General features: G+C 45.4%; 1 protein-coding gene and 1 long non-coding RNA gene across 2 annotated transcripts; both read left to right on the top strand.

The window, feature by feature from the left end:
* Positions 1-35,095: 35,095 nt before the first annotated feature.
* On the top strand, positions 35,096-68,082 carry LOC141091673 (ubiquitin carboxyl-terminal hydrolase CYLD-like). Its single transcript, XM_073577363.1, has 15 exons — positions 35,096-35,190; positions 44,842-45,336; positions 47,500-47,769; positions 49,741-49,807; positions 52,214-52,407; positions 52,790-52,952; positions 53,131-53,266; positions 53,490-53,600; positions 54,035-54,126; positions 54,937-55,003; positions 55,538-55,670; positions 55,754-55,862; positions 64,553-64,671; positions 65,878-66,085; positions 66,791-68,082. The coding sequence occupies exons 2-15, from the start codon at positions 44,884-44,886 to the stop codon at positions 66,973-66,975; spliced, it is 2,307 nt and encodes a 768-aa protein (XP_073433464.1). The 5' UTR covers positions 35,096-35,190; positions 44,842-44,883; the 3' UTR covers positions 66,976-68,082.
* Positions 68,083-90,555: 22,473 nt separating this feature from the next.
* On the top strand, positions 90,556-126,202 carry LOC141091728 (uncharacterized). The gene is made up of 3 exons (XR_012232563.1): positions 90,556-90,781; positions 110,008-110,123; positions 124,969-126,202. It is a non-coding gene; the product is annotated as an uncharacterized lncRNA (long non-coding RNA).
* The last annotated feature ends 17,977 nt before the right edge of the window (positions 126,203-144,179 follow it).

Here is a 144,179-nt window from a genome sequence, read left to right as displayed (position 1 = left end):
CGCTCCAGCCCATGGCCACTGCAGCCTCAGTTCAACCCGCGGCCGCTGCCGCCTCCCCTCAGCCCGCGGCTGCAGCATACCCGCGGTCGCCCACGGCTGCTGCCGTCTCGCTCCAGCCCGCAGCTGCGGCCTGTTCCCCGCCACCCGCAGCCGCCCTGCTCTCACCAGTGGCCGCGGCAAGTATAGCGCCATCGGTGGCCACCACTGTCCCACTCCGGTCCGCAGCAGGGGCCGGGCCTTTGCTGACCTCGGACTCCCCATCACAGCCATTAGCTGCGCAGGTGGCCTGTCATTCGCCACCATACATCGCTGCCGCTTGCCCCAGTCCGGTGGCTGCGTCCCATCCGTCTAAGGACTCCGCCGGGGCCTGTGGGGCTCCAGTGTCATCAGCGCCCCGGAGCGCGCGAAGACTTCGTCAACGCCTCAGCAACTGGGCCCAGTGACTACTACACCAAAAGACCACCATCCCGAACGGCGAGGGACGTCTGGACAGCTAAGTTGACTATATAATTAAGGACCCGTAGTCGGCCATACCGCGGCCCTATAGTGACCGGCTATTGCCGGAAGTAGTCGTGTTCTACCCGTTTGTGTTTGCTTGTATAGAGCCCCTGCGAGGGCAACCCATGTTACCCCTTTTGGTGATCAGGCCGTGACTGAGGAAAGATCCCTCTAGTCTTATAAACGTTATTATTGAAAGCACCAAATTGTCTCGAGACTCGTCACTGCATTGTGCGTACCTGCAAACACCACACACCGTGGAGGGTCCAATGTAAAAATGAGGGTCTGCAGGAGCAGTGACGCACTGTGGAGGGTCCGGCACAATAATCAGGGCCTGCAGGAGCAGTGATAAACTGTGAAGGGTCCGTCACAATAATCCAGGTCTGCAGGAGCAGTGATGCACCATGGAGGGTCTGGCCCAATAATGAGGGTATGCAGGAACAATGAAGCACCGTGGAGGGTCTGGCTCAATAATGAGGGTCTGCAGAAGCAGTGACGCATGGTGGAGGGTCCGTCACAATACTGAGGGTCTGCAGGAGCAGTGACGCACGGTGGAGAGTCCGGCACGTCTGTGGCTGCAGTTCAGCAATCAGAGTTGGGGACTTTTTCAGGATTAATGGTGTCCACAATGCTGAGAAATCCCGGAGATCCTTCTCCATCATGTAATCCCATCAGTAGGCGTCTGATCGGCTCCTAACTTATTCTACATCCGGACAACAACCCCCAACATCCAGCCAATGTAATTAATAGTGTGGAGTCCTGGGGTGATGATCTGACCCCACAGAGCCCTGATCTCACATCATCCCGACTGTCTGGGATCACATGAAGGATCCGCACAAGCCTCATACACAGGAGATCCGGGGTCAGTGATACAAGATATTTGGAACAACCTCCAGCCGAGATCCTCCATAATCTGTGTACAAGTGGTGGGAAGAAGTGGTGGAGGCGACGGATGGTCGCCAGATACTGATGATGGAGGTGACGGACGGTCACAGATACTGATGATGGAGGTGACAGGTGGTGTGATACATGAGTTATATAATGTAGCTCTTCTGCCCATTTACATACAGAAGATCCGTATCTGCAGATATCTCATCACATAGTAATGTAATCCTCCAGGCTTCTTGCCCATCTCTATACACAAGGAGGCAGCTACCAGCTGTCCTGAGCACAGCTCCATCCTGACGGCCGTCCCGGCTGACGCTGATCCCTCGCCTCGGACGGCTTATATCCCCATTACACAATGGCAGAGCTGCCAGGTCCGTTCACGTCAGGAACAGCGAGTTCTCCGTTTGTGTCTAGTTCAGCTGCATCTTGGAAAAATACAAGTAGAAGCCTTCATCAGCGGCATCACCAGAAGGAGTCATTGTGATGGATGAGTCCCTATCTGCAGAGCAAGGACTGGAGCAAACAGCGAATGTCAGATGGATCCGTGGTCAACAAGAGATACACGGCCTTGATAAGGGACAGCAGATCTCATGTCTGTGCACCACCTGCTGAAAGGGACATTCTTAGTAAATATAGTAGAAAACACCGTGTGCACTACTGTAGTGGTGCCAAGTTAGGTTCCCAAACCATATATGATAAAATGAAAACCTGGCACTCAACTTAATGCTTGGTGAGGCAGTTTATTGTAGTACCAGAAAACGTTTCGGTCGATATAGACCTTCATCAGTTACGTGCTAGTATGTTTGAAAGTAGCTTGAAGGAGGGTGCTTTTTATGTTATTCACTGATTGTGTTTACCACGTCCAGGAGGAACAGGCTGCACTGATATTTTCAACTATTAAGATTATCCTGCGTTACAGCAGCTTTCTGACCATTTAATTACTGGTGTTATCAGTGAATAACATAAAAAACACCCTCCTTCAAGCTACTTTCAAACATACTAGCACGTAACTGATGAAGGTCTATATCGACCAAAATGTTTTCTGGTACTACAATAAACTGCCTCACCAAGCATTAAATTGAGTGCCAGGTTTTCATTTTATCATTCTTAGTAAATATGTCTCCATCTCAGGGGCAGAGAAGCCGCCAATCCAAACTCATAAGATGCATTTGTTTTATAGAACGATTTCGAGCCATGGTGACTTGATGGATGAGATTTCGATTTGTGCAGCCTAGATCGGTCAGGGTCTTCTCCATCGATGTCTTGAGTATTTAGCCATCGGGTTGCTGGTTTTCCTTTTCACCTTGCTTCTACTGTTCTTCTGACCATGATGTCCTTCTCCAGTGATTGTTCTCTTCTCATATATACACAATAGACAAGCTGTAGCTCGGCGATCCTTGATTTGTTCCAAGATTGATATGTTTGATATCCATGGTATTGATGGCCTCCTTCTCCAGGCGACGAGTCTTCTTCTGTCTTGTTTCTTTATCAGCCAGGTTTCCCATCCGTATGTCACCATAGAGAAGACCAGACTTTGGACGAGCCATGTCTTCCTCGCCGGTGAAATGTTCCTCGATTTGAAGACCTTGCTCGGTGATTTCATTGCTGATTTGCCCATAGCTTTTCCCCCTATTGACTTCTGGTGTGGTCACATGAGATTTAGATCATTGTAAAGACCCATGACCACCCCTGCCTCCCAGATTGCTGGGCTGGGGTTCAGAGGGGGCAAGCTGGGAAATTGCCAATGGCTCAACCCCTAGGAGCAACCTAAATGTGTTTGATGTTGTGGACCCTAAGCGCTGCTCCCTAAACCACCTCATTACTGGTTTACTGTGTCTACACCCATTAACTTCTCTAGACCCCCAGGGATTATACCATGAACCTATTCTCTTTCCTAGATTCCCGGAGACGATACTTTGAACCAAGTCACTTTTTTAGACCATGAAGGACCATATTATCCAACTCACTCCCCTAGACCACAAGGGACAATACTATTCACCTCGATAAACCACCAGGGAATATAATATTAACCATTATCCTCGATAGATCTCCAGGGGTAAAATGTATTACAAAAAAATCGCAGTGTGCTGACGCCGTGTGTTTGTATATCAATAGATGCAAAATTGTACGCAGCGGCGGACATCACATTACACACGGCGCCATTTCATCTCACGTCATCTGCTTCCCTTCCAAAGATGTCGGGTATTACCCAGTGGACGGCACAGATAAGCGTCACTGACGTCACAACTAAAAACAAATTCTTTTTATATTGTTGCAAAATTGTAATCAGTCGTTGGCTCCAAAGAGCGGATTTTCCATTATATCGTTTATGACCAGTGATTTCCCCATCCGCCCGCTCAGCGCACGTAGCGGCAGTGTGCAGAGGTGCGGCCGGCCGACCTGTGACATCCTCACATATTACCAAACCTAATAATTACAGGTTCTCACGATGTAATTAACTACTGAGCCTGAAATATCATCGTTACCAGAGAATAACAATTACTCAGACTAAACCTGGTCACCAGGACAAAGGGGACTCCGGATTTTTCTGCAGATTTTTTTTGTAAATAATTCAATGGGGCAAAATGTGGAGAAAGAAGAGAGGGCAATGTGCACTGGAGAATGACGCAATGTGCACTGGAGAATGACGCAATGTGCACTGGAGAATGGCGCCATGTGCACTGGAGAATGGCGCCATGTGCACTGGAGAATGGCGCAATGTGCACTGGAGAATGACGCAATGTGCACTGGAGAATGGCGCAATGTGCACTGGAGAATGACGCAATGTGCACTGGAGAATGACGCAATGTGCACTGGAGAATGACGCAATGTGCACTGGAGAATGACGCAATGTGCACTGGAGAATGACGCAATGTGCACTGGAGAATGGCGCCATGTGCACTGGAGAATGGCGCCATGTGCACTGGAGAATGGCGCAATGTGCACTGGAGAATGGCGCCATGTGCACTGGAGAATGGCGCCATGTGCACTGGAGGATGGCGCAATGTGCACTGGAGAATGGCGCCATGTGCACTGGAGAATGGCGCCATGTGCACTGGAGAATGGCGCAATGTGCACTGGAGAATGGCGCAATGTGCACTGGAGAATGGCGCCATGTGCACTGGAGAATGGCGCCATGTGCACTGGAGGATGGCGCAATGTGCACTGGAGGATGGTGCAATGTGCACTGGAGAATGGCGCAATGTGCACTGGAGAATGGCGCCATGTGCACTGGAGAATGGCGCAATGTGCACTGGAGAATGGCGCCATGTGCACTGGAGGATGGCGCAATGTGCACTGGAGGATGGCGCAATGTGCACTGGAGAATGGCGCAATGTGCACTGGAGAATGGCGCCATGTGCACTGGAGAATGGCGCCATGTGCACTGGAGAATGGCGCAATGTGCACTGGAGCTTAGAGGAGCCCTAAAATATCCCAATTGCAGAGATTAATGATGCACAAAGTAGTGGGGACAGATGTCACATCGGAGCATTGGAGCTTTAGGCAACATCTCTGTATTTTGTGAGAACCATGGGGAACATTCATCCTCACCTCCTTCATACCATGCAGAGATCTCAAGAAACAAACCATTGATCTGTGTTTTTCTTGGAAGGGGAATGTGACCAGTTTTAGGGGTCTGGACTCCAGGAATCCACCTAGAGATCCATTATCTCCACATAGAGCAGATTGGAGCTACTGAAGGTCTCACGTGCAACTCAGAGATCATAAGGGTAAGATCGGGCAACCATGGGGAGATGGTGGAGGAGAACATGGCCATCCAAGAAGAACATCCATGCCCAACATGGAGAATCCACGAGCTGCGTGCACATGGAGAGAGGAGTCAGCAATGACCAACACCAATCACATATCTGCTAGACGCCCAGCATCAATTATGAATTATACATGGGGGTGTATGATAGCAAAAGAGGAGGAGGGGCGGCTGAACTCATCCATGGACAACTGGACAGAACCAAGTATTCTCACTCTACTGATCCAATGCAGAAGGAACAGGACCTGGTCCTAACCTCAACCCAGTGGAACATCATCTACATTGTACAGCAAGAGAGTGCAGAGTAAGGCCCCTTTCACATATCAGTTTTTGCCATCAGTCGCAATCTATCAAGATTTGAAAAAAACGGATGCAGCGACTGATGCCGCCGGATCCGTTTTTTTCTCACAGACTTGTATTAGGGACAGACTCTGAGTGATGGCCGCACGTTTCATCCGTCATTCGCTGGATCCGTCGGAAATTCTTTGTCCTTCGGCCGGAGACAACGGACACAGGAACGTTTTCTGTCTCTGTCGAAAAGTCAGACAGCGACGGATCCGGTGCCATCCATCATTTGCTAGAATGGAAGCCTATGGGCGCCAGATCCGTTGCTGTCCGACAAATGACGGAATCCGTGGCCGGATTCCATTTTTTAACTGTGCATGCGCCAACACTGTGTGCCTGTTGGTGTGTGCGAGCTATGTGTGTGTGCGTGTGTGGCGGAGCAGTGCGGGGGTATGCGGGTCTGTGTAAGGGTCTGTGCGGGGGAATGCAGGTCTGTGCGGGAGTATGCAGGGCTGTGCGGGGCTATGCGGGGGTATGCGGGGCTGTGTGGGGGTCTGTGCGGGGGTATCCGGGGCTTTGCGGGGGTCTGTGTGGGGTGTATGCGGGGCTGTGCGAGACTCTGTGCGGGGGCCTGCGTATGTGTGTGTGTAAAGGCATCGTGATAATGTAAAGTGCTGCGGAATATGTTGGCGCTATAGAAATAAAATGTATTATTATTATTATGCCTGCTACAGTGACAGTGAGTGACACATTAGCCAATGATGAGACAGTAGTAGTTCCATCATCCGGCTAATGTGTTGAATGTAAAAGAAAACAAAACATACACACATATATAGTTCATACTCACCATCTACACCTAATCCCCGAAGCCATCGATCACCTGAAAAAAAATTTAAATAATAAACCAACAATATACTCCCTGTGTCCAACTTAATCCAATTAATACAATTGTCCCACGACAATCTCCCATGGAGAGCTGTCACATCAGCTGATGCGACCGCTTTCCAGGGGTTCCAGTGATATGACGGAGATAATCCTCCGCATTGTATCACTCCGCCGCTGACAGGTCACCTAAGTTCACCTGTCACTTTGCGGCAATACAGCGTGAGAATTTTCTCACACTGTAGTGCCGTAAAGCGAGAGGCTTGTTTCCAATGACACACTGCCGGAGGGTTATCTCCGGTCAGTGTGTCATCGGAGGCCTATAGAGCAGTCACATCTGCTGATGTTTGTTTTTTATTTTTTTTGCAGGTGATCGATGGCTTCGACTGGATAGGTGTAAAATAAAAATTTTGGAAAAATGTGTCGTGTCTTATTTAATTATAATACTTTAATCTTATGTGTGTGGTTTTTTTAAACCCTTTCTTACTATAAAATTAATAATAGATAGATGTCTTATTGACGCCTCTCCATTATTAACTGGGCTTAATGTCACCTTACAACAGCCAGGTGACATTAATCCCTTATTACCCCATATGCTACTGCTACACGGCAGTGGGAAGAGAGGGCCTAAGTGCCAGAATTGGCGCATATCACAGATGCGCCATTTCTGGGGCAGCTTCGGGCTGGTATTTGTAGCCGGTGGGGGCCAAAATCCATGGCCCCTTCCTAGGCTATGAATATTAGCCCACAGCTGTCTGCGTAGTCTTTCTGGCTATAAAATATAGGGGGACCCCACGTCATTTTTTTTTGGTTCCCCCTATTTTAATAGCCAGTAAAGGCTAATCTATCCATAGATATATTAAAAGATAGATACAGTTGTGGCCAAAAGTATTGACACCCCTGCAATTTTGTCAGATAATACTCAGTTTCTTCCTGAAAATTATTGCAAACACAAATTCTTTGGTATTATCTTCATTTAATTTGTCTTAAGTGAAAAAACACAAAAAGAATTGTACTAAAGCCAAATTGGATATAATTCCACACCAAACATATAAAGAGGGTGGACCAAAGTATTGGCACTGCTCGAAAAATCATGTGATGCTTCTCTAATTTGTGTAATTAACAGCACCTGTAACTTACCTGTGGCACCTAACAGGTGTTGGCAATAACTAAATCACACTTGCAGCCAGTTGACATGGATTAAAGTTGACTCAACCTCTGTCCTGTGTCCTTGTGTGTACCACATTGAGCATGGAGAAAAGAAAGAAGACCAAAGAACTGTCTGAGGACTTGAGAAACCAAATTGTGAGGAAGCATGAGCAATCTCAAGGCTACAAGTCCATCTCCAAAGACCTGAATGTTCCTGTGCCTACCGTGCACAGTGTTATCAAGAAGTTTAAAGCCCATGGCACTGTGGCTAACCTCCCTAGATGTGGACGGAAAAGAAAAATTGACAAGCGATTTCAACGCAAGATTGTGCGGATGTTGGATAAAGAACCTCGACTAACATCCAAACAAGTTCAAGCTGCCCTGCAGTCCGAGGGTACAACAGTGTCAGCCAGTACTATCCGTTGGAGTCTGAATAAAAAGGGACTGTATGGTAGGAGACCCAGGAAGACCCCACTTCATACCCCGAGACATAAAAAAGCCAGGCTGGAGTTTGCCAAAACTTACCTGAAAAAGACTTTTTGGGAAAAGGCATCAACATAGAGTTTACAGGAGAAAAAAAAGAGGCATTCAAAGAAAAAACACGGTCCCTACAGTCAAACATGGCAGAGGTTCCCTGATGTTTTCGGGTTCCTTTGCTGCCTCTGGACTGCTTGCCTGTGTGCATGGCATTATTGTTAGGCGTCGGATTCCAGTCACTGCACAGCAGGAATCCAGAGCCAGACATCCAGCAGTCTCCCATTCTCCTCCGACCGCTCCGGGTGCTGCTCAGCAATCACGGTGAGCCAGGCGTGCTACTCAGACTTGCTCTGACAGCCTGGATGTTGCTGCCACCTCTGGTGCAGCAATGGTAGCGCATCCTGTTCTGCAGGGAAACGCTCCAGAGGCTAAGTCCTCATGCCATGCTACTGGGCATGCCCGCAAGGTGACCTCTCACTGGAGAGCAGGGGTCACATGCTCAGGTCCTGCGTCGGATCTGATTGGTCCTTTCCAGGGTACTGGAAGGTCCCGGAAGCGCATGGCTATAAAAAGCCCGCATGGCGGCTCGGCCATGCGCTAGTGTAGCATATTATGCTGTGTGTGTATGGTGATGGATGCATGGACTGGTGACTGACTTATTATGAAACCCCTTCCCTTGGATAATACGATTAGTGACTGTGTGTTGGGTTAGTCAGCTCCAGGTTGTGGCATTCTACATGCCATTGTGCGATCCACGCCTACACTAGCGTCCGTCGGTGCCCGGTTCTCGGCGCCGACGCTTGCGACTTTAGCTGCCGCTGCGCTGCAATACCAGCAGCTATTGGTGTTCGCGGCAGTGACGCCACATGCCAGCTCCTGTGACGTTAACAGGGCCAGCGTCTTTGCATATATTTCTGGCAAGCGACTCTGTGTCTGAACAGAGCCGCTCCTAGCGTTCGGGTGACGTTAACCCATGCGCACTACGGCACCTTCTGGTGCATCTGCCATTGTCCAGAAGCGGTCTAGTCACCTACCGCACGGTGGACCCCGGGCAGCGAACGCACCTCCTATTATTTATATTTGGTGCGTTCCGCCGTCCCTAACATTACACTAGCGCCAGGGTCTGGCTGGCAATGGCAGACGTGCAGCAGTTGCAGCGCTATATTCTGCAGCTGGAGAGCAGGTTGGCAGCTATTGAGAGCGCCAACTCAGCAGCGAATACCGCGCTAGCTGCTGCCCAGACAGTCGCCGAGGCTGTCTCACGTGCGCCCGCTCTTTTGCCCATGCCGACACTTTCTCGCCTCCCGCTTCCCAGCAAATTTTCGGGTGACAGCGCCACCTGTAGGGGATTCGTCAGTCAGTGCTCAATTTAGCTTGAGTTACTGGCTGCACGGTTTCCTACAGAGCGGGCTAAGGTGGGGTTTATTGTGTCACTTTTGTCTGGCAGAGCATTACAGTGAGCCACGCCATTGTAGGAACGTGATGATCCCGTGGCCCTGAAGCAGGTCTTTTTGGGACCACGGATCACGCACGACACCTCTTTACAATTACTCTCCCTAACACAGGGGTCACTCTCGGTCAGCCATTATGCCGTCCGGTTCCGGACATTGGCTTCCGAGTTAGAGTGGCCGGACAAAGCATTAGTCCCGGTGTTTTGGAGAGGGTTGGCTGAGCACGTTAAAGACGCTCTAGCTACCAGAGAGGTTCCCACAAGTCTGGAGGATTTGATTGCCGTTTCCACCCGCATTGACCTCCGGTTTACGGAGCGTGGGCTGGAACAGGCACAATCCAGACGTAGGGTTGACTTGGCTCCCACATTCACCGAACCACTAATATACCACGCACAGGAGCTTTCACCCTCTGAACCTATGGAGGTGTCTCGCACCGGCTCTAAGCCACGACCGATGCGAAGCTCTGCACGTTGCTATCAGTGCCGACAGTTTGGTCACCCGGCTAGCACGTGTCCTCTGCGGACAAAAAGGCGTCCACGCCCAGTGGCCGTAGGTAGTGGGCAGTCCAATATGAAACCCTTCTCACCCAAACCGGTATTCCGGGGCATCTTAGACAGTGGGTCCTCCACCTGGGAGGCAGAGGTTACCATGGACTCTGGGGCTGAGGAGAACTTTATGTCTTCTACCTTTGCCCAGAAACACGCCATTCCCCTGGTATTATTACCTCAGCCTCTGACCATCAGGGTGGTTAACGGAGCACCGTTACCCTCTCAGGTCACCCATCAGACAGCTCCACTAGGGCTCACTTATCTCACCGACAGGGAAGATTGTTGTGAGTTCATTTTCCCCTTCGTCACTGAGGTCTGGTGAACTCCCTATTCTGGTAAAGTAAGGTAATGAGCCTGATTATCAGGCACCTGAGCCTAATGAGGATGACTGGCTGAGTGGAGTCACGGACTGGATATAAGGCTGCCGACGCCCTTCTGCCCTGCGGATGATTTCTCTGTGGACTTCTAGGACAACAGTCTATTTCCTGCTCCTCTAAAGCTAAGTTTTCTGTTTTGCCTGTTAGCATTTTTGTTTTGTTTTTTGTTTTCCTTGCTTTTCTGTATTCTGCCATTCCCTGCTGGGGTGAGCTGAATCTCCTTTTGCCTGTAGCTCTGTCTTCAGAATATTCCTGAGTACTGACATAGCTTTTTTGAAGCCTAGCGTCTTCAGGGCCTTTTTCACTGTCAGTCTGTTGGCTCTTATTTTCATAGGGTTTTTCACGGATTGCAGACAGCAGCCTTCCTGTCCTTTTCTATCTAGTTAGCTTGGGCCCCGTCTTTGCTCAGTCTATCTTTCTGTCTGTGTTAGTATTTTCATCTTGCTTCACCGTCATTATATGTTGGGGGCTGCCTATTGCTTTGGGGTGTGCTCTGGGGCAGTTTAGATTTCCCCTTTCTTTCTTTAGGCTTATTTAATTCTCCGGCTGTGTTCAAGGGGTCTAGGGCATCGTAGGAACCCCCCACGGCTACTGCTAGTTGTGTTGATAGGTTCAGGGGTCTGCAATCCGATAGCTGCCAACTTCTCTGGTTTTTCTGGACTTAGCTAGCATTTCTGTTTTTGCCTCCTACGGTGACTCAATCATAACAGAAGATACTGACCTGGAGCAAGGACTGCGAGGGGAGATGTCTGAAGGGCAGTCTTCAGGTGGCTTCCACTGAAGTGCCTGCGGATCTCTCCGCACTACCTAAACCCTACCACCAATACGCGGACGTCTTCTCCAAAAAATCTGCAGAGACGCTCCCGCCGCAACCGTCCTTACGACTGCCCGATAGACCTCATGCCAGGCACAGAACCTCCTAGAGGCTGTGTGTACCCACTATCTCTCCCTGAGACTGAAGCTATGTCACAATACATCCGGGAGAACCTGGCCAGAGGCTTTATCAGAAAGTCGGTGTCACCGGCTGGTGCAGGGTTCTTCTTCGTTCAGAAGAAGAGCGGAGAGTTACGCCCCTGCATTGACTACAGAGGTCTCAATGCGATCACGGTTAAAAACAAATACCCTCTACCGTTGATCTCTGAGTTGTTTGACAGGTTGCGAGGGGCCCAGATCTTTACTAAGTTGGATCTGCGAGGGGCATATAACCTGATCCGCATTCGCGAAGGAGACGAATGGAAGACACCTTTTAATACCAGGGATGGCAATTACGAATATCTGGTTATGCCTTTTGGCCTTTGTAATGCGCCAGCTGTCTTCCAGGATTTTGTCAACGACGTCTTCCGCGACATGCTTTCTACCTCGGTGGTGGTATATCTGGATGATATACTCATCTTTTCGCCAGATTTGACTACCCACCGGAGGGACGTCTGCTGGGTCTTCGACCGTCTGCGGGCGAATTCCCTCTTTGCCAAGCTGGAGAAGTGTCAGTTTGAGCAGGAGTCCTTGCCGTTCCTGGGCTATATCATCTCGGCCCAGGGTCTGGCCATGGATCCTGCCAAACTGCAAGCGGTAATGGACTGGCAAGAACCTCATTCACTCAAAGCGGTGCAGCGCTTTCTGGGGTTCGTGAACTATTACCGCCAGTTTATACCACACTTTTCCACCCTGGTAGCTCCTTTGGTTGCTCTCACCAAAAAAGGAGCTAACCCCAACGCTCGGTCTGAACAGGTCTCCAAGGCCTTCTCGGCTATAAAGTTTCATTTTGCTGGCGCTCCCATCCTACATCGTCCCGATGTGAACAAGCCATTTATACTAGAGGTAGATGCCTCCTCTGTCGGTGCAGGAGCAGTTCTTTTCCAAAAGGACGCTCAAGGTCGGAAGCATCCCTGCTTCTTCTTCTCAAAGACCTTCTCACCGGCAGAGAAGAATTACTCCATCAGTGACAGGGAGCTGCTAGCCATGAAGTTGGCCTTTTCAGAATGGAGACATCTCCTGGAGGGGGCTCAGTTTCCCTTCCAGGTATATACGGACCATAAAAATCTGGTCTATTTACAGACTACCCAGCGCCTGAACTCCCGTCAGGCTAGGTGGTCGCTCTTCTTTTCCCGCTTCCGCTTCACACTGCACTACCTTTCTGGAGAGAAGAACGTCCGTGCGGATGCTGTCTCACACTCGGTGGTCTCGGCGGAAGAAGGAGAGGCTGAGCCTCGATTAATTCTCCTGCCGGAGAGTTTTACGACCGTGGCTCCAGTCGCTCTGGAGTCAGTGCCACCAGGCAAGACCTTGGTGCCTCCTCAGCTACGGCCGGAGGTCCTCGCCTGGGCACATGCCTCCAGGGTGGGTAGTCATTTTGGCAATAAACGGACCACCAAACTCCTGGCAAGGTCATATTGGTGGCCACATATGGCTCGAGATGTCAAGGAATACGTGCAAGCATGCTTCTCGTGTGCTCGAAACAGACCCTCTAGACAGAGGCCGGCGGGGCTGTTGTATCCCCTGCCAGTGGCGGATAGACCGTGGGAGATGGTTGGCATGGATTTCATAGTTGGCCTGCCCAAGTCTGGTGGCAGTACGGTCATCTGGGTGGTCACCGACCATTTTTCCAAAATGGTGCACCTGGTGCCACTCGCACGCCTGCCTTCTGCTCGAGGTCTGGCCACTTTGTTTATTAAGCACGTATTCCATTTGCATGGCATGCCGGACAAAATCGTGAGTGACTGAGGTCCCCAGTTTGCGTCTCGGTTTTGAAGGGAGCTCTGCAGCCTACTCAGCATGGAGCTAAATCTGTCCTCTGCCTACCATCCCGAGACAAATGGCTTGGTCGAGAGAGCCAATCAGACCTTGGTCACCTATCTATGGCATTTTGTCTCTGCCAGGCAGGATGACTGGGCATCCTTGCTACCTTGGGCTGAATTTGCCCTAAACAATGCGGTGGCTGATTCCACTGGACAGATGCATCAAATGGCCAAGTTCTCCAAAAAATATGACATTGTTGTCATGGGAGATTTCAACTATCCAGACATTTGTTGGGAATCTCTCTCAGGCAAAACTAACAGGTCAAGGAAATTCTTATCCTCTCTTGCTGACAACTTTATCTTCCAAAAGGTAGGGGAGAAAACAAGGGGAACTGCTACCTGGGATCTAATCCTTATAAACAGGGAGGAAATGGTTGAGGAGGTAAAAGTGGCTGGAACCCTAGGAGGTAGCGACCATGCTATTTTAGAATTTTGGATAACTAGAGGCGGAAGACCTGTGAAGACTCAGACGTCAAGGTTAGATTTCAGAAAGGCAGATTTTAAGGGATTCAGAAAGATAATTGGAGGGATCCAATGGCTGGATATCCTTAAAGACAAAAATGTCCAGGAAGGATGGGAAATCTTGAAAAATGAAATTCTCAAAGCACAGTTGTTAACAATTCCGAAAAGAGGGAAGAATAGGAAGCATTTAAGGAAACCAGGATGGGTGAACACAGAACTTAAGCACATGCTAAAAAGGAAGAAAAAAATGTTTATAAAATGGAAAGAGGGAGGCATATCTAAAGAAGAATATAATGCTGTCTGCAGAATCTGCAGGGCACAAATCAGATTAGCTAAAGCTGAAAATGAATTGAGGCTTGCAAGAGATGTCAAAAGCAATAATAAAGGATTTTGGGGATATGTCAAAAGTAAAAGAAAAGTCAAAGATGCTATAGGATTTTTACAGGATGAAAATGATGAAATGGTAAGACAGGATGTTGAGAAGGCTGAACTTTTAAATTCCTATTTTGCATCTGTTTTCTCTCAGAAAGGAAATGTAACACCAACTGTTATTCACTGTCCTATTAAGGGAATAGAAGAATCCAGGATATCTATAAACAGAAAGATAGTGAGGAAACACTTAGCTAACCTAAATGAATTCAAGTCTCCAGGTCCAGATGAATTACACCCCAGAGTACTGAAGGAGATAGCAGAAGAAATTTCTGAACCACTCTCCATAATCTTTGAAAATTCTTGGAGAACAGGAGAGGTGCCAGAAGACTGGAGAAGAGCAAATGTTGTTCCTATCTTCAAAAAGGGGAAGAAGGTGGACCCAGGCAACTATAGGCCGGTGAGTCTGACTTCTATACCAGGAAAGATCTTTGAACAAATTATTAAACAACATGTAAGTCAATACCTGGATAAGAATGAAGTGATCAAACAGAGTCAGCATGGGTTTGTAACTAATAAGTCATGTCAGACTAACTTAATTTCCTTCTATGACGGTATCACTGATTGGGTGGATCAAGGAAATGCTGTAGATATAGTATATCTTGACTTCAGCAAAGCATTTGACAAAGTCTCTCATACAATCCTTATTGAAAAAATGACTAAGTATGGAATGGACAAGGCAACTGTTAGGTGGATTCATAGCTGGCTTAGTGATCGGACCCAAAGAGTGGTCGTAAATGGCTGCACATCCAGTTGGAAGAATGTCTCAAGTGGGGTACCACAGGGCTCTGTCCTGGGCCCTGTATTGTTCAACATCTTTATCAACGATTTAGATGAAGGAATTGAGGGTAAACTGATTAAATTTGCTGATGACACAAAGCTAGGAGGGATAGCTAATACTAGAGAAGAGAGAGAGAGGATTCAAAAAGATTTAAATAAACTGGAGAAGTGGGCAGTAACTAACAGAATGGTTTTTAACAGGGAGAAATGCAAAGTACTACATCTGGGCAATAAAAATGAAAAAAGCATATATAGAATGGGAGGAATAGGGCTAAGTGACAGCACATGTGAAAAAGACTTGGGTATACTAATAGATCACAGACTGAATATGAGTCAACAGTGTGATGCAGCAGCAAAAAAGGCAAATGCAGTTCTAGGATGTATTAACAGAAGCATACAGTCTAGATCACGTGAAGTCATTATTTCCCTCTACTCCTCTTTGGTCAGACCTCATCTGGAATATTGTGTCCAGTTTTGGGCACCACATTTTAAAAAAGACATCAACAAACTGGAGCAAGTTCAGAAAAGAGCGACCAGAATGGTGACCGGTCTGCAAACCCTGTCTTATGAGGAAAGGTTGCAGGATTTGGGAATGTTTAGTTTGCAAAAGAGAAGACTGAGAGGAGACTTAATTGCTGTCTACAAATATCTAAAGGGCTGTCACATTGTAGAAGGATCAACTTTATTCTCATTTGCACAAGGAAAGACTAGAAGCAATGGGATGAAACTGAATGGGAGGAGACACAGATTAGATATTAGAAAAAACTTTTTGACAGTTAGAGTGATCAATGAGTGGAACAGGCTGCCACGAGAAGTGGTGAGTTCTCCTTCAATGGAAGTCTTCAAACAGAGGCTGGACAGACATCTGACTGGGATGATTTAGCGAATCCTGCTTTGAGCAGGGGGTTGGACCAGATGGCCCAGGAGGTCCCTTCCAACTCTACGATTCTATGATTCTATGCCCTTCCTCTTAAACTATGGCCAACATCCACGCGTCCCTGTCCCGATGCCAGTGTCCTCCACTGACTCCAGGGTGTCAGACTGGGCAGTGGAGGCCCAGGACATCTGGGATCGCACTCAGGATGCTATCCGTGCCTCTAAGGAGAGGATGAGGGCGTCCGCTGACACGCATCGGCGACCCGCTCCAAGCTTCTCCCCTGGCGACATGGTGTGGCTCTCCACCCGAAACATCAAACTACGGGTCGAGTCCCCTAAGTTCGCGCCGCGATATATTGGACCTTTCAAGGTCCTTGAACGAATTAGCTCGGTGGTCTACCGCCTGGCTCTTCCTCCACATTTAGCCATTTCGGACGTGTTTCATGTGTCCCTCCTCAAACCACTTCACATGGTCCGGTTTTCTGAGTCATCGGCCGGGTCGTCAGACTTATTGTCTGACGAGTTTGAGGTTAATGCCATCATAGGGCGCAGGTTTGTCCGTGGCAAAAATTTTATTTAGTGGATTGGAAGGGTCATGGGCCTGAGGCTCGAACCTGGGAGCCGGTGGAGAATATCCACGCACTGCTCCTGATCGCGGCTTTTGAGCACAGTGAAGCGGGGGCATAATGTTATGCGTCGGATTCCAGACACTGCACAGCAGGAATCCAGAGCCAGACATCCAGTGGTCTCCCATTCTCCTCCGACCACTCCGGGTGCTGCTCAGCAATCACGGCGAGCCAGGCATGCTGCTCAGACTTGCTCTGACAGCCTGGATGTTGCTGCCACCTCTGGCGCAGCAATGGTAGCGCATCCTGTTCTGCAGGGAACCGCTCCAGAGGCTAAGTCCTCATGCCGTGCTACTGGGCATGCCCGCAAGGTAACCTCTCACTGGAGAGCAGGGGTCACATGCTCAGGTCCTGCGTCGGATCTGATTGGTCCTTTCCAGGGTACTGGAAGGTCCCGGAAGCGCATGGCTATAAAAAGCCCGCATAGCGGCTCGGCCATGTGCTAGTGTAGCATATTATGCTGTGTGTGTATGGTGATGGATGCATGGACTGGTGACTGACTTATTATGAAACCCCTTCCCTTGGATAATACGATTGGTGACTGTGTGTTGGGTTAGTCAGCTCCAGGTTGTGGCAAGCTACATGCCATTGTGCGATCCACGCCTACACTAGCGTCCGTCGGTGCCCGGTTCTCGGCGCCGTCGCTTGCGGCTTTAGCTGCCGCTGCGCTGCAATACCAGCAGCTATTGGTGTTCGCGGCAGTGACGCCACATGCCGGCTCCTGTGACGTTAACAGGGCCAGCGCCTTCACATTTATTTCTGCCAAGCGACTGTGTCTGAACAGAGCCGCTCCTAGCGTTCCGCCGTCCCTAACAATTATGAAGTCTGAAGACTACCAACAAATTTTGCAGCATAATGTAGGGCCCAGTGTGAGAAAGCTGGGTCTCCCTCAGAGGTCATGGATCTTCCAGCAGGACAATGACCCAAAACACACTTCAAAAAGCACTAGAAAATGGTTTGAGAGAAAGCACTGGAGACCTCTAAGGTGGCCAGCAATGAGTCCAGACCTGAATCCCATAGAACACCTGTGGAGAGATCTAAAAATGGCCGTTTGGAGAAGGCGCCCTTCAAATATCAGGGACCTGGAGCAGTTTGCCAAAGAAGAATGGTCTAAAATTCCAGCAGAGCATTGTAAGAAACTCATTGATGATTACCGGAATCGGTTGGTCGTAGTTATGGCTAAGGGTGCCAATACTTTTGTCCGGCCCATTTTTGGAGTTTTGTGTGAAATGATCAATGTTTTGCTTTTTGCTTCATTCTCTTTTGTGTTTTTTCATTTAAGACAAATGAAATGAAGATAATAATACCAAAGAATTTGTGTTTGCAATCATTTTCAGGAAGAAACTGAGTATTATCTGACAGAATTGCAGGGGTGCCAATACTTTTGGCCACAACTGTATATCTATGTATTCTATCTATCCCATATCTATCTATTGAAGACAAGAGAGCAGCACAAAAATACAAAAAAAACAGTGTGCTGTTCCTGCTTTTTGGATTTGTTTTTATCTATCTATCTATAGATTTGTCTGTCTGTTGGCGTTTTTCAAAACAGATCTATCAAAAAATGGAAGAAACGGATGAAAAAAAGGATGCGACTGACCCTTTTCTTGACGGATTCGACTAGTGGATCCGTCAAAAAAACGGATCCGTCGCATCAGTTTTTCACAATTTGATCCGTCGAGCTAACGGATTGTGACTGATGGCAAAAAACTGATATGTGAAAGCAGCCTAAGAAAGCAGCAGGTAAGGTTATTGAGATGGATTCATTTTGACTGGATTTTGGGTCCAGGATTTAGGAGCGACCAAAAGAGCCTGGGTGGGAAAGGTCACTCCCATGCTCCAGTCCTTGTCTTACAGGCCTAATATCAGCAGCTGACTTAGCTCAGCAGCGTGGAGTGCAGTCTGGAGCTGAACAGAGTTGTGTTTGTTGGGTGAACACATTTTAACAGCTTGAGCTGATACTGCCAGGAACTGAGACTGGTGAGGCCGCTATGGAAGTCGTGTACGGGGTGTGTTCCTCAGGATACAGCAAAGTCTCGGGCGAGAAAACTGACTCCTACATAGTTCACTCACTGTAATTATTCTACTTAGCTATGTGATTGACTCAGCTAGAAAATAGAAAACATTCTGCACAGCGTGGCGCCCAAATAATCTATACCTACTATGCTTTCTATAAACCTACCTACTGGCGTGCCTGTCTAAACCGCCTGCCTGTGACCTGTTAACACCCTGAGAACTGGGACAATTCTATGAGTGTAATGTACGGGTTCACCTGCGGTTCAGCACAACAGTTTATAATCTTACAATCACCTCTATCCCCCAACCAAATATCCCTTCCCGTCCTGATGTGACCTCAATGAACTAACAGGAATCCCGTAATATAACGTTCCTCAGAAACTCTGTAATGAAACAAAACGCTGATCAAGTTTGGTCTGAAGTCTGTTGGGCGCCGTCTCGGCACCTCGGCGAGGATTAGGATCCTTACTTATGGAACAAATGGTGAACGTGGCAGCAGATTCAGACGTTCTGGATGCTGATTTTGGCAATAACCGTGGCCTGACACAATCGATATGCCGATCTATTTATCTACAAGCTCTCGCAGCCGTGAGTGTTTTGGAGCCAGACTGTAGTGAGGAGCCTGCATGGTTACCCACTGCGGCGGTCCAATGGGCCTTAGTTTTCTTACTGACCCGGGTTTGTTCTGGACAATCTGTGTATGCGAGGTCTCTCCAGCCGGAGAACGGTACCATGGATGACTGTGGCTTAACTCCTCAGCGATGCCCAACACCTCTCATGCTAGGACCCAGCCTTTTCCGTCTCTCAGCATCGTTTCTGGCAGAAATCTCCTCACTAGGGACAAGTGAACGTTCTCGGTGATACTCGGCTATCTCTCATGTATCTGGGTGCTCGGCGTTACTCAGCAAGCATTGGCTGATGCCAAAACTGGTATCCCTGCCCGGCTTCTTTGGCGCCTGTTAGCAGCCAATACGCGGGGGTTGCCTGAGAGCCACTGTAATGCCAGAACAGTGGACAGCTTAGGTTTCCTACTTGTGCATCACCTTAGTTCCAGAAGTGCTGTGCTTTCCGTTTATGTAAACCGTGCAGTCCCTTCCAAATATATAGCTGTAGCATTTTCTTTGTGTGTGTGTGTGTGTGTAAAAAAAAAAAAAAAAAAAAAAAAATTCACATATTGTTGGGATGGGCAAATTCTAGTGGGCCCAGTAGCCGCAAGGTACCGACAGCTGGCATCCCGGTAGGTGGTCAATACGGAGAAGGGGGTCCATTGAAGACTTTAGGACCTGTCATCTCATCTTGATCAACCAGCGGGCAGAAGAGACGGAACACTTGCCTCAAAGGCTGCAAGAGAGAGAGGCTGGAACCAGGGTCATGTTCCTCAAATGGAGGGGCAACAGCGGTGGTATGCGGTGGTTGTGATCCGAGAAGAAAGGAAGCAGGATGAACCCTTCTTGAGGAATCAATTGGCCTGGGAGAGGCAAACTTTGGCATCTCGAGACAGGGCTACTACCACCACCAATGAGAGATCGTACTGTCCTTGGGGTTCCCCACCTCCAATGTGGGAGCAGCCGATGGCCAGGTGACACAGGGAGCTGATGCCCATTTCTATATGTCAAGAACTCCAGGACTTCTCAAAGCCGGGTCACTTACAGCCAGGCTCGGACTGGCCCATAGGGTAAGAGGGGAATCTCCCGCTAGGCCCGTGTGCAGATCTGGTAGTACTTGGCACAATCACTTGATTCACTTTGCACAGAAAAAAAGAAGCAACTCCTCATTCATTATCCAAGCTACCCAGTTTACTATTGTACAGAGTTAGAGGTAAACTTGTGTACGAGGGCAGTGTATACATTTGTATGCAGGTGAAAATTGCCCCCCCCCCCCCCCAAGTCAATGTTACTGGTGGGCCCTTGGCACTCCAGTCCCAGTCTGACACTGCTTACAGCCCAGGCACCTGGGAATTGGGCTCCAGGAAGCAGGTGCAGGCAGTCGCCCCAGCCTCCCAAAGAAGGAGGAGAAGAAGCGGACACCTGAAGAGGAGTACTGTATTACCCTCCTTATAATGTTTTACTTGCTTTGCACTTTCTGCAAAGCCTTTATGAGTGTAGGAGTACATAACTACACTTTCAAAATATTTAAATGAGGCCCACCAGTTGTTGCCTTTCAGAGGTCTATGGATGATCGGCCCCTATAATTTTTTCCTGGCTTTGCACTTTTCTTAGTCATTCACACAGTTAACGCAGTTATTGGTACATTACGGTGCTATGTAAAACTCCAAAAAAGTGATCAAAAATTTGTCTGGGAAAAAATTCCTCACCCTTACAGTATTCTGTGGTCTGGGGTACATTGCTGTGTATCTATCACTTCAAAAAAAAGAGGTAAAAATTTTGGCTGGGATAGATTTCTCACCCATACACTATTCCATGGTCTGTGGTAAATTTCTGTGATGTATTACACTCACAAAAACTGTTCAAAAATTTTACTTGGTTAACTTTCGCACACATACAATATTCTGTGGTTTCATATAAAAAAAATGTGAAAAAATGTTTATGAATTCAATGATTCCTCCATATAGTGTAAAGTGGTTCTTGTTACATTTCGCTGGTACATTAATCTCTAAAAAAAAAACTGTGCGGCCTCTACATTGTAAGGTGTGTGTGACGCCGTGCGGCCCCTCTGTTCTGCTCGTGATCACCATCTGCTGGCAGAAGACAAATTGCACGACAGACATTTCTCAGGTGTTCACACACTGCACTCCACCAACACCAGGACACGCAATGTAAATATCGACACACTGTAACGCCCCTCCTGCTTAGATACACAGCTCTGCAGTCAGTATCACACAGGATAGGATTAGATACACAGCTCAGCAGTCAGTATCACACAGGAGAGGATTAGATACACGGCTCAGCAGTCAGTATCACACAGGAGAGGATTAGATACACGGCTCAGCAGTCAGTATCACACAGGATAGGATTAGATACACGGCTCAGCAGTCAGTATCACACAGGAGAGGATTAGATACACGGCTCAGCAGTCAGTATCACACAGGAGAGGATTAGATACACGGCACAGCAGTCAGTATCACACAGGAGAGGATTAGATACACGGCACAGCAGTCAGTATCACACAGGAGAGGATTAGATACACGGCTCAGCAGTCAGTATCACACAGGATAGGATTAGATACACGGCTCAGCAGACAGTATCACACAGGATAGGATTAGATACACGGCTCAGCAGACAGTATCGCACAGGAGAGGATTAGATACACGGCTCAGAAGTCAGTATCACACAGGAGAGGATTAGATACACGGCTCAGCAGTCAGTATCACACAGGAGAGCATTAGATACACGGCTCAGCAGACAGTATCACACAGGATAGGATTAGATACACGGCTCAGCAGTCAGTATCACACAGGAGAGGATTAGATACACGGCTCAGCAGTCAGTATCACACAGGAGAGGATTAGATACACGGCTCAGCAGTCAGTATCACACAGGAGAGGATTAGATACACGGCTCAGCAGTCAGTATCACACAGGAGAGGATTAGATACACGGCTCAGCAGTCAGTATCACACAGGAGAGGATTAGATACACGGCACAGCAGTCAGTATCACACAGGAGAGGATTAGATACACGGCACAGCAGTCAGTATCACACAGGAGAGGATTAGATACACGGCACAGCAGTCAGTATCACACAGGAGAGGATTAGATACACGGCTCAGCAGTCAGTATCACACAGGAGAGGATTAGATACACGGCTCAGCAGACAGTATCACACAGGATAGGATTAGATACACGGCTCAGCAGACAGTATCACACAGGATAGGATTAGATACACGGCTCAGCAGACAGTATCACACAGGACAGGATTAGATACACGGCTCAGCAGTCAGTATCACACAGGAGAGGATTAGATACACGGCTCAGCAGACAGTATCACACAGGAGAGGATTAGATACACGGCTCAGCAAACAGTATCACACAGGATAGGATTAGATACACGGCTCAGCAGACAGTACCACACAGGACAGGATTAGATACACGGCTCAGCAGACAGTATCACACAGGAGAGGATTAGATACACGGCTCAGCAGTCAGTATCACACAAGAGAGGATTAGATACACGGCTCAGCAGTCAGTATCACACAGGAGAGGATTAGATACACGGCTCAGCAGTCAGTATCACACAGGAGAGGATTAGATACACGGCACAGCAGTCAGTATCACACAGGAGAGGATTAGATACACGGCTCAGCAGTCAGTATCACACAGGAGAGGATTAGATACACGGCTCAGCAGTCAGTATCACACAGGAGAGGATTAGATACACGGCTCAGCAGTCAGTATCACACAGGAGAGGATTAGATACACGGCTCAGCAGTCAGTATCACACAGGAGAGGATTAGATACACGGCTCAGCAGTCAGTATCACACAGGAGAGGATTCGATACACGGCTCAGCAGTCAGTATTACACAGGAGAGGATTAGATACACGGCTCAGCAGTCAGTATCACACAGGAGAGGATTAGATACACGGCTCAGCAGACAGTATCACACAGGACAGGATTAGATACACGGCTCAGCAGTCAGTATCACACAGGACAGGATTAGATACACAGCTCAGCAGTCAGTATCACACAGGAGAGGATTAGATACACGGCTCAGCAGTCAGTATCACACAGGAGAGGATTAGATACACGGCTCAGCAGTCAGTATCACACAGGAGAGGATTAGATACACGGCTCAGCAGTCAGTATCACACAGGATAGGATTAGATACACGGCTCAGCAGTCAGTATCACACAGGATAGGATTAGATACACGGCTCAGCAGTCAGTATCACACAGGATAGGATTAGATACACGGCTCAGCAGTCAATATCACACAGGAGAGGATTAGATACACGGCTCAGCAGTCAATATCACACAGGAGAGGATTAGATACACGGCTCAGCAGACAGTATCACACAGGACAGGATTAGATACACGGCTCAGCAGTCAGTATCACACAGGAGAGGATTAGATACACGGCTCAGCAGACAGTATCATAAAGGATAGGATTAGACACACGGCTCAGCAGTCAGTATCACACAGGAGAGGATTAGATACACGGCTCAGTAGTGAGTATCACACAGGATAGGATTAGACACACGGCTCAGCAGTCAGTATCACACAGGATAGGATTAGATACACGGCTCAGCAGTCAATATCACACAGGAGAGGATTAGATACACGGCTCAGCAGTCAATATCACACAGGAGAGGATTAGATACACGGCTCAGCAGACAGTATCACACAGGACAGGATTAGATACACGGCTCAGCAGTCAGTATCACACAGGAGAGGATTAGATACACGGCTCAGCAGACAGTATCACACAGGACAGGATTAGATACACGGCTCAGCAGTCAGTATCACACAGGAGAGGATTAGATACACGGCTCAGCAGTCAGTATCACACAGGAGAGGATTAGATACACGGCTCAGCAGTCAGTATCACACAGGATAGGATTAGATACACGGCTCAGCAGACAGTATCACACAGGACAGGATTAGATACACGGCTCAGCAGACAGTATCACACAGGAGAGGATTAGATACACGGCTCAGCAGTCAGTATCACACAGGAGAGGATTAGATACACGGCTCAGCAGTCAGTATCACACAGGAGAGGATTAGATACACGGCTCAGCAGTCAGTATCACACAGGATAGGATTAGATACACGGCTCAGCAGTCAGTATCACACAGGATAGGATTAGATACACGGCTCAGCAGTCAGTATCACACAGGATAGGATTAGATACACGGCTCAGCAGTCAGTATCACACAGGAGATGATTAGATACACGGCTCAGCAGACAGTATCACACAGGAGATGATTAGATACACGGCTCAGCAGACAGTATCACACAGGACAGGATTAGATACACGGCTCAGCAGTCAGTATCACACAGGACAGGATTAGATACACGGCTCAGCAGTCAGTATCACACAGGAGAGGATTAGATACACGGCTCAGCAGTCAGAATCACACAGGAGAGGATTAGATACACGGCTCAGCAGTCAGTATCACACAGGAGAGGATTAGATACACGGCTCAGCAGTCAGTATCACACAGGAGAGGATTAGATACACGGCTCAGCAGTCAGTATCACACATGAGAGGATTAGATACACGGCACAACAGTCAGTATCACACAGGAGAGGATTAGATACACGGCTCAGCAGTCAGTATCACACAGGAGAGGATTAGATACACGGCTCAGCAGTCAGTATCACACAGGAGAGGATTAGATACACGGCTCAGCAGTCAGTATCACACAGGATAGGATTAGATACACGGCTCAGCAGACAGTATCACACAGGATAGGATTAGATACACAGCTCAGCAGTCAGTATCACACAGGATAGGATTAGATACACGGCTCAGCAGTCAGTATCACACGAGAGGATTAGATACACGGCTCAGCAGTCAGTATCACACAGGAGAGGATTAGATACACGGCTCAGCAGACAGTATCACACAGGACAGGATTAGATACACGGCTCAGCAGTCAGCATCACACAGGAGAGGATTAGATACACGGCTCAGCAGTCAGCATCACACAGGAGAGGATTAGATACACGGCTCAGCAGTCAGTATCACACAGGAGAGGATTAGATACACGGCTCAGCAGTCAGTATCACACAGGAGAGGATTAGATACACGGCTCAGCAGTCAGTATCACACAGGAGAGGATTAGATACACGGCTCAGCAGTCAGTATCACACAGGAGAGGATTAGATACAAGGCTCAGCAGTCAGTATCACACAGGAGAGGATAAGATACACGGCTCAGCAGTCAGTATCACACAGTAGAGGATTAGATACACGGCTCAGCAGTCAGTATCACACAGGAGAGGATTAGATACACGGCTCAGCAGTCAGTATCACACAGGAGAGGATTAGATACACGGCTCAGCAGTCAGTATCACACAGGAGAGGATTAGATACACGGCTCAGCAGTCAGTATCACACAGGAGAGGATTAGATACACGGCACAGCAGTCAGTATCACACAGGAGAGGATTAGATACACGGCTCAGCAGTCAGTATCACACAGGAGAGGATTAGATACACGGCTCAGCAGTCAGTATCACACAGGAGAGGATTAGATACACGGCTCAGCAGTCAGTATCACACAGAAGAGGATTAGATACACGGCTCAGCAGTCAGTATCACACAGGAGAGGATTAGATACACGGCTCAGCAGACAGTATCACACAGGAGAGGATTAGATACACGGCTCAGCAGACAGTATCACACAGGAAAGGATTAGATACACGGCTCAGCAGTCAGTATCACACAGGATAGGATTAGATACACGGCTCAGCAGTCAGTATCACACAGGATAGGATTAGATACACGGCTCAGCAGTCAGTATCACACAGGACAGGATTAGATACACGGCTCAGCAGACAGTATCACACAGGACAGGATTAGATACACGGCTCAGCAGACAGTATCACACAGGACAGGATTAGATACACGGCTCAGCAGTCAGTATCACACAGGAGAGGATTAAATACACGGCTCAGCAGTCAGTATCACACAGGAGAGGATTAGATACACGGCACAGCAGTCAGTATCACACAGGAGAGGATTAGATACACGGCACAGCAGTCAGTATCACACAGGACAGGAATAGATACACGGCACAGCAGTCAGTATCACACAGGAGAGGATAAGATACACGGCTCAGCAGTCAGTATCACACAGGAGAGGATTAGACACACGGCTCAGCAGTCAGTATCACACAGGAGAGGATTAGATACACGGCTCAGCAGTCAGTATCACACAGGAGAGGATTAGATACACGGCTCAGCAGTCAGTATCACACAGGAGAGGATTAGATACACGGCTCAGCAGTCAGTATCACACAGGATAGGATTAGATACACGGCTCAGCAGACAGTATCACACAGGATAGGATTAGATACACAGCTCAGCAGTCAGTATCACACAGGATAGGATTAGATACACGGCTCAGCAGTCAGTATCACACGAGAGGATTAGATACACGGCTCAGCAGTCAGTATCACACAGGAGAGGATTAGATACACGGCTCAGCAGACAGTATCACACAGGACAGGATTAGATACACGGCTCAGCAGTCAGCATCACACAGGAGAGGATTAGATACACGGCTCAGCAGTCAGCATCACACAGGAGAGGATTAGATACACGGCTCAGCAGTCAGTATCACACAGGAGAGGATTAGATACACGGCTCAGCAGTCAGTATCACACAGGAGAGGATTAGATACACGGCTCAGCAGTCAGTATCACACAGGAGAGGATTAGATACAAGGCTCAGCAGTCAGTATCACACAGGAGAGGATAAGATACACGGCTCAGCAGTCAGTATCACACAGGACAGGATTAGATACACGACTTAGCAGTCAGTATCACACAGGAGAGGATTAGATACACGGCTCAGCAGTCAGTATCACACAGGATAGGATTAGATACACGGCTCAGCAGTCAGTATCACACAGGACAGGATTAGATACACGGCTCAGCAGACAGTATCACACAGGAGAGGATTAGATACACGGCTCCGCAGTCAGTATCACACAGGAGAGGATTAGATACACGGCTCAGCAGACAGTATCACACAGGATAGGATTAGATACACGGCTCAGCAGTCAGTATCACACAGGACAGGATTAGATACACGGCTCAGCAGTCAGTATCACACAGGAGAGGATTAGATACACGGCTCAGCAGTCAGTATCACACAGGAGAGGATTAGATACACGGTTAAGCAGTCAGTATCACACAGGAGAGGATTAGATACACGGCTCAGCAGTCAGTATCACACAGGAGAGGATTAGATACACGGCTCAGCAGTCAGTATCACACAGGAGAGGATTAGATACACGGCTCAGCAGACAGTATCACACAGGAAAAGATTAGATACACGGCTCAGCAGTCAGTATCACACAGGATAGGATTAGATACACGGCTCAGCAGTCAGTATCACACAGGATAGGATTAGATACACGGCTCAGCAGTCAGTATCACACAGGAGAGGATTAGATACACGGCTCAGCAGTCAGTATCACACAGGAGAGGATTAGATACACGGCTCAGCAGACAGTATCACACAGGATAGGATTAGATACACGGCTCAGCAGTCAATATCACACAGGATAGGATTAGATACACGGCTCAGCAGTCAGTATCACACAGGAGAGGATTAGATACACGGCTCAGCAGACAGTATCACACAGGAAAATATTAGATACACGGCTCAGCAGTCAGTATCACACAGGATAGGATTAGATACACGGCTCAGCAGTCAGTATCACACAGGATAGGATTAGATACACGGCTCAGCAGTCAGTATCACACAGGAGAGGATTAGATACACGGCTCAGCAGTCAGTATCACACAGGAGAGGATTAGATACACGGCTCAGCAGACAGTATCACACAGGATAGGATTAGATACACGGCTCAGCAGTCAATATCACACAGGATAGGATTAGATACACGGCTTAGCAGTCAGTATCACACAGGATAGGATTAGATACACGGCTCAGCAGTCAGTATCACACAGGAGAGGATGAGATACACGGCTCAGCAGTCAGTATCACACAGGAGAGGATTAGATACACGGCTCAGCAGACAGTATCACACAGGATAGGATTAGATACACGGCTCAGCAGACAGTATCACACAGGACAGGATTAGATACACGGCTCAGCAGTCAGTATCACACAGGAGAGGATTAGATACACGGCTCAGCAGTCAGTATCACACAGGAGAGGATTAGATACACGGCTCAGCAGTCAGTATCACACAGGAGAGGATTAGATACACGGCTCAGCAGTCAGTATCACACAGGAGAGGATTAGATACACGGCTCAGCAGTCAGTATCACACAGGAGAGGATTAGATACACGGCTCAGCAGTCAGTATCACACAGGAGAGGATTAGATACACGGCTCAGCAGTCAGTATCACACAGGAGAGGATTAGATACACGGCACAGCAGTCAGTATGACACAGGAGAGGATTAGATACACGGCACAGCAGTCAGTATCACACAGGAGAGGATTAGATACACGGCTCAGCAGTCAGTATCACACAGGAGAGGATTAGATACACGGCTCAGCAGTCAGTATCACACAGGAGAGGATTAGATACACGGCACAGCAGTCAGTATCACACAGGAGAGGATTAGATACACGGCACAGCAGTCAGTATCACACAGGAGAGGATTAGATACACGGCTCAGCAGTCAGTATCACACAGGAGAGGATTAGATACACGGCTCAGCAGTCAGTATCACACAGGAGAGGATTAGATACACGGCTCAGCAGTCAGTATCACACAGGAGAGGATTAGATACACGGCTCAGCAGTCAGTATCACACAGGAGAGGATTAGATACACGGCTTAGCAGTCAGTATCACACAGGAGAGGATTAGATACACGGCTCAGCAGTCAGTATCACACAGGAGAGGATTAGATACACGGCTCAGCAGACAGTATCACACAGGATAGGATTAGATACACGGCTCAGCAGTCAGTATCACACAGGATAGGATTAGATACACGGCTCAGCAGTCAGTATCACACAGGAGAGGATTAGATACACGGCTCAGCAGTCAGTATCACACAGGAGAGGATTAGATACACGGCTCAGCAGACAGTATCACACAGGAGAGGATTAGATACACGGCTCAGCAGTCAGTATCACACAGGAGAGGATTAGATACACGGCTCAGCAGTCAGTATCACACAGGAGAGGATTAGATACACGGCTCAGCAGACAGTATCACACAGGACAGGATTAGATACACGGCTCAGCAGTCAGTATCACACAGGAGAGGATTAGATACACGGCTCAGCAGTCAGTATCACACAGGAGAGGATTAGATACACGGCTCAGCAGTCAGTATCACACAGGAGAGGATTAGATACACGGCTCAGCAGTCAGTATCACACAGGAGAGGATTAGATACACGGCTCAGCAGTCAGTATCACACAGGAGAGGATTAGATACACGGCTCAGCAGTCAGTATCACACAGGAGAGGATTAGATACACGGCACAGCAGTCAGTATCACACAGGAGAGGATTAGATACACGGCACAGCAGTCAGTATCACACAGGATAGGATTAGATACATGGCTCAGCAGTCAGTATCACACAGGAGAGGATTAGATACACGGCTCAGCAGACAGTATCACACAGGAGAGGATTAGATACACGGCTCAGCAGACAGTATCACACAGGAGAGGATTAGATACACGGCTCAGCAGTCAGTATCACACAGGAGAGGATTAGATACACGGCTCAGCAGTCAGTATCACACAGGAGAGGATTAGATACACGGCTCAGCAGACAGTATCACACAGGAGAGGATTAGATACACGGCTCAGCAGTCAGTATCACACAGGAGAGGATTAGATACACGGCTCAGCAGTCAGTATCACACAGGAGAGGATTAGATACACGGCTCAGCAGACAGTATCACACAGGAGAGGATTAGATACACGGCTCAGCAGTCAGTATCACACAGGAGAGGATTAGATACACGGCTCAGCAGTCAGTATCACACAGGAGAGGATTAGATACACGGCTCAGCAGACAGTATCACACAGGACAGGATTAGATACACGGTTCAGCAGACAGTATCACACAGGATAGGATTAGATACACGGCTCAGCAGTCAGTATCACACAGGAGAGGATTAGATACACGGCTCAGCAGTCAGTATCACACAGGAGAGGATTAGATACACGGCTCAGCAGACAGTATCACACAGGACAGGATTAGATACACGGTTCAGCAGACAGTATCACACAGGACAGGATTAGATACACGGCTCAGCAGTCAGTATCACACAGGAGAGGATTAGATACACGGCTCAGCAGTCAGTATCACACAGGAGAGGATTAGATACACGGCTCAGCAGACAGTATCACACAGGACAGGATTAGATACACGGTTCAGCAGACAGTATCACACAGGACAGGATTAGATACACGGCTCAGCAGTCAGTATCACACAGGAGAGGATTAGATACACGGCTCAGCAGTCAGTATCACACAGGAGAGGATTAGATACACGGCTCAGCAGACAGTATCACACAGGACAGGATTAGATACACGGTTCAGCAGACAGTATCACACAGGACAGGATTAGATACACGGCTCAGCAGTCAGTATCACACAGGAGAGGATTAGATACACGGCTCAGCAGACAGTATCACACAGGACAGGATTAGATACACGGTTCAGCAGACAGTATCACACAGGATAGGATTAGATACACGGCTCAGCAGTCAGTATCACACAGGAGAGGATTAGATACACGGCTCAGCAGTCAGTATCACACAGGAGAGGATTAGATACACGGCTCAGCAGACAGTATCACACAGGACAGGATTAGATACACGGTTCAGCAGACAGTATCACACAGGACAGGATTAGATACACGGCTCAGCAGTCAGTATCACACAGGAGAGGATTAGATACACGGCTCAGCAGTCAGTATCACACAGGAGAGGATTAGATACACGGCTCAGCAGACAGTATCACACAGGACAGGATTAGATACACGGTTCAGCAGACAGTATCACACAGGACAGGATTAGATACACGGTTCAGCAGACAGTATCACACAGGACAGGATTAGATACACGGCTCAGCAGTCAGTATCACACAGGAGAGGATTAGATACACGGCTCAGCAGTCAGTATCACACAGGAGAGGATTAGATACACGGCTCAGCAGACAGTATCACACAGGACAGGATTAGATACACGGTTCAGCAGACAGTATCACACAGGACAGGATTAGATACACGGCTCAGCAGTCAGTATCACACAGGAGAGGATTAGATACACGGCTCAGCAGTCAGTATCACACAGGAGAGGATTAGATACACGGCTCAGCAGACAGTATCACACAGGACAGGATTAGATACACGGTTCAGCAGACAGTATCACACAGGACAGGATTAGATACACGGTTCAGCAGACAGTATCACACAGGACAGGATTAGATACACGGCTCAGCAGTCAGTATCACACAGGAGAGGATTAGATACACGGCTCAGCAGTCAGTATCACACAGGAGAGGATTAGATACACGGCTCAGCAGACAGTATCACACAGGACAGGATTAGATACACGGTTCAGCAGACAGTATCACACAGGACAGGATTAGATACACGGCTCAGCAGTCAGTATCACACAGGAGAGGATTAGATACACGGCTCAGCAGTCAGTATCACACAGGAGAGGATTAGATACACGGCTCAGCAGACAGTATCACACAGGACAGGATTAGATACACGGTTCAGCAGACAGTATCACACAGGACAGGATTAGATACACGGTTCAGCAGACAGTATCACACAGGACAGGATTAGATACACGGCTCAGCAGTCAGTATCACACAGGAGAGGATTAGATACACGGCTCAGCAGTCAGTATCACACAGGAGAGGATTAGATACACGGCTCAGCAGTCAGTATCACACAGGAGAGGATTAGATACACGGCTCAGCAGACAGTATCACACAGGAGAGGATTAGATACACGGCTCAGCAGTCAGTATCACACAGGAGAGGATTAGATACACGGCTCAGCAGTCAGTATCACACAGGAGAGGATTAGATACACGGCTCAGCAGACAGTATCACACAGGAGAGGATTAGATACACGGCTCAGCAGTCAGTATCACACAGGAGAGGATTAGATACACGGCTCAGCAGTCAGTATCACACAGGAGAGGATTAGATACACGGCTCAGCAGACAGTATCACACAGGACAGGATTAGATACACGGTTCAGCAGACAGTATCACACAGGATAGGATTAGATACACGGCTCAGCAGTCAGTATCACACAGGAGAGGATTAGATACACGGCTCAGCAGTCAGTATCACACAGGAGAGGATTAGATACACGGCTCAGCAGACAGTATCACACAGGACAGGATTAGATACACGGTTCAGCAGACAGTATCACACAGGACAGGATTAGATACACGGCTCAGCAGTCAGTATCACACAGGAGAGGATTAGATACACGGCTCAGCAGTCAGTATCACACAGGAGAGGATTAGATACACGGCTCAGCAGACAGTATCACACAGGACAGGATTAGATACACGGTTCAGCAGACAGTATCACACAGGACAGGATTAGATACACGGCTCAGCAGTCAGTATCACACAGGAGAGGATTAGATACACGGCTCAGCAGTCAGTATCACACAGGAGAGGATTAGATACACGGCTCAGCAGACAGTATCACACAGGACAGGATTAGATACACGGTTCAGCAGACAGTATCACACAGGACAGGATTAGATACACGGCTCAGCAGTCAGTATCACACAGGAGAGGATTAGATACACGGCTCAGCAGACAGTATCACACAGGACAGGATTAGATACACGGCTCAGCAGACAGTATCACACAGGAGAGGATTAGATACACGGCTCAGCAGTCAGTATCACACAGGAGAGGATTAGATACACGGCTCAGCAGACAGTATCACACAGGACAGGATTAGATACACGGTTCAGCAGACAGTATCACACAGGATAGGATTAGATACACGGCTCAGCAGTCAGTATCACACAGGAGAGGATTAGATACACGGATCAGCAGTCAGTATCACACAGGAGAGGATTAGATACACGGCTCAGCAGACAGTATCACACAGGACAGGATTAGATACACGGTTCAGCAGACAGTATCACACAGGACAGGATTAGATACACGGCTCAGCAGTCAGTATCACACAGGAGAGGATTAGATACACGGCTCAGCAGTCAGTATCACACAGGAGAGGATTAGATACACGGCTCAGCAGACAGTATCACACAGGACAGGATTAGATACACGGTTCAGCAGACAGTATCACACAGGACAGGATTAGATACACGGTTCAGCAGACAGTATCACACAGGACAGGATTAGATACACGGCTCAGCAGTCAGTATCACACAGGAGAGGATTAGATACACGGCTCAGCAGTCAGTATCACACAGGAGAGGATTAGATACACGGCTCAGCAGACAGTATCACACAGGACAGGATTAGATACACGGTTCAGCAGACAGTATCACACAGGACAGGATTAGATACACGGCTCAGCAGTCAGTATCACACAGGACAGGATTAGATACACGGTTCAGCAGACAGTATCACACAGGACAGGATTAGATACACGGCTCAGCAGTCAGTATCACACAGGAGAGGATTAGATACACGGCTCAGCAGTCAGTATCACACAGGAGAGGATTAGATACACGGCTCAGCAGACAGTATCACACAGGACAGGATTAGATACACGGTTCAGCAGACAGTATCACACAGGACAGGATTAGATACACGGCTCAGCAGTCAGTATCACACAGGAGAGGATTAGATACACGGCTCAGCAGTCAGTATCACACAGGAGAGGATTAGATACACGGCTCAGCAGACAGTATCACACAGGACAGGATTAGATACACGGTTCAGCAGACAGTATCACACAGGACAGGATTAGATACACGGTTCAGCAGACAGTATCACACAGGACAGGATTAGATACACGGCTCAGCAGTCAGTATCACACAGGAGAGGATTAGATACACGGCTCAGCAGTCAGTATCACACAGGAGAGGATTAGATACACGGCTCAGCAGTCAGTATCACACAGAAGAGGATTAGATACACGGCTCAGCAGACAGTATCACACAGGACAGGATTAGATACACGGTTCAGCAGACAGTATCACACAGGACAGGATTAGATACACGGTTCAGCAGACAGTATCACACAGGACAGGATTAGATACACGGCTCAGCAGTCAGTATCACACAGGAGAGGATTAGATACACGGCTCAGCAGTCAGTATCACACAGGAGAGGATTAGATACACGGCTCAGCAGACAGTATCACACAGGACAGGATTAGATACACGGTTCAGCAGACAGTATCACACAGGACAGGATTAGATACACGGCTCAGCAGTCAGTATCACACAGGAGAGGATTAGATACACGGCTCAGCAGTCAGTATCACACAGGAGAGGATTAGATACACGGCTCAGCAGACAGTATCACACAGGACAGGATTAGATACACGGTTCAGCAGACAGTATCACACAGGACAGGATTAGATACACGGTTCAGCAGACAGTATCACACAGGACAGGATTAGATACACGGCTCAGCAGTCAGTATCACACAGGAGAGGATTAGATACACGGCTCAGCAGTCAGTATCACACAGGAGAGGATTAGATACACGGCTCAGCAGACAGTATCACACAGGACAGGATTAGATACACGGTTCAGCAGACAGTATCACACAGGACAGGATTAGATACACGGCTCAGCAGTCAGTATCACACAGGAGAGGATTAGATACACGGCTCAGCAGTCAGTATCACACAGGAGAGGATTAGATACACGGCTCAGCAGACAGTATCACACAGGACAGGATTAGATACACGGTTCAGCAGACAGTATCACACAGGACAGGATTAGATACACGGTTCAGCAGACAGTATCACACAGGACAGGATTAGATACACGGCTCAGCAGTCAGTATCACACAGGAGAGGATTAGATACACGGCTCAGCAGTCAGTATCACACAGGAGAGGATTAGATACACGGCTCAGCAGTCAGTATCACACAGAAGAGGATTAGATACACGGCTCAGCAGACAGTATCACACAGGACAGGATTAGATATATGGCTCCGCAGTCAGTGTCTCCGCCCCTGTCGCTGCTGATTGGTCGGATCCTCTTCCTCCTCGGGCGCTCGGTGATGACAGTCCGGGAGCTGCGGCCCTGAGCTCGGGGGTCTCCTTATTGCTGATCTGTGAGTACCCCCCAATCTACAGCTGAGACTTGTAGTTCTGGAGCCGCTGATTGGTCTCTGGAATCTGTGGTTACAAATATTGATACAAACTATCAACACAGAGAACAGGAGAGGAAGAGGAGGAGTCCGAGCACTGCTGACATCCTCTGTGCTGCTGTGTAATGTGCTGAGAATGGAGAGGTCTCCTGCAGTCCTATGTAACACCACAGATAACACAGTGATGACTCTCTGAGTACAGATAATGTAGTAGATGTCACCTGCAGTCCTATGTAACACCACAGATAACACAGTGATAACTCTCTGAGTACAGATAATGTAGTAGATGTCACCTGCAGTCCTATGTAACACCACAGATAACACAGTGATAACTCTGAGTACAGATAATGTAGTAGATGTCACCTGCAGTCCTATGTAACACCACATTTAACACAGTGATGACTCTCTGAGTACAGATAATGTAGTAGATGTCACCTGCAGTCCTATGTAACACCGCATTTAACACAGTGATGACTCTCTGAGTACAGATAATGTAGTAGATGTCACCTGCAGTCCTATGTAACACCACAGATAACACAGTGATAACTCTCTGAGTACAGATAATGTAGTAGATGTCACCTGCAGTCCTATGTAACACCACATTTAACACAGTGATGACTCTCTGAGTACAGATAATGTAGTAGATGTCACCTGCAGTCCTATGTAACACCACAGATAACACAGTGATAACTCTCCGAGTACAGATAATGTAGTAGATGTCACCTGCAGTCCCATGTAACACCACAGATAACACGGTGATAACTCTCCGAGTACAGATAATGTAGTAGCTGTCACCTGCAGTCCTATGTAACACCACAGATAACACAGTGATAACTCTCTGAGTACAGATAATGTAGTAGATGTCACCTGCAGTCCTGTGTAACACCACAGATAACACAGTGATGACTCTCTGAGTACAGATAATGTAGTAGATGTCACCTGCAGTCCTATGTAACACCACAGATAACACAGTGATAACTCTCTGAGTACAGATAATGTAGTAGATGTCACCTGCAGTCCTATGTAACACCACATTTAACACAGTGATAACTCTCTGAGTACAGATAATGTAGTAGATGTCACCTGCAGTCCTATGTAACACCACAGATAACACAGTGATAACTCTCTGAGTACAGATAATGTAGTAGATGTCACCTGCAGTCCTATGTAACACCACAGATAACACAGTGATAACTCTGAGTACAGATAATGTAGTAGATGTCACCTGCAGTCCTATGTAACACCACATTTAACACAGTGATGACTCTCTGAGTACAGATAATGTAGTAGATGTCACCTGCAGTCCTATGTAACACCGCATTTAACACAGTGATGACTCTCTGAGTACAGATAATGTAGTAGATGTCACCTGCAGTCCTATGTAACACCACAGATAACACAGTGATAACTCTCTGAGTACAGATAATGTAGTAGATGTCACCTGCAGTCCTATGTAACACCACATTTAACACAGTGATGACTCTCTGAGTACAGATAATGTAGTAGATGTCACCTGCAGTCCTATGTAACACCACAGATAACACAGTGATAACTCTCCGAGTACAGATAATGTAGTAGATGTCACCTGCAGTCCCATGTAACACCACAGATAACACGGTGATAACTCTCCGAGTACAGATAATGTAGTAGCTGTCACCTGCAGTCCTATGTAACACCACAGATAACACAGTGATAACTCTCTGAGTACAGATAATGTAGTAGATGTCACCTGCAGTCCTATGTAACACCACAGATAACACAGTGATGACTCTCTGAGTACAGATAATGTAGTAGATGTCACCTGCAGTCCTATGTAACACCATAGATAACACAGTGATAACTCTCTGAGTACAGATAATGTAGTAGATGTCACCTGCAGTCCTGTGTAACACCACAGATAACACAGTGATGACTCTCTGAGTACAGATAATGTAGTAGATGTCACCTGCAGTCCTATGTAACACCACAGATAACACAGTGATAACTCTCTGAGTACAGATAATGTAGTAGATGTCACCTGCAGTCCTATGTAACACCACAGATAACACAGTGATAACTCTCTGAGTACAGATAATGCAGTAGATGTCACCTGCAGTCCTATGTAACACCATAGATAACACAGTGATAACTCTCTGAGTACAGATAATGTAGTAGATGTCACCTGCAGTCCAATGTAACACCACAGATAACACAGTGATGACTCTCCGAGTACAGATAATGTAGTAGATGTCACCTGCAGTCCTATGTAACACCATAGATAACACAGTGATAACTCTCTGAGTACAGATAATGTAGTAGATGTCACCTGCAGTCCTATGTAACACCACAGATAACACAGTGATGACTCTCCGAGTGCAGATAATGTAGTAGATGTCACCTGCAGTCCTATGTAACACCACAGATAACACAGTGATAACTCTCTGAGTACAGATAATGTAGTAGATGTCACCTGCAGTCCTATGTAACACCACAGATAACACAGTGATAACTCTCTGAGTACAGATAATGTAGTAGATGTCACCTGCAGTCCTATGTAACACCACAGATAACAGTGATAGCTCTCTGAGTACAGATAATGTAGTAGATGTCACCTGCAGTCCTATGTAACACCACAGATAACACAGTGATGACTCTGAGTACAGATAATGTAGTAGCTGTCACCTGCAGTCCTATGTAACACCACAGATAACACAGTGATAACTCTCTGAGTACAGATAATGTAGTAGATGTCACCTGCAGTCCTATGTAACACCACAGATAACACAGTGATAACTCTCTGAGTACAGATAATGTAGTAGATGTCACCTGCAGTCCTATGTAACACCATAGATAACACAGTGATAACTCTCTGAGTACAGATAATGCAGTAGATGTCACCTGCAGTCCTATGTAACACCATAGATAACACAGTGATAACTCTCTGAGTACAGATAATGTAGTAGATGTCACCTGCAGTCCTATGTAACACCACAGATAACACAGTGATGACTCTCCGAGTACAGATAATGTAGTAGATGTCACCTGCAGTCCTATGTAACACCACAGATAACACAGTGATGACTCTCCGAGTACAGATAATGTAGTAGATGTCACCTGCAGTCCTATGTAACACCACAGATAACACAGTGATAACTCTCTGAGTACAGATAATGTAGTAGATGTCACCTGCAGTCCTATGTAACACCACAGATAACACAGTGATAACTCTCTGAGTACAGATAATGTAGTAGATGTCACCTGCAGTCCTATGTAATACCACGGATAACACAGTGATAACTCTCTGAGTACAGATAATGTAGTAGATGTCACCTGCAGTCCTATGTAACACCACATTTAACACAGTGATGACTCTCTGAGTACAGATAATGTAGTAGATGTCACCTGCAGTCCTATGTAACACCACATTTAACACAGTGATGACTCTCTGAGTACAGATAATGTAGTAGATGTCACCTGCAGTCCTATGTAACACAACAGATAACACAGTGATAACTCTCTGAGTACAGATAATGTAGTAGATGTCACCTGCAGTCCTATGTAACACCACATTTAACACAGTGATGACTCTCTGAGTACAGATAATGTAGTAGATGTCACCTGCAGTCCTATGTAACACCACAGATAACACAGTGATAACTCTCCGAGTACAGATAATGTAGTAGATGTCACCTGCAGTCCCATGTAACACCACAGATAACACGGTGATAACTCTCCGAGTACAGATAATGTAGTAGATGTCATCTGCAGTCCTATGTAACACCACAGATAACACAGTGATAACTCTCCGAGTACAGATAATGTAGTAGATGTCACCTGCAGTCCTATGTAACACCACAGATAACACAGTGATAACTCTCCGAGTACAGATAATGTAGTAGATGTCACCTGCAGTCCTATGTAACACCACAGATAACACAGTGATAACTCTCTGAGTACAGATAATGTAGTAGATGTCACCTGCAGTCCTATGTAACACCACAGATAACACAGTGATAACTCTCTGAGTACAGATAATGTAGTAGATGTCACCTGCAGTCCTGTGTAACACCACAGATAACACAGTGATAACTCTCTGAGTACAGATAATGTAGTAGATGTCACCTGCAGTCCTATGTAACACCACAGATAACACAGTGATAACTCTCTGAGTACAGATAATGTAGTAGATGTCACCTGCAGTCCTATGTAACACCATAGATAACACAGTGATAACTCTCTGAGTACAGATAATGCAGTAGATATTACCTGCAGTCCTATGTAACACCATAGATAACACAGTGATAACTCTCTGAGTACAGATAATGTAGTAGATGTCACCTGCAGTCCAATGTAACACCACAGATAACACAGTGATGACTCTCCGAGTACAGATAATGTAGTAGATGTCACCTGCAGTCCTATGTAACACCATAGATAACACAGTGATGACTCTCTGAGTACAGATAATGTAGTAGATGTCACCTGCAGTCCTATGTAACACCACAGATAACACAGTGATGACTCTCCGAGTACAGATAATGTAGTAGATGTCACCTGCAGTCCTATGTAACACCACAGATAACACAGTGATAACTCTCTGAGTACAGATAATGTAGTAGATGTCACCTGCAGTCCTATGTAACACCACAGATAACACAGTGATAACTCTCTGAGTACAGATAATGTAGTAGATGTCACCTGCAGTCCTATGTAACACCACAGATAACAGTGATAGCTCTCTGAGTACAGATAATGTAATAGATGTCACCTGCAGTCCTATGTAACACCACAGATAACACAGTGATGACTCTGAGTACAGATAATGTAGTAGCTGTCACCTGCAGTCCTATGTAACACCACAGATAACACAGTGATAACTCTCTGAGTACAGATAATGTAGTAGATGTCACCTGCAGTCCTATGTAACACCACAGATAACACAGTGATGACTCTCTGAGTACAGATAATGTAGTAGATGTCACCTGCAGTCCTATGTAACACCATAGATAACACAGTGATAACTCTCTGAGTACAGATAATGTAGTAGATGTCACCTGCAGTCCTGTGTAACACCACAGATAACACAGTGATGACTCTCTGAGTACAGATAATGTAGTAGATGTCACCTGCAGTCCTATGTAACACCACAGATAACACAGTGATAACTCTCTGAGTACAGATAATGTAGTAGATGTCACCTGCAGTCCTATGTAACACCACAGATAACACAGTGATGACTCTCCGAGTACAGATAATGTAGTAGATGTCACCTGCAGTCCTATGTAACACCACAGATAACACAGTGATAACTCTCTGAGTACAGATAATGTAGTAGATGTCACCTGCAGTCCTATGTAACACCACAGATAACACAGTGATAACTCTCTGAGTACAGATAATGTAGTAGATGTCACCTGCAGTCCTATGTAACACCACAGATAACAGTGATAGCTCTCTGAGTACAGATAATGTAGTAGATGTCACCTGCAGTCCTATGTAACACCACAGATAACACAGTGATGACTCTGAGTACAGATAATGTAGTAGCTGTCACCTGCAGTCCTATGTAACACCACAGATAACACAGTGATAACTCTCTGAGTACAGATAATGTAGTAGATGTCACCTGCAGTCCTATGTAACACCACAGATAACACAGTGATAACTCTCTGAGTACAGATAATGTAGTAGATGTCACCTGCAGTCCTATGTAACACCATAGATAACACAGTGATAACTCTCTGAGTACAGATAATGCAGTAGATGTCACCTGCAGTCCTATGTAACACCATAGATAACACAGTGATAACTCTCTGAGTACAGATAATGTAGTAGATGTCACCTGCAGTCCTATGTAACACCACAGATAACACAGTGATGACTCTCCGAGTACAGATAATGTAGTAGATGTCACCTGCAGTCCTATGTAACACCACAGATAACACAGTGATAACTCTCTGAGTACAGATAATGTAGTAGATGTCACCTGCAGTCCTATGTAACACCACAGATAACACAGTGATAACTCTCTGAGTACAGATAATGTAGTAGATGTCACCTGCAGTCCTATGTAATACCACGGATAACACAGTGATAACTCTCTGAGTACAGATAATGTAGTAGATGTCACCTGCAGTCCTATGTAACACCACATTTAACACAGTGATGACTCTCTGAGTACAGATAATGTAGTAGATGTCACCTGCAGTCCTATGTAACACCACATTTAACACAGTGATGACTCTCTGAGTACAGATAATGTAGTAGATGTCACCTGCAGTCCTATGTAACACCACAGATAACACAGTGATAACTCTCTGAGTACAGATAATGTAGTAGATGTCACCTGCAGTCCTATGTAACACCACAGATAACACAGTGATAACTCTCTGAGTACAGATAATGTAGTAGATGTCACCTGCAGTCCTATGTAACACCACATTTAACACAGTGATGACTCTCTGAGTACAGATAATGTAGTAGATGTCACCTGCAGTCCTATGTAACACCACAGATAACACAGTGATAACTCTCCGAGTACAGATAATGTAGTAGATGTCACCTGCAGTCCCATGTAACACCACAGATAACACGGTGATAACTCTCCGAGTACAGATAATGTAGTAGATGTCATCTGCAGTCCTATGTAACACCACAGATAACACAGTGATAACTCTCCGAGTACAGATAATGTAGTAGATGTCACCTGCAGTCCTATGTAACACCACAGATAACACAGTGATAACTCTCCGAGTACAGATAATGTAGTAGATGTCACCTGCAGTCCTATGTAACACCACAGATAACACAGTGATAACTCTCTGAGTACAGATAATGTAGTAGATGTCACCTGCAGTCCTATGTAACACCACAGATAACACAGTGATAACTCTCTGAGTACAGATAATGTAGTAGATGTCACCTGCAGTCCTGTGTAACACCACAGATAACACAGTGATAACTCTCTGAGTACAGATAATGTAGTAGATGTCACCTGCAGTCCTATGTAACACCACAGATAACACAGTGATAACTCTCTGAGTACAGATAATGTAGTAGATGTCACCTGCAGTCCTATGTAACACCATAGATAACACAGTGATAACTCTCTGAGTACAGATAATGCAGTAGATGTCACCTGCAGTCCTATGTAACACCATAGATAACACAGTGATAACTCTCTGAGTACAGATAATGTAGTAGATGTCACCTGCAGTCCAATGTAACACCACAGATAACACAGTGATGACTCTCCGAGTACAGATAATGTAGTAGATGTCACCTGCAGTCCTATGTAACACCATAGATAACACAGTGATGACTCTCTGAGTACAGATAATGTAGTAGATGTCACCTGCAGTCCTATGTAACACCACAGATAACACAGTGATGACTCTCCGAGTACAGATAATGTAGTAGATGTCACCTGCAGTCCTATGTAACACCACAGATAACACAGTGATAACTCTCTGAGTACAGATAATGTAGTAGATGTCACCTGCAGTCCTATGTAACACCACAGATAACACAGTGATAACTCTCTGAGTACAGATAATGTAGTAGATGTCACCTGCAGTCCTATGTAACACCACAGATAACAGTGATAGCTCTCTGAGTACAGATAATGTAATAGATGTCACCTGCAGTCCTATGTAACACCACAGATAACACAGTGATGACTCTGAGTACAGATAATGTAGTAGCTGTCACCTGCAGTCCTATGTAACACCACAGATAACACAGTGATAACTCTCTGAGTACAGATAATGTAGTAGATGTCACCTGCAGTCCTATGTAACACCACAGATAACACAGTGATGACTCTCTGAGTACAGATAATGTAGTAGATGTCACCTGCAGTCCTATGTAACACCATAGATAACACAGTGATAACTCTCTGAGTACAGATAATGTAGTAGATGTCACCTGCAGTCCTGTGTAACACCACAGATAACACAGTGATGACTCTCTGAGTACAGATAATGTAGTAGATGTCACCTGCAGTCCTATGTAACACCACAGATAACACAGTGATAACTCTCTGAGTACAGATAATGTAGTAGATGTCACCTGCAGTCCTATGTAACACCACAGATAACACAGTGATAACTCTCTGAGTACAGATAATGCAGTAGATGTCACCTGCAGTCCTATGTAACACCATAGATAACACAGTGATAACTCTCTGAGTACAGATAATGTAGTAGATGTCACCTGCAGTCCAATGTAACACCACAGATAACACAGTGATGACTCTCCGAGTACAGATAATGTAGTAGATGTCACCTGCAGTCCTATGTAACACCATAGATAACACAGTGATAACTCTCTGAGTACAGATAATGTAGTAGATGTCACCTGCAGTCCTATGTAACACCACAGATAACACAGTGATGACTCTCCGAGTACAGATAATGTAGTAGATGTCACCTGCAGTCCTATGTAACACCACAGATAACACAGTGATAACTCTCTGAGTACAGATAATGTAGTAGATGTCACCTGCAGTCCTATGTAACACCACAGATAACACAGTGATAACTCTCTGAGTACAGATAATGTAGTAGATGTCACCTGCAGTCCTATGTAACACCACAGATAACAGTGATAGCTCTCTGAGTACAGATAATGTAGTAGATGTCACCTGCAGTCCTATGTAACACCACAGATAACACAGTGATGACTCTGAGTACAGATAATGTAGTAGCTGTCACCTGCAGTCCTATGTAACACCACAGATAACACAGTGATAACTCTCTGAGTACAGATAATGTAGTAGATGTCACCTGCAGTCCTATGTAACACCACAGATAACACAGTGATAACTCTCTGAGTACAGATAATGTAGTAGATGTCACCTGCAGTCCTATGTAACACCATAGATAACACAGTGATAACTCTCTGAGTACAGATAATGCAGTAGATGTCACCTGCAGTCCTATGTAACACCATAGATAACACAGTGATAACTCTCTGAGTACAGATAATGTAGTAGATGTCACCTGCAGTCCTATGTAACACCACATATAACACAGTGATGACTCTCCGAGTACAGATAATGTAGTAGATGTCACCTGCAGTCCTATGTAACACCACAGATAACACAGTGATAACTCTCTGAGTACAGATAATGTAGTAGATGTCACCTGCAGTCCTATGTAACACCACAGATAACACAGTGATAACTCTCTGAGTACAGATAATGTAGTAGATGTCACCTGCAGTCCTATGTAATACCACGGATAACACAGTGATAACTCTCTGAGTACAGATAATGTAGTAGATGTCACCTGCAGTCCTATGTAACACCATAGATAACACAGTGATAACTCTCTGAGTACAGATAATGCAGTAGATGTCACCTGAAGTCCCACACCACAGATAATACAGTGATGACTCCTTGATACGTTAGCTGTCTCCTGCAGTCCCATGTCACACACTTGCCATGTGCATGCCTGTGGTTGGTGACGTGGGGTGTCGCTGCTCCCCGGCACCAGGGACTCGGGGGTCTTATCCTCTCGTCCTGTACGGATCTGGGGCCCCGGGATTACTTGGTGCTCAGAGCTGTTGGGGATTATGGCAGCGTTGCTGGGATTATGGGAATTGCTGACACAGGAGATCTCTTTATCTGTGCAGGTGAAACCTGAGTGTTCGGGTCTCCTCCATCTGTGGGACATCATGGCCGAGGTCAGAGAGGTGGACGACTTCCTGATGTATTTCATCTTGTTGGAGAAGGTCCTGGTGGGCGCTGGGACGGTGGAGCCCGGTAGATTGTGCTGCATGAGTGAGGAGTCCTATATCCAGAGAGTGACAGAGGATCAGAGCCTGGCGCACTCCCTCAGTGTCACGGTCATCGAGGAGAACGTCATGATAGATGTGGACGTCAATGTTCTGCAGCCTCTGAGCCAGAAAAAGGCCGCCCTCCTCCTGGCCATCCGCAGCCCAACAGAAAGGCTGAACTGCTTCCTGGACCTGGACAGGGGGCTCCTGGAGGACGTCCAGGCCAAGGTCGGGCAGAGGGTCCTGGTGGAGCATGAGCAGAAGCTTTATCCAGCACTGGTTCATTATGTGGGCAACACTCTGGACACCAGCGCCTTGCTGCCCCCCGTCTATATTGGAGTGGAGCTGGAGGTGGGTGACACTGTGAGATGGCAGCGGTGTCGGGGCAGCCAGACTTCTCTCTCCTGGCCTGGTCTCTATTATTGGTGGTGGGTGGTATTGTAAACTGAGGTGTAGGCAACCACTGTTGGATGGTCACCATAGGTGAATAAGTGGTGGAGCAGGGGTGTAGGTATCAATGAGGGTAGCGATTCTTTGGGTTGGTCTACAGCACCGTTGGGAGGTAAGCATGGAGGATCCAGGAGGGGCTTTATGGTGCCACCATTTGTAGATGGGTTATGCTTTAAGAAGAAGTTTAGCAATGCACTTTCTGGTTGCTTCAGACTGTGGCATATAAGTCCTTCTAGAAAGGGCCGTATTGATTTAGGTATGGGGGGGTCATTATACCGAGGTCATTGAAAGACGGGGATGGTTCTCATTTGGGGAATGGTTATTGCGTTTGGGGGTAGAGCTGCTATTAGAGAGGTGGTCTTGGGTTTAGGTGGAGGCCTATTGGGGTGTGTGAAATGTTCTTGATTAGGGTAAAGTTCTCTCATAACTTCGGATGGGGAGGAGTACAGTCAGTTGGGGAGGAGTAAAATTAATCTTTGCATTTAGATGGGAAGAGTAGGGTTTGGGTTGCCTTTAGGTTGTTGAGCAGTAAGTAATGGCTTTAAAATTGGAAAGTAAGAAGTTTATGTTTGTCTTTAGACCAAAGAAGAGTAGAGTTAGGGTTGGCTCATGGTTGCTGGAGAGTAAGATTAGAGTTGCCTTTAGGATGAGGAAGAGTAGGTTTAGTGTTAACGTTAAGCTGTGGAAGAGTAGGGTTAGTGAGGGGTTTAGGTTGAGGTAGAGTAGGGTTTAGGTTGGGGTAGAGTAGGGTTTAGGTTGGGATAGTGTAGGGTTTAGGTTGAGGTAGTGTGGGGTTTAGGTTGGGGTAGAGTAGAGTTAGTGTAGGGTTTAGGTTGGGGTAGAGTAGGGTTAGAGGTGGCTTTAGGTTGAAGAGTAGAAGGATTTGGTTTTAGGCTGTGGAGTTGTATGGATGGCTTTAGTCAGACTAGATGCAGGGTTACGGTTGGCTTTAGGCTGAGGAGTTGTAAGGTCAGGGTTGGCTTTAGGCTGAGAATGAGAACATTTAGTGTTTTCTTTTTGGCTGAGGAGTAGTACATTTGGGTTTGGCTTTCGATTGAATAGCAGTAGGATTAATGTTGGCTTTAGGCTAAGAAGAATTAATGTTTTCTTTTAGGCTGAAGAGGAGTTAGATTATCGTTGGCTTTAGACCACGATCACATGTTCAGCATTTGGTCAGTATTTCACATCAGTATTTGTAGCCAAAACCAGGAGTGGGTGATAAATGCAGAAGTGGTGACGTGTTTCTATTATATTTTGCTTTGAATGTTTTGGCTTACAAATACTGGTATCAAATACTGACAGTGTAAATGTGGCCTTAGGCTAAAGAGGAGTAGGGTTAGTATTGGCTTTCGACCAAGGAGGAGTAGGGTTAATATTGGCTTCAGGCTGAGAAGGAGTAGGGTTAGTATTAGCTCCAGGCTGAGAAGAAGTAGGGTTAGTAATGGCTCCAGGTTGAGGAGGAGTAGCGTTAGCGTTAATTTTTAGTCTGGGGAGTTAAAGGGTTAGTATTGGTTTCAGGGTTGAAGGCGAGTTGAGTTAGATTGATCTTAGGCTGACGAGGAGTAGGGTTAGCACTGGCTTTAGACTGAGAACGAGTAGGGTTAGTGTTGGCATTAGACTGAGAACGAGTAGGGTTAGCGTTCTCATTAGACTGAGGATGAGTAGGGTTAGTGTTGGATTTAGGCTGAGTAGTAGTAGGGTTAGTGTTGGATTTAGGCTGAGTAGTAGTAGGGTTAGTGTTGGATTTAGGCTGAGTAGTAGTAGGGTTAGTGTTGGATTTAGGCTGAGAAGTAGTAGGGTTAGCGCTTGCTTTAGACAGAATGAGTAGGGTTAGTGTTGGATTTAGGCTGAGGAGTAGTAGGGTTAGCCTCGGGCTTCAGACTGATGAGCAGTAGGACTAGGATTGGCCTTAAGTTGTGTAGGATTAAGGTTTTCTTTAGGATCCGGATCTAGGGTTGGCATTAGACTGGATATAGAAGAATATACAATTATATTGGGGGCTTCTTGTCGTTATATGTAAAGTGATGGGTTCCTTACATTGACACTGTATTGGTTATTCCACAGGGTGAAGGTGAAGGTCGTGGTAACATGGACGGCTCTTATAAAGGGGTGACGTTCTTCAAATGTAAGAAGAATTGTGGCCTCCTTTTACCTTTTAATAAGGTCATGTACTCTGGGCCGCCTTCGCCAGATGAATCGGTGTCCACATATCCACAGCCTGGTACCGGTAATCCAAGGGACAATGCAGCATTGTTTGTTGAGGATTCTTTAAAGCGAGGAATAGATATCACCTTAAGTAATCAGGCGGCTGCTGACGTTGTGGAAGTCTTATCGGTAAGTATGTGACTTAGGGTTTATGTGCTCACAGACCTAGGGGCATAACGGGTATCGGTATATGTCACTGGAAGTATAGTTACTGTCAACACTACAGAGGACTCATCCACATCCCCCCTATACCAACATCATCAACCAAGAAGACGGAACAATCCCAGGAGGAGTAGCGTCATGGTTGGCTTCATACCAGGGAAGAGTAAAGTTAAGGTTGGCTGCAGGATGTGTAGAGGTAGGGTTATGGATGAGTTTAATTTGGTGAGACATAGGGTTAGGGTTGGCTTTAAGCTGGAAATGAGCAGGGTTGGGTTTGTCTTTAGGCTGGGATGGAGTATGGCCAGGTTTGGCTTTAGGCCAGGATAGTGTTGGCTTTAGGTTCGAGAGGTGCAGGGTTAGGGTTCAATTTTGGCTAGGGAAGGGTAAGGTTAGGGTTGGCTTTAGGCAAGGGTGGAATAGGGTTGGATTTAAGGTTACGAGTATGGTTAGGGTTGATTTTAGACAGAAGGAACAGTGTTAGAGTTAGCTTTACACTGGAGAATCACACAGTTGGCTTTGGCTGGGGAAGAGAGTGGTAGAATTGGCTTTGAGTTAGGCAGTGGTAGAATTAGTGTGGACATTAGACTGAGGAGAAGGGTTAGGGTTGACTATAGGTTGAGGAGATGTAGGATTACGTTTGGCTTTAGGCTGGGGAAGCACAGAGTTGCCATCAGATTTAGCCTGGTGAGGAGTAGGGTTGGACTTGGGTTGGGCAGGAGTAGGATTGGTGATGACTTTAGACTGGTGATAAGTAGGGCTATGGTTATTGAAGTAGACATTGCTATTATCCAAGTCTCAGAGTATAGGAATGACTTTAGACTGAAGTGTAATATTTGCAGTCATTATGGAGGAAAGTTGTTGGATATGAAAGCAGCTTGAAGTGATGGCCAAGTCCCTGCCGCAGGCCCCTTGGTAATATCTGCCAATGTGGTGCCATTGCTCCTTCCTTACGATATATATTATTATTTAGCCCTCGTTGATAAGTATGGTGCTAAGATCTAACGTGGTGGTGGGGGGATGGAGATCCTGCTTGGACACTTCCTATAGAACTCCGTCTCTGTAAGTGGAATATCTGAAGAACTTCTACTGTCGGTAACTTCCTGTAGACTTTAGCAGAAGCTTCCTTTCAAAGTGAAAGAGTTAAGCATAAAGGTTTGCATTGTCTGGTCCGGCTCCGAGTCCGGAAACGGCATCATTGCAGTGGTACCGGGGCGCCTGCAGCTGACATAGAGGACTGGGCCGGACCAGTCGCTGGGTCCGGACTGTGTTGCTAAACTAAAGAAATAAATAAAGATAAAGTGAAAAAACGGAAGAGGAAGTGAAAGAAAAATGCTTTATTTAATTCTTCACTTTCACCCACGTAATCCGACACGTTGTATTAAGGGTTTACCAGAAGTGTTAACTCCTTGTGTCATATTTGGTCACTGTGGAGAGGTGCAATATCAAAGACTTACATCCTCGAGGCAGGAGATTGATCGTCGTCACCTTTTGTACTTTGAGACTATATGGTTTTCCACGCTTTCTTTGCTAAACTGTTCAAACCCCTTCAAGCTGCAAGAACACTGGGGCAAATAAGTTTTCACGTCCTGATGAAAATTCTCCCGTGTGATTGGAAAGTTTGTGCAGGATGTTGACCTTGCTGGTCCAGTGTATCTTTGGATTTCTGTCCAGTTGGGAAATCAGACTAGTTTTCAGCCATGATTTCTTCAGATTTTGCAGATTTATATTTACTCTCTTTCATCCTCTCAATCACCATATTTTATGGTGGGGATGGTGTTTTTTGTTTTTCCTTCTTGCACAGTGTTTTGCTTTTGTTAGACCATAGACCCCGTTCCCTCTCATTACACAGTATGGGCATGGTGATGGTGAGCGGGATGGATATCATGGGATTGTTTGCCACTTCTATCACTGTGTTCACCTTTGCATCATGCATGGCAGGAGGAGACCCCGCCCAATGAGCCGCTGAAGATTCCGCAGGACTCCATAGTGAAGGAGGAAACTCCAGGTACGTTCCAGAACACAAAATTTGCATGGGTGGGATATTCAGTTCCCTACCGCTATCCTGCCATGTTATCATAGTGACTCTAATCTCTATGCAGTAACCTAAAGATTTTAGATACATCAGGGGCTCCGCAGGGGTGGGCTGTAAGGATACACTATTAGGACATTACCTGGGACAAGACAAAGAATAATTTCATGTGTGCATTTTCTTAATTAACACTGAAGACATCATTTTGCACATTTCCTGTTCCTTGGGGGAAGGACGTAGGTCACAGAATCATAGAATCGTAGAGTTGGAAGGGACCTCCTGGGCCATCTGGTCCAACCCCCTGCTCAAAGCAGGATTCGCTAAATCATCCCAGACAGATGTCTGTCCAGCCTCTGTTTGAAGACTTCCATTGAAGGAGAACTCACCACCTCTCATGGCAGCCTGTTCCACTCATTGATCACTCTAACTGTCAAAAAGTTTTTTCTAATATCTAATCTGTGTCTCCTCCCATTCAGTTTCATCCCATTGCTTCTAGTCTTTCCTTGTGCAAATGAGAATAAAGTTGATCCTTCTGCAATGTGACAGCCCTTTAGATATTTGTAGACAGCTATTAAGTCTCCTCTCAGTCTCCTCTTTTGCAACTAAACATTCCCAAATCCTGCAACCTTTCCTCATAAGACAGGTGTCACGGTCAACGTGTGTCTGGACGCAGCGGTTACCGCAAGGCGAACCCATAACACACGTGACCCTGGATACAGCGCCTCCAGTGGCGAATTTAAATAATAAGGGGGAACCTGGGAAACATTAACAATGGTGGGCCCTACGATAGGGAATGGGGACATGGAGACCTCCTGCACTCCCCTGAGCCAGTGTCCCTGCACTCCTCACATTCCCTATACAGGCTCCGCACCTGTCGCCGCACGCGAACCCTAAACCCTCACTAGGGAATTGGTCGGTGCGGAGACTAATCCCACCACTGCACTAGAGACACAAAAGGAAAGAAGACAATACAGGGGAAGCACCACTTAGCTTTATGCTCTGTGCTTATGCTCCTGCAACAGAGCCCCACCACCTGCGTGCGTCTTCTCCTCCACCCGGATCCATCACCATCCTGGATCCTACACCATAGTGCAGCCTTGGCGCAGAGTCCATCACCAGTTGCAGCAGTCCAGTCACATAGTCCCAAGGATGAATCAGCCTCTGCCAAGAATCTAAGCATGCTTGAGTCCAGTTCTCGGCAACCAAGTCGAGCATGCCGAGTGCAACTCTCTCCATAGTCGCCACTTCACCAAGCCATGCACGCACTTCCCGCCGACACCATAAACTGCGACTCCTCCACGCCATGCCAGCAATTCCTGCAGAAACCATTAGCTGCCACTCGTCTCCTCTGGCTGACTGCGCAGGACTCCTCTTCAGCTCCATCCTTCCACCAGGCTTTCACAAACTCAGAATCAATCAGTATCACCAGCCGTGATTGCACACCCTGAGACTCAATTATAGAGCCCCACACCTGATTCATAATTACATGCACATTAAACCTAAAGTGCGATACCACTAACCACCACCGGGGACAGTCAAGTCACTTTGGCAACTTGCCAAAAGGAAAAAAGTTCACTCTGTGCTTTTAAAACTGTCAGATCCACTTCAGATCATGACAACAGGGTTTGCAGACCGGTCACCATTCTGGTCGCTCTTTTCTGAACTTGCTCCAGTTTGTTGATGTCTTTTTTAAAATGTGGCACCCAAAACTGGACACAGTATTCCAGATGAGGTCTGACCAAAGAGGAGTAGAGGGCAATAATGACTTCACGTGATCTAGACTGTATGCTTCTGTTAATACATCCTAGAATTGCATTTGCCTTTTTTGCTGCTGCATCACACTGTTGACTCATATTCAGTCTGTGATCTATTAGTATACCCAAGTCTTTTTCACATGTGCTGTTGCTTAGCCCTATTCCTCCCATTCTGTATATGCTTCTTTCATTTTTATTGCCCAGATGTAGTACTTTGCATTTTTCCCTGTTAAAAACCATTCTGTTAGTTGCTGTCCACTTCTCCAGTTTATTTATATCTTTTTGAATCTTCTCTCTCTCTTCTCTAGTATTAGCTATCCCTCCTAGCTTTGTGTCATCAGCAAATTTAATCAGTTTATCCTCAGTTCCTTCATCTAAATCGTTGATAAAGATGTTGAACAATACAGGGCCCAGGACAGAGCCCTGTGGTACCCCACTTGAGACATTCTTCTAACTGGATGTGCAGCCATTTACGACCACCCTTTGTCAGGGGTTCCTCAGGGGCGGTTCTTCCCAGGGCTGATATGGCTGTTTGTATTAATAACCATAAAATATATTTGGGAATTGATCTCCTTTGAGATATTTTTGGCATTACATGTCGGCAGCTTCTCGTCTGTTTTGCTGGTAGGTCCTCGGAGCCAGGTGCTTGACGAGATGTCTCCAGGTAAGGAGGAGCCCGGGAAGGTGAATGGTAATAAAAGGCACCTGGAGGTGGACTCTCTTGTGCAGATTCAGTATAATGAAGGGGAGCTGGCCTTCGGGATGATCCGGTGGTTGGGATACCTGCCGCAGATGGACGATTTAATGGCTGGAGTGGAGCTGGTAAGATCTGTATTTATCGCCTTCATCTCCAACAATGCTTCAGGGACCTGGAAAGAGGACGGCTCACTGCCTCCCACCAAGACTAACATAGTGCCCTGCTATAATACTGTAACTCTGTCTGTGACCCCCCCCCCCATATTGTCAATAAACGTCTCTCCTGAAATACTCTGCTGCTGAGTCCTGCTCCTCTCACGATCTGTGTGTTTCTGATATGATCACCGTAGTCCACTGCTGAAATACTCTGTGCTGCTGGGGTCCGTGCTCCTCTCAGTGTGATTCCCAGTCTGTAGCCTCCTCCTTTTCCCATTTCCTCCTGACGTGGACGCACCTATCGTTGCTCCTGTGCAGATAAATCCTGACCTTATATTTCCTGGTCCTGCAGGAAGAAGACAAAGGATACAACGATGGCAGCTGGGGCGGGCACCGATATTTTTTCTGCCCACCGAACAGGGGACTTTTTGTAAAGTTAAAGGTGTGTCAGCCGGACACCCGTTTCCTGTCCAGTAAAGATTCTCCACCAAGGAGCCTGAAGAGCCCAAAACACAGTGAGTTTACTCATCCACCGACACACAGTAACAGAAGCCCTGCTGTACCTCCAGTAACCTGTCACTCAGAGTATCTGGTTCTGTGGTGTCACGTAGTGTAGTGACCGCTACAATATATACCCGCAGTATGTAGCACACATACGTCGCAGGTTACAAGAATTCTTTTTTTTTTCCCCAGATAGAAATGACAGTCGCAGGATTCCAGGGAAGGTTCCTCCTCTGCAGGGCACGGCGGCCGTGGATATATTAGAAGGAGATATGAAGGGTATTCAAGGTCATTGCAATTCCTGCTACATGGATGCTGCACTTTTCAGGTAGCTCAGGGGAAGGCAAAAGTGCATCACTTGCTTAAGGTAACTTGTGGGCGGTTCTTGGCTGGCCGGGTGCTCCTCAGGGGAGGGGCAAAGCTGCTAGACATAGCAGAGTAGGGAAAAATGGAAATAATGGTTAATAAATAATAGGAAATCTTCCATAGATGGAATCTGCTTTGACAGATGTCATTAGTTTGTTCTTTTTCTTTCTTCCTACGGTTTGCAGTCTCTTCTCCTGTAGTTCTGTGCTGGATTCTCTTCTGTTCAAGCCTTCTTCTCTTCCTAATGGAAAAATCCAACAAACCCTGAGAGAAGAAATTGTTAACCCCCTGCGCAAGTGAGTGAGGAATTTAATGATTTTTCCTTTCTTTGTGCGGGCACATTAGCAGATTGAGAATAATAGAAATTTACATTTTACATCTTTCCTTTATTTTATTCTTTTTAAAGAAAAAAAAAAAAAAGATTTAAAACTATTTTTGGGTTAATTAATTTTAATCCGAGCCTAATATAAAGTTCTGCGACTTTCTTCCATACTTACATTTTCAGTATTTCCTGTGCTCAGAATCTCTGCTTGCTGTCAGTGATCGGGAACGTACTTGGTTACATCCAGATCCAGAAATATTCGTGCAATGTGACGATAAAGCATTATATCGTCAGCAGGTCGGGGGCACAAGAAAGTGGCCGAACGTCCTGTATGAACTGACCTTAGAAGACCTGACAGATGATTGTACTAGTGAGATATTTCCTATAAAGCCGCTTCGTCCCTTACAGGATCGGCTACGTGTCAGCGGACAGTGTGATGAACCTGCGCCACCAGCTGATGGAGGAGAGTCAGTGCCCAAGCTTCACCACCTCCGAGAAAGGTATAATCACTGCTGTAAGGTCACCATTATAAGGCTTGTATGGCATACTGTATACCCCAGAGCTGCACTCACTATTCTGCTGGTGCAGTCACTGTGTGCATACATTACATTACTGATCCTGAGTTACATCCTGTATTATACTCCAGAGCTGCACTCACTGTTCTGCTGGTGCAGTCACTGTGTGCATACATTACATTACTGATCCTGAGATACCTCCTGTATTATACTCCAGAGCTGCACTCACTATTCTGCTGGTGCAGTCACTGTGTGCATACATTACATTACTGATCCTGAGATACCTCCTGTATTATACTCCAGAGCTGCACTCACTATTCTGCTGGTGCAGTCACTGTGTACATACATTACATTACTGATCCTGAGTTACATCCTGTATTATACCCCAGAGCTGCACTCACTATTCTGCTGGTGCAGTCACTGTGTACATACATTACATTACTGATCCTGAGTTACATCCCGCATTATACCCCAAAGCTGCACTCACTATTCTGCTGGTGCAGTCACTGTGTACATACATTACATTACTGATCCTGAGTTACATCCTGTATTATACCCCAGAGCTGCACTCACTATTCTGCTGGTGCAGTCACTGTGTACATACATTACATTACTGATCCTGAGTTACATCCTGTATTATACCCCAGAGCTGCACTCACTATTCTGCTGGTGCAGTCACTGTGTACATACATTACATTACTGATCCTGAGTTACATCCTGTATTATACTCCAGAGCTGCACTCACCATGTATTTTATAATATTATGGAAAGTTTATTTCCTTTTTTCCTTCTTAGATCCGGAGGAATTCCTCTCCCTCATCATGCATCGTATCCTGGGGACAGATCCTCTCTTAAAGCTGCAGTAAGTTTTATGGTAGCATAGAACCTAAGGGGTAAAGTTTTTCCTTGTCACTTTCCGTAAGGAGAGACCTTACCCCTTAGATCTCAGTCTTAGCCTCTCACTTAGCCAAATCAGATCTCATACTTTGCCCTGATGAGGGGCAATAACCCGAAACACAGTGTCTGAATATTTGGCTGATTTTGGCTTTTATCCTAAGTCCTATTGCAAAGCTCGTTAATTGGTCGATATTGACTTCTCATAGGTGGCGCTAGATTTCCTCTCTGAAGGCAGAGGGGAGTCTGAGAGGACCCTGTACCCTTTTACCCATCAGCCCGACTATCATCCTACAATGACCAGAACTTTAAGGCAACGTGTGGTATGTTACAGTTGTATCCAGTCTGGGTGTCTCAAAGCTGGATACAATTGTAACAAACCATCAGCAATGAGTAGTGAGGTCAGAACAGGTTTGCATTGATTATATACTAGCAGAGCTCTTGTACTGTGATTTCTATGGAGAAGCCCTTTAAGGATCACTTTGGTTTCTGCTCCCGGCAGGTCCGAGGGTCAGCGGGTTCAGGAGTGTCACTACCATCAGATCTTCATAGAGAAGCAGCAGGAGATGACGGTGCCCAACGTGCAGCAGCTCCTGGAGCAATCCTTCCATCACTCCCAGCTGAAGCTGGCGGAGGTGCGATGGGGAAGGTGTCGGTGCATGAGCGCAGTCGGTTACTCTCTGTTATCAGCCATGTTTAGAGGCTTTCTCCTCCATAGGTCCCGTCCTGCTTCATTATCCAGATGCCGCGGTTTGGGAAGGAATACAAGATGTTCAGTAAGATCGTCCCGTCTCTGGAGCTGGACGTCACCGATCTTCTTTCTGACAGTGAGTGCACAGCGCTGCCGTGTCCGTCATAGAAACATATAGTCCTGGCGCCTCCTCTATAATCACTGAGCTGATACACTGTAACAAGCAGGCAGCTGTGAGAGCAGAACGAGGCCGAGAGAGTCTATCATCTGCAAACAAAAAAGTAACACATATAAATACACATATCAACCCCAAGAAGAAACGGTGGTGGAATGATGGAAATCACCGGACGGAGACAAGTTATCAGCAAATGGTGAGGAGTGGAAACAAAATGTACAAAACCTCTGGATTTCTGAAGTCTGAGCCTGGGGCAGAACTCGTGGCACTTCCAGCCTCGGCTGCTGTCACTGAGGATGTTCATCGATGTGCTAGATGGGAGACGAGTCCGGAGACGCTGCAGCCACGAGGGCAGGTTTAGGCCACACAGCCGGCTCACAGCAGCATCAGCAACGTGGCCTTGGGTCCTTGAGTTGAAGAACGGGTCCTGGGCCGTCTCAGAGAAGAGGCCGCACTGCTCGTTCTACGACCAAAACAATGTAACGCCGAGATGTTGGTGCGCATGGCTACCGGATATTATGACTCCAAAATAATTCTGGCAGTAGGATGGGTGCGGTGTTCCCTCATGAAAGCCTGGCATTATAGTGCTGTCCACTTGGTCTCCAGGCCAATCTCTGGCTATCATTGTGTCCAAGTCAAAAGTGAGACTCATTAAGTGGATCAAACGAGCCTCCGTTGCTCCATACCAGCCTCTGTTGCTCCATACCAGCCTCTGTTGCTCCATACCAGCCTCCGTTGCTACATACCAGCCTCATTTGCTCCATACCAGCCTCCTTGTTCCTTTCCAGCCCCTATTGTTCCTTTCCAGTCTCCATTGTTCGATTCCAGCCTTGTTGCTCCATACCAACCTCCATTGTTCCATTCCAGCCCTCATTGTTCCTTTCCAGCTTCCATTGTTCCATACCAGCCTCCATTGTTCCTTTTCAGCCTCCATTGTATCATTCTTGCCTACATTGCCCCATTGCAGCCTCCATTGCTCCATTCCAGCCTCCTTGTTCCTTTCCAGCCCCCATTGCCGTCTCGCTCTGCACCTTGATTGCCTATGGGATCGGTGGTGTGCGGTCAGTGGACACCTGTAGTCGGATGTGTGGCTCCATAGCCCAGCCTTGTCAGACACCTCTGATGGTTTGTGTAGACCCTGATGTCTTGGGCTCTGTGTGTGGCGTCAAATCTGACTTGTAATACAGAATGATGGAAGCAGCGATGTGTGTCCCAGGAGACGGCCCAACCAAACAATCCCCGACCACATGCTCCTTGTTCTACTGTGAGCCGCCTGCGTTCCCTGAACATTCTCCCGCTGGCTCTCTTACTAAGAACATCGGGGACTCCATGAAGCACATTCAGGACAGCAGGACCTTCCTCAGACTCCCATTAATAACACCAGTGACGTCTCCATCTTGTCATTTCCATCAGTACGCCACTGTTCCCTCTTGGTGTGGTAATCTCAGTGTTGCGGAGAACATGTGGCCACATGAGGGTCACCGCGGAGTGTGGCCATAGTGGGATCATAAACCATGACGGTTCCCATCAGATTCCAGGGCCCTCCGTAAAAATAAGGCACTTCTTCCCCTGTCCGTAAAATAAACAATGGCGTCTCTGGTGGGTTTTTTTGAAGCTGGAAAGACTGAATTTATCGCCCAGGTACAGTTCACAGTGAAGGCAGCTGATGGACGTCACCGAGGACGTATCACTAATAATCCTAATGGTTATTATGGTCATCGAATGCACCCGCAAAATAAACCTTGTCTTCTCGTGATCTTTTGAGAAGCTGTCCACAAAAAAGATAACCAAGCTGCTCTCCCTGGTTCCCTTCACTGAAAAGAAATGTGTCCATTCACTGACAGCAAGCAGCGACTCCTCTGATAAATCTCATCATTCGGGCCTAGTTTCCAGCACGAGGCCTAGTTCTGTGTTGCCCTTAGCAACCAATCAGAGTTCAGCTTTCATGTACTTAACAGCTCTGGTAAAATGGAAACTGCGCTGTGATTGGTTGCTATCGGCTACAAAGACTGAAGGGCTAATGTCTGGATCTGGGGGAACAGTCGCTGTCGTCTTCCGGGAGCTATGACTTTATTTCTCCACCGGCGTAACCAAGTGTGCACTTGTGTCCTTTGTGGGATGAATTCTAGTTTTTAAATGATGACATTCACATATAAAGCTTTAATTTAGCAGCACAAATGACCTGTTAACATGATTTCTCAAGTCGCCATGATTCTGACGATTCCAAACTGACATATTTTTTTTGTAATATGTTTTAGGTACTTAAAAAAAATTAATGGGAAGGAAAAAATTATATCTATACTATATACCTTATGTGTGTATATATATATTGCTGTGTATATATGTGTATGTATGTATGTATGTGTGTGTATGTGTATGTATGGTATGTGTGTGTGTGTGTATGTATGTATGTATGTGTGTGTGTGTGTATGTATGGTATGTGTGTGTGTGTATGTGTATGTATGGTATGTGTGTGTGTGTATGTGTATGTATGGTATGTGTGTGTGTGTATGTCCGGGATTGGCATCCGCACCGTCGCAGCTACAGCCACAACATTATGCACAGTCACACGTCTGGACCCCGAGAGCGTCCTAGGCTATGTTGTGAGGCGAAATTTTAACCCCGCGCGTTCCAATTCACCAAACAATTTTGCCCCTATCTACATAATGGCGAAAAAGTGTGTGCGCGTCAAGCCCCGCCCCTCATTATGTCACAATGGTTGACTATGGAATGGAGGATGTGTGATGGGTATATGGGCACTGGACTATGGGATGGAGGATGTGTATGATGGGTATATGGGCACTGGACTATGGGATGGAGAATATGTATGATGGCTATATGGGCATGGGACTATGGGATGGAGGATGTGTGATGGGTATATGGGCACGGGACTATGGGATGGAGAATATGTATGATGGGTATATGGGCACGGGACTATGGGATAGCGAATATGTGTGATGGGTTTATGGGCACGGGACTATGGGATGGAGGATATGTATATGGGCATGGGACTATGGGATGGAGGATGTGTGATGGGTATATGGGCATGGGACTATGGGATGGAGAATATGTATGATGGGTATATGGGCACGGGACTATGGGATAGCGAATATGTATGATGGGTATATGGGCATGGGACTATGGGATGGAGGATATGTGATGGGTATATGGGCACGGGACTATGGGATGGAGAATATGTATGATGGGTATATGGGCACGGGACTATGGGATAGCGAATATGTATGATGGGTATATGGGCATGGGACTATGGGATGGAGGATGTATGATGGGTATATGGGCACTAGACTGTGGGATGGAGGATATGTATATGAGCACGGGACTATGGGATGGAGGATATGTATGATGGGTATATGGGCACGGGACTATGGGATGGCGAATATGTATGATGGGTTTATGGGCACGGGACTATGGGATGGAGGATATGTATATGGGCATGGGACTATGGGATGGAGGATGTGTGATGGGTATATGGGCACGGGACTATGGGATGGAGAATATGTATGATGGGTATATGTGCACGGGACTATGGGATGGAGGATGTGTGATGGGTATATGGGCACTGGACTATGGGATGGAGGATATGTATATAGGCACGGGACTATGGGATGGAGGATATGTATGATGGGTATATGGGCACGGGACTATGGGATGGCAAATATGTATGATGGGTTTATGGGCACGGGACTATGGGATGGAGGATATGTATATGGGCATGGGACTATGGGATGGAGGATGTGTGATGGGTATATGGGCACGGGACTATGGGATGGAGAATATGTATGATGGGTATATGGGCACTGGACTATGGGATGGAGGATATGTATATGAGCACGGGACTATGGGATGGAGGAAATGTATGATGGGTATATGGGCATGGGACTATGGGATGGAGGATATGTATGATGGGTATATGGGCACGGGACTATGGGATGGAGGATATGTATGATGGGTTTATGGGCACGGGACTATGGGATGGAGGAAATGTATGATGGGTATATGGGCATGGGACTATGGGATGGAGGATATGTATGATGGGTATATGGGCACGGGATTATGGGATGGAGGATATGTATGATGGGTTTATGGGCACGGGACTATGGGATGGAGGATATGTATATGGGCATGGGCCTATGGGATGGAGGATGTGTGATGGGTATATGGGCACAGGACTATGGGATGGAGAATATGTATGATGGGTATATGTGCACGGGACTATGGGATGGAGGATGTGTGATGGGTATATGGGCACAGGACTATGGGATGGAGGATATGTATGATGGGTATATGGGCACGGGACTATGGGATGGAGGATATGTATGATGGGTATATGGGCACGGGACTATGGGATGGAGGATATGTATATGGGCATGGGCCTATGGGATGGAGGATGTGTGATGGGTATATGGGCACTGGACTATGGGATGGAGGATATGTACAGTGGGGCAAAAAAGTATTTAGTCAGTCAGCAATAGTGCAAGTTCCACCACTTAAAAAGATGAGAGGCGTCTGTAATTTACATCATAGGTAGACCTCAACTATGGGAGACAAACTGAGAAAAAAAAATCCAGAAAATCACATTGTCTGTTTTTTTTTCATTTTATTTGCATATTATGGTGGAAAATAAGTATTTGGTCAGAAACAAAATTTCATCTCAATACTTTGTGATATATCCTTTGTTGGCAATGACAGAGGTCAAACGTTTTCTGTAAGTCTTCACTAGGTTGCCACACACTGTTGTTGGTATGTTGGCCCATTCCTCCATGCAGATCTCCTCTAGAGCAGTGATGTTTTTGGCTTTTCGCTTGGCAACACGGACTTTCAACTCCCTCCAAAGGTTTTCTATAGGGTTGAGATCTGGAGACTGGCTAGGCCACTCCAGGACCTTGAAATGCTTCTTACGAAGCCACTCCTTCGTTGCCCTGGCGGTGTGCTTTGGATCATTGTCATGTTGAAAGACCCAGCCACGTTTCATCTTCAATGCCCTTGCTGATGGAAGGAGGTTTGCACTCAAAATCTCACGATACATGGCCCCATTCATTCTTTCATGTACCCGGATCAGTCGTCCTGGCCCCTTTGCAGAGAAACAGCCCCAAAGCATGATGTTTCCACCACCATGCTTTACAGTAGGTATGGTGTTTGATGGATGCAACTCAGTATTCTTTTTCCTCCAAACACGACAAGTTGTGTTTCTACCAAACAGTTCCAGTTTGGTTTCATCAGACCATAGGACATTCTCCCAAAACTCCTCTGGATCATCCAAATGCTCTCTAGCAAACTTCAGACGGGCCCGGACATGTACAGGCTTAAGCAGTGGGACACGTCTGGCACTGCAGGATCTCAGTCCATGGTGGCGTAGTGTGTTACTTATGGTAGGCCTTGTTACATTGGTCCCAGCTCTCTGCAGTTCATTCACTAGGTCCCCCCGCGTGGTTCTGGGATTTTTGCTCACCGTTCTTGTGATCATTCTGACCCCACGGGGTGGGATTTTGCGTGGAGCACCAGATCGAGGGAGATTATCAGTGGTCTTGTATGTCTTCCATTTTCTAATTATTGCTCCCACAGTTGATTTCTTCACTCCAAGCTGGTTGGCTATTGCAGATTCAGTCTTCCCAGCCTGGTGCAGGGCTACAATTTTGTTTCTGGTGTCCTTTGACAGCTCTTTGGTCTTCACCATAGTGGAGTTTGGAGTCAGACTGTTTGAGGGTGTGCACAGGTGTCTTTTTATACTGATAACAAGTTTAAACAGGTGCCATTACTACAGATAATGAGTGGAGGAAAGAGGAGACTCTTAAAGAAGAAGTTACAGGTCTGTGAGAGCCAGAAATCTTGATTGCTTGTTTCTGACCAAATACTTATTTTCCACCATAATATGCAAATAAAATGAAAAAAAAACAGACAATGTGATTTTCTGGATTTTTTTTTCTCAGTTTGTCTCCCATAGTTGAGGTCTACCTATGATGTAAATTACAGACGCCTCTCATCTTTTTAAGTGGTGGAACTTGCACTATTGCTGACTGACTAAATACTTTTTTGCCCCACTGTATATGGGCACGGGACTATGGGATGGAGGAAATGTATGATGGGTATATGGGCACGGGACTATGGGATGGAGAATATGTATGACGGGTATATGGGCACAGGACTATGGGATGGCGGATATGTATGATGGGTATATGGGCACGGGACTGTGGGATGGAGGATGTGTGATGGGTATATGGGCACTGGACTATGGGATGGAGAATATATATGATGGGTATATGGGCACGGGACTATGGGATGGAGGATATGTATGATGGGTATATGGGCACGGGACTATGGGATCGTGGATATGTATGATGGGTATATGGGCATGGGACTGTGGGATGGAGGATGTGTGATTGGTATATGGGCCCTGGACTATGGGATGGAGGATATGTATGATGGGTATATGGGTATGGGACAATGGGATGGAGGATGTGTGATGGGTATATGGGCACTGGACTATGGGATGGAGAATATATATGACGGGTATATGGGCACGGGACTATGGGATGGAGGATATGTATGATGGGTATATGGGCACGGGACTATGGGATCGTGGATATGTATGATGGGTATATGGGCACGGGACTGTGGGATGGAGGATGTGTGATGGGTATATGGGCACTGGACTATGGGATGGAGAATATGTATGACGGGTATATGGGCACGGGACTATGGGATGGAGGATATGTATGACTGGTATATGGGCACGGGACTATGGGATCGTGGATATGTATGATGGGTATATGGGCACGGGACTGTGGGATGGAGGATGTGTGATGGGTATATGGGCACTGGACTATGGGATGGAGAATATATATGACGGGTATATGGGCACTGGACTATGGGATGGAGGATATGTATGATGGGTATATGGGCACGGGACTATGGGATCGTGGATATGTATGATGGGTATATGGGTATGGGACAATGGGATGGAGGATGTGTGATGGGTATATGGGCACTGGACTATGGGATGGAGAATATGTATGACGGGTATATGGGCACGGGACTATGGGATGGAGGATATGTATGACTGGTATATGGGTATGGGACAATGGGATGGAGGATGTGTGATGGGTATATGGGCACTGGACTATGGGATGGAGAATATGTATGACGGGTATATGGGCACAGGACTATGGGATGGCGGATATGTATGATGGGTATATGGGCACGGGACTATGGAATGGAGGATATGTATGACGGGTATACGGGCACACGACTATGGGATGGCGGATATGTATGATGTGTATATGGGAACTGGACTATGGGATGGAGGATATGTATGATGGGTATATGGGCACAGGACTATGGGATGGCGGATATGTATGATGGGTATATGGGCACGGGACTGTGGGATGGAGGATGTGTGATGGGTATATGGGCACTGGACTATGGGATGGAGGATATGTATGATGGGTATATGGGCATGGGACTATGGGATGGAGGATATGTATGATGGGTATATGGGTATGGGACAATGGGATGGAGGATGTGTGATGGGTATATGGGCACTGGACTATGGGATGGAGAATATGTATGACGGGTATATGGGCACGGGACTATGGGATGGAGGATATGTATGACTGGTATATGGGTATGGGACAATGGGATGGAGGATGTGTGATGGGTATATGGGCACTGGACTATGGGATGGAGAATATGTATGACGGGTATATGGGCACAGGACTATGGGATGGCGGATATGTATGATGGGTATATGGGCACGGGACTATGGAATGGAGGATATGTATGATGGGTATATGGGAACTGGACTATGGGATGGAGGATATGTATGATGGGTATATGGGCACTGGACTATGGGATGGCGGATATGTATGACAGGTATATGGGCACTGGACTATGGGATGGCGGATATGTATGATGGGTATATGGGCACTGGACTATGGGATGGCGGATATGTATGACAGGTATATGGGCACTGGACTATGGGATGGAGGATAATTATAATTTGTTATAACTAACCACAGTTAGTTACTATGCCCGGGCAGCGCCGGGCTCTTCATCTAGTATATATATAATACTCATTTTCTTTGTTTCACCACTTTCTGAGTGCCGTGACTTTATTTTCCATGGATCTGTACGCTGAGATGTAGCTTTCATGATTTCATTGGTAAAATTTGGAGGTAAATACAATGTTTTTTGGTTTCTTTTTATGGCGAAGGGTTTTAATAAAAATCCCAAAATGCGAATATTTAATTTAAAATAATAAAATCTTAAAAAGAAAACAACCTAAAAGTATTCATCGTCCTCAGGATCTTAATCACCGGCAAATTTGTATTAATCTTAGTCAGTGTGAAAAGTGAACAATAAATTATAGAAAAAAAAAAGAAAAAAAAATTTAAACTTATTCAGAAAATTGCTTCTTTCAATATGAGAAATAAAAACTAAAACCAAATGATCTGGTTTGGAAAGGGGCCGTGTTACTTATGGGTTAGTGGAAACGTACGATACATCAGAGATCGACAGCACTTTACGTTGTATGGGGACCGCGTTACAGCGGACGCCCCTTTCGTGGTGGATTCGCCGCCGGTTTTCCCTCCAGATTTGCATATAAAGGGTTGTCGTCCTCTGTGTGTTGTCAGGTCCCCGGGAATGTGTGGTGTGCGGGAACCTGGCCACTCATGAATGTGCCGAGTGCTTCAAGGACGTCATCCTCTCCGACCACGGCCTCAAGCAGTACTGCCTGGTGTGCAGTAAGCAGGTACTATATGCACGCAGGGCGACCGGTGTGTGAAATAGATGGTAGCGGACCTCCAATGCTCCAGGTGGTCCTTGCAGAGGTGATCATTGGAGCTGTTCAGTATAGGGTGTCCTGTTGGAGTACATGGGGAATAACACGATTTCTCGACATTATATGACCTATATCCTGCATTGTTCACCAGTTTGCATCTCTAATTTTCCAGTTTTCTCTGAGCTAGTGGGTGGAGATGTCTCCCGTATATTGCATACACAGATATGAGAGGTTACCACTCTCCTGTCTCTATGTAACACATGTCCAGAAGCCGCAGCATTGAGGATGTTACAGAGCAGAAATGAGCAGTGTAGCTGTGAATTTAGCTCTGGAGAGAGATTAAATGGCAGGACAATGGAGAACATTATACATCAGTCCTGAGCAATGTAGCTGTAAATCCAGCTCTGCGATGAGGTAAAACACTTACTAGAATGCAGTAGCAGCATGGAGAACATAGATCCCTGAGGAGTGTAACAGTGAATACAGATTTGGATTGAGATAAAACACTTACTAAAATGTAGCAGGTGCTTGGAGGATATTTTAAAGCAGTTCTGAGCAATGTAGCTGTAGTCCAGCTCTAGGATAAGGTAAAACACTAAAAAAACAGCTGTAGTTTGGAAGACATTATATAGCTGTAATGAATAGTATAGCTGTGAGTCTAACTCTGCGTGTAGATAAAACTCTGCCTAGAAAGCATTAGCATCACGGAGGACATTAGACTGCAATACTGAACAATGTAGCTGAGAATTAAGCTCCTCGATGACGTAAAACACTTCATAGAATTCAGCAGCAAAATGGAGGACAATGTAGGATTATAGGAGTGAATCCAACTCTGGATTGAGCTTAAACTCTGACTAGAAAGCGGCAGCACTGAGGAATTTATACTGCTATACTAAATAGTGTAGGGTGAAGATGAAACTGACTAGAAAGCAGCAGCATGTGGCTAATACTGCAGTAGCTTAAGAGTGTAGCTGTGAATCCAGCTCTGGGGTGAGATGAAACACTTACTAGAAAGCAGCCATAGCATATAGGACATTATTGAGCAGTGTTGTAGGTAGATACCCAGTAGAACTGTAGAGTGGACTGACCAAATAGTAACAGTAAGGAAGGTCGCAATGTGGACCCGTGGCGGCACACTAACGTGTATCACCAGGTCTCCTACTTTTACTCCTAAAGGTCCATTCTCATCACAAGAGGAAGGATCACAGACCCGTCCCTCTGAAGATCCCAGAAAGCTTCCTGAAGACGTCAACCAAGATCCCGCGGGAGACGCTGGAGCTGTTCGCGGTGCTGTGCATAGAGACCAGTCACTACGTCTCCTTCGTGAAGTACGGGGCGGAGAAGGGCAGCTGGATGTTCTTTGACAGCATGGCCGACCGATTTGGTGAGCAGGTTGCGATCACTCGATCAATGAGAATAACGTCGCATTCCACGCTTAAGGTATGTGCACACGCTGCGGATTCTGCTGCGGATCCGCAGCAGTTCGCAGACATTGTACAGTACAATGATAGCCAATGGGATTTCAAATCCGCAGTGCACATGCTGCAGATTTTTCCGTGCGGATTTGCTGCGGTTTTAAATCCGCATCATGTCAATTCTTTCTGCGGATTCCGCAGCGGTTTGACATCGGTTCCATTGTCCAGGTGTCAATCCGCAGGGGAAAACCGCTGGCAAATCCGCGTGGAAAAATCCGCAGGTGAATCCGCAGTGTGTGCACTCACCCTTAAAGGAGAACTCCCCTGAACTGTGTCTTGTCTCCGACTGCGCTCAGTGAGTATGAACAGTGTAATAACCTGACGTGGTCGTGTCATGTGGTTATGAGGGGCTTGGCTCGCAAGAAGAGAGTTCTGTGCGGCTGTGGGGTCATCACATTGAGATGACGACGGTTCCCATTCACTGACATCAAGCGGAGATCTAAAAATCCCAAGAAAACAAAGCATATTACAAAGTTGGAGAATTTTTCAATAACCCCTTCCAGCACTTCTGGAAACTTTCTGCCCGTGGGAAAGTGCTTGTAAATAGGGCTGCATTGTGCATTCTTATACATGTGGTGGAAGCCTGACTGCGCCACTCTTTATTGTTTCCGCAGGGAGTGAGAATGGCTACAACATCCCGCGAGTCACCCTCTGTCCAGAAGTGGCCACTTACCTGGCGGCTCCGCTGCCCGATCTCATGAAGCAGAATCCTCGTGAAATGAAAGGGGTGGCCAAGCGCCTCTTCTGTGACGCCTACATGTATATGTACCAGAGTAAGAGGATGGCCCTGTATAAGTGAGGGGCATCCGTCTGATGAAGGTGCCGATGGTGCCATCTCCTCCTGTCATCCGCTCTGCGGTGGGATGTATCGGAGGAATCCTCAGGAATCCTTCATTCTCAGGTCTCCTTCATCCAGATGTCAGCCAGTATCCAGGGCCTGAAGACTGGTCAACTGCTCCAATACTGGGATTATAGCACCACGGCCAAGAGGAACGGGGCGACCCGGCTGGGATGGATGTGCAACCCTGGCTGGGCTTCACTGAGGGATGGGGTGACCCTGGCTGAGCTCTACTAAGGGATGGGGCGACTGAGGCTGGGAGGGACGGGGTGACCACGGTTGGGCTCCACTGAGGGATGGGGTGACCCCGGCTGAGATGCACTGGGGAATGGGGTGACCGAGGCTGGGAGGGATGGGGCGACCCCGGCTGGGCTGCACTGGGGGACAGGGTGACCGAGGCTGGGAGAGACGGGGCGACCCTGGCTGGGCTACACTGGGGGACGGGGCGACCGAGGCTGGGAGAGACGGGGCGACCCCCGGCTGAGCTGCACTGGGGGACGGGGCGACCGAGGCTGGGACAGACGGGGCGACCCCCGGCTGGGCTGCACTAGGGGACAGGGCGACCGAGGCTGGGAGAGACGGGGCGACCCCCGGCTGGGCTGCACTGGGGGACAGGGCGACCGAGGCTGGGAGAGACGGGGCGACCCCCGGCTGGGCTGCACTGGGGGACGGGGCGACCCCGGCTGAGCTGCACTGGGGGAAGGGGCGACCGATGCTGAGAGGGACGGGGCAACCCCCGGCTGAGCTGCACTGGGGGATGGGGCGACCGAGGCTGGGAAGGACGGGGCGACCCTGTCTTGGCACCACTGAGGGACGGGTTACCCCGGCAGGGCCCCGCTGCGGTCGGAGGGGGATGTCGCATGGCCAGAGTCTTCTGATTTTTGATACAATGTCTCAGGGCTGTAACATATTTATTACAACGTGTCAATAATAGAAATGATGTGATTAGCGGCCGGCAGGGAACTTCCGATGATCCGGCATTCTAGGGGTCAGCAGAAAATGCGGTCAGAAGACTTTTCAGATTATTGGAACTTTTTTTTATTAAATAAAATCTTCCTACAATTGTCATGGTTTTATAATAAGAGTTCAGAAGCAATCTGTGAATGCTGGGACTTGTAGTGTTTCAGCATGGGTTGTGGATATTGTGCATCCAGTGCTTCTCTCCTTTGCCCTGCACCGTACATGTGCAACATGGGGATGGTATGAGAGGCAACACGAGGATTAGAGATGACTCCTATACTGGCTGACACCTAGATTCCACCGTCAATAGTGACAGCAGGGTCCTGAGGGGCTGCCATGGCAGAGGCCGAACCTAACGAGCTGCCAGAAAGTATCATATTGACAGGCAGACATAACACATTGCACCACAGAGGTAAAAAGAAAAGGTGTAAACATAAAAAAAAATTAAGTAAAAACGTCACTTCCACTGAGTCCTAACGAGAATTACTAGAAAAAGTGATTATTTTCAATTTTATAATTGGGATGCAATTCAGGTCTTTGGCCACCAGAGGTCAGTGCTGGTACGTGGGAGAAAATTGTGCAGGTAACTAATGTTGAGGAGCCCAGAGACTTTCCTAAACACTTTTTATTCGATTTGTTTGATGCAGAATGGATGGTATATACAATACAGAAGCGCTTGGGCTCCGGGTATAAATACGTCTTATGTGCCCTCTGCTGCTGCTCTTATCATTCTCATTCCCACTTGCATTTTGCTCCAATACCCAGCAGGGGGCACTGATGAGAACAGGAGATGAACTCTGTCCTCCGCCTTCACCTCCTGACTCACAAATGATTCCTCTATCTGGCTTTTTAATATCAGCTATGACCGGAGTTGCCCTTTAAGTGATGCCCCCTTTGGCCCCAGTGCCTCAGTACAACGGCGGCCATCGACTCCTACAGCCACTCATTGAATTCCATTCTACTTGCATTGACGGAGACGTCACTGGTGTCGGACTCCCGTATTCACTTGGCCGAGCCTCCAAGACACAAATCATAAAATGTCATCATCAATCGATTATTTACAGGGAGAACAATGGACCAGAAGGGGTTAACGATTGCGCAGCCAAGTCTTGGTACCAGCTGACATTGGGCTCTTAACCGGGTATTACCCCTATGTGGGGGAGAACAAGGGACGGTCAACATAAAATTTCAGGTGCAGAACTTGGGGCCAAAGCATGATATTGTCCCCTCTGCGTTCTTCCATGTGATCCGCTAACTGGATTTCTTGTTTGCTGCTTTTTTCCCACTCCCGCTGCAAGCTTTCCGCCCCAGGATCGGCTATTTACCTGCTTGATCCCAACCCTGCAGGCTGTAAGGATCACAAGGGCCACTTTCCCGTTGCTTTTATTCCTCCAGATGAATTAGAGTTATCATTTTTTCACGTTTTTGGCCCCAAAAAATGCAGAAAATAAAACATCCTTGATTTTTTTCAAGATGGTCATTTTGCAGGCGCGCCAAATTTACCCAATATTGCGCGCTCGGACGCGACTTTCATTGACAAAGTTGCTAAAAAAAAAGCCAAAAGTCTCCAAAATTTTGTGCAAAAATATTTCAAGTAGTTTTATATTTGTACAAATGTTACAAAATATAAAAAACAAAAAACTGCTAAAAGCGATGAAGACTCTTGGAATTCAGTTTTCTTTTTATACAATCACATGACATAATACCTGTGCGAGTTCGGGAAGTTTTCTCATTGTTACTTTCTGGCCCCAATTTAGAATTTGCGGGAATTTTTTTATCTTGCATGTTTCATCGCAATTTTTCATGGCAAATTCTGCAAAAGAACGCGCGCTTTTCATGGAGGTTGAGCCACATCAAAAATGCTCTTTTTTTTTTAAACGAAAAATGTTACAATGACGCAAACAACACAAACGTCTGTGTTTAAAATTGGTGATGTACAAAAAAAAAATAAAAAATTCTGACCCCTGGACGCAGACTGGGGGACATTGGTGAAAAAACTGGCTGCAAAATATCTGGAAAACCAAAACCTCGACCACAATGACGAACGGAAGAAAAAAGACAAACGAGTCAAAAATGGAGTTCAAGAAAGGCGCGACATAAAAGGAATAAAAAAAAAGGTGAAAACCTGCAAAAATTACACAAAAAGAGGCACAAATGCAACGATGAATCCGGAACACTGAGTGTCGGCTCTTCAGCGTTTCCAAGATCTCTGCTGGTTGTCAGTTCAGACTGATACATTGTAACAAACTATCAGCGCAGGAGAGAGATCTGTGTTTTTAGAGCACAGATGCAATTGTGACAAACCATCAGCTGAGAGCATCAAAGAAGTCTACACACCCCTGGCGTTTTTTTTTTCGTTCTGCAGCAAAACCTGATCTCTTGGCAGGAAAGAAGCTGCAGAAAAAAAACAGGTTTTGCTTGTTTTTTCTTGCGTTTTTTTGCGGCACTTTTAGCATGTTAGATTTGTCTCTTGTGCCTGCTGATAAAGTTTAGTGTTGGAAGAAAAAGTCCTATTAATGGAATCAGGTTTTGACACAAAAAAAATTCCAGCAAAACCTGATGTCTGCGTTTTTCCTGTGTTTTCTTTCAGCGTTTTTTCGCCACCCGTTCATTTCAATGGGTGAAAAACGCTGAAAGACGTGACGTGATCCATTGCACAATAAACCAAGCAAAGCACAAAATCCTGTGTACATGAGAGCTCTCAAATCTCATAGACTTTGATGATACAGAAAAAAACAGCTGAAAATTTGCATAATAAAGCATAAAAAACCCTGCTAAAACGCCGAGTGAGAACTTAACCTTAATGTCTCCCATAATCTGTACAAATTCATCAAGAAAGAAACTAAAATCATTTTGACGGTGAAAATAAAAATAGCTAAACTAAAATAATGAGGTTGCATAAGTGTGAGCACCCTCTTAAAATTGGGGATGTGGTTGTGCTCAGAATCAGCCAGTCCTATATCCCCCAATATTACATAGTAGTCAGCACTCACCGTCATTTACAGGGATTCTGATTAACATTTTCATATTTGCATTTTCACTAAAAGCCATGGTCTCTAAACAGCTGACAACACAACAAAGGATCTTATCATAGAAAGTTATCAGACAGGATGAGGTTCCTCTTATACCATGGAACTCGGTGAAGATGTAATCAATTCCAAAAGGTATGTTTTGGGCAAAGCCGACATTGTGTATTACCAGAAGATCACCATCCCCACAGTGAGGCATGATGTTGCAGTATTGTGCATCACCAGGAGATCACCATCCTCACAGTGAGGCATGGTGGGGTAAGCATTGTACATCACCAGAAGATCACCATCCCCACAGTGAGTCATGATGTGGCAGTATTGTGCATCACCAGGAGATCACCATCCTCACAGTGAGGCATGTTGGGGTAAGCATTGTTCATCACCAGAAGATCACCATACCCACAGTGAGGCATGGTGGGGGCAGCATTGTGCACTGAGGATGTTTTTCAGCAGCTGGAACTGGGGATTTAGTTAAAGTGGAAGGAATTGTGAAGAGTACAAATATAAGACAAATTTACATCAGAACCTTCTGGCCTCTGCTAAAAGGTGAAGATGAAGAGGAATTTTACCTCTCGGTGACAACGACCCCAAGAAGCCTCCAAATGACCAAAATAATGGCTTCACCAGAAGAAGTTCTGAAACAGCCGAACGTGAGCGCAGACCGGAACCCAAGGAACAATCTGTGGTGACCAGAAGAGGGCGCTGTACACAGAAGATGCCTCCACAACCTGACAGATGTGGAGCTGCTGCATGGAGGAGCGGGCAACGATGGCCAGTTCTAGATGTGCCGCGCTGATAGACCCCGACCCAAAAAGACTGAACTCTGCCAGAAACTCACCAATGTGTAAGGGTGTGCAGATTTATACAACCACATTGTCTTAGTTCTTAATGTTCCTTTATCTGCCCGTAAAGATTTCAGTTGAATGAAAGGTTGGCCGTACAAGTGGGAAAAGTTCTGAAATGATTATTTTTTAATACGACAGAAACCTAACAATTTAACAGGGGTGTGCAGACTTTTTATATCCACTGTAACTGGAATGCTGAGACGTACGACAAAAGAAATATATCTGACAGATTTGTCATGCACTCCCGCGCTCCGTCTCATTATAACGCGGCGTTTACGTGGTGGGGACAAGGAGCGACATTTTGCAGTTATTTTAAAAAATTGCTGCAAAAATGTTTCAGTAATACCGCCACTGAGGCAAAAAAAAAAGTGCCGCCACGTGAGAAGATCATGGCTGCAGCGTCCAGCATTGGAGGAGTTAATCGGGGTCCCTGGCAGTTCAGCAGCCGCGCACTAGATGGCAGTGTCGCTGTGCGGTGATGGCGGCGCCCCCCCTCCCCCGATCCCTCCGCCAGCAGTTTATAGCTGAAGTAACATTGTGTCACTGACAACATATGCTTGGTCATCAATTTTTCACAAGCCTCTGGGAAGAGCGTCTCCTGCGCGAGGCCCGATCCTCCGGACAGTGCTTCCTCCTGACCGGGCGCCATTTATAATACTGCTGCCATATATCGCTATTACATCAGTGACGCCGTCACCGGCGCGGGGAGGACAAGGACTTCATAAAGAACAGATTATTGGGGGAAATGTTAGAACTTCTTATACTAAAGTTTACATTAATTTTCTGAATCTGAAATCCTCCTTAAAGCAGTTTCGGAGCGGAGATCCCTATAACAAGCCGTCATCTTCTAGGACGCTGCTCTCTCTGGAGGACCCGGCTCATCGGAGCGTTACATACGCAGCCTATCGATATCAATATGGGTCGCCCTCGCACACCCAGGGCAGCGGGGTACTCGGTACCGGGCCGGGGTCAGGGTGGGAACGTGTGACAGCAGCGGTGACCCGGTCCGTGGCCCTGGGCGCCCAATATCAATGGCAGTGATGTTAATGGTGTTAAAGTTTATATGAATAGTTTGTGACGCCACCCGTGGTGTTTGGCAAATAAGATGTCGAGCCAACGCTGCATGCAGATCCGCTGGGACTGATGGTGTGGTGCAGCAGAGATGGTGTAGCTCCCCACAGGTGGAGCTGTAGTCCCAGGGCAGTGTAGGTGCAAAGGATAAGGAGAGGCGCAGAAGGGTATGGAGGCTGGTACCCAGGTGTAGCGGTGCTGGAATAACTGGAGGACACCAGAGTATGCGGTTCCAAAGCTTTACTCATTGTTTGCAGTTCACACTACTGCCTGCCTCCGTACTGTATTCTCCAGGTCAGGGCTCCAGCCAACCTCCAGGCAGGATAGGATTCTCCCCTCCACACTCCGCCAACATGTACCTTACTGAGCGACTCCTCCAATGCGCCTTTTAGGTGCGAAGCACTCCAGTACTTAGTTACCCTGGAATGCCTCTCTCTAGGTGTTCCTAGTCTTTACTTGTATGACAGACAGCTGTAGCCTGCTTCGGGGACTCCTCACTGCGTCCCGGCTCTCTATTCAGTTGCTGTTGTGTCCCAAGTCTATGATGGGAGCAAGGCGTTAGCGGCTCACTACTCCTCCGGTGTCTGTTGCCGGACATAAAGATCCAATCAACCTCGGGGACCGGGCCCCGGCCTTTGCGCTCTCTGGACTGGAAGGGTTCTCTCTCTTTGTTCAACCAGCTTCCCACCGTCCTTCTATTCTCCTTCGTTCCGATCTGTTCTATCTCTAATGGAATCTGTAGTCTCCAGTCTACGTCTCTTTCTCCTTCTCTTCCTTCCCTAGGGAGCTCGTTCCACTAAGACCAGTCCTCAGCCTCTCCTGACTGACTGCCTTCCTCCGCCTTGAGCTCCTCTCAGGCTGACCTGCTGTCAGCCTGCTCTCTCTCTTGGACTCACCCCAGACTGACCTGAAATCCTACACCTTCCCTCTCTTTTATATCTAACTCCACCCGCCTCCCCAGCACCTCTCGTGTTACAAAGCCAGGGACCACAAAAGCCACCCTTTGACCTTTCCAGCATAAAGCATGGATGGGTCCCTGCTGATCTATCCTGTGTGTGGGGTGCAGGTGTTGGAATGCGGAAAGGAGTTCCCAGCCTACCTGGATGGTAGGGCACTACACATTAGGAGAAGGTGCAGTACCTCTGTGGCAACTGAAGCCTCAGGGGCGCCACATACCCCCGTTAAACACAGCACGTCCGCGGGCTGTAAGACAACAAAAGTACAATACAGGAACACACAAAAATTTTTAAATGCTATTCAACAATACTTATCTAATCTTCCTAATGTAGGAGGCACATTTCTTAAACGTTACAAACAGGTTAACTTCCTATCTTAGTACCAAAAATTTACTTAAGTGCAATTCTTAATTCAAAGTGCTATACTCAACACATTTTCTTTAGTACATTTTCTATCAATTATTCTCTTTTTCTTTCTTTCTTCTACTGGACGCAAGACACCGACCATCTACTCTTGGCCTGTCACCTGTCACTTTCAATTCTTCAGTCTTTATTCAATTCTCACATTCTATCTCAAAACTATTCTAATTCTCTGTATCAAATATTCTATAAAAGACATTTACTTTTCATAAGACACAACATTATCAAATACGTTATCATAAAACATTCAAAATTCTTGCAAAGTGCTGAACACTGCTCCCAGCCGGGCTTTCTTGCAGTGTCCCTTGAGGTAGACATCATTCTTCGAAAAGTGTCCATGCAGAAACATTATCTTCGCAAAGTGTCTTTATATGTAAAACCAAGAAAGGGCACCTAAAGAGGTGCAACTATTTACAATAAAAGTTTTTGGATCAATCAGCGTCTATGATCTCCACAGTCCTTTTCAAAAACAACGCTGCCAATCAAAAACTGGGCAACATGATGAACAAAAAAAAAAGACAGGCACAACTGGTGCAACAAACCCTCCTGGGTAATGAGATTTGGAAAATTATAATTATTCTACTGGGTGATCCCCTCCTGGGGTTCTGGAAGCTGAACTGGAACTGTTCTCATTATGATTCTGGTTCCTTGCTATGGGGTCTTGAAACTGTGGTAAATGGAATCCATGATGTATCTCAATGCCCATCAACTGTTCTTCCCCAATAGGTGGTTCCACTGTTCTGGTACGAGGTCTAACTCCTAGGGCCTCTGCAGTGTGTTGGTGCTGATGAGCAACTGCCTGGGGATTTGGCAGTGAAGAGATCCCAAGATCACCGTCCCAAAACGATACAGACCCCCCTCTGACCTGTAGATGTCGGATCGGGAACGCCGGCTCCAACCATACTCCCACCAGCATGGTCCTCCTCCTCCTTCCCATCAACCCAATAGGAAGGCCGGGGTATATACCTGGGAGTTCCCGGCGGCGCGGCCTCTGCTCCGGTGTAGGCATGGCGGCGGCTGGTGCGATCCGGTGAGACATCGGGGATGGCAGTGGAGCCAGCAGCAGCCCTGGTTCCACAGGGGTCGCTGGCGGGACCTGCGCAGCCACGCCAGGTCCAGGCAGGAGCTTCTCTTTCCCCACTTCAGCTCCTGGAGCTGTGTATAACTCTTCCGGTATCAGCGGCAAAGAGGGGACGGAGTACATTGCCGATGGCATGGCAGCGACTCCGAGCTCTGCAGGGTCTGTCAGGAAAAGATCCGGTGCGGCAGCGGCAGGTACTGGTGTTTCGGGTACCGCAGGTGTGGGCCCTTCCTGGGCGCGCTGCAGGTTTAATGTCCATAGAGCTTCTCGCCTCAGTCGCAGGTGGCGTGTCAGCTGTATAATCTCATCCTCCAGCTGTTGGGGATTCATTCTTGAGATCGGGTCGGAGCCTTCAGCCATGGCGCCAGGGAGATTCAGTTCCCCGCGCTCCGCAGGCCTCCTTCCCTCACTCTCCAAGATGGCGTTCTGGCGTTCTTCCTCTTGCTCCGCCCTTCTGCTCGCCACTGGCTTTCTCTGCCCCTCCTTCCGGGGGCGGCGTCTTCTTCCCGCGCCTCCATACCAAGCCAGTATTCGAACCCCTCGGGGGTGGGCCATACATCGGTCACATAGTAATTCAGGCAGGGACGGCCCAAGACTCTTCGCGGTCTTTTCTTTGGACCTCCCATCTCTTCACGCCCTTCTTCTCCGCGCCAGCGGCCATTTCTAATGTCCATTTTACAGTCTATTAAATTTGGTCTTCTGCACATTTTCAAAAGTTGTAAATCCAAGGCACACAGAAACCGATGGCATCGGGTCTCGTCATCCTGTTTGTGACGCCAAAATTGGGTCGCCTTCGCACACCTAGGGCAGCGGGGTACTCGGTACCGGGCCGGTGTCAAGGCGGGAATGTGTCACAGCAGCGGTGACCCAGTCTGTGGCCTGGGCGCCCAATATCAATGGCAGTGATATTAATGGTGTCAAAGTTTATATGAATAGTTCGTGATGCCACCCGTGGTGTTTGGCAAGTAAGATGTTGAGCCAACGCTGCATGCAGATCCGCTGGGACTGATGGTGTGGTGCAGCAAAGATGGTGTAGCTCCCCACAGGTGGAGCTATAGTCCCAGGGCAGTGTAGGTGCAATGGATGAGGAGAGGCGCACAATGGTATGGAGGCTGGTACCCAGGTGTAGTGGTGCGGGAATAACTGGAGGACACCAGAGTATGCGGTTCCAACGCTTTACTCATTGTTTGCAGTTCACACCACTGCCTGCCTCCGTACCGTGTTCTCCAAGTCAGGGCTCCAGCCAAACTCCAGGCCAGATAGGATTCTCCCTTCCACACTCCGCCAACATGTACCTTACTGAACGACTCCTCCAATGTGCCTTTTAGGTGTGAAGCACTCCAGTACTTAGTTACCCTGGAATGCCTCTCTCTAGGTGTTCCTAGTCTTTACTTGTATGACAGACAGCTGTAGCCTGCTTCGGGGACTCCTCACTGCATCCCGGCTCTCTATTCAGTTGCTGTTGTGTCCCAAGTCTATGATGGGAGCAAGGCGTTAGCGGCTCACTACTCCTCCGGTGTCTGTGGCCGGACATAAAGATCCAATCAACCTCGGGGACCGGGCCCCGGCCTTTGCGCTCTCTGGACTGGAAGGGTTCTCTATCTTACTTCAACCAGCTTCCCACCGTCCTTCTATTCTCCTTCATTCCGATCTGTTCCATCTCTCTTATGGAAGCTGTAGTCTCCAGTCTACGTCTCTTTCTCCTACTCTTCCTTCCCTAGGGAGCTCGTTCCACTAAGACCAGTCCTCAGCCTCTCCTGACTGACTGCCTTCCTCCGCCTTGAGGTCCTCTCAGGCTGACCTGCTGTCAGCCTGCTCTCTCTCTCTGGGACTCACCCCAGACTGAACTGAAATCCTACACCTTCCCTCTCTTTTATATCTAACTCCACCCGCCTCCCCAGCACCTCTCGTGTTACGAAGCCAGGGACCATAAAAGCCACCCTATGACCTTTCCAGCATAAAGCATGGATGGGTCCCTGCTGAACTATCCTGTGTGTGGGGTGCAGGTGTTGGAATGCGGAAAGGAGTTCCCAGCCTACCTGGATGGTGGGGCACTACACTTTAGGAGAAGGTGCAGTACCTCTGTGGCGACTGAAGCCTCAGGGGCACCACAAATACACAGCATGTAATACTTATGTCTCCTGCGGGGGAGCTGCAGATGAACAGAGCGCTTGATCTCAGGTTCCCCTGCAGGTCACAGCTGATACCTGAGGTTTCCAGCCATGATCAGATTGATTTCTGTGTACCCCCCTAACAAAAAGGGAACGTTTTACGCTTCTGTGTTCTGCACAGTCTGGACGCATTATTATGTAGGCTCTGTATGGTGGTATTATGTAGGCTATGTATGGTGGTGTTATGTAGGCTCTGTATGGTGGTGTTATGTAAGCTCTGTATGGTGGTATTCTGTAGGCTCTGTATGGTGGTGTTATGTAGGCTCTGTATGGTGGTATTATGTAGGCTCTGTTTGGTGGTGTTATGTAGGCACTGTATGGTGGTATTATGTAGGCTCTGTATGGTGGTGTTATGTAGGCTCTGTATGGTGGTATGTATGTATGTGTGTATGGCTCTGTATGATGTTATTATGTAGGCTCTGTATGGTGGTGTTATGTAGGCTCTGTATGGTGGTGTTATGTAGGCTCTGTATGATGTTATTATGTAGGCTCTGTATGGTGGTGTTATGTAGGTTCTGTATGGTGGTATTCTGTAGGGTCTGTATAGTGGTGTTATATAGGCTCTGTATGGTGGTATTATGTAAGCTCTGTATGGTGGTATTCTGTAGGGTCTGTATAGTGGTGTTATGTAGGCTCTGTATGGTGGTATTATGTAGGCTCTGTATGGTGGTGTTATGTAGGCTCTGTATGGTGGTGTTATGTAGGTTCTGTATGGTGGTATTCATAGAATCATAGTATCGTAGAGTTGGAAGGGACCTCCTGGGCCATCTGGTCCAACCCCCTGCTCAAAGCAGGATTCGCTAAATCATCCCAGTCAGATGTAACTCTAACTGTCAAAAAGTTTTTTCTAATATCTAATCTGTGTCTCCTCCCATTCAGTTTCATCCCATTGCTTCTAATCTTTCCTTGTGCAAATGAGAATAAAGTTGATCCTTCTACAATGTGACAGCCCTTTAGATATTTGTAGACAGCTATTAAGTCTCCTCTCAGTCTTCTCTTTTGCAAACTAAACATTCCCGAATCCTGCAACCTTTCCTCATAAGACAGGGTTTGCAGACCGGTCACCATTCTGGTTGCTCTTTTCTGAACTTGCTCCAGTTTGTTGATGTCTTTTTTAAAATGTGGTGCCCAAAACTGGACACAATATTCCAGATGAGGTCTGACCAAAGAGGAGTAGAGGGAAATAATGACTTCACATGATCTAGACTGTATGCTTCTGTTAATACATCCTAGAATTGCATTTGCCTTTTTTGCTGCTGCATCACACTGTTGACTCATATTCAGACTGTGATCTATTAGTATACCCAAGTCTTTTTCACATGTGCTGTCACTTAGCCCTATTCCTCCCATTCTGTAGTACTTTGCATTTACTTTGTAGTACTTTGCATTTCTCCCTGTAGGGTCTGTATAGTGGTGTTATATAGGCTCTGTATGGTGGTATTATGTAGGCTCTGTATGGTGGTGTTATGTAAGCTCTGTATGGTGGTATTCTGTAGGGTCTGTATAGTGGTGTTATGTAGGCTCTGTATGGTTGTATTATGTAGGCTCTGTATGGTGGTATTCTGTAGGCTCTGTATGGTGGTATTATGTAGGCTCGGTATGGTGGTGTTATGTAGGCACTGTAGGGTGGTATCATGTAGGCTCTGTATGGTGATTGTTATGATTGAGTCACCGTAGGAGGCAAAAACAAAAATGCTAGCTAAGTCCAGAAAACCAGAGAGGTTGGCAGCTATCGGATTGCAGACCCCTGATCCTATCACAACAACTAACAGTAGCCGTGGGGGGTTCCTACGATGCCCTAGACCCCTTGATCACAGCTGGAGAACTAAATAGGCCTAAAGAAAGAAAGGGGAAATCTAAACTGCCCCAGAGCAGACCCCAAAGCAATAGGCAGCCCCCAACATATAATGACGGTGAAGCAAGATGAAAACACTAACACAGACAGAAAGATAGACTGAGCAAAGACGGGGCCCAAAACTACCTAGATAGGAAAGGACAGGAAGGCTGCTGTCTGCAATCTGTGAAAAACCCTATGAAAATAAGAGCCAACAGACTGACAGTGAAAAAGGCCCTGAAGACGCTAGGCTTCAAAAAAGCTATGTCAGTACTCAGGAATATTCTGAAGACAGAGCAACCGGCAAAAGGAAATTCAGCTCATCCCAGCAGGGAATGGCAGAATCCAGAAAAGCAAGGAAAACAAACACAAAACATAAATGCAATCAGGCAAAGCAGAAACTTAGCTTTAGGGAAGCAGGAATCAGACTGGTGTCCTAGAAGTCCACAGAGAAATCACCCGCAGGGCAGAAGGGCGTCGGCAGCCTTATATCCAGTCAGTGACTCCACTCAGCCAGTCATCCTCATTAGACTCAGGTGCCTGATAATCAGGCTCATTACCTTCCTTTGCCAGAATAGGGAGTTCCCCAGACCTCAGTGACGAAGGGGAAAATGAACTCACAACAGTACCTCCCCCTTGAGGAGGGGTCACCGAACCCTCAACCACGCCACCAGGGCGATCAGGGTGAGCCCGATGAAAGGCACACACCAATCTTTTGGCATGAATATCAGAGGCAGAGACCCAGGAATTATCCTCCTGACCATAACCCTTCCACTTAACCAAATACTGGAGTCTCCGTCTAGCCAGACGGGAATCCAGTATTTTCTCTACCTCATATTCCATGTTACCTTCAACCAATACAGGGTCTGGAGGTGCCACCCCAGGAACAACTGGTTCAACAAACCTCTTCAACAAGGACTTATGGAACACATTATGGATTTTAAATGTGACAGGAAGAGCCAAACGAAAAGAGACCGGATTAATAATCTCCAAAATTTTGTAAGGTCCAATAAATCTAGGCTTAAACTTAGGAGAAGCCACCTTCATAGCAATATTTTTTGAAGATAACCACACCATATCACCAATCTTAAACTGGGGACCAATGGTCCTATGTCGATTGGAAAACCGCTGGGCCTTTTCCTGGGAAGAGGGATAACTTATCCACCACTTGGTCCCAGATCTGGTGCATTCTCTCCACCACAGTGTCAACACCTGGGCAGGCAGAAGGCTCCACCTGCCCTGAAGAAAATCGAGGATGAAACCCAAAGTTACAAAAAAAAGGTGACATCAAAGTGGCAGAACTAGCTCTATTATTTAAAGCAAATTCGGCCAAGGGCAAAAATGAAACCCAATCATCCTGATCAGCGGAAATAAAACATCTCAAATACGACTCCAACGTCTGGTTTGTTCTCTCTGTCTGCCCATTGGTCTGAGGGTGAAAAGCAGAGGAGAAGGACAACTGAATTCCCAGCTTGGAACAGAAAGTCCTCCAAAATCTAGATACAAACTGAACTCCTCTGTCAGATACAATGTTCTCAGGAATCCCGTGCAAGCGAACCACCTGTTGCAAAAACAGGGGCACCAACTCAGAGGAAGATGGCAACTTAGGGAGTGGTACAAGATTAACCATCTTAGAGAACCTATCACAAATCACCCAAATAAGTCATTCTTTGAGAGACCGGCATATCAGAGATGAAATCCATTGAAATATGGGTCCATGGCCTCCTGGGGACCGGCAAAGGCATCAACAACCCACTAGAGCGACAACAAGATTTAGACCGGGAGCAAGTCCCACAGGACTGCACAAAATTCCTGACATCATGAGACAAGGTGGGCCACCAAAAAGAGCGACTCACCAGATCTCTAGTACCAAAAATACCTGGATGACCAGCCAATGCAGAGCAATGAACTTCAGACATCACTCTCTTCTTCCACTGGTCAGGAACATACAACTTTCCACTGGGACAACGCTCAGGTTTGTCCTCCTGGAACTCTTGCAGAGCAAGTCTCAAATCGGGCGAGATGGCAGAAAGAACTACCCCTTCGCCTAAGATGGTAGCAGGCTTGGTCACCACAGGAGATTCAGCAAAGAAACTCCTAGAGAGGGCGTCTGCCTTGACATTCTTAGTTCCAGGAAGAAAAGAAACCACAAAATCAAAATGTGTAAAAAACAAGGCCCACCTAGCCTGTCTAGGGTTCAAGCGTTTAGCCGACTCTAGGTAAATCAAATTCCTGTGGTCAGTGAGGACCACAACTTGATGTTTAGCTCCCTCCAACCAATGTCTCCACTCCTCAAATGCCCATTTCATGGCCAACAGTTCCCGATTCCCCACATCATAGTTACGTTCAGATGGAGAGAACTTTCGGGAAAAGAAAGCACAGGGATTCATTTTAGATGTTACAGGATCCTTTTGGGACAAAACAGCTCCTGCACCAATCTCAGAAGCATCCACCTCTACCTGGAACGGGAGTGAGACATCCGGTTGCCGCAAAACTGCGGCGGAGGTAAATCTTCGCTTCAGCTCCTGAAAGGAAGCAACAGCCTCCGGAAACCAATTCAACACATCAGCACCCTTAGTCAGATCAGTCAATGGCTTGGCAATACTAGAAAATTTTGCTATAAATTTCCGATAAAAATTAGCAAACCCCAAAAACTTCTGGAGGGCCTTCAAAGAAGTGGGCTGAACCCAATCATAAATGGCCTGTACCTTGGCCGGGTCCATTTCAATAGTTGACGGAGACAAAATAAATCACAAAAAAAATCCTCTGTACCCCAAAAAGGCATTTCGATCCTTTGACATACAGGGCATTCTCCCTCAAGATCCGCAACACAGTCCGAACATGTTCCACATGAGAATCCCAATCCTTGGAGAAGATCAAAATATCATCCAGATAGATAATCAAAAATGTATCCACAAAGTCTCGGAAAATGTCGTTCATGATGCACAGGAAGACAGAAGGGGCATTAGTGAGCCCAAAAGGCATCACCAGGTACTTAAAATGTCCCTCCGGAGTATTAAACGCCGTCTTCCATTCATCCCCCTGCTTAATGCGGATAAGATTATACGCCCCTTGAGGTCAAGCTTGGTAAACCAGCAAGCACCTTTAACTCTGGAGAATAGATCCGAAATCAGGGGTAACGGATACTGATATTTAATAGTAATTTTGTTGAGGGCACGATAATCAATACAAGGCCTTAAAGAACCATCCTTTTTGGCCACAAAAAAAAAAACGGCACCTAAGGGTGAAGAGGATGGTCTAATATGACCCTTCTCCAACGCCTCCTTAATATAGGACCGCATAGCCTCGTGCTCGGGTACAGATAAATTGAAGAGCCGACCCTTGGGAAATTTACACCCCGGGCTTAGTTCAATTGCACAGTCATAACTCCTATGAGGAGGCAAGGACGCAGACTCATTCTCACTAAATACATCATAAAAGTCCGCCAAATAGTCAGGAACATCATGCGACTGAGGAGAGGTGCAAAAAACCGGAGCCTCACTAAAGGCACACTGACAACCCCAACTCACCACAGACACAGACTTCCAATCCAAAACTGGATTATGAATTTGCAACCAGGGAAACCCCAGAACAACGGCATCATGCAGACCATGCAACACCAAAAATCTGCAATTTTCTTGATGGTCTGGGTCCAAAACTGAGGTTTATTTTTAGCCAAAGGAGTAGCATCAATCCCCCTCAAAGGGATAGGCGTCTGCAGAGGTGTCATCGGAAATCCACAACGTTTAGCAAAATCCAAGTCCATTAGGTTTAGCGCTGCTCCCGAATCCACAAAAGCCTTGGCGGAAAATGAGGACAGGGAGCAGATCAGAGTAATTACCAGAAGAAACTTAGGTTGAACACCACCAACAGAAAACGTGTGTGCCAAGCGTTTCTCTCGTTTAGGACAAACAGAAATAATATGCGAGGCATCTCCACAGAAAAAACACAGCTTATTACGCCTTCTGAACTCCTGACGTTGCGCCTTAGACAAAACTCTATCCCATGGCATAGGTTCAGACGTCAGTTTAACCGGTGGCAACACCTCTCGTGCAATCCTGCATTCACGTAAACGCCGATCAACCTGAATGGCTAATGACATAGAATCATCCAGACCAGAGGGAACAGGAAATCCCACCATAGTATCCTTTACAGCTTCTGACAAACCCTTCCGAAAGAGAGCAGCCAAGGCATTATCATTCCAGGTAGTAAGGACCGCCCACTTTCGGAACTTTTGATAGTACAACTCTGCAGAATCTCGACCCTGGTTCAATGCCAACAGGGTCTTTTCAGCCTGATCAATAGCATTAGGTTCATCATACAACAACCCCAAAGCTTGAAAGAATGCGTTCACATTAGTCAGAATAGGATCATCTGGTTTCAGAGAAAACGCCCAATCCTGGGGATCGCCACGCAGCAAAGAGATGACAATTTTAACCTGCTGCGCGGAGCTCCCTGACGAGTTAGGCTTCAAGGCAAAAAATAATTTACAATTATTTTTGAAACTCAAAAATTTAGATCGATCCCCAAAAAATACATCAGGTGTAGGGATCTTTGGTTCAACAGCATGCGAACGAGCAAGGTAGGCGGAAATTCCCAGCACTTCCGCAGCAAGCTGCTCCACACGATCAGACAATTGCTTTATCTCCATTGAGAGAAAAAAAAATTCCCCCTACGGCCTCAGAGATATAGAGGAAAGAATATACACACACCTTTTTTTTTTTTTTTAAACACAATTCATTCCTGCTATTGAGTACCCTAGGATCTGCGGTATGGCGGGTGATTCTGTTATGATTGAGTCACCGTAGGAGGCAAAATCAGAAATGGTAGCTAAGTCCAGAAAACCAGAGAGGTTGGCAGCTATCGGATTGCAGACCCCTGATCCTATCACAATAACTAACAGTAGCCGTGGGTGGTTCCTACGATGCCCTAGACCCCTTGATCACAGCCGGAGAACTAAATAGGCCTAAAGAAAGAAAGGGGAAATCTAAACTGCCCCAGAGCAGACCCCAAAGCAATAGGCAGCCCCCAACATATAATGACGGTGAAGCAAGATGAAAACACTAACACAGACAGAAAGATAGACTGAGCAAAGACGGGGCCCAAAACTACCTAGATAGGAAAGGACAGGAAGGCTGCTGTCTGCAATCCGTGAAAAAACCCTATGAAAATAAGAGCCAACAGACTGACAGTGAAAAAGGCCCTGAAGACGCTAGGCTTCAAAAAAGCTATGTCAGTACTCAGGAATATTCTGAAGACAGAGCAACCGGCAAAAGGAAATTCAGCTCATCCCAGCAGGGAATGGCAGAATCCAGAAAAGCAAGGAAAACAAACACAAAACATAAATGCAATCAGGCAAAGCAGAAACTTAGCTTTAGGGAAGCAGGAATCAGACTGGTGTCCTAGAAGTCCACAGAGAAATCACCCGCAGGGCAGAAGGGCGTCGGCAGCCTTATATCCAGTCAGTGACTCCACTCAGCCAGTCATCCTCATTAGACTCAGGTGCCTGATAATCAGGCTCATTACCTTCCTTTACCAGAATAGGGAGTTCACCAGACCTCAGTGACGAAGGGGAAAATGAACTCACAACAGGTGATATTATGTAGTCTCTGTATGGTGGTGTTATATAGGCTCTGTATGGTGATATTATGTAGGCTCTGTATGGTGGTGTTATGTAGGCTCTCTATGGTGGTATTATGTAGGCTCTGTATGTTGGTGTTATGTAGGCTCTGTATGGTGGTGTTATGTAGGCTCTCTATGGTGGTGTTATGTAGGCTCTGTATGGTGGTATTATGTAGGCTCTGTATGGTGGTGTTATGTAGCCTCTGTATGGTGGTACTATGTAGGCTCTGTATGGTGGTGTTATGTAGGCTCTGTATTGTGGAGATATGTAGGCTCTGTATGGTGGTGTTATGTAGGGTCTGTATGGTGGTGTTATGTAGACTCTGGTGTTGTTATGTAGGCTCTGTATGGCGTTATTATGTAGGCACTGTATGGTGATATTATGTAGGCTCTGTATGGTGGTATTATTTCGGCTCTGTATGATGGTATCATGTAGACTCTGTATGGTGGTATTATGTATACTCTGTATGGTTTTATTATGTAGGCTCTGTATGGTGGTGTTATGTAGGCTCTTTATGTTGGTGTTATGTAGGCTCTGTTTGGTGGTGTTATGTAGGCTCTGTATGGCGTTATTATGTACGCACTGTATGGTGGTATTATGTAGCCTCTGTATGATGGTATTATGTAGCCTCTGTATGGTGGTATTATTTAGGCTCTGTATGATGGTATCATTTAGATTCTGTATGGTGGTATTATGTATACTTTGTATTGTGGTGTTATGTAGGATCTGTATGGTGTTATTATGTAGGCTCTGTATGGAGGTGTTATGTAGGCTCTGTATGGTGGTATTATGTAGGCACTGTATGTTGGTGTTATGTAGGCCCTGTATGGTAGTGTTATGTAGGCTCTGTGTGGTGGTGTTATGTAGGCTCTGTATGGTGGTTGTATGTAGGCTCTGTATGGCGTTATTATGTAGGCACTGTATGGTGGTGTTATGTAGGCTCTGTATGGTGGTGTTATGTATACTCTGTATGGTGGTGTTATGTAGGCTCTGTATGGTAGTATTATGTAGGCTATGTATGCTGGTGTTATGTAGGCTCTATATGGCATTATTATGTAGGCACTGTATGGTGGTATTATTTAGGCTCTGTATGGGGGTATTATTTAGGCTCTGTATGATGGTATCATGTAGACTCTGTATGGTGGTATTATGTATACTTTGCATGGTGGTGTTATGTAGGCTATGTATGGTGGTGTTATGTAGGCTCTGTATGGTAGTATGTAGCCTCTGTATGGCGTTATTATGTAGGCACTGTATGGTGGTGTTATGTAGGCTCTGTTTGGTGGTGTTATGTAGGCTCTGTATGGTGGTATTATGTAGGCTCTGTATGGTGGTATAATTTAGGCTCTGTATGGTGGTATCATTTAGGCTCTGTATGATGGTATCATGTAGACTCTGTATGGTGGAATTATGTAGACTCTGTATGGTGGTATTATGTATACTCTGTATGGTGGTGTTATGTAGGCTCTGTATGGTAGTATTATGTAGGCTCTGTTTGGTGGTGTTATGTAGGCTCTGTATGGCGTTATTATGTAGGCACTGTATGGTGGTATTATGTAGCCTCTGTATGATGGTAGTATGTAGCCTCTGTATGGTGGTATTATTTAGGCTCTGTATGATGGTATCATGTAGACGCTGTATGGTAGTATTATGTATACTTTGTATGGTGGTCTTATGTAGGATCTGTATGGTGGTATTATGTAGGCTCTGTATGGTGGTATTATGTAGGCTCTGTATGGTGGTGTTATGTAGGCTCTGTATGGTGGTGGTATGTAGGCTCTGTATGGCGTTATTATGTAGGCACTGTATGGTGGTATTATGTAGGCTCTGTTTGGTGGTGTTATGTAGGCTCTGTATGGCGTTATTATGTAGGCACTGTATGGTGGTATTATGTAGGTTCTGTATGGTGGTGTTATGTAGGCTCTTTATGGTAGTATTATGTAGGCTATGTATGGTGGTGTTATGTAGGCTCTATATGGCGTTATTATGTAGGCACTGTATGGTGGTATTATGTAGGCTCTGTATGGTGGTATTATTTAGGCTCTGTATGGTGGTATTATTTTGGCTCTGTATGATGGTATCATGTAGACTCTGTATGGTGGTATTATGAATACTTTGTATGGTGGTGTTTTGTAGGCTCTGTATGGTGGTGTTATGTAGGCTCTGTATGGTAGTATGTAGCCTCTGTATGGCGTTATTATGTAGGCACTGTATGGTGGTGTTATGTTGGCTCTGTTTGGTGGTGTTATGTAGGCTCTGTATGGTGGTATTATGTAGGCTCTGTATGGTGGTAATATTTAGGCTCTGTATGGTGGTATTATTTAGGCTCTGTATGATAGTATCATGAAGACTCTGTATGGTGGAATGATGTTAACTCTGTATGGTGGTATTATGTATACTGTGTATGGTGGTGTTATGTAGGCTTTGTATGGTAGTATTATGTAGGCTCTGTTTGGTGGTGTTATGTAGGCTCTGTATGGCGTTATTATGTAGGCACTGTATGGTGGCATTATGTAGGCTCTGTATGGTGGTATTATTTAGGGTCCTTATGGTGGTATTATTTGGACTCTGTATGATGGTATCATGTAGACTCTGTATGGTGGTATTATGTATACTTTGTATGGTGGTCTTATGTAGGATCTGTATGGTGGTATTATGTAGGCTCTGTATGGTGGTTATGTAGGCTCTGTATGGTGGTGTTATGTAGGCTCTGTATGGTGGTGGTATGTAGGCTCTGTATGGCGTTATTATGTAGGCACTGTATGGTGGTATTATGTAGGCTCTGTATGGTGGTGTTATGTAGGCTCTGTATGATGGTATCATGTAGACTCTGTATGGTGGTATTATGTATACTCTGTATGGTGGTGTTATGTAGGCTCTGTATGGTGGTATTATGTAGGCTCTGTATGGTGGTGTTATGTAGGCTCTGTATGATTGTATCATGTAGACTCTGTATGGTGGTATTATGTATACTCTGTATGGTGGTGTTATGTAGGCTCTGTTTGGTGGTGTTATGTAGGCTCTGTATGGTGGTATTATGTAGGCTCTGTATGGTGGTGTTATGTAGGCTCTGTATGATGGTATCATGTAGGCTCTGTATGGTGGTGTTATGTAGGCTCTGTATGGTGGTATTATGTAGGCTCTGTATGGTGGTAATATGTAGGCTCTGTATGGTGGTATTATGTAGGCTCTGTATGGTGGTATTATGAAGGCTCTGTATGGTGGTGTTATGTAGGCTCTGTATGATGGTATCATGTAGGCTCTGTATGGTGTTATTATGTAGTCTCTGTATGGTGGTATTATGTAGGCTCTGTATGGTGGTAATATGTAGGCTCTGTATGGTGGTATTATGTAGGCTCTGTATGGTGGTATTATGTAGGCTCTGTATGGTGGTGTTATGTAGGCTCTGTATGATGGTATCATGTAGACTCCTTATGGTGGTATTATGTATACTCTGTATGGTGGTGTTATGTAGGCTCTGTTTGGTGGTGTTATGTAGGCTCTGTATGGTGGTATTATGTAGGCTCTGTATGGTGGTGTTATTTAGGCTCTGTATGATGGTATCATGTAGGCTCTGTATGGTGGTATTATGTAGGCTCTGTATGGTGGTAATATGTAGGCTCTGTATGGTGGTGTTATGTAGGCTCTGTATGGAGGTGTTATGTAGGCTCTTTATGGTGGTATTATGTAGGCTCTGTATGGTGGTGTTATGTAGGCTCTGTATGATGGTATCATGTAGACTCCTTATGGTGGTATTATGTATACTCTGTATGGTAGTATTATGTAGGCTCTGTTTGGTGGTGTTATGTAGGCTCTGTATGGTGGTATTATGTAGGCTCTGTATGATGGTATCATGTAGACTCCTTATGGTGGTATTATGTATACTCTGTATGGTGGTGTTATGTAGGCTCTGTTTGGTGGTGTTATGTAGGCTCTGTATGGTGGTATTATGTAGGCTCTGTATGGTGGTGTTATGTAGGCTCTGTATGATGGTATTATGTAGGCTCTGTATGGTGGTGTTATGTAGGCTCTGTATGGTGGTATTATGTAGGCTCTGTATGGTGGTATTATGTAGGCTCTGTATGGTGGTGTTATGTAGGCTCTGTATGATGGTATTATGTAGGCTCTGTTTGGTGGTGTTATGTAGGCTCTGTATGGTGGTATTATGTAGGCTCTGTATGGTGGTGTTATGTAGGCTCTGTATGGTGGTATTATGTAGGCTCTGTATGGTGGTGTTATTTAGGCTCTGTATGATGGTATCATGTAGGCTCTGTATGGTGGTATTATGTAGGCTCTGTATGGTGGTAATATGTAGGCTCTGTATGGTGGTGTTATGTAGGCTCTGTATGGAGGTGTTATGTAGGCTCTTTATGGTGGTATTATGTAGGCTCTGTATGGTGGTGTTATGTAGGCTCTGTATGATGGTATCATGTAGACTCTGTATGTTGGTATTATGTAAGCTCTGTATGGTGGTATTATGTAGGCTCTTTATGGTCGTGTTATGTAGGCTCTGTATGGTGGTGGTATATAGGCTCTGTATGGTGGTATTATGTAGGCTCTGTATGGTGGTGTTGTGTAGACTCTGTATGGCGTTATTATTTAGGCACTGTAGAGTAGTTATTTCAGCACTGCATGAATGTTACATTGACACTGTATGGTTTGAGCGCTGTATAGATGTTGTAAGGACACTATATGGTAGTATTCAGCACTGTATGGTGATATTATATGGACACTATATGGTAGTATTCAGCACTGTATGGTGATATTATATGGACACTATATGGTAATATTCAGCACTGTAAGGTGATACTATATGGACACTATATGGTAGTATTCAGCACTGTATGGTGATGTTATATGGACACTATATGGTAATATTCAGCACTGTAAGGTGATAGTATATGGACACTGTTTGGTTTGAGCGCTGTAGAGATGTTATATGGACACTATGTCGTAGTATTCAGCAATGAGCTTTTATCTGATTGTGTAAATATTTCCGCACTCTGCAGCATAGGTGTGAGTTCACACATTACTATTTTTGCATTGTGTTTCTTCGACAGTTTTTCTGGCAATTGGTGTTACAATTTCCTGCAAAAATAAGTCCTGGGAAAAGTGTAGATGATATTATGTTTTCAATCACTGAAGGCGACTATCTGCTTTGTAGATGACGTACGACATTATTATTTTGCGCCGGTATGTTAGCATTGTTTGGGCAATGAAAATGGTATTTCGGTGTTATCCGGCATCATGCGGCTGTATTATATCAGCACTGTATGGCAATATTTATTGCCGCTCTATGCGGCATTCCTCATTATTCTCTGAATTACAGATATCGCTTTTGCTCTATACGGTATTATTCTTTCGTTACTGTATATAAAGCTATTGCTTTTCTATGCAATGTAAAATGGTAGTTTGGCACTTCATGGCGGTATTATGTTGGCATTGTGTAAGAATACTATATCAGCACCAATTAGCAGCATTTATTTCTGGATGGTGTGGCTGTACAATTAGTTCTGTAAATGACAGCTATAACTTCAGCACTATATGGCGGTGTTATTTGTGCACTATAATACCGTTGAAAAGCATTATTGCCATTTTGCTACTTTTTTGCAACTTTTTGATATAACATTTTTATAAAATAAGCATCTTTTATGATTTTCTAGAGTTCAGGGCAAAAACTGTGCTGTACCTTCAGGCCGGAGCACAAAGGAGGAGGCGGGAGGGGGTCGAAGAAAACCTATTTTCGCAGCTTTGACGCTATCCGTTTTCCTCGTGCAGTAAGTGTGGGATTGTAAGGGTTAAGTCCCAACAGGACAAACTTCTTCCATTATGTGTAAGCAATAACCCTGAATCTCCCCAGAGCACTGGCGCCAGTAAACAACCCGCACTTTAATTAGAAAGAAAGCCAAATGAGAGGATTCAACCAGCGCCCCCCAGTCCCCATTATCTTCCCCGTCGTATGTCGCCCCCCGTCTCCGCACCCCTCCCCCACACTCCGGCCTGCCAACATTCGCCTGGTGTCAGCAGATCTGCCGAGGTCAAGCCACTGGGTTTTTATTAATTTGATTAATAAAGTGCACGTCATCGGGGTAATTAGCAAGTAATTGGGAATGACAAGGATGTCAGAGACTGTCCCTCGAAGGAGAGAGCGCTTCCTCCCGGTGTAAATTACCCGCGCCTCTCAAGGCAATTAATTAGAAGTCAGACAGGAATGGTGGATGCTCCGATAGTCACAGGTAAACCTCACGCTCCGCTCACCTGCTCCATCAGGCATCGGAGACCCTCACACGCCCCATAATGGAAAGCTCCATCCCAGGGGGCTCAGCCATCACCACTGCCCCCGATCCACGGCCATTAATTGCTGCATCAATCTAACACTTGTGTAATTGATGAACTTCCCTCCCCGAGAAGCAATTATCTCACGCCTTAAATAATATCGGTGTTATCCCTTTAAGATATAAATTAGTTATGTGACAATAAACAGCAGAACCAGTTCAACACTATACCGTAATCTACTAAAAGGTGGAATTATCTACAACCGTAAGACAGAAATCCTGTATTACTACCCTTATATACAAGAATATAACTACTATAATACTGCCCCTATATACAAGAATATAGCTACTATAATACTGCCCCTGTGTACCATAGCATAACTACTATAATACTGCCCCTGTGTACAAGGATATAACTACTATAATACTGCTCCTATGTTCAAGAATATAACTACTAGAATACTGCCCCTATGTGCAAGAATATAACTACTATAATACTGCTCCTATGTCCAAGAATATAACTACTATAATACTGCTCCCTATATACAAGAATATAACTACTATAATACTGCTCCTATTTACAAGAATGCAACTACTATAATACTGCCCCCTATATACAAGAATATAACTACTATAATACTGCTCCTATGTACAGGAATATAACTACTATAATACTGCCCCTATGTGCAAGAATATAACTACTATAATACTGCCCCTATATACAAGAATATAACTACTATAATACTGCTCCTATTTACAAGAATGCAACTACTATAATACTGCCCCTATATACAAGAATATAACTACTATAATACTGCTCCTATTTACAAGAATATAACTACTATAATACTGCTCCTATGCACCAGAATATAATTACTATAATACTGTCCCTATGTACAAGAATATAACTACTATAATACTGCCTCCTATATACAAAACTATAACTACTATAATACTGCTGCTATGTAAAAGAATATAACTACTATAATACTGCCCCCTATGTAAAGAATATAACTACTATAATACTGCCTCTATGTACAAGAATATAACTACTATAATACTGCTCATATGTACAAGAATATAGCTACTATAATACTGCTCATATGTACAAGAATATAACTACTATAATACTGCCCCCTATGTACAAGAATATGACTACTATAATACTGCCCCCTATATTCAAGAATATAACTACTATAATACTGCCCCCTATGTACAAGAATATTACTACTATAATACTGCCTTTACGTACAAGAATATAACTACTATAATACTGCTCCTATGTACAAGAATATATCTACTATAATACTGCCTCTAAGTACAAGAATATAACTACTATAATACTGCTTCTATGTTCAAGAATATAACTACTATAATACTGCCCCCTATGTACAAGAATATAGCTACTATAATACTGCCCCTATTTACAAGAACATATCTACTATAATACTGCTCCTATGTACAAGAATATAACTACTATAATACCGCTCCTATGAATAAGAATATAACTACTATAATACTCCTCCCTATGTACAAGAATATAACTACTATAATACTGTCCCCTATGTACAAGAATATAACTACTATAATACTGCCCCTATGTACAAGAATATAACTACTATAATACTGCCCCTATGTACAAGAATATAACTACTATAATACTGCTCCTATGAATAAGAATATAACTACTATAATACTGCTCCTATGTACAAGAATATAACTACTATAATACTGTCCCTATGTACAAGAATATAACTACTATAATACTGCCTCCTATATACAAGACTATAACTACTATAATACTGCCCCCTATGTGCAAGAATATAACTACTATAATACTGCTCCTATGTACAAGAATATAACTACTATAATACTGCTCCTTATGTACAAGAATATAACTACTATAATACTGCCTCTATGTACAAGAATATAACTACTATGATACTGCCTCTATGTACAAGAATATAGCTACTATAATACTGCTCCTATGTACAAGAATATATCTACTATAATACTGCCTCTATGTTCAAGAATATAACTACTATAATACTGCCCCTATTTACAAGAACATATCTACTATAATACTGCTCCTATGTACAAGAATATAACTACTATAATACTGCCCCCTATGTACAAGAATATAACTACTATAATACTGCATCTATGTACAAGAATATAATTACTATAATACTGCTCCTATGTACAAGAATATATCTACTATAATACTGCCCCCTATGTACAAGAATATGACTACTATAATACTGCTCTTATGTACAAGAATATAACTACTATAATACTGCTCCTATGTACAAGAATATATCTACTATAATACAGCCTCTAAGTACAAGAATATAACTACTATAATACTGCCTCTATGTTCAAGAATATAACTACTATAATACTGCCCCCTATGTACAAGAATATAGCTACTATAATACTGCCCCTATGTACAAGAATATAACTACTATAATACTGCCCCTATTTACAAGAACATATCTATTATAATACTGCTCCTATGTACAAGAATATAACTACTATAATACTGCCCCTATGTACAAGAATATAACTACTATAATACTGCTCCTATGTACAAGAATATAACTACTAAAATACTGCTCCTATGAATAAGAATATAACTACTATAATACTGCTCCTATGTACAAGAATATAACTACTATAATACTGTCCCTATGTAAAAGAATATAACTACTATAATACTGCTCCTATGTACAAGAATATAACTACTATAATACTGCCCCTATGTACAAGAATATAACTACTATAATACTGCTCCTATGTACAAGAATATAACTACTAAAATACTGCTCCTATGAATAAGAATTTAACTACTATAATACTGCTCCTATGTACAAGAATATAACTACTATAATACTGTCCCTATGTACAAGAATATAACTACTATAATACTGCCTCCTATATACAAGACTATAACTACTGTAATACTGCCCCCTATGTGCAAGAATATAACTACTATAATACTGCTCCTATGTACAAGAATATAACTACTATAATACTGCCTCTATGTACAAGAATATAACTACTATGATGCTGCCTCTATGTACAAGAATATAACTACTATAATACTGCTCCTATGTACAAGAATATAACTACTATAATACTGCTCCTATGTTCAAGAATATATCTACTATAATACTGCCTCTATGTTCAAGAATATAACTACTATAATACTGCCCCCTATGTACAAGAATATAGCTACTATAATACTGCCCCTATGTACAAGAATATAACTACTATAATACTGCCCCTATTTACAAGAACATATCTAATATAATACTGCTCCTATGTACAAGAATATAACTGCTATAATACTGCTCCTATGAATAAGAATATAACTACTATAATACTCCTCCCTATGAATAAGAATATAACTACTATAATACTGTCCCCTATGTACAAGAATATAACTACTATAAAACTATCCCCTATGTACAAGAATATAACTACTATAATACTGCCCCTATGTACAAGAATATAACTACTATAATACTGCCTCCTATATACAAGAATATAACTACTATAATACTGCTCCTTATGTACAAGAATATAACTACTATAATACTGCCTCCTATATACAAGAATATAACTACTATAATACTGCCCCTATGTACAAGAATATAACTACTATAATACTGCCTCCTATATACAAGAATATAACTACTAAAATACTGCTCCTTTGTACAAGAATATATCTACTATAATACTGCCTCTATGTTCAAGAATATAACTACTATAATACTGCCCCTATGTACAAGAACATATCTACTATAATACTGCTCCTATGTACAAGAATATAACTACTATAATACTGCTCCTATGTACAAGAATATATCTACTATAATACTGCCCCTATGTTCAAGAATATAACTACTATAATACTGCCCCTATTTACAAGAACATATGTACTATAATACTGCTCCTATGTACAAGAATATAACTACTATAATACTGCTCCTATGTACAAGAATATATCTACTATAATACTGCCTCTATGTTCAAGAATATAACTACTATAATACTGCCCCTATTTACAAGAACATATCTACTATAATACTGCTCCTATGTACAAGAATATAACTACTATAATACTGCTCCCTATGTACAAGAATGTAACTACTATAATACTTTCACCTATGTACAATAATATAACTACTATAATACTGCTCCTATGAATAAGAATATAACTACTATAATATTGCTCCTATGTACAAGAATATAACTATTATAATACTGCCCCCTATGTATAAGAATATAACTACTCTAATACTGCTCCTACAGTTGTGGCCAAAAGTATTGACACCCCTGCAATTCTGTCAGATAATACTCAGTTTCTTCCTGAAAATGATTGCAAACACAAATTCTTTGGTATTATTATCTTCATTTAATTTGTCTTAAATGAAAAAAACACAAAAGAGAATGAAGCAAAAAGCAAAACACTGATCATTTCACACAAAACTCCAAAAATGGGCCAGACAAAAATATTGGCACCCTCAGCCTAATATTTGGTTGCACAACCTTTAGCCAAAATAACTGCGACCAACCGCTTCCGGTAACCATCAATGAGTTTCTTACAATGCTCTGCTGGAATTTTAGACCATTCTTCTTTGGCAAACTGCTCCAGGTCCCTGATATTTGAAGGGTGCCTTCTCCAAACGGCCATTTTTAGATCTCTCCACAGGTGTTCTATGGGATTCAGGTCTGGACTCATTGCTGGCCACCTTAGAAGTCTCCAGTGCTTTCTCTCAAACCATTTTCTAGTGCTTTTTGAAGTGTGTTTTGGGTCATTGTCCTTCTGGAAGACCCATGACCTCTGAGGGAGACCCAGCTTTCTCACACTGGGCCCTACATTATGCTGCAAAATTTGTTGGTAGTCTTCAGACTTCATAATGCCATGCACACGGTCAAGCAGTCCAGTGCCAGAGGCAGCAAAGCAACCCCAAAACATCAGGGAACCTCCGCCATGTTTGACTGTAGGGACCGTGTTTTTTTCTTTGAATGCCTCTTTTTTTTCTCCTGTAAACTCTATGTTGATGCCTTTGCCCAAAAAGCTCTACTTTTGTCTCATCTGACCAGAGAATATTCTTCCAAAACGTTTTAGGCTTTTTCAGGTAAGTTGTGGCAAACTCCAGCCTGGCTTTTTTATGTCTCGGGGTAAGAAGTGGGGTCTTCCTGGGTCTCCTACCATACAGTCCCTTTTCATTCAGATGCCGACGGATAGTATGGGTTGACACCGTTGTACCCTCGGACTGCAGGGCAGCTTGAACTTGTCTGGATGTTAGTCGAGGTTCTTTATCCAACATCCGCACAATCTTGCGTTGAAATCTCTTGTCAATTTTTCTTTTCCGTCCACATCTAGGGAGGTTAGCCACAGTGCCATGGGCTTTACACTTCTGATGACACTGCACACGGTAGACACAGGAACATTCAGGTCTTTGGAGATGGACTTGTAGCCTTGAGATAGCTCATGCTTCCTCACAATTTGGTTTCTCAAGTCCTCAGACAGTTCTTTGGTCTTCTTTCTTTTCTCCATGCTCAATGTGGTACACACAAGGACACAGGACAGAGGTTGAGTCAACTTTAATCCATGTCATAGAATCATAGAATCATAGAATCATAGAATCGTAGAGTTGGAAGGGACCTCCTGGGCCATCTGGTCCAACCCCCTGCTCAAAGCAGGATTCGCTAAATCATCCCAGTTAGATGTCTGTCCAGCCTCTGTTTGAAGACTTCCATTGAAGGAGAACTCACCACTTCTCGTGGCAGCCTGTTCCACTCATTGATCACTCTAACTGTCAAAAAGTTTTTTCTAATATCTAATCTGTGTCTCCTCCCATTCAGCTTCATCCCATTGCTTCTAGTCTTTCCTTGTGCAAATGAGAATAAAGTTGATCCTTCTACAATGTGACAGCCCTTTAGATATTTGTAGACAGCTATTAAGTCTCCTCTCAGTCTTCTCTTTTGCAAACTAAACATTCCCAAATCCTGCAACCTTTCCTCATAAGACAGGGTTTGCAGACCGGTCACCATTCTGGTCGCTCTTTTCTGAACTTGCTCCAGTTTGTTGATGTCTTTTTTAAAATGTGGTGCCCAAAATTGGACACAATATTCCAGATGAGGTCTGACCAAAGAGGAGTAGAGGGAAATAATGACTTCACGTGATCTAGACTGTATGCTTCTGTTAATACATCCTAGAATTGCATTTGCCTTTTTTGCTGCTGCATCACACTGTTGACTCATATTCAGTCTGTGATCTATTAGTATACCCAAGTCTTTTTCACATGTGCTGTCACTTAGCCCTATTCCTCCCATTCTATATATGCTTTTTTCATTTTTATTGCCCAGATGTAGTACTTTGCATTTCTCCCTGTTAAAAACCATTCTGTTAGTTGCTGCCCACTTCTCCAGTTTATTTAAATCTTTTTGAATCCTCTCTCTCTCTTCTCTAGTATTAGCTATCCCTCCTAGCTTTGTGTCATCAGCAAATTTAATCAGTTTACCCTCAATTCCTTCATCTAAATCGTTGATAAAGATGTTGAACAATACAGGGCCCAGGACAGAGCCCTGTGGTACCCCACTTGAGACATTCTTCCAACTGGATGTGCAGCCATTTACGACCACTCTTTGGGTCCGATCACTAAGCCAGTTATGAATCCACCTAACAGTTGCCTTGTCCATTCCATACTTAGTCATTTTTTCAATAAGGATTGTATGAGAGACTTTGTCAAATGCTTTGCTGAAGTCAAGATATACTATATCTACAGCATTTCCTTGATCCACCCAATCAGTGATTCCGTCATAGAAGGAAATTAAGTTAGTCTGACATGACTTATTAGTTACAAACCCATGCTGACTCTGTTTAATCACTTCATTCTTATCCAGGTATTGACATACATGTTGTTTAATAATTTGTTCAAAGATCTTTCCTGGTATAGAAGTCAGACTCACCGGCCTATAGTTGCCTGGGTCCACCTTCTTCCCCTTTTTGAAGATAGGAACAACATTTGCTCTTCTCCAGTCTTCTGGGACTTCTCCTGTTCTCCAAGAATTTTCAAAGATTATGGAGAGGGGTTCAAAAATTTCTTCTGCTATCTTTAGCTATCTGCTATGTCAACTGGCTGCAATTGTGATTTAGTTATTGCCAACACCTGTTAGGTGCCACAGGTAAGTTACAGGTGCTGTTATTTACACAAATTAGAGACGCATCACATGATTTTTCGAACAGTGCCAATACTTGTGTCCACCCTCTTTTTTTATGTTTGGTGTGGAATTATATCCAATTTGGCTTTAGGACAATTCTTTTTGTGCTTTTTCATTTAAGACAAGTTAAATGAAGATAATAACAAAGAATTAGTGTTTGCAATAATTTTCAGGAAGAAACTGAGTATTATCTGACAGAATTGCAGGGGTGTCAATGCTTTTGGCCACAACTGTATGTACAAGCATATAACTACTATAATACTGTTCCTATGTACAAGAATATAACTACTATAATACTGCCTCCTATATACAAGAATATAACTACTATAATACTGCACCTATGTATAAGAATATAACTACTATAATACTGCCTCCTATATACAAGAATATAACTACTATAATACTGCCCCTATGTACAAGAATATAACTACTATAATACTGCCCCCTATGTACAAGAATATAACTACTATAATACTGCCCCTATGTACAAGAATATAACTACTATAATACTGCCCCTATGTACAAGAATATAACTACTATAATACTGCCCCTATGTACAAGAATATAACTACTATAATACTGCACCTATGTATAAGAATATAACTACTTTAATACTGCCCCTATGTACAAGAATATAACTACTATAATACTGCCCCCTATGTACAAAAATATAACTACTATAATACTGCCCCCTATGTACAAGAATAAAACTACTATAATGCTGCACCTATGTATAAGAATATAACTAATACTGATCCTATGAACAAGACTATAACTATAATAATACTGTCCCCTATGTACAAGAATATAACTACAATAATACTGCCCCTATGTACAAGAATATAACTACTATAATACTGCCCCCTATGTACAAGAATATAACTACTATAATACTTCCCTATGTACAAGAATATAACTACTATAATACTGCACCTATGTACAGGAATATAACTACTATAATACTGACCCCTATGTACAAGAATATAACCACTATAATACTGCACCTATGTATAAGAATATAACTAATACTGATCCTATGAACAAGACTATAACTACTATAATACTGTCCCCTATGTACAAGAATATAACTACAATAATACTGCCCCTATGTACAAGAATATAACTACTATAATACTGCCCCCTATGTACAAGAATATAACTACTATAATACTTCCCTATGTACAAGAATATAACTACTATAATACTGCACCTATGTACAGGAATATAACTACTATAATACTTCCCTATGTACAAGAATAAAACTACTATAATGCTGCACCTATGTATAAGAATATAACTAATACTGATCCTATGAACAAGACTATAACTACTATAATACTGTCCCCTATGTACAAGAATATAACTACAATAATACTGCCCCTATGTACAAGAATATAACTACTATAATACTGCCCCCTATGTACAAGAATATAACTACTATAATACTTCCCTATGTACAAGAATATAACTACTATAATACTGCACCTATGTACAAGAATATAACTACTATAATACTGTCCCCTATGTACAAGAATATAACTACAATAATACTGCCCCTATGTACAAGAATATAACTACTATAATACTGCCCCCTATGTACAAGAATATAACTACTATAATACTGTCCCCTATGTACAAGAATATAACTACAATAATACTGCCCCTATGTACAAGAATATAACTACTATAATACTGTCCCCTATGTACAAGAATATAACTACAATAATACTGCCCCTATGTACAAGAATATAACTACTATAATACAGCCCCTATGTACAAGAATATAACTACTATAATACTGCCTCCTAGCTGTGAGGTTGTGTGTCAGTGGTTCTCCTCATGTCTGGAGCAAGCCCAGGGAGGGGCCACCCTGGGCGGGGAAGCTCCCCTGGCAAGGCCCAGGCTTCCCGGCCTACACTGGGACTAGCCTCCCAGGTTTCTACCAATGGGAATGTTAATCCCAAAGCCACTGTGAGTCCAGTGAATGCAGTGAGTCAAAGCTGCAGCAGTTCTGTGAAGGAGGAAAAGGCTTTGACTAAAGTTTTGGGAGGAAAACCTTCTCCAGTTCCAGCAAAGAAACAAGAAGGAAAAGTGTCAGTGAGTGATGGAAACCAGCTGAATGTGAAGTCTTGTAGCTCCCCAGTCGGTAAGCAGCTCCTGCCTGGTGCACAGGTGAGATCGGCCCCAGCTGTGCAGATCACCTCTCCTGCTTCCAGGCAGAGACGGACGTCTTTGGAAAGGCAGACAATGCAGGAGAACCTACAGCAGCATGGCAGTATGGCGCGGTCAGGACGCACACGGTCACAGTCAGGTGGCAGTGATAAACCTGCTGCGGAGCCTGCATCCAGCCAAGGGGCCACAAAACCATCCGTGGTGGACCCGCACAAGACTGTCTTCAAAACCCCTGTACCCGTGGTCAAGACTAAGCCTGTGGGGCCGGCGCGTGCACCCGAGCTGCAGCTAGCGGATGAGATACCGGGACTTGTCCGAAAACTGGGTGAGTTACAGCAGCAAAAAAAGCGCTGCAAATGGAGGTAGACTTCATCTATAGCCTAAAGACCACTAATCCTGCCAGTAATGAGGCCTATGACCTGAGACTGAACACACTGGGTGTACAGCTGGCGAGTGTTGTGCAGGACACTGAGTCTGTGCTGGAGAGCATGGGGCCCCTGGCAGAGACCTACAGGAACCGCGAGCGGTTCGCCTCCTATAAGCAGGACTGCGCTATAGAGGCCAGGACCCCTGATGATCAGGACGGGACCCCCCAGCAGCAGACACGGCCAGTGTTACAGGCTGCCCGCTTCTGCTTCCAGGAGGGAAAACAGCTGCAGCAGCGGGCAGCTCAGTGTGAACAGGAGCACACACTTCAGACTGCAGCAGAGGCACCACAGGTCCCAGAATGCCCCACACAGGAGCAGGACAGTATTTGTGAGACTGTTTGTGCTGATGAGGCTGAAGCACAGACTGTGGCTGGTGATGCTGTGCCCATGGGGTCGGGGGTTGGAGGGGTTTCACATTCTGTATTGGACGTCGCACTGTCTGATGATAATGATGCTGCTCATGATAATGTGCATGATATGTGTGATTATCCCCCTTTGCCATCTAGTCCACAAGGTGTGACAGCCCCCCTGCTGCAGGCCCTCTCCCTGTCAGTCAGCCCAGTGTGACCCGGCAGGTGCCCCCCAGGAATGCCTGGAGCCGCGGCGCCCCATCCTTCACTTCCAGCGCCAGGTATACCGGCCAGACATTCAAACGCATTAATGTGGTGCGGTTTAAATACATAGGTGCCAAGGAGGATCTGCCACAACGCAGGTATGTGGTGAGAGAGCTGCTCTGCGGCCAGATGGGGTTTGTGGCAAAGGAAATACTGGCGGTGTCTAATCTTCAGGACAGGCAGGGCTACGAGGTCAGCTTCAAGCTCATGTCTGACCTGGACAGATTCTGGGCCAATTACCCCAAGTTCAGAGATGCTGAGGGCTGGAATAAGTTTGTGTTGGTTCCTATCTCCAGGCCGGACACTGTCACAGTAAACATCACGTTCTGGAATGAGGCCGTTCCTCCACAGGACATCGAGGTGTGGCTCCGGAGACACTGTGACCTCGTCTCTGGACTCACCAAGGTCAGAGATGAGGATGGTATCTGGACAATGGGGTGGCGGGTCTTGGTAAAATTGCGGCAATGTGATAACATCACTGCCCACTTACCCAACTCCTTCATTGGGAGGGAGAAGGGAAGGTGTTATTATCCCGGGCAACCCAGAACGTGCTTCAAATGTGGTGGGAAAGGTCATCTGGCTAACGCCTGTACTGTGGTGAAGTGCAGTCTGTGTGGGGCAATCGGCCATGTCGCTGCGGACTGCCGGGACGTCAGGTGCAACCTCTGTGGTAGGATGGGCCACCCTCACAGGGACTGTCCAGACGCCTGGCACAACATCTGCAGAGTCTTCCCTGATGAGTTAGTGATGGCAGGGGCTGAGGCTCAGGAGGATGAGGATGTGGTGGCAGGGACACATGAGGAGGAGTGTTTAATGTCAGGAGAGATGCTGACCAGCTCAGATGCCCACCAGGAGTCCACTCAGGCAGCACCAGAGAAGCAGGGTGCAGAGGGGAACATGGAGGTCGTCCATCAGGTCCAGCAGCCTCAGATAGCCCCCCCCCCCCTTCAGCATCGCTGTCTGTATCTGATGACTGGAGCATTAATAATAATAAAAGGAAGAAAAAGAACACATCCTCCCGTAAACCTGAGGCAGAATATGACACTGGTCAGAGTGCTAGTAAGAAGGTTCAGAATTCTGCAGGAGTGATGGTCGTGTCCAACAAGTATGGAGTTTTATCTGACTCCAATGGTGACGATTATGAGGAAGAGTTGAGGAAAGTTGATGCTGAGTGTGACAGGGACATAGAGGACCATCCCCCACCAAAGCGGAAGCCCTTATCTGTGGACCCTCAGGTAGAGTCTGACATGGACACCAGTGGTGGACAGAACATCTCTGACTCATGATGATGGCTGTTACTCTGCTCGTTCTATATTGTGTTGTGATGGCGGGGTTCTTATTGACAGTGACCTCGAGCAATGTGAAAAGCATTAAGCTGAGGAGAACTAGACACACGGTGTATGAACATCTCAAATATCTGGACACAGATGTCATCTTCCTGCAGGAGACACGACTGACATCTCTGGAGCTTATGAGAGAGGCTGAGAGGGAATGGCGGTCCGGTCCTTCTTTCTGGTCACTGGCTGTAGAGCCTTACGCCGGGGTCGCTGTCCTGTTTAACACCAATGATGTGACTGTGCATAGGATGACGGAGGTGGCCATGGGAAGATGTCTGGTCCTGGAAGTCACTATCCATGGGAGGCGACTCCGACTTATTAACATCTATGGGCCACAGACAGTGACTGACAGGATCCAGCTGTTTAATGACGTCAAGCCTTACCTCTTCACTTCTCTTCCAGTGGTGATGGCGGGGGACTTTAATGCCATAATGACATCAGGTGACAGCTCCTCAGGCAGGGCAGTGACCAGGGACGGTAAGGTCCTGCATAACGTCATAATGCAGGCAGGACTGACTGACATTTTCACGCAGGGTGGGCGACAGCCAAAATTCACATATTCATGTTCCAACAGGAGCAGTAGGATAGATTTTGCTTTTGTCAGTCCTACTGAGGCTGTCGGCGCCCTGAGTGAGAAGGTCGTCCATTACTCTGATCACCTTGCCTTGTGCTTCTCTTTGGGTTCCTCTAACCGTCCGGACATTGGTAGAGGGTTGTGGAAGCTCAATTCCAGTCTCCTGGATGATGCCTATGTTCAAAGCCGTGTTCACTCCCTTATCCAGCTTCATCTAGACAGGGTTGACTTCTATGACAACATGACCGACTGGTGGGAGGACGTCAAGGAGGATATCAGATCCCTCTTAAAGAGACTGTCAGTTAATAAAGGGAGGAATAAGTACAGCCAGTACCTAAAGCTGCGCAAAGAATTGGAGTCACTGTATTCGGCAGGCGGGGATGACAAAGTGAAGATCGACCGGCTGAAATCTGAGATAAAGCAGTATCAGTATAGCAGGTATACCTCCCTGGTTCTTGAACGGGATTATGGGTCCTTAGGGGCCCCTGATCCCTTTGAGAATTGCAGGGAGAGGGTGGCCAAAAAAATGGTCACGGGTCTCACAGACTCCCAGGGTGTATTGCAGGATTCACGGGAGGGTATCCTGGAGGTGGTGAGATCTTACTAGGCTGACTTGTTTCAGAGGAAAGTTTTGGATAAAGATAAGATGGCTCAATTCTTGGAGGCAACTCCAGTGCCTGATACTAATGATCTGGACTTTTCTCCTTTGACAGCAGAATTAACGGTGGAGGAAGTTAAGGAGGCTATTGATAAGTTACATCTGAAGAAGGCACCAGGTCCAGATGGTATAACGGCAGAATTTTATAAGAAATTCAGAGACCTCCTGGCTCCAATTCTCGTGGATGTGTATAGAAATTGTCTAGAAAATCACCTGATGCCTCCATCCATTAGAGTGTCCTCGTTAATTTTGCTGTCTAAAGGTAAAGAGCCGAGCGACATCAAGAACTGGAGGCCGATTGCCCTCTTGAATGTGGACAGGAAGATTCTAGCAAAGATCCTATTTTCTAGATTAGTCTGTTTGTCCCCGGCACTGTTGGCAGGCTCTCAGTTTGGCACGGTAAAAGGGCGGAACATCTCTGGAGCAGTCATCTCAATACGAGAGATGTTTGAGAGATGTAAAGCTCTGCGGTGTGGGAGATATGTTGTTAGTCTGGACCAGGCTAAAGCCTTTGACAGGGTTGATCATGACTATCTGTGGGCCACTTTGTCAAAGTACGGTATTCCGGGACAATTTGTGGATTGGCTGAAGACGTTGTACAGAGAGGCGGTGAGCTTTCCTCTGATTAATGGTTGGCAGGGTGACACTTTTGGAGTTGGGGCAGGGGTGAGACAGGGCTGCCCAATGAGTCCGCTCCTGTATGTTTTTGCCCTAGACCCGTTTCTGAGGTCACTGCAGGAGTGCGATTTTCAGGAGGTGCCGGTCCCCCACTGCCCGCCTCTGAATGTTGTTGCCTATGCAGATGATGTGACGCTGGTGATCTCCAATCCTCGTGAGGTGCAGATGTTATCCGCGTCCATCAGAAGCTACTCAGAGGCCTCCGGGTCTCTGGTTAACCTTGAAAAGAGCCAAGCTCTGTGGACATTAGATACTGAGCCCAGCTTTGATCTGCCGCAGTTTTCCAAAGCCTCCACCCATATTAAGATCCTAGGGGTTAAATTTGGGAGGGATGATAATGCCACGCTAAATTGGGAGGAGAAATTGGAAACCGGAAATGCAAAGGTTCAGCGATGGAAGAACTGGAGGCTGACCTACAGAGAAAGGGTCACAATGTTGAAGATGTACCTGGTCCCCGTTTTCTTGTATGTCTCTGTCGCTTTCCCTTTGCCAGAATCTTTCTCAGCGAGGCTCTTCAGCCTGTTCTTCCAGCTGTTGTGGGGGAATAGGTTGAACCTAATAAAGAGGGGAATAACGTACCTACGGCAGAGAGAGGGTGGGCTGGATATGTTGAATCCAAGGGTTTTCTTTGACTCCTTGTTTCTAAAGGTGAATTTTGGGAACATGGACTCAAACAGTAGCTCCCTGTGGGTAAATAGTATCAGGTACTGGATATTGCCTTTTGCAGAATCTTGGGTGCGAGGCGGCAGTCTCAAAAGGAGGAGATGGACAGGTGACCACCTCCCCCAGTATCTGGACTATGGTCTGAAGTGTGTTAGGAGGTGGGGACTGGAGAAGTCTTACATTGAGAGCAGTACGAGAAGAGACCTGTATGCTCGTGTATGTAGGACTTTCTTCTACTCTCCACTGGCCCTGAGAGATTGTGTCACCACCACCCTGCAGGAAAGCCTTAGGTTCCTAAACGGGAAACGGCTTCCTCCTAAACTGTTTGATGTCACTTGGCTTTCACTGCATAGTCGGCTCTTTGTCAGAGGGAACCTGAAACATCTGTGCGTCTCTGATTGGAATTGTCCCCTTGGTTGTCTGCAGGAGGAGACTATGGAACACTTTATATGTGATTGCTGGGGAGGGAGGAAGATCTGGGAGGAAGTGTCAGATAATCTAAAAATCCCCAGACTGCGGACCCTAAAGTATCCCGACATTATCTATGGTGTCCCCTCCACTGTTAGTGACATCAACAGAGAGACGATGTACATTATAATCAGTGTCATCAAATACTATCACTGGCACATGAGAACCCTGGTGTCACTACACAATGAGCTGTTCGATCACACCGCTGCCGCCAATCAGGTTATGTCAGAACTCCGGTGGATAAAATCACTGGAAGTTGGAAGGAGTCCGAGAAACATAACGTTATGGAGAAACGTAAAATTCAGTTAGAAAAATATGATAATTTTTTTTTTTTTCTAACTTTCTTTTTCTATCCCCAGGTGTGGACACTTTAATTTATTTATGAATATGATCTGATTATGTAGTGCTGTGTATATATTACCTAAGTGGTTTGTGTTTTGTAATACTGGATGATTTTTGTTTTATTATAATTGTTTTATGTTTGGTTTATAATAAAAATTGCCCCCTATGTACAAGAATATAACTACTATAATACTGCTCCTATGTACAAGAATATCACTACTATAATACTGCCCTATGTACAAGAATATAACTACAATAATACTGCCCCTATGTACAAGAATATAACTACTATAATACTGCTCCTATGTACAAGAATATAACTACTATAATACTGCCCCCTATGTACAAGAATATCACTACTATAATACTGCCCTATGTACAAGAATATAACTACAATAATACTGCCCCTATGTACAAGAATATAACTACTATAATACTGCTCCTATGTACAAGAATATAACTACTATAATACTGCTCCTATGTACAAGAATATAACTACTATAATACTGCCCCTATATACAAGAATATAACTGCTATAATACTTCCCTATGTACAAGAATATAACTACTATAATACTTCCCTATGTACAAGAATATAACTACTATAATACTGCCCCTATGTACAAGAATATAACTACTATAATACTGCCCCCTATGTACAAGAATATAACTACTATAATACTGCCCCCTATGTACAAGAATATAACTACTATAATACTGCCCCCTATGTACAAGAATATAACTACTATAATACTGCCCCCTATGTACAAGAATATAACTACTATAATACTTCCCTATGTACAAGAATATAACTACTATAATACTGCCCCTATGTACAAGAATATAACTACTATAATACTGCCCCCTATGTACAAGAATATAACTACTATAATACTGCCCCCTATGTACAAGAATATAACTACTATAATACTGCACCTATGTATAAGAATATAACTACTATAATACTGCCCCTATGTACAAGAATATAACTATTATAATACTGCTCCTATGAACAAGAATATAACAACTATAATCCTGCCCCCTATGTACAATAATATAACCACTATAATACTGCCCCTATGTACAAGAATAGAACTACTATAATACTGCCCCTATGTACAAGAATATAACTACTATAATACTGCCTCTATGTGCAAGAATATAACTACTATAATACTGCCACCTATATACAAGAATATAACTACTATAATACTGCTCCTATATACAAGAATATAACTACTATTATACTGCCCCTATGTACAAGAATATAAGTACTATAATACTGCCCCCTATGTAAAGAATATAACAACTATAATACTGCCTCCTATGTACAAGAATATAACTACCATAATACCGTCCCTATATAAAAGAATATAACTACTATAATAATGCTCCTATGTACAAGAATATAACTACTATAATACTGCCCCCTATGTAAAAGAATATAACTACTATAATACTGCCCCTATGTACAAGAATATAACTGCTATAATACTGCCCCTATGTACAATAATATAACTACTATAATACTGCCCCTATATAAAAGAATATAACTGTTATAATACTGCTCCTATGGTCAAGAATATAACGACTATAATACTGCTCCTATGTGCAAGAATATAACTGCTATAATACTGCTTCTATGTACAAGAATATAGCTACTATAATACTGCTCCTATATACAGGAATATAACTACTATAATACTGCCTCTATGTAGAAGAATATAACTATTATAATACTGCTCCTATGTACAAGAATATAACTACTATAATACTGCTCCCTATGTACAAGAATATAGCTACTATAATACTGCTCCTATGTACAAGAATATAACTATTATAATACTGCCCCTATGTACAAGAATAAAACTACTGCAATACTGCTGCTATGTACAAGAATATAACTACTATAATACTGCCCCTATGTACGATAATATAACTACTATAATACTGCCCCTATGTACAAGAATATAACCACTATATTACTGCTCCCTATATACAAGAATATAGCTACTATAATACTGCCCCTATGTTCAAGAATATAACTACAGCAATACTGCTGCTATGTACAACAATATAACTACTATAATACTGCCCCTATGTACAAGAATATAGCTACTATAATACTTCCCCTATGTACAAGAATATAACTACTGTAATACTGCCCCTATGTACTAGAATATAACTACTATAATACTGCTCCTATGTACAAGAATATAACTACTATAATACTGCTCCTATATACAAGAATATAACTACTATAATACTGCCCCTATGTACAAGAATATAACTACTATAATATTGCCCCCTATGTACAAGAATATAACTACTATAATACTGCTCCTATGCGCAAGAATATAACTACTATAATACTGCCCCCTATGTACAAGAATATAACTACTGTAATACTGCCCCCTATTTACAAGAATATAACTACTATAATACTGCCCCCATGTACAAGAATATAACTACTATTATACTTCCCCCTATGTACAAGAATATAGCTACTATAATACTGCCCCTATGTACAAGAATATAACTACTATAATACTGCTCCTATGTGCAAGAATATAGCTACTATAATTCTGCCCTTATGTACAAGAATATAACTACTATAATACTGCCCGTATGTACAAGAATATAACTACAATAATACTGCTCCTATGTACATGAATATAACTACTATAATACTTCCCCCTATGTACAAGAATATAGCTACTATAATACTGCCCCTATGTACAAGAATATAGCTACTCTAATACTGCCCATGTGTAGAAGAATATAATTACTATAATACTGCTCTTATATACAAGAATATAACTACTATAACACTGCCCCTATGTACAAGAATTTAACTAATATAATACTGCCCCTATGTACAAGAATATAACTACTATAATACTGTCCCCTATATACAAGAATATAACTACTATAATACTGCCCGTATGTACAAGAATATAACTACTATAATACTGCTCCTATGTACATGAATATAATTACTATAATACTTCCTCCTATGTACATGAATATAACTACTATAATACTTCCCCCTATGTACAAGAATATAGCTACTATAATACTGCCCCCTATGTACCAGAATATAACTACTCTAATACTGCCCATGTGTATAAGAATATAATTACTATAATACTGCTCCTATATACAACAATATAACTACTATAACACTGCTCCTATGTACAAGAATTTAACTACTATAATACTGCCCCTATGTACAAAAATATAACTACTATAATACTGTCCCCTATGTTCAAGAATATAACTACTATAACACTGCCCCTATGTACAAGAATATAACTACTATTATACTGCCCCTATGTTCAAGAATATAACTACTATAATACTGTCCGCTATATACAAGAATATAACTACTATAATACTGCTCCTATGTACAAGAATATAACTACTATAATACTGCTCCTATGTACAGTGTGGGGAACAGCATGCAAGCATCCCATAAGCAATGCATCACAGAAGCTAAGCATCAAACAAGCGGCTGTTATCTATGGAAAAGAATTAACATTTATCTCTCTTCACACAGGTAATCAACTGATCCACCCCTGCATGTATTCACTCCATTCACTGTTAGCAAGCAGCCTGAATGGTACAACTCCCCACCTCTGCTGGCTGTCATTTCTGCTGCAATATATCCAAATGGTACAATTCCATACTTCTGCTTGCTGCCTGTCTTCTGCTGCTTTACCATTTTGCGACATATTTTAATGTGCCTGATAAAGCTTTGGTATAATTCATTTGTTGCACTGTATCTAATGCTTACTGCTTTAGAATCATAGAATCATAGAATCATAGAATCGTAGAGTTGGAAGGGACCTCCTGGGCCATCTGGTCCAACCCCCTGCTCAAAGCAGGATTCGCTAAATCATCCCAGTCAGATGTCTGTCCAGCCTCTGTTTGAAGACTTCCATTGAAGGAGAACTCACCACTTCTCGTGGCAGCCTGTTCCACTCATTGATCACTCTAACTGTCAAAAAGTTTTTTCTAATATCTAATCTGTGTCTCCTCCCATTCAGTTTCATCCCATTGCTTCTAGTCTTTCCTTGTGCAAATGAGAATAAAGTTGATCCTTCTACAATGTGACAGCCCTTTAGATATTTGTAGACAGCTATTAAGTCTCCTCTCAGTCTTCTCTTTTGCAAACTAAACATTCCCAAATCCTGCAACCTTTCCTCATAAGACAGGGTTTGCAGACCGGTCACCATTCTGGTCGCTCTTTTCTGAACTTGCTCCAGTTTGTTGATGTCTTTTTTAAAATGTGGTGCCCAAAACTGGACACAATATTCCAGATGAGGTCTGACCAAAGAGGAGTAGAGGGAAATAATGACTTCACGTGATCTAGACTGTATGCTTCTGTTAATACATCCTAGAATTGCATTTGCCTTTTTTGCTGCTGCATCACACTGTTGACTCATATTCAGTCTGTGATCTATTAGTATACCCAAGTCTTTTTCACATGTGCTGTCACTTAGCCCTATTCCTCCCATTCTATATATGCTTTTTCCATTTTTATTGCCCAGATGTAGTACTTTGCATTTCTCCCTGTTAAAAACCATTCTGTTTGTTGCTGCCCACTTCTCCAGTTTATTTAAATCTTTTTGAATCCTCTCTCTCTCTTCTCTAGTATTAGCTATCCCTCCTAGCTTTGTGTCATCAGCAAATTTAATCAGTTTACCCTCAATTCCTTCATCTAAATCCTTGATAAAGATGTTGAACAATACAGGGCCCAGGACAGAGCCCTGTGGTACCCCACTTGAGACATTCTTCCAACTGGATGTGCAGCCATTTACGACCACTCTTTGGGTCCGATCACTAAGCCAGTTATGAATCCACCTAACAGTTGCCTTGTCCATTCCATACTTAATCATTTTTTCAATAAGGATTGTATGAGAGACTTTGTCAAATGCTTTGCTGAAGTCAAGATATACTATATCTACAGCATTTCCTTGATCCACCCAATCAGTGATACCGTCATAGAAGGAAATTAAGTTAGTCTGACATGACTTATTAGTTACAAACCCATGCTGACTCTGTTTAATCACTTCATTCTTATCCAGGTATTGACATACATGTTGTTTAATAATTTGTTCAAAGATCTTTCCTGGTATAGAAGTCAGACTCACCGGCCTATAGTTACCTGGGTCCACCTTCTTCCCCTTTTTGAAGATAGGAACAACATTTGCTCTTCTCCAGTCTTCTGGCACTTCTCCTGTTCTCCAAGAATTTTCAAAGATTATAGAGAGGGGTTCAAAAATTTCTTCTGCTATCTCCTTCAGTACTCTGGGGTGTAATTCATCTGGACCTGGAGACTTGAATTCATTTAGGCTAGCTAAGTGTTTCCTCACTATCTTTCTGTTTATAGATATCCTGGATTCTTCTATTCCCTTAATAGGACAGTGAATAACAGTTGATGTTACATTTCCTTTCTGAGAGAAAACAGATGCAAAATAGGAATTTAAAAGTTCAGCCTTCTCAACATCCTGTCCTACCATTTCATCATTATCATCCTGTAAAAATCCTATAGCATCTTTGACTTTTCTTTTACTTTTGACATATCCCCAAAATCCTTTATTATTGCTTTTGACATCTCTTGCAAGCCTCAATTCATTTTCAGCTTTGGATAATCTGATTTGTGCCCTGCAGGTTCTGCAGACAGCATTATATTCTTCTTTAGATATGCCTCCCTCTTTCCATTTTATAAACATTTTTTTCTTCCTTTTTAGCATGTGCTTAAGTTCTGTGTTCATCCATCCTGGTTTCCTTAACTGCTTCCTATTCTTCCCTCTTTTCGGAATTGTTAACAACTGTGCTTTGAGAATTTCATTTTTCAAGAATTCCCATCCTTCCTGGACATTTTTGTCTTTAAGGATATCCAGCCATTGGATTCCTCCAATTCTCTTTCTGAATCCCTTAAAATCTGCCTTTCTGAAATCTAACCTTGACGTCTGAGTCTTCACAGGTCTTCCGCCTTTAGTTATCCAAAATTCTAAAATAGCATGGTCGCTACCTCCTAGGGTCCCAGCCACTTTTACCTCCTCAACCATTTCCTCCCTGTTTATAAGGATTAGATCCAAGGTAGCAGTTCCCCTTGTTTTCTCCCTTACCTTTTGGAAGATAAAGTTGTCAGCAAGAGAGGATAAGAATTTCCTTGACCTGTTAGTTTTGCCTGAGAGAGATTCCCAACAAATGTCTGGATAGTTGAAATCTCCCATGACAACTATGTCATATTTTTTGGAGAACTTGGCCATTTGATGCATAAAGAGTTCATCCATAGCTTCAGCTTGCACAGGCGGCCTGTAGTAAATGCCTACAATGGTGTCCTTTCCATTGTTCTGTCCTTGTATTCTTACCCAAACAGTTTCCACAGAACTCCCAGTCTCTGAAGCTTCAATCTCTGTGCAGATATACGCGTTTCTAACATACAATGCGACACCCCCTCCTCGTTTATCAAGTCTGTTTCTTGCAAATAAGTTGTATCCTTCTAGTCTTGTATTCCAATCATGTGTATTGTCCCACCAAGTTTCAGTGATTCCAATGACATCATATTTCTTTTCCTGTGTTAGTAGTTCCAATTCTCCTTGTTTGTTGCCCATGCTTTGTGCATTAGTATAGAAACATTTTAGTTTGTGATTGGTTTCTCTTTCTCCAATATTTTTATTAATTAGATTCTTTCGTCTTTGTTCTTCCTTTCCACTTCTAATAGCAGAGTTCTCAATAGCATTTGTCAGGTGTATGGCTTTTTCTGGTCTTTTGCTTCCCTTCCCATGTTGTTCTAGTTTAAAGCTCTCCTTACAAGTGTAGCAAGGCGACTTCCAAATACATGTTTACCAGTCTTCGTAAGGTGCACCCCATCTCTAGCAAGTAGTCCATCGTATAAGTAGTTCACTCCGTGATCCAGAAATCCAAATCGTTGCTGACGGCACCATCGACGTAGCCAGTTGTTCACCTGCTTTATATCCATGACTGAGGCCTCTCTAGATCTTATCAGGTGGAAGTTGCTGTAGCATATAGATGCAGCCTGGTCTAGTGCCTTTGATCATCTAACCACCCCCTGGTGTGCTGGCCCCAGCTGCCAAATTACCCCAAACCAGCTCCCACAATCCCCCTCTCCTGACCCTGTAGTGTGGCCTATATATGTAGTAGTTCCTAAGGGGAAGCACGCAGTGTGGGGTGCACGCAGGCATCCAATAAGCAAAGCATCACAGAAGCTAAGCATCAAGCAAACGCCAGTTATCCATGGCAGTTAGTCAGGGCAGGAGTCAGGTAATCCACACTTTGCTCTCCTTTTTAACCATGTCTTTTATTTCTATCCTCCTGTGTTCCCTTGCCATCCGCATTCACCACCCCATCCCCCTCCATCAAGACTCATACACATCAGCACCTTTATACTTCCCTCTCCCATGTACAGCTCCCATGCACTTCTCACCTTCCTGAAAAACCTCAGCCCATCTTGCCCAAACACATTGCAGAAAAAAACTACTTACAATTCCAACAACTATTTGCTCTTTATCTTCCTACTCCTACTGATTTCAGGTGACATCTCCCCCAACCCTGGTCCACCATCCCCTAACCTCAACCCCTACCCTACCTCATATCGAAACCATAATAATCTTATTAATATTACTTGCATTCCCTCATCTCCATCTTTTAATTGTACCCTCTGGAATCCACGGTCTGCTTGTAACAAGCTTCCTTTCCTGCACAACTTCTGTCTGAACTACTCTCTTAATCTGTTGCCCCTCACTGAAACCTGGATTCAGGATTCTGACACTGTCTCTCCTGCTGCCATTTTCTATGGTGGCTTACAATTCTCTCATTCCCCGAGACCCACAAACAGACATGGTGATGGAGTCGGCATACTCCTGTCCCCACAATGCACTTTCCAGGTCATCCCCCCCAGTCCCATCACTCTCATTCCCTTCTTTTGAGGTCTACACCATCAGGCTCTTCCGTCCCCTCTCCCTCAGAGTAGTAGTCATATACTGGCCCCCAGGCTCTCGCACCCACTTCCTTGACCACTTTTCAGCCTGGCTGCCGTACTTCATGTCCTCAGAACTACCAACCCTTTTCCTGGGAGACTTCAACACCCCATTAACAGCCCTACTTCCACATCTGCATTCCAGCTTCTATCACTAACCACCTCTCTAGGCCTCTTGCAGCTTTCGACCTCTGAGACACACAAGGACGGTAACACCCTTGATCTGGTCTTTGTCCGGCTCTGTTCAATCTCCCACCTAAATAACTCACCGCTTCCCCTCTCTGACCACAACATTCTCACCTTCAAGCTCATAAATCCTCGCACACCCCAGCTCACTCCTACCTACCACACAGTCAGAAATCAACAAGCCATTAACCTTCAGACACTTTCAGACTCCCTACACTCATCACTGTCCCCAATCTCCTCTTTTTCCTGTCCTGATCAAGCTGTTCATCACTACAATGACACTCTTAGAAGCACCCTTGACCAAGTAGCTCCACTCACCCTCAGAACCTCCAAGCACAGAGTAAAACAGCCCTGGCTCACATCGCAAACTCAACTTCTCCAGCAATGCTCTATGAGTGCTGAACGCCTATGGAGAAAAACCCGCACACCAGAAGACTTCATCCACTTCAAATTTATGTTAAGAACCTATAACTCTGCCCTTCACCTCGCCATACAGACCTACTTCACCACCCTGATCTCCTCACTAGCCAACAACCCCAAGGACTCTTTTCACTCCCTCCTCAGGCCAAAAGCACAAGCCCCTATCACAGACATTTGTGCTGATGACCTCACCTCCCACTTTACAGAAAAAATAGATAATATCCATCAGGAAATCTGCTCGCAACCACGAAGTGCTGTGACTCCCATGCCTTCCTGCATCTCCCCTGGCTCACTTTCCACATTTGATCCCATCACAGAAGAAGTCTCCAGACTCCTCTCTTCCTCTCGTCCGACCACATGCACTACCGACCCCATTCCCTCACATCTCCTCCAATCTCTCCCCTGTCATCACAACTCACCTAACTGCAATCTTTAATCTCTCCCTCTCCTGGGCATTTTCCCATCCTCCTTCAAACATGCCATCGTTACTCCATTACTAAAGAAACCCGCTCTCGACCCATCCTGCACAAACAACTACAGACCAGTCTCCAATCTCCCCTTCATCTCTAAACTTTTGGAGCGCCTAGTTTACTCCCGCCTTACCCGTTACCTCTCCACTCACTCCCTCCCTTCTAGACCCTTCACAGGCCGGCTTCCGCCCCCTACATTCGACTGAAACTGCACTCATCAAAGTGACCAATGATCTTCTGACAGCAAAACGTAACGGTGACCACTCTCTGCTCATTCTTCTCGACCTATCTGCAGCTTTTGACACTGGTGACCACCAGTTCCTACTCTCTAGGCTCCAGTCACTAGTCATTAAGGGCACTGCTCTCTTCTGGTTCTCTTCCTATCTTTCTGACCGCTCCTTCAGTGTTTTGTTCTCTGGCTCCACCTCATCTCCTCTTCCTCTAGCTGTCAGGGTACCTCAGGGCTCAGTCCTTGGCTCCCTTCTCTTCTCTCTCTACACGGCCCCAATTGGACAGACTGTCACCAGATTTGTCTTTCAGTACCATCTTTATGCTGATGACACACAACTATATACGTCTTTCCCCGACCTTACCCCCGCTGTAGTACAGAACGCCAGTGACTGTCTGTTCGCAGTCTCCAATATCATGTCCGCTCTCTATCTGAAACTCAACCTCTCCAAAACTGAACTTCTTATGCTCCCACCATCTACTAACCTCCCTAAATCTGACATTTCCCTCTCCGTGGGTGGCACCACAATAACACCCCAGCAGCAGGCGCGCTGTCTGGGTGTTATGCTTGACACCAATCTCTCCTTCACATCCCATATACAATCTCTTGCCCGCTCTTGCTGCTAACACCTAAAGAACATCTCTAAAATCCGCCCTTTTCTCACCATGGAAACAACAAAAACCCTCACTGTAGCATTGATCCTCTCCCACCTGGATTACTGCAACGCTCTATTAATTGGCCTCCCCTTTACTCGACTTTCCCCTCTCCAGTCCATACTTGATGCAGAAGCCAGGGTCATCTATCTGGCTAATCAGTACTCGGACACATCCGCTCTTCGCCAGTCCTTACATTGGCTGCCCATTCATTATAGGATCCAATTCAAAGTACTTGTTCTCACCCACAAAGCTCTCCACAGTGCAGCACCCCCCTACATCTCCTCCCTCAATTCTGTCCATCGGCCTAGCCGATCGCTGCGCTCTGCAAGCGACTTTCGACTAACCTCGGGACTAATCTGTACCTCCCACTCCCGACTCCAAGACTTCTCCCGCACTGCGCCAATCCTCTGGAATGCTCTACCCCAAGAAATTAGGACTATCCACAATTTGCATAGTTTCAGGTGTTCCCTCAAAACACATTTGTTCAGAGCGGCCTATCACGTTCACTAATCAGTCATTCTATGTGTAAGTGTGCGTGTGTAGCCCATTCACCATCTCCATCCATCCCTCACTCCCTCAAGATGGCTGGACCGTCATTGTAATTACACCATTTTAAATACACCCCTGTCCTCTGTATCTCCCCCACCTCATTGTAGAGTGTAAGCTCTCACCAGCAGGGGCGGATTATTTTGCTTTAATTATTGTATTGTTAACGTTGTTACTTAGGACTTGTGTTTTGAAACTGTTAAACTGTAAAGCGCTGCGGAATATGTTGGCGATATATAAATAAAGCTTATTATTATTATTACAAGACTATAACTACTATAATAATGCTCCTATGTATAAGAATATAACTACTATAATACTGCCCCCTATGTATAAGAATATAACTACTATAATAATGCTCCTATGTATAAGAATATAACTACTATAATACTGCTCCTATGTACAAGAATATAACTACTATAATACTGCTCCTATGTACATGAATATAACTACTATAATAAAACTTGAAGAAAGTGGAAGAAATCTAGCTCCTAAAATTCCAAAGTTTAATCCACGATCTTGAAATTGATAGATTAAACTGTTATGAATGAGTCACCGTAGGAGGCAAAAACAGAAATACTGGCTAAGTCCAGAAAACCAGAGAAGTTGGCAGCTATCGGATTGCAGACCCCTGAACCTATCAACAACAACTAGCAGTAGCCGTGGGGGGTTCCTACGGTGCCCTAGACACCTCGATCACAGCCGGAGAACTACATAGCCTAAAGACAGAAAGGGAAATCTAAACTGCCCCAGAGCAGACCCCAAAGCAATAGGCAGCCCCCAACATATAATGACGGTGAACTAAGATGAAAAAACACTCACACAGATAGAAAGATAGGCTGAGCAAATGATGGGGCCCAAGCTAATTAAATAGGACAGGATAGGAAAGCTGCTGTCTGCAATCCGCCAAAAACCCTATCAAAACAAGGGCTAACAGGCTGATAGGGAAAAAGGCCTTGAAGACGCTAGGCTTCAAAAAGACTATATCAGCACTCAGGTATTTTCTGAAGACAGAGCAAAAAGGAATTCAACTCACCCCAGCAGGGAATGGCAGAAATTCAGAAAAACAAGGCAAAACAAAACACGAATGCAAAAAACAGTGCAGAAAACTTAGCTTTTGAGGAGCAGGAATCAGACTGGTCTCCTAGAATCCCTCAGAGAGGTCACCAGCAAGGCAGAAGGGCGTCGGCTGCCTTATATCCAGTCAGAAATTCCCGAAACCCAGTCATCATCATCATACCCAGGTGCTTGGTAATCAGCCTCACTACCTTCCTTTACCAGAAGAGGGAGTTCATCAGACCTCAATGGTGAAGGGGAAAATGAACTCACAACAGTACTTCCCCCTTGAGGAGGGGTCACCGAACCCTCATCCACGCCACCAGGGCAATCAGGGTGAGCCCGATGAAAGGCACGCACCAATCTTTTGGCATGAATATCAGAGGCAGAGACCCAGGAATTATCCTCCTGACCATAACCCTTCCACTTAACCAAATACTGGAGTCTCCGTCTAGCCAGACGGGAATCCAGTATCTTCTCTACCTCATATTCCATGTTACCTTCAACCAATACAGGGTCCGGAGGTGCCACCCCAGGAACTACTGGTTCAACAAACCTCTTCAACAAGGACTTATGAAACACATTATGGATTTTAAATGTGACAGGAAGAGCCAAACGAAAAGAGACCGGATTAATAATCTCCAAAATCTTGTAAGGTCCAATAAATCTAGGCTTAAACTTAGGAGAAGCCACCTTCATAGTGATATTTTTTGATGATAACCAAACCATATCACCAACCTTAAACTGGGGACCAATGGTCCTATGTTGGTTGGAAAACCGCTGGGCCTTTTCCTGGGAGAGAGATAACTTATCCACCACTTGGTCCCAGATCTGGTGCATTCTCTCCACCACAGTGTCAACACCTGGGCAGACAGAAGGCTCCACCTGCCCTGAAGAAAATCGAGGATGAAACCCAAAGTTGCAAAAAAAAAGGTGACATCAAAGTGGCAGAACTAGCTCTATTATTTAAAGCAAATTCGGCCAAGGGCAAAAATGAAACCCAATCATCCTGATCAGCGGAAATAAAACATCTCAAATACGACTCCAACGTCTGGTTTGTTCTCTCCATCTGCCCATTGGTCTGAGGGTGAAAAGCAGAGGAGAAGGACAACTGAATTCACAGCTTGGAACAGAAAGTCCTCCAAAATCTAGACACAAACTGAACTCCTCTGTCAGATAGAATGTTCTCAGGAATCCCGTGCAAGCGAACCACCTGTTGCAAAAACAGGGGCACCAACTCAGAGGAAGATGGCAACTTAGGGAGTGGTACAAGATGAACCATCTTAGAGAACCTATCACAAATCACCCAAATAACAGTCATTCTCTGAGAGACAGGCATATCAGAGATGAAATCCATTGAAATATTGGTCCATGGCCTCCTGGGGACCGGCAAAGGCATCAACAACCCACTAGAGCAAGAACAAGGTTTAGACCGGGAGCAAGTCCCACAGGACTGCACAAAATTCCTGACATCACGAGACAAGGCGGGCCACCAAAAAGAGCGACTCACCAGATCTCTAGTACCAAAAATACCTGGATGACCAGCCAATGCAGAGCAATGAACTTCAGACATCACCCTCTTCTTCCACTGGTCAGGAACATACAGCTTTCCCCTGGGACAACGCTCAGGTTTGTCCTCCTGGAACTCTTCCAGAGCACGTCTCAAATCGGGCGAGAAGGCAGAAAGAACTACCCCTTCGCCTAAGCTGGTAGCAGGCTTGGTCACCACAGGAGAATCAGCAAAGAAGCTCCTAGAGAGAGCGTCAGCCTTGACATTCTTAGTACCAGGAAGAAAAGAGACCACAAAATCAAAACATGTAAAAAACAAGGCCCACCTAGCCTGTCTAGGGTTCAAGCGTTTGGCCGACTCCAGGTAAATCAAATTCTTGTGGTCAGTGAGGACCACGACTTGATGTTTAGCTCCCTCCAACCAATGTCTCCACTCCTCAAATGCCCATTTCATGGCTAACAGTTCCCGATTCCCCACATCATAGTTACGTTCAGATGGAGAGAACTTTCGGGAAAAGAAAGCACAGGGATTCATTTTAGATGTTACAGGATCCTTTTGGGACAAAACAGCTCCTGCACCAATCTCAGAAGCGTCCACCTCTACCTGGAACGGGAGTGAGACATCAGGTTGCCGCAAAATCGGGGCAGAAGTGAATCTTCGCTTCAGCTCCTGAAAGGAAGAAACAGCCTCTGGAGACCAATTCAACACATCAGCACCCTTCTTAGTCAGATCAGTCAATGGCTTGGCAATACTAGAAAATTTTGCTGTAAATTTCCGATAAAAATTAGCAAAACCCAAAAACTTCTGGAGGGCCATCAAAGAAGTGGGCTGAACCCAATCATAAATGGCCTGTACCTTGGCCGGGTCCATTTCAATAGTTGACGGAGACAAAATAAATCCCAAAAAAGAAATCCTCTGTACCCCAAAAAGGCATTTCGATCCTTTGACATACAGGGCATTCTCCCTCAAGATCCGCAACACAGTCCGAACATGTTCCACATGAGAATCCCAATCCTTGGAGAAGATCAAAATATCATCCAGATAGATAATCAAAAATTTATCCACAAAGTCTCGGAAAATGTCGTTCATGATGCACAGGAAGACAGAAGGGGCATTAGTGAGCCCAAAAGGCATCACCAGGTACTCAAAATGTCCCTCCGGAGTATTAAACGCCGTCTTCCATTCATCCCTATGCTTAATGCGGATAAGATTATACGCCCCCCTGAGGTCAAGCTTGGTAAACCAGCAAGCACCTTTAACTCTGGAGAATAGATCCGAAATCAGGGGTAACGGATACTGATATTTAATAGTAATTTTGTTGAGGGCACGATAATCAATACAAGGCCTTAATGAACCATCCTTTTTGGCCACAAAAAACCCCCCAGCACCTAAGGGTGAAGAGGATGGTCTAATATGACCCTTCTCCAACGCCTCCTTAATATAGGATCGCATAGCCTCGTGCTTGGGTACAGATAAATTGAAGAGCCGACCCTTGGGAAATTTACACCCCGGGCTCAGTTCAATTGCACAGTCATAACTCCTATGAGGAGGCAAAGACGCAGACTCATTCTCACTAAATACATCATAAAAGTCCGCCAAATAGTCAGGAACATCATGCGACTGAGGAGAGGTGGAAAAAACCGGAGCCTCACTAAAGGCACACCGACAACCCCAACTCACCACAGACACAGATTTCCAATCCAAAACTGGATTATGAATCTGTAACCAGGGAAACCCCAGAACAATGGTATCATGCAAATTATGCAACACCAAAAATCTGCAATTTTCTTGATGGTCTGGGGTGGCCCACATTACCACCTGGGTCCAAAACTGAGGTTTATTTTTCACCAAAGGAGTGGCATCAATCCCTCTCAAAGGGATAGGCGTCCGCAGAGGTGTCATCGGAAATCCACAATGTTTAGCAAAATCCAAGTCCATTAGGTTCAAGGCTGCTCCCGAATCCACAAAAGCCATGGCGGAAAATGTGGACAGGGAGCAGATCAAAGAAATTGCCAGAAGAAACTTAGGTTGAACACCACCCACAGAAAACGTGTGTGCAAAACGTTTCTCTCGTTTAGGACAGACAGAAATAATATGCGAGGCATCTCCACAAAAAAAACACAGCTTATTACACCTTCTGAACTCCTGACGTTGCTCCCTGGACAAAACTCTATCACATTGCATAGGTTCAGACACTTGTTCAACAGGTGGCAACACCTCTCGTGCAGTCCTGCGTTCACGTAAACGCCGATCAACCTGAATGGCTAATGACATAGAATCGTCAAGACCAGAAGGAACAGGAAATCCCACCATAGTATCTTTTACGGCTTCTGACAAACCCTTCCGAAAGAGAGCTGCCAAGGCATTATCATTCCAGGTAGTAAGGACCGCCCACTTTCGGAATTTTTGACAGTACAATTCTGCAGAATCTCGACCCTGGCTCAATGCCAGCAGGGTCTTTTCAGCCTGATCAATAGCATTAGGTTCGTCATACAAGAACCCCAAGGCTTGAAAAAATGCGTTCACATTAGTCAGAATAGGATCATTTGGTTTCAAAGAAAATGCCCAATCCTCGGGATCGCCACGCAGCAAAGAGATGACAATTTTAACCTGCTGCACGGAGCTCCCTGATGAGTTAGACTTCAAGGCAAAAAATAATTTACAATTATTTTTGAAATTCAAAAATTTAGACCGATCCCCAAAAAACACATCAGGAGTAGGGATCTTTGGTTCAGCAGCATGTAAATGAGCAAGGTAGGCGGAAATTCCCCGCACTTCCGCAGCGAGCTGCTCCACACGATCAGACAATTGCTTTATCTCCATTGAGAGAAAAAAAAATTATAGAGGAAAGAATATACACACTTTTTTTTTTTACAATTCTTTCCTGCTATTGAGTACCCTAGGATCTGCGGTATGGCTGGTGATTCTGTTATGAATGAGTCACCGTAGGAGGCAAAAACAGAAATACTAGCTAAGTCCAGAAAACCAGAGAATTTGGCAGCTATCGGATTGCAGACCCCTGAACCTATCAACATCAACTAGCAGTAGCCGTGGGGGGTTCCTACGGTGCCCTAGACCCCTCGATCACAGCCGGAGAACTACATAGCCTAAAGACAGAAAGGGAAATCTAAACTGCCCCAGAGCAGACCCCAAAGCAATAGGCAGCCCCCAACATATAATGACGGTGAAGCAAGATGAAAAAACACTCACACAGATAGAAAGATAGGCTGAGCAAATGATGGGGCCCTAGCTAACTAGATAGGACAAGATAGAAAAACTGCTGTCTGCAATCCGCCAAAAACCCTATCAAAACAAGGGCCAACAGGCTGATAGGGAAAAAGGCCCTGAAGACGCTAGGCTTCAAAAAGACTATATCAGCACTCAGGTATTTTCTGAAGACAGAGCAAAAAGGAATTCAACTCACCCCAGCAGGGAATGGCAGAAATTCAGAAAAACAAGGCAAAACAAAACAAAACACGAATGCAAAAAGCAGTGCAGAAAACTTAGCTTTTGAGGAGCAGGAATCAGACTGGTCTCCTAGAATCTCTCAGAGAGGTCACCAGCAAGGCAGAAGGGCGTCGGCTGCCTTATATCCAGTCAGCAATTCCCTTCACCCAGTCATCATCATCATACCCAGGTGCTTGGTAATCAGCCTCGCTACCTTCCTTCACCAGAAGAGGGAGTTCATCAGACCTCAATGGTGAAGGGGAAAATGAACTCACAACATTAAACCATGATCAGAGCAACTCTTTTCATATGCACACAGGCGTTCTATATCTGAGCTTCATGAACATATCGTCTCCTGGGATTTAAGTTGTATTTGGTGACCAATGATGAAAACACGAGTAGATCACATGATTAAAAATATGGAAATACGAATAGATGAAAAAACAGAAAATATCAAGAAAATTAAGAAACAAAGAATGAAAAAATGTACATAAATTATGTGAAAAAAAATAGAAAAAGAATCCAAAAGAAGTGACTTCATCAGCACCATAAATCTCAATGGTGAAACATGATTTCTTTTTGCGCATTGAGACCTTCTGGAAAACAAGTGACAAGATTGTGGATCCAAAACCCCTCGCAGGTCCGTAGGCGTCTACTGATTTCTCATTCTCTTGGATTTGATGCCGAATACTTTGAAAGAGTCTGCACAAGGATCATGGTGTGTGATAAAATGTTTGGACGCATGGGAAACCGTCCGATGTCCACTGGTTGGAGAAGAGATGTCGGATAAATGTTCAGAGATTGGCATGTTCTACAATGGTTGCCACCACATCTATAAAAACATGAGAAATGTAGCCATGCTTTATGGAATTTATTGGAATGATATAAACTAGGGGACAGTGTGTTGTCCGGTTAGTTTCTTTCTTGGCTATAATGATTTCTGGTATGACAGATACATCGCCCCTCTAGATGAAAAGAAGGTCGTCAATGTACCTTCCATACCAGAATAAATGTCAGACAAAAGTGTTATGTGCACACAGATAACATTCTTTGCAGAAGGACATTACCAGATTTGCCAAAGAAGGTGAGTATTTCACGCCCATTGAGACCCCCCTGCAATGTAAAATAATTATCAAATGAGAAACAATTGTGAGTCAGTGAGAATTGTGCTACCTGGGTGACATAAAAATACAAATCTGGTGAATAATTACTGTATTTAGATAAATGAAATTCGAGAGCAGTAATGTAATATCATGCAGTATTGAAGTATATAGGGCATTAACATCTTATCTTAACCAAGAAAAATCATTAAGACAGGTAATATTAGCAAGTCGATCTAAAAGTTTTTGGAATCCTTGAGGAAACCAGGAAACGTTTGAGATAATGGTTCTAATAAAGAATCAAGCTATTCACTATGGTGTTCAGTGATGGAACCTATACCTGAGACAATTGGAGGTGGACCAATTGCTTTATGTACCTTTGTGTTAGTGCTGCTGCCAAGCTCCATGGCCAGTTCCTGGCTCACCGCCTCTGGCCCGGGGTCAGCCGCTGCCTGCTCCCTGGTCTCTGCCTCCGGCCCAGGGTCCGCCGCTGCACCCTTTCTGCCACGTGCCTCCTGTCTCTCCGTGCCCCGACGTGCAGCATCCCGGCGCATTCCCCCACTTCCCTCTGCCACGCGCACTGTGCCTGCATGCATGCGCTTTAGGGCCAGGCCGCGTGCTCCCTCACTGATCTTATCTCCCTGTGTGTCCTGACCCGGCAGTTCCTGCGGACCAATGGGAGATAGCCACCAGGTATTTCAGGTCGCCCTCCCTTAGTGGAGGCGCCTGACTATTGAATTCCTAACTTTATACTTAGGCCCTGCTTGCATCCGCTAGTTTCAGTCTGCCCCAGCTTGCTTTTGCTTGCCGCTTGCCACTCCTAGCCACCGCCTGCTACCGTTAGCCATTTTGTCTGTTAACCTCGTGTGTCTCCCTCTCTTTCTTCCAGAAGCCTGCTCCAGTCCTGCGCCCTCCTGGTGTCCTGCTCCTTCCCTTCCTCAGCACTCGACCATACCCGCTCCTCTTGGTCACCCGTCTCCTCCAGAATTCCTCCCAGTCATCTCGTCCCACTTCAGTTCCTGTAGGTCTACCTAAGCCGACCCCTGTTCCTGGCAGTCGTGGTGCTTGAGGTCCCTGAGCCTGTCCCTGTATAGAGGTTGGTTCCACCTGGCATGCTCGCTCGGGGAAAGTTTGGTACCACAGTCCAGAGGGTCCACTCTTGAAGCCCGTCACCTTCGGCATAACACTTTGGAAGACATGTAGAAGAGATCAAATAGGATGTTTCACTATTAGATAGCTTTTTTGAGATTTAGTAAGGGTTCCAAGAGAGACACCCAACTCAATAATAATATAGGTTTCCCTTTGGCAATGAATTTTGGGATTTTGTGGAAGTTTCTCATAAAGAATACATCTTCCAACATGGATAGAATTTACGATTAATAAAGAATAGTGTCCATTACTACAACATTCCCACCGTGCCCACCTTTTATTGGTGATGTCGGATATGCTTTTAGCTTCTTGCGATGATGAAACTTGTTTTGAGGTTCACATCCAGTTTTTTTAATTTCCTCTCCATGGTTTCCTGAAAGTGATCTATAGTCAACCCTGGACTGTACAGGGCGAAAAAAAGGATTTTTAGTATGAAAATGTGTGCCTATTATGGAATTTGTGCCTTCTATGTATTCTATGGAATCCCTTTGGGTTGAATCATGGTGGTCCGAATCCTGTAGGCACATGAGTGACATTTGTTCTGAAAAATTGAGACAAAATTCATTCACAGTTGAAAAATAAAAGGTTCGGATCTGTTTGATCTTGCGCAAAAAAGTGTTTTTTATCGGTGTGATTTCTGATGAATCTAATGTTAAACCGAGTCCCAAAAAGATCAAAATTGATCAAAGCTGAGACCATATGAAAGTGCTTCTATGTGGTTGGGAATGAGGGTTGAGACAAATTTAAAACATTTATGGAACAGTTCAGACTAGAAAATCCTTCCTGTGGGGGAAGTCCTTCCTGACACGTGTGGCGTGCTTGTGTCCTCCGCTTTTTTTCCTTTTTTTTGAATGTGAACGATGGTTGGTTTTGCGATGATAAGAAAGATCATGAGAAGATTCAAAAGGATCAGTATCACTGGCAGCACGATCGATGGAATCCTGATCAGACGAACTAAAGCTGGCGTGCGGATTACAACAGGCATTTCACGAGAAGGGACTCGTATTAAAATGGATTTAGGTGGTCTAGGGGGTTTGGACCACCCACCCCATTAATATATTTGTCACAAATTATAGTCATTAATGTCTCATTGAAATGTATCCTTTTTCCTGGTCCTGATAGAATCTTCAAGTTTGGCGACAGACTGTAAACATGACATTAAACCTCAATATTCTGCATTGTTTGGATGTTGCTACAGGTTGTTTTAGGTTATTCTGATTTCCGAATGCATTTCAGTAAGTTTTGTCTCTTCATGATTAATTATGAGACGCATTAAATTGGAAAGTATTAGATTCCGATCCTCCACAAGAATCTCGCCACTTGTTTTCCAGAAGGTGTTTCACTGTTGAGATTTAAGATGATGTCACTTCTTCTTTTGGATTCTTTTTCTTTTTTTCATGTTTTATTTTTATTTTTTTTTTCAGTCTTTGTTTCTTGATTTTGATATTTTCTGTTTTTATGATCTTGCTTTATTGTTTTTATGATCTTGGAAAAAATAGGTGAGCTGGTCTCGACCAATCATCTTTGCAGAACTGCTATAATGTCTTGATACAATTGTGCTCTATTCTGTATGGTTTCCGGAGTGTTCTCCTCTGTGTGTCACCCGGTGTAATCGGCTGTGATGCAGCGCTCTGTAATACCGTGCTGTTATCTGCTCTCAGTAACACTTGTGTAATCTTCCGGCTGATTCTCTTGTCAGGGCTGGAGGCTACGTGTGCCCGCAGGCGAGCGCAGCTGTGAGTGTGGGCTACAATCTGTCTGTATGGAGCCCAGTGACAGAATTGCTACAGGTCGCACATGTGCAACTTCTTCATGCTTAAATATTTTTGTATTTATTGCACACATTATGTGTGAGGTATATACTGAGTATTCACCCCCTTGGCAATTTTTCATGTTTTGCTACTTCACATCCTGGAATTTCACTGTTATTTTGCAAGTTTTCATCAGTTTATGTACATTATGTACAGAACATGCTGACAACTGTGAAGATTTGTTTTCCTTTTATTGTGAAGCAAAAAACAAATAGGACAAAATAACTGAAAACATCAGTCTACATAACTATTAACCCCCCTAAAGTCAGTACTTTGTAGAGCCTCTTTTGTGGCAATTACATCTGCAAGTCACTTTGGATAAGTCTATGAACTTTCCACATTGCTGTTCACCAGATGAAACCATCTATCTTCAAGTCTGACCACAGATTCCCCATTGGATTAAGGTCTGGGCTGTGACTCAGCCACTCCAAACATTTACACGTTTCCCCTTACACCACTCGAGCGTTACTTAAGCAATATGCGTTGGGCGTTTGTCTTGTTGGAAGGTGAATCTCCGTCTCAGTCTCAAATCACTGATTGACTGAAACAGGTTGTGTTCAAGAATAACCATGTATTTTGCACCATCCATCTTCCCCTTGACTCAGACCATTTCCTCTGTCCCTGCTGCCAAAAAACATCCCTATGATACTGCCACCACCATGTTTCACTGTGGGGATGCTGTTTTTGGGGTGATGAGATGTGTTTATTTTGCACTAGACATAGCATTTACCTTGGTGGCCAAAAATATAAATTTTGGTCTCCTCTGACCACAGCACCTTCCTCCATACATTTGGGGAGTCTCCACATGTTTTTTGGCAAACTCAAAACAAGCCTTACAATTAAAGGTGACCTCTATGGAGTGTACCGCTTATTGCGGTCGTATGGACAGATTCTAACATAGTAACATTGTTAGGGACGGGGGAACGCACTAAATATTAAATAACGTAAAGTGCGTTCGCCGCCCAGGGTCCACCATGCAGAAGGTGTAAACACTGCTGCTAGATAATGGTGGACATGTAATAAGGCGATATAACGCATGCGGGTTAGACGTCACCCGGGGTGTGCTGAGCGATCAGAGACGCCTAAGTGTTAAACACATAAGGCTGAGCCTGTTAACAGGTCACAGGTCTCAGAGTAGTGCACGCACGGTATATGGTCACAGGAGCTGGGCCCTAGGCAGAGGATCAGAGTCCGTCTAGACCTACCGTGCGTGCGGCGTCGCAACTGCGGACGCCAAAAGGAGCTGCAGACTGCAGCGCGGAGACAGATACTGCCGCTAATCGACAATTCCCGGTAGCAGGTGCACTGTTGGATGCTAGCACTGTGGAGGATGCTAATGTGGCTAGTAGCTTGCCACTGGCTGGCGCTGACTCTAAAGCTAAGTCCCTATACACACTCGTAATATCAGAGGGAGGGGATCTTAATGAGTCATTCACAGGTTCATGCATCCATCATCATTCACACAGTAAGCAACTAGAGACTATACTAGCGCATGGCCGAGCTGACCTTTTATTGCCGTGCACTTCTGGGACCTTCCAGATCTCTGAGATGGACCAATCAGATCAGGAGAAGGACCTGAGCACGTGAGTCCCGATCTCCAATGGGAGATCATCTCGTGAGCATGCCCAGTAGCGCGATGAGAGGACTTAGCCTCTGGGGTGGCTTGCTGCAGGACAGCCTGCATTGCTATTACTGACCCAAAGGTGGCAGCAACTGCCAGACCCGCAGAGCAGGACTGGGCAGAGCATCTGGGACGCCGGGACTGCTGAGCAATCTCCTCTCTGGTCGATAGATAATAGGAGACCGCAGAATGTGAGGCTCAGGATTCCTGTTGAGCAGCTGCAGGAACCCGATGCCTAACATTACCCCCCTCCTAGGGCCCCCTTCCCCCTGAGCCTTCCAATCCAATCCATCCAAAAAAATTTTTTGCCATGTACCACCTTGTGTCCCGCAGAGGCATAGGCCTCAGACTCGTCCGAAGACAAATCTGATGTCCCGGCCGATGACTCGGAAAACCGGGACATGTGAGCAGGTTTGAGAAGGGACACGTGGAAGGCGTCAGGGATGGCTAAGTCGCCATGGAGCAGAAGTTGGAGCAGGGCGCCGATGTGTGTCGGCGAGCGTCTTCATTCTCTCTTTAGAGGCTTGAGTGGAATGCGGGGTGCGACTCAAACTGTCACGAACCTCCACTGCCCGGTCTGCCACCGGCAAGGGATACAGTAACCCAGCCGGCCTCTGTTTAGAGGAGCTGCTCCGAGCACAAGAGGCGTATGCCTGAATGCATTTTTTAGTGTCCCGAGCCCTGTGCGGCCACCAATAAGACTTTGCCAGGAGTTTTGTGGTCTGCTTGTAGCCAAAGTGATCACCCACCCTGGACGTGTGTGCCCGCACGAGAACCTTGGACCGTAAGTGAGGCGAGACAAAGGTCTTGCCCGGCGGCACTGACTCGAAGACGACCGGAGCCATGGTCTTCAGACTCCCAGTTGGGGGCGTGGAAATATCCGCAGGCACCTCCGCAGAGGCTACTTGGACGCTCTCCCCCTGCACCTTCCCACAAAGTTTTTGCTCCATTCCAGTATTCTCCCCGAGGACCAATCTATATGAGGGGAATGGCAACGGAGCCAGGGAACCCTGAGGAGCACCTGATTGATGCCCTCTGGCATAATAAGCAGGCAAAGCGTCTCCTGGTGAGATGGTGAAATTGAGAGCCTAAGGGGTGCTGTTTGGTGGGTAATCTGGGATGATAAGGTCACCCTGTTGACCACCCTGATGGGCACTAGGTGAGGAAGTGGTACCAACGAGATAGCGTGCTGTTGGGCGAAGACATAAAGTTCCCTTCTGCCCCAGAATCCACCGTGACCTGTACCTCCCAAGAGGAATCACCGCTGTCTAACGTCCCTTGGAGCGCTGGTTTGGGGGAGAAGGTCTCCATAGCGAATAGACCCCCACCAATTACCAGTGGACGCGATTGTTTTTTCGGCCGCTGCGAACACCAGTTAGCCAGGTGACCAGACTGTCGACACTGGTAACAGCGTGTGGAGCTTTGTGCCGGACGCGTCTTGAGACCAGTGCGGGACACTTCCATGGGCTCTGGAGGTAAACTCTTCAGCTCGGGTGGTTCTAGAGGTTCAAAGAGGTTGGGAGCCAAGCTAACCTTCCATCTGGATTGAGCGCGCTCCAGCCCTTGCTATGAAAAACGGAGATCGATGCGGGTGGAAATAGCAATCAGCTCTTCCAGACTTACGGGAACCTCTCTGGTAGATAGAGCAGTCTTAACATGCTTCGCCAACCCTCTCCAGAACATAGGGATGAGGGTTTTATCAGACCATTCCAGCTCGGAAGCCAGTGTCTGGAAACGGACGACGTACTGACTGACTGAGAGGTATCCCTGAGTTAATCGCTAGTAGCTGGAGAGAGGTGTCGTGAGTGACCCGTGGCCCCAAGAAGACCTGCTTTAGGGATGTTAAGAACTGAGCAGCGGTCCGAACCTCTGGGTCACCACGCTCCCACAGTGGTGTGGCCCACTCCAACGCCCTGCCCGACAGAAGGGAAACGATAAACCTCACCTTAGCCTGTTCCGTAGGGAATCGCGCGGCCAGTAACTCAAGCTGGATAGAGCACTGGCTCACGAAACCCCTGCAGGAGGCGCTGTCGCCAGAAAATTTATCGGGCAACAGGAGGAGGGAAACTGTCGGCGCAGGCGTGGACGTGGACACACGTGAGACAGCCTCTGCGACTGCCTGAGCAGCAGCCTCTGTGACTGCCTGAGCAGCAGCCTCAGTAAACTTTGCAGCTGAGGTAGCACTCTCGAGAGTAGCCAACCTGCCCTCCAGCTGCCGAATGTACTGCAGTAGCTGCTGCTGGTCCGCCATTACTAGCCAGACCCTGGCGCTAGTATAATGTTAGGGACGGTAGAACGCACTAAATATTAAATAACGTAAAGTGCGTTCGCCGCCCGGGGTCCACTGTGCAGAAGGTGTAAACACTGCTGCAAGATAATGGCGGACGTGTAATAAGGCAATATAACGCACGCGGGTTAGACGTCACCCGGGCGCGCTGAGCGATCTCTGTTTATTCACGGAGACGCCTAAGTGTTAAACACAAAAGGCTGAGCCTGTTAACATCACAGGTCTCAGAGTAGTGCACGCACGGTATATGGTCACAGGAGCTGGGCCCTAGGCAGAGGGTCAGAGTCCGTCTAGACCTACCGTGCGTGCGGCGTCACAACTGCGGACTCCAAGAGGAGCTGCAGACTGCAGCGCGGCGACAGACACTGCCGCTAATCGACAATGCCCGGTAGCAGGCACACTGTCGGACGCTAGCACTGTGGAGGATGCTAATGTGGCTTGTAGCTTGCCACTGGCTGGCGCTGACTCTAAAGCTAAGTCCCTATACACACTCGTAATATCAGAGGGAGGGGATCTTAATGAGTCATTCCCAGGTTCATGCATCCACCATCATTCATACAGTAAGCAACTAGAGACTATACTAGCGCATGGCCGAGCTGACCTTTTATTGCCGTGCGCTTCTGGGACCTTCCAGATCTCTGAGATGGACCAATCAGATCAGGAGAAGGACCTGAGCACGTGAGTCCCGATCTCCAATGGGAGATCATCTCGTGAGCATGCCTAGTAGCGCGACGAGAGGACTTAGCCTCTGTGGTGGCTTGCTGCAGGACAGCCTGCATTGCTATTGCTGACCTAAAGGTGTCAGCAACTGCCAGACCCACAGAGCAGGACTGGGCAGAGCGTCTGGGATGCCGTGCAACCTCCTCTGTGGTCGATAGATAATGGGAGACCGCAGAATGTGAGGCTCTGGATTCCTGTTGAGCAGCTGCAGGAACCCGACGCCTAACAAACATAGTTAGCAAGGCTGAAAAAAGGCATTTGTCCATCCAGTTAGGTCTATATTCTGTCTGAATAAATCCCCAGATCTATGTCCTTCTAAAGAACCTAATAACTGTAAGATACAATATTGTTATACTCCAGGAAGACATCCAGGCCTCTCCTGAACCCCTCGACTGGGTTCGCCATCACCACCTCCTCAGGCAAGGAATTCCAGATTCTCACTGCCCTAACAGTAAAGAATCCTCTTCTATGTTGGAGGAGAAACCTTCTCTCCTCCAGATGCAGAGAATGCCTCCTTGTGACCGTCACCTTCCTTGATATAAACAGATCCTCGGAGAGATATCTGTATCGTCCCCGTATATACTTATACATGGTTATTAGATCGCCCCTCAGTGGTCTCTTTTCTAGACGAATGAGAGAGAGAGAGAAATTTTTTGTCCGGCACACAGAAAGAATTTCGGGTTAAATGAGTGTCTGGAGGATCCGCCACAGAAATCTTTGAGGATGGTGACGGACAGGAACTTTTGGCGGATCCGCAAAAAAAACGGATGCAACGGACGGCAATCCGTCACAATCCGCCAATAATGGAAGTCAATGGGGAAAAAAATGGATCCTCAATAGAAAATTGCGGATCCGTTTTTTTCAAAACCTGGCGGATTGTGACTGATTGTAAAAAACTGAAGTGTGAAAGAGGCCTTACTTACCCATTTACACACATTTTCCCCCAGACCCAGCATTCTCATTTTGTGTACCAACCTCTTGTGTGGGAAAATCAAGATATCCCACGACCAATGACTCACCTTGGTCCTTTCTATAGCTTACCTCTTCTTAAAAACTGATTAGATTGGTTTAACAGGAGCGATGCTTGGGAACTCTGCAGCACCTTCAGGGTTACCTCTGGTCTCTGTGCTGCCTCTCTGATTAATGTCCTCCTTGCCTGGGCTGAGAGTTTTGGTGGGCGCTCTGTCATGGCAGGTTTGTTGTGGTACCATGCTCTCTCCATTTGATGATAATTGAATTTGATGATGCTGCGGGAGATCATCAGAGATTGGGATTTTTTTTTATAACCCAACCTTGATTTGTACTTCTCCACAACTTGTTTGGAGATCTGCTTGGTATTCATGATGTTCTTTGGAGATCTCCTAGGTCTTCTTGGTGTTGTTTGGAGATCTCCTAGGTCTTCTTGGTGTCGTTTCTAGATCTCCTTGGTCTTTGTGGTGTTTGGAGATCTCTTTGGTCTTCATCGTGTTTGGAGATCTCCTTGGTATTCGTGGTGTTGTTTGGAGATCTCCTTGTTCTTCGTGGTGTTGTTTAGAGATCTCCTTGGTCTTCGTGGTGTTGTTTGGAGATCTCCTTGGTCTTTGTGGTGTTGCTTGGAGATCTCCTTGGTCTTTGTGGTGTTGTTTGGAGATCTCCTTGGTCTTTGTGGTGTTGTTTGGAGATCTCCTTGGTCTTTGTGGTGTTGTTTCGAGATCTCCTTGGTCTTCGTGGTGTTGTTTAGAGATCTCCTTGGTCTTCGTGGTGTTGTTTAGAGATCTCCTTGGTCTTCGTGGTGTTGTTTAGAGATCTCCTTGGTCTTTGTGGTGTTGTTTAGAGATCTCCTTGCTCTTCGTGGTGTTATTTAGAGATCTCCTTGGTCTTCGTGGTGTTGTTTAGAGATCTCCTTGGTATTCGTGGTGTTGTTTGGAGATCTCCATGGTCTTCGTGGTGTTGTTTAGAGATCTCCTTGGTCTTCGTGGTGTTGTTTAGAGATCTCCTTGGTATTCGTGGTGTTGTTTGGAGATCTCCTTGGTCTTTGTGGTGTTGTTTCGAGATCTCCTTGGTCTTTGTGGTGTTGTTTGGAGATCTCCTTGGTCTTTGTGGTGTTGTTTCGAGATCTCCTTGCTCTTCGTGGTGTTGTTTACAGATCTCCTTGGTCTTCGTGGTGTTGTTTAGAGATCTCCTTGGTCTTTGTGGTGTTGTTTGGAGATCTCCTTGGTCTTCGTGGTGTTGTTTAGAGATCTCCTTGGTCTTCGTGGTGTTGTTTAGAGAGCTCCTTGGTCTTCGTGGTGTTGTTTGGAGATCTCCTTGGTCTTCGTGGTATTGTTTAGAGATCTCCTTGGTCTTCGTGGTGTTGTTTAGAGATCTCCTTGGTCTTCGTGTTGTTGTTTAGAGATCTCCTTGGTATTCGTGGTGTTGTTTGGTGATCTCCTTGGTTTTTGTGGTGTTGTTTGGAGATCCCCTTGGTCTTCATGGTGTTGTTTGGAGATCTCCTTGGTCTTTGTGGTGTTATTTGGGGTTCTCCTTGGTCTTCATGGTGTTGTTTGGTTCGTGGAGCCTCTTGTTAATGTTTTTGCAGCCTCTGTGGCATTTCAGAAAAGGTAAAGTGTATATACTGGATCCTGTTGGATAAACACGTTGTTGGGCTGCGCTGCTGGAGTGAATCAATTCCTCAGAAAAGTTAATGAGGAAAAGGCTTTTTAATAATGCCGCATTTCATTACCGTACCAACTTATTTTTCAAGTGAAAAAACAAATGTGAAAAAAGGCTAGACTTTTAAGCCAATAGGGCGTAATCCAAAAGATCGCGACCGTTGAGAACCACACCCATTTGGAGATGAGACTAGATTTATATAGAAGGAAGACATTGCTGGATTCAGGAGAACGGCAGCTTTTACACCAGAGGAAAAAAAAACATATTTATTGCAGGTGAGCTAAATTCTGGCATCTTCCACCCCTGTTGATATCTGCAGCATTTATGGCCGTGGCGGCGTTGGTGGGTCTTCCCCGGGTACCACCCTCTCCCGCCCTTGTGGGCACTTTGGGTTTTTGTCAGTCTTGTACAGGAAATGTTTTTGGCCCCTGAACAGGCGCAAAAAGGTTAAAAGAAAAACAAATCAAGGAGCTGAAAATAAGAAATAATGACTTGTGAGGCGAAAGTGCTGACGGCTGAAATACTGCAAGGACATCGCGGCATCTACAGGTCTCTGTGATTACATCTGTGGCTGTGTACATGGTGTCCATACGAATAAAGAGCACCACACATCAGCGGCCCGGACCGCCGGAGATGAGGACACCAGAGCCTAACGCACTCTGACAAGTAAACAAAAATGAAGCTTTCCGAAAGCTCCAGAAGATTGTCAGGCCGCGGGAACGCTGGCTCAGCACAAAGGACCAGAGCGAGCGGGAGCCAGAGCGAGCGGGCACAGGACCCCCAACTCCGGGCAAGATAGAGGGGTGGCCAGGAAGGAAACTGCAGCTGTCCCCAACATGTCCTGCCACGGAGGAGCAAAGGACAGTATCACACAGGAGAGGATTAGATACACGGCTCAGCAGTCAGTATCACACAGGAGAGGATTAGATACATGGCTCAGCAGTCAGTATCACACAGGAGAGGATTAGATACACAGCTCAGCAGTCAGTATCACACAGGAGAGGATTGGATACACGGCTCAGCAGTCAGTATCACACAGGAGAGGATTAGATACACGGCTCAGCACTCAGTGTCACACAGGAGAGGATTAGATACACGGCTCAGCAGTCAGTGTCACACAGGATAGGATTAGATGCACTGCTCAGCAGTCAGTGTCACATAGGAGAGCATTAGATACACGGCTCAGCAGTCAGTATCACACAGGAGAGGATTAGATACACGGCTCAGCAGACAGTATCACACAGGATAGGATTAGATACACGGCTCAGCAGTCAGTATCACACAGGAGAGGATTAGATACATGGCTCTGCAGTCAGTGTCACACAGGAGAGGATTAGATACACGGCTCAGCAGTCAGTATCACACAGGAGAGGATTAGATACACGGCTCAGCACTCAGTGTCACACAGGAGAGGATTAGATACACGGCTCAGCAGTCAGTGTCACACAGGATAGGATTAGATACACTGCTCAGCAGTCAGTGTCACATAGGATAGGATTAGATACACTGCTCAGCAGTCAGTATCACACAGGAGAGGATTAGATACACGGTCAGCAGTCAGTGTCACACAGGAGAGGATTAGATACACAGCTCAGCAGTCAGTACCACACAGGAGAGGATTGGATACACGGCTCAGCACTCAGTGTCACACAGGAAAGGATTAGATACACGGCTCAGCAGTCAGTATCACACAGGAGAGGATTGGATACACGGCTCAGCACTCAGTGTCACACAGGAGAGGATTAGATACACGGGCTCAGCAGTCAGTGTCACACAGGATAGGATTAGATACACTGCTCAGCAGTCAGTGTCACATAGGAGAGCATTAGATACACGGCTCAGCAGTCAGTATCACACAGGAGAGGATTAGATACACGGCTCAGCAGACAGTATCACACAGGATAGGATTAGATACACGGCTCAGCAGTCAGTGTCACACAGGAGAGGATTAGATACACGGCTCAGCAGTCAGTATCACACAGGAGAGGATTAGATACACGGCTCAGCAGTCAGTATCACACATTAGAGGATTAGATACACGGCTCAGCAATCAGTATAACACAGGAGAGGATTAGATACACGGCTCAGCAGACAGTATCACACAGGAGAGGATTAGATACACGGCTCAGCAGTCAGTGTCACACAGGAGAGGATTAGATACACGGCTCAGCAGTCAGTATCACACAGGAGAGGATTAGATACACGGCTCAGCAGTCAGTGTCACACAGGAGAGGATTAGATACACGGCTCAGCAGTCAGTGTCACACAGGAGAGGATTAGATACACAGCTCAGCAGTCAGTATCACAAAGGAGAGGATTAGATACACAGCTCAGCAGTCAGTATCACACAGGAGAGGATTAGATACACAGCTCAGCAGTCAGTATCACACAGGATAGGATTAGATACACGGCTCAGCAGTCAGTATCACAAAGGATGAGATTAGATACACGGCTCAGCAGTCAGTATCACACAGGATAGGATTAGATACACGGCTCAGCAGTCAGTGTCACACAGGAGAGGATTAGATACACGGCTCAGCAGTCAGTATCACACAGGATAGGATTAGATACACGGCTCAGCACTCAGTGTCACACAGGAGAGGATTAGATACACGGCTCAGCAGTTAGTGTCACACAGGAGAGGATTAGATACACGGCTCATCAGTCAGTATCACAAAGGATAGGATTAGATACACGGCTCAGCAGACAGTATCACACAGGATAGGATTGGATGCATGGCTCAGCAGTCAGTATCACACAGGAGAGGATTAGATACATGGCTCAGCAGACAGTATCACACAGGATAGGATTGGATGCACGGCTCAGCAGTCAGTATCACACAGGGGAGGATTAGATACATGGCTCAGCAGTCAGTATCACACAGGATAGGATTAGATACACGGCTCAGCAGTCAGTATCACACAGGATAGGATTAGATACACAGCTCAGCAGACAGTATCACACAGGATAGGATTAGATACATGGCTCAGCAGTCAGTATCACACAGGATAGGATTAGATACACGGCTCAGCAGTCAGTATCACACAGGATAGGATAAGATACACGGCTCAGCAGACAGTATCACACAGGATAGGATTAGATACACGGCTCAGCAGTCAGTATAACACAGAATAGGATTAGATACAGCAGCTCAGCAGTCAGTATCACACAGGATAGGATTAGATACACGGCTCAGCAGTCAGTATCACACAGGATAGGATTAGATACACAGCTCAGCAGACAGTATCATACAGGATAGGATTAGATACACGGCTCATCAGACAGTATCACACAGGATAGAATTAGATACAAGGCTCAGCAGTCAGTATCACACAGGAGAGGATTAGATACAAGGCTCAGTAGTCAGTATCACACAGGATAGGATTAGATACACGGCTCAGCAGTCAGTATCACAAAGGATAGGATTAGATACACGGCTCAGCAGTCAGCGTCACACAGGAGAGGATTAGATACACGGCTCATGAGTCAGTATCACAAACGATAGGATTAGATACACGGCTCAGCAGACAGTATCACACAGGATAGGATTGGATGCACGGCTCAGCAGTCAGTATCACACAGGAGAGGATTAGATACACGGCTCAGCCGACAGTATCACACAGGATAGGATTGGATGCACGGCTCAACAGTCAGTATCACACAGGGGATGATTAGATACACAGCTCAGCAGTCAGTATCACACAGGAGAGGATTAGATACACAGCTCAGCAGTCAGTATCACACAGGATAGGATTAGATACACGGCTCAGCAGTCAGTATCACAAAGGATGAGATTAGATACACGGCTCAGCAGTCAGTATCACACAGGATAGGATTAGATACACGGCTCAGCAGTCAGTGTCACACAGGAGAGGATTAGATACACGGCTCAGCAGTCAGTATCACACAGGATAGGATTAGATACACGGCTCAGCACTCAGTGTCACACAGGAGAGGATTAGATACACGGCTCAGCAGTTAGTGTCACACAGGAGAGGATTAGATACACAGCTCATCAGTCAGTATCACAAAGGATAGGATTAGATACACGGCTCAGCAGACAGTATCACACAGGATAGGATTGGATGCACGGCTCAGCAGTCAGTATCACACAGGAGAGGATTAGATACATGACTCAGCATACAGTATCACACAGGATAGGATTGGATGCACGGCTCAGCAGTCAGTATCACACAGGGGAGGATTAGATACATGGCTCAGCAGTCAGTATCACACAGGATAGGATTAGATACACGGCTCAGCAGTCAGTATCACACAGGATAGGATTAGATACACAGCTCAGCAGACAGTATCACACAGGATAGGATTAGATACATGGCTCAGCAGTCAGTATCACACAGGATAGGATTAGATACACGGCTCAGCAGTCAGTATCACACAGGATAGGATAAGATACACGGCTCAGCAGACAGTATCACACAGGATAGGATTAGATACACGGCTCAGCAGTCAGTATAACACAGAATAGGATTAGATACAGCAGCTCAGCAGTCAGTATCACACAGGATAGGATTAGATACACGGCTCAGCAGTCAGTACCACACAGGATAGGATTAGATACACAGCTCAGCAGACAGTATCATACAGGATAGGATTAGATACACGGCTCATCAGACAGTATCACACAGGATAGAATTAGATACAAGGCTCAGCAGTCAGTATCACACAGGAGAGGATTAGATACAAGGCTCAGTAGTCAGTATCACACAGGATAGGATTAGATACACAGCTCAGCAGTCAGTATCACACAGGATAGGATTAGATACACAGCTCAGCAGTCAGTATCACACAGGAGAGGATTAGATACACGGCTCAGCAGTCAGTATCACAAAGGATAGGATTAGATACACGGCTCAGCAGTCAGTATCACAAAGGATAGGATTAGATACACGGCTCAGCAGTCAGCGTCACACAGGAGAGGATTAGATACACGGCTCATGAGTCAGTATCAAAAAGGATAGGATTAGATACACGGCTCAGCAGACAGTATCACACAGGATAGGATTGGATGCACGGCTCAGCAGTCAGTATCACACAGGAGAGGATTAGATACACGGCTCAGCCGACAGTATCACACAGGATAGGATTGGATGCACGGCTCAACAGTCAGTATCACACAGGGGATGATTAGATACACGGCTCAGCAGTCAGTATCACACAGGATAGGATTAGATACACGGCTCAGCAGTCAGTATCACACAGGATAGGATTAGATACACGGCTCAGCAGACAGTATCACACAGGATAGGATTAGATACACAGCTCAGCAGTCAATATCACACAGGATAGGATTAGATACACGGCTCAGCAGACAGTATCACACAGGATAGGATAAGATACACGGCTCAGCAGTCAGTATCACACAGGATAGGATTAGATACACGGCTCAGCAGTGAGTATCACACAGGATAGGATTAGATACACAGCTCAGCAGTCAGTATCACACAGTAGAGGATTAGATACACGGCTCAGCAGTCAGTATCACACAGGATAGGATTAGATACACGGCTCAAGAGACAGTATCACACAAGATAGGATTAGATACACGGCTCAGCAGTCAGTATCACACAGGATAGGATTAGATACACGGATCAGCAGACAGTATCACACAGGAGAGGATTAGATACACGGCTCAGCAGACAGTATCACACAGAAGAGGATTAGATACACGGCTCAGCAGTCAGTATCACACAGGATAGGATTAGATACACGGCTCAGCAGACAGTATCACACAGGAGAGGATTAGATACATGGCTCAGCAGTCAGTATCACACAGGAGAGGATTAGATACACGGCTCAGCAGTCAGTATCACACAGGAGAGGATTAGATACACTCCTCAGCAGACAGTATCACACAGGAGAGGATTAGATACATGGCTCAGCCGTCAATATCACACAGGAGAGGATTAGATACACGGCTCAGCAGTCAGTATCACACAGGATTGGATTAGATACACGGCTCAGCAGTCAGTATCACACAGGAGAAGATTAGATACATGGCTCAGCAGTCAGTATCACACAGGATAGGATTAGATACACGGCTCAGCAGACAGTATCACACAGGAGAGGATTAGATACATGGCTCAGCAGTCAGTATCACACAGGATTGGATTAGATACACGGCTCAGTAGTCAGTATCACACAGGAGAGGATTAGATACACGGCTCAGCAGACAGTATCACACAGGAGAGGATTAGATACATGGCTCAGCAGTCAGTATCACACAGGAGAGGATTAGATACACGGCTCAGCAGTCAGTATCACACAGGATTGGATTAGATACACGGCTCAGCAGTCAGTACCACACAGGAGAGGATTAGATACATGGCTCAGCAGTCAGTATCACACAGGATAGTATTAGATACATGGCTCAGCAGTCAGTATCACACAGGAGAGGATTAGATACACGGCTCAGCAGTCAGTATCACACAGGATTGGATTAGATACACGGCTCAGCAGTCAGTATCACACAGGAGAGGATTAGATACACGGCTCAGCAGTCAGTATCACACAGGAGAGGATTAGATACACGGCTCAGCAGTCAGTATCACACAGGAGAGGATTAGATACACGGCTCAGCAGTCAGTATCACACAGGATTGGATTAGATACACGGCTCAGCAGTCAGTATCACACAGGAGAGGATTAGATACACAGCTCAGCAGTCAGTATCACACAGGATAGTATTAGATACACGGCTCAGCAGTCAGTATCCCACAGGATAGGATTAGATACACGGCTCAGCAGTCAGTATCACACAGGAGAGGATTAGATACACGGCTCAGCACACAGTATCACACAGGATGATTAGATACACGGCTCAGCAGTCAGCATCACACAGGATAGGATTAGATACACGGCTCAGCAGTCAGTATCACACAGGATAGGATTAGATACACGGCTCAGCAATCAGTATCACACAGGATAGGATTAGATACACGGCTCAGCAGTCAGTATCACACAGGAGAGGATTAGATACACGGCTCAGCAGTCAGTATCACACAGGAGAGGATTAGATACACGGCTCAGCACACAGTATCACACAGGAGAGGATTAGATACACGGCTCAACAGTCAGCATCACACAGGATAGGATTAGATACACGGCTCAGCAGTCAGTATCACACAGGATAGGATTAGATACACGGCTCAGCAATCAGTATCACACAGGATAGGATTAGATACACGGCACAGCAGTCAGTATCACACAGGAGAGTATTAGATACACAGCTCAGCAGACAGTATCACACAGGATAGGATTAGATACACGGCTCAGCAGTCAGTATCACACAGGAGAGGATTAGATACACGGATCAGCAGACAGTATCACACAGGAGAGGATTAGTTACACGGCTCAGCAGACAGTATCACACAGAAGAGGATTAGATACACGGCTCAGCAGTCAGTATCACACAGGATAGGATTAGATACACGGCTCAGCAGTCAGTATCACACAGGATAGGATTAGATACACGGCTCAGCAGTCAGTATCACACAGGACAGGATTAGATACACGGCTCCTCAGTCAGTATCACACAGGAGAGGATTAGATACACAGCTCAGCAGTCAGTATCACACAGGAGAGGATTAGATACACGGCTCAGCAGTCAGTATCACACAGGAGAGGATTAGATACACGGCTCAGCACACAGTATCACACAGGAGAGGATTAGATACACGGCTCAACAGTCAGCATCACACAGGATAGGATTAGATACACGGCTCAGCAGTCAGTATCACACAGGATAGGATTAGATACACGGCTCAGCAATCAGTATCACACAGGATAGGATTAGATACACGGCACAGCAGTCAGTATCACACAGGAGAGTATTAGATACACAGCTCAGCAGACAGTATCACACAGGATAGGATTAGATACACGGCTCAGCAGTCAGTATCACACAGGAGAGGATTAGATACACGGATCAGCAGACAGTATCACACAGGAGAGGATTAGTTACACGGCTCAGCAGACAGTATCACACAGAAGAGGATTAGATACACGGCTCAGCAGTCAATATCACACAGGATAGGATTAGATACACGGCTCAGCAGACAGTATCACACAGGATAGGATAAGATACACGGCTCAGCAGTCAGTATCACACAGGATAGGATTAGATACACGGCTCAGCAGTGAGTATCACACAGGATAGGATTAGATACACAGCTCAGCAGTCAGTATCACACAGTAGAGGATTAGATACACGGCTCAGCAGTCAGTATCACACAGGATAGGATTAGATACACGGCTCAAGAGACAGTATCACACAAGATAGGATTAGATACACGGCTCAGCAGTCAGTATCACACAGGATAGGATTAGATACACGGATCAGCAGACAGTATCACACAGGAGAGGATTAGATACACGGCTCAGCAGACAGTATCACACAGAAGAGGATTAGATACACGGCTCAGCAGTCAGTATCACACAGGATAGGATTAGATACACGGCTCAGCAGACAGTATCACACAGGAGAGGATTAGATACATGGCTCAGCAGTCAGTATCACACAGGAGAGGATTAGATACACGGCTCAGCAGTCAGTATCACACAGGAGAGGATTAGATACACTCCTCAGCAGACAGTATCACACAGGAGAGGATTAGATACATGGCTCAGCCGTCAATATCACACAGGAGAGGATTAGATACACGGCTCAGCAGTCAGTATCACACAGGATTGGATTAGATACACGGCTCAGCAGTCAGTATCACACAGGAGAAGATTAGATACATGGCTCAGCAGTCAGTATCACACAGGATAGGATTAGATACACGGCTCAGCAGACAGTATCACACAGGAGAGGATTAGATACATGGCTCAGCAGTCAGTATCACACAGGATTGGATTAGATACACGGCTCAGTAGTCAGTATCACACAGGAGAGGATTAGATACACGGCTCAGCAGACAGTATCACACAGGAGAGGATTAGATACATGGCTCAGCAGTCAGTATCACACAGGAGAGGATTAGATACACGGCTCAGCAGTCAGTATCACACAGGATTGGATTAGATACACGGCTCAGCAGTCAGTACCACACAGGAGAGGATTAGATACATGGCTCAGCAGTCAGTATCACACAGGATAGTATTAGATACATGGCTCAGCAGTCAGTATCACACAGGAGAGGATTAGATACACGGCTCAGCAGTCAGTATCACACAGGATTGGATTAGATACACGGCTCAGCAGTCAGTATCACACAGGAGAGGATTAGATACACGGCTCAGCAGTCAGTATCACACAGGAGAGGATTAGATACACGGCTCAGCAGTCAGTATCACACAGGAGAGGATTAGATACACGGCTCAGCAGTCAGTATCACACAGGATTGGATTAGATACACGGCTCAGCAGTCAGTATCACACAGGAGAGGATTAGATACACAGCTCAGCAGTCAGTATCACACAGGATAGTATTAGATACACGGCTCAGCAGTCAGTATCCCACAGGATAGGATTAGATACACGGCTCAGCAGTCAGTATCACACAGGAGAGGATTAGATACACGGCTCAGCACACAGTATCACACAGGATGATTAGATACACGGCTCAGCAGTCAGCATCACACAGGATAGGATTAGATACACGGCTCAGCAGTCAGTATCACACAGGATAGGATTAGATACACGGCTCAGCAATCAGTATCACACAGGATAGGATTAGATACACGGCTCAGCAGTCAGTATCACACAGGAGAGGATTAGATACACGGCTCAGCAGTCAGTATCACACAGGAGAGGATTAGATACACGGCTCAGCACACAGTATCACACAGGAGAGGATTAGATACACGGCTCAACAGTCAGCATCACACAGGATAGGATTAGATACACGGCTCAGCAGTC

Source organism: Dendrobates tinctorius, unplaced genomic scaffold, assembly GCF_039654945.1.
Source record: "Dendrobates tinctorius isolate UK_male_01 unplaced genomic scaffold, ASM3965494v1 ptg000055l, whole genome shotgun sequence".
Classification (NCBI taxonomy): Eukaryota; Metazoa; Chordata; class Amphibia; order Anura; family Dendrobatidae; genus Dendrobates; species Dendrobates tinctorius.
The sequence above is the reverse complement of the archived record's forward strand: the minus strand, read 5'-3'. Positions and strand labels throughout refer to the sequence as shown.

Coding starts and splice junctions, on each gene's coding strand:
- LOC141091673 (XM_073577363.1), top strand. CDS start 44,884: ATGGCCGAGGTCAGAGAGGTGGACGACTTCCTGATGTATTTCATCTTG. Junction 53,267..53,489: donor ATGGATGCTGCACTTTTCAG/GTAGCTCAGGGG, acceptor TACGGTTTGCAG/TCTCTTCTCCTGTAGTTCTG. Junction 66,086..66,790: donor CAGCATGGCCGACCGATTTG/GTGAGCAGGTTG, acceptor TTGTTTCCGCAG/GGAGTGAGAATGGCTACAAC.